The sequence below is a fragment of the Vipera berus genome (genome assembly GCF_964194415.1).
Source record: "Vipera berus genome assembly, chromosome: 2".
Lineage (NCBI taxonomy): Eukaryota > Metazoa > Chordata > Lepidosauria > Squamata > Viperidae > Vipera > Vipera berus.
Genome location: NC_138203.1, coordinates 53,815,352 through 53,959,530, shown reverse-complemented (window position 1 = coordinate 53,959,530; position 144,179 = coordinate 53,815,352). Strand labels below are relative to the sequence as shown.

At 38.3% G+C, this 144,179-nt stretch overlaps 1 protein-coding gene across 1 annotated transcript; it reads right to left on the bottom strand.

Moving 5' to 3' along the window:
- Nucleotides 1-56,296: 56,296 nt before the first annotated feature.
- On the bottom strand, nucleotides 56,297-119,145 carry PRR16 (proline rich 16; the record flags this gene model as incomplete). The annotated part of the gene is made up of 2 exons (XM_081316243.1): nucleotides 56,297-57,055; nucleotides 118,963-119,145. 2 exons carry the CDS (start codon nucleotides 119,143-119,145, stop codon nucleotides 56,297-56,299), a joined length of 942 nt encoding a protein of 313 aa, XP_081172369.1.
- Between the last annotated feature and the right edge of the window lie 25,034 nt (nucleotides 119,146-144,179).

Below are 144,179 nucleotides of genomic sequence, written 5' to 3'. Positions count from 1 at the left end.
GTTACAATTACAATTAAAAAGGTACAAACTAATACAAACTAAAAAAATACAAAGTGCAGAAAAGAAAAATAATACAATTAAAAATTGAGAAGATAGAATATAGTAAAAAAGAGAATAGAAATATATAAAGAAATACTTTGTCTTTCACCTCAAAGTATAAACTATTTTAGTAATTTATCTCTTTTTTTAAAATACAATGAATAATCTCTTCTTCCTATATCTTATCTCTTATCTATGAATCAATCTTTACAGCCTCATCATTCAATCCTGATCAACAAAACTCCATTAATGTTTACTAGAGGTAACAGCATAACTATTTTGGTGAAATAAAGCAACTTTATATTCCTTTGTTTTACTTTTAACGTCTATTCCCTTCAACTAATATCCTAGAAGCTGAAAAAAATGGCACCATTTTTGGTTCATTATTTCTTCTCTGAAAGTTTTAGCTTTGGTATAGTTTGGATCATGTTTAACTGCATTATGCATCTCCTTACCAAACTCAAATTAGTAGAAAGTTTCATTCATAGGAAACAGTTATGTTTGTTGTGTTAACAAGTATCGCTAATTTTTATTTTGTAATATATACATATACTGTATGGATGCAGCAGACAAGTCAAGATGGTGGCCATGACCAAAGCCCTTTGTCTCCTTATCAAAATGGTGGAGGTCTACATTTATGAACTGAAATGTACATGTGTTTATTTCCATGCTAAATCCAGTTGAAATGCTTTCTGCTAAAACAGTATTTCCAACCTTGGGCAACTTCCTGATGCATAGAAAAAATTAAAGTAGAGAGAGGCCCATGATGTCTGGGAATCCAAGGAGCTGAAATGTACCTGTCTAATGGTTCCTTAGGTTGGAAAATACTGTCATAACTTATTTTAATCATACTACATGGGGAAATCCCATTGGATGAAAATTCTACTTAGGGTTAGGGTTAGGTTACGAGGAAGTTGGAGAGCAAAATGGACATTGCCAACAAATTTGGAGTGCTTGGGTATGCTTAGCCTGCCCAAACTATGTTTCCTAGTGTTGGAAGAAAAGTCTTCATCATGGTTCCATCCAAGCTGGGAATAAACATGGTAACTGCTTTGGGAAGAAGGTTACAATTTATTGCGGAGGAAAGCCAGACAGAAAGATGGTTCCAGCAGGAAAAAAAGGGGCTGACCACATGTAAGGAGTTGGGTTTTATACCCTCTGGATCCTTTTGTTTAGAGTTGCTTCCATAGTTTAGAGGCTATTTCCTGTGTCATGAACTTTTGACCTGAGTCTGAGTGTGCTCTTCTGGCATTCTGATGGTGATGGGTTAATCCTATTATGTCCAAAGTTCATGTCCTGCTTCCTTGGGGCTTGGGTATGTAGATTTTAGGTGTCTTTGTCTTCTTAATGTTCTAGCTCCAACCTTCCTGATGGTTTACATTTGCATATCTATAGAACTGGATTTTCTGCTTGGGGAAAGGAAACCTGGGACTGTTAAGAAATCTGAGCTTTCCTGGTTCTTCAATATCTTTTTAGAAAATGTATTTTTCTGCTCTTTTAATATTTCCTTCTCTGGGGAGCTGACTTCCCACAGTCCCCCCTTTGTGCCAGAATAGTGTGTGTGACACATTTTTACTGGCACAAGATTAAAATTGGTCTGATCAGGGATACTTGGTAAACAAGCTTTTTTTTAAAAATTCCATTTATATCCCGCCCTTCTCCGAAGACTCAGGGCAGCTCACAACCTTCTGTGTAAGCATTTGTGTTTGGTCTTCTGAACGTGTATATGCATATCTATGACACCTGCTCGCCCCCTCACATACATTCACTGGTCTCTGTCATTGGCTGGCAAGAAGGTGAATTGTTAGATGTTTTTGTGCCAGCCATGGCAGTTCCCCAAAAAGGTCAAACGTAAAAAGAAGAACACTAATGGAGGTAGCAGAAAAAGATCCCTGCAGTAGCTCCTAAAAAGGAAGCTTCCAACCCATAAAGTTCTAAAAGTCAGGGCAAAAATTTTATTAGGTGGAAAAAAATTATAATTACCAATATTCTGTGCCAATTATTTTCAACTGTTGGATGTCATCTTGAGTTTCCAGTCAGGTCTGCATGTTCCTCCCAAAATTCTTCACAGCCATGGTTTGCCTCAGTACATAACCACTGGCTGCCCATCTTCAAGGGTTGCCTCCTGCCCTAGTTCAGTGCATCCAGGTTTGCAATGTCCAATTGGGGTTAGCCAGTATGCAAGCTAGGCTATTTAATTTTCTTAAATTGCACAGTGAGCCCTAGGGCTCCCAATCTGAGTCCACCAGTGCAAGATATTCAGGGCTTAGGTTTGGAAATCTGTTTCCTGCTACTTCGTCAGTCAGGGCATATGAATTGCAAATCATCTGAGGGGGGCTGGTTCCCTCCCCCTTGGAATTTGCAGGAAGTTGTTCCTACAAAGTTTTAATAATACAGGGCAAGAATTAGGCTGGAGCTTTACTGAAAGTAAGTGGAAGAGATAGACTCAATGTGATTCTGAATGGTGTGTGTGTGTGTGTGTGTGTGTGTGTGTGTGTGTGTGTGTGTGTAGCTACTAATACAAACAGGCAATACAAACATTCTGGATAAATTTTCCCTCCCACCAGACAGAAGTCCCAAGGTGTTCAGGACTTGCTGTGCCAACTATTCCCAAATGCCATCTCTCCATAAATACATTCAACTGGCTTATTACAATTCAAATGGAGCAAGAAAGAAAACTTTACAATGAGTTTCCACCCTCCCCCAATAGTCTTAATTTTCTTCTAAGGCTTCATGGCTCCAGGACTCTTTCCTTCTTTAGCTTTTCGCAGACATCTGGGGGACTGGTAGGACTTGGGAATCTGTTCCACTCAGGTTACATGGGGGCTTTTTTTAGTGGATGGCTGGATTCAAAACTCAATTCCATGGCTCAATGGATGGAGGCAGCATCTGGGTCAGTGTGCTCTGTATCCAACGGTTGGGGGGGTGTCATCTGTGCAGGGCTGAAAGACATGAGAACAAGAACTCCTCCCCCCTTTCTGGGTGGACTCTCCCAGGAGAGGCAGACAAAAGCATGGAGCACAGCAGATAAGAAAAGGAGAAGTAGATAGGGGAGGAGGTAGCTTGCAGGCAGAGTTTTGAAAAGGCATTAATAGTGCAGTTGTTAAAGAAATAAATAGGCAGACAAAATGAGGACATCCCAGATGAAGACAATAGAAAGGCTGGATCCTGGTAAGAGAACATAAATGAAAGATCTCATTTCTGAACTGAACATTTGTAACGTATTAGGACTTAAGGTTATATTAGTCACAATGTCTGTAGCTGGTCCAATGAAACAATGTAAAAAAAAAGAGACTGTTTGCATCCATCAAAGTTACTTGGCAAAAAACTCACAGATTTTCTGGAGGACAATGGGGAGAGTGAGTTAATTGATACAGAACATCCCTGTCCCTGGCAATCAAAAAATTACAGGGTTAGCAGTGCATGTAACATAGATGTGTATGTGGACAAGAATATCAACCTTGCTATCAAGCAAAATCAAGCTTTTTAATAGTGAGTGCCACACAGGTGGTAAGAAAATAGATTGGAGGAAAATTCCACTTAGGGTTAGGGCTAGGTCACCATGAACTCATAGAGCAAAATGGACATTACCAACAAACTCAGAGTGCTTGGGTATGGTTAGGAGGACACTGACTTTTCTGAGCTGCCCTATCTATGTTTACTTTTAAAATACATGGGAAAATCCCAATGGAGGAAAATTCCACTTGGGGTTAGGATTAGGTCACCATGAACTCATAGAGTAAAATGGACATTGCCAACAAACCCGGAGTGCTTGGGTATGATTAGGAGGGCACTGACTTTTCTGGGCTGCCCTATCTATGTTTCCTGGTAAAATACATGGGAAAATCCCATTGGAGGAAAATTCCACTTAGGTTTAGGGTTAGGTCACCATGAACAAGGCTATGGTCTTCCCAGTTGCAATGTATGGCTGTGAAAGTTGGACCATAAGAAAGGCTGAGCGCCAAAGAATTGAAGCCTTTGAACTATGGTGCTGGAGAAGACTCCTGAGAGTCCCTTGGACTGCAAGGCAATCAAACCAGTCAGTCCTAGAGGAGATCAACCCTGACTGCTCTTTAGAAGGCCAGATCCTGAAGTTGAAACTCAAATACTTTGGCCACCTAATGAGAAGGAAGGACTCACTGGAGAAGAGCCTAATGCTGGGAAAGGTTGAGGGCAAGAGAAGAAGGGGACGACAGAGAATGAGGTGGCTGGATGGAGTCACTGAAGCAGTAGGCATGAGCCTAAATGGTCTCCAGAAGATGGTAGAGGACAGGAAGGCCTGGAGGAACATTGTCCATGGGGTCGCGATGGGTTGGACACGACTTCGCAACTAACAACAACACCATGAACAAATTCAGAGTGCTTGGGTATGGTTAGGAGAGCACTGATTCCTTTCTCTACTGAATTTCTCTAAGTGGACTAGAGATGTTACAGCCACACAAGTTGCTGTCTTAAAATATATGATCAAAGTTTTACATAAGTGCCCCACAGAGTTTAAAAGAACACCACACCAGCCACGATCAAAGTTGTGATTTAATCCAAGCTTCTTACACAAGGTAAGTTTTACTGCTGTAACTCATTGAATCACATAGGGATCTATATACATGAAAGGGATTATTTTATAGCAGGGATCTTCAAACTTGTCCCTTTTATGGTTTGTGCACCTCAACTCCCAGAATTCCTCAGCCAGGTACGCTGGCTTAGGAATTCTGGGAGTTGAAGTTCACAAGTCATAAAAGGGCCAAGTTTGAATACCCCTGTTTTATAGCTTCATCTCAGAAACCATGTTGTTTAACTATAGAAGTAAAACTTATACTGATAAGAAGTTGTGATTTTGACATTGATGGATGTAGCTACATATTCTGTACCTAAACTCTTGTGGTGGAGGCAATGTGATACAGCTATTAAAGCTTTATTTTAGCTATGCCTAAATAAAGTGTGGAAGTTCCAAAAGTAATTTGAAATCTCTTATCAGTAAATAAATAAAAGGAAAGAAAAGCCATTTTTTTCAAAGAAATCATAAACAGCCACAATAAAGGATCAACACTACTGTGAAGTGCCAGATATCTTCCTAGGGTTCCTTCTACAGCATTCTGGCCAGTCTTTCCAGGAACTGTCCTGTAAGAATTTTCTTCTCTCAGCAACCCCTCTCAAGACCCAATCTTACAATTCCAGGTAAAGGTTGTATTAGGCTGTTGGGTTAATAAAAAAAGTACACATTATTGATTCAGGATACCATAGCAATTCAGATGCATCTAACCATGCATGGATATAGGTTGAAAGAAATGATGTCTTTTCAAAAATAATGCAGCTACATAATTTGCATCATTTGCTTCATGGTTTCAGTACATAAATAATATACATCAGCATGAAAAACTGATCCACTGGATTTTGAGTCTGAGACAGTAAAGAGTATTAAATCTAGGTGTCACTGCATATTTGAAAATCATGCAGGTATGTTTCAAACAAGGGTGGCACTGTTCTTCTCTTTCACTGGAGGGAAAATCTGTTCTTTAGAGCACCAGCCACATTATAATAATTTAGCATTGTGTGTGTGGTTCTCTATGTGTATTTCATTAAATCTATTATTTTTATTCATGTCCAAAGCTATGGAATATTTATTGGTAATTTAATGATATAATTATCACCTCTTTAAACACATAATGCAGTTCTAGGATCTCATTATTTTGACCATAGATCTGTTATTTAGAGAATCTGCTGTTGACCCTCTCTTTTATCTCCTTCATGAATTTCTATTGATCAATCCTATCATTTCAGTTCACTTTCACTAGAACAGAGCTTTTCAACCTTTTCACCCATTGTACCACTTTTAGGATATGGCAACATCTGAGTACCACCAGTCACCTAGCAAGGTGTCAAAAACGTGATGATACCCCCCCAAAAAAGGAAAAAAAGTGATGAAGTACAGGTAGTCCTCAACTTACAACAGTTCAGTTAGTGACTGTTTGAAGTTACAATGACACTGGAAAAAGTGCCCCCCAAGCCATAGCTGAGCGACACCTGCCTGCCCATGTGGCAGCGCTCTTCCTCCTGTCTGAGGTTTTCATTGTTGTGAGCATTTCTGTTGAGGATTGGCAGTGGGGGTGGGGTAGGGGGGTGTTTGGTTTTTATTTTTCCCCCTCTGCTGGGTGGTTGCAGCAGGTTTTGGTCACTTCATATGACCCTGGGACACTGTGACCGTTGTAAATATGAATCAGTTGCCAAGCATCTGAATGTAAATCACAAGACCCTGGAGATGCTGCAACATTCCAGCTGATCGGCGCTTCTTCTGGGCTCAGCAAAAGCACCAGGATCAGCACCGAGCTCCAGCTGGAGCCTGGCGCTGATCCTGGTGCTTCCGCTGAGCCCTGACAGCCTCAAAGAAGCACTGATCCTAGCACATCTGCTGAGCCCTGACAGCCCTGCAGCTCCAGCCATCTCTCGCTCAGGCTTGTGCAGTGCTGCCACCGGTTCAGCTCATTCCCCTCTCCCGCTACCACTTTTTTAGGATGGTCACATACCACCTGCCAGGTGACAATGTACCACAGGTGGTACCCGTACCACTGGTTGAAAAGCCCTGCACTAGAAAGCTTAATACAATGTCAACTTAATTTCCATCGGACTTTATTCCAAAGAGCCAATTTGAGATGAGACTGTCAGAGGCAGCTATTGTGCATATCTAATAAGAGTTGAAAGATACTTTGTTGGCCACAGTATGTACGGCATGATCTAAATGAAATCTTGTTCTTCTCAGGGGCTCTGAGGGCTCTACAATATATGCTTTGTGACTCTGAAAGTGGTTACTATTTCAGATTGCTACATGCTGCTTCATTAGAGCCCTCTTGTCTGTATTGGTTCTAATATTCCCTCTCTTCTTTTGTAGCATAAATTTATTTATTTATTTATTTATTTATTTATTTATTTATTTAATTGGATTTATATACCGCCCTTTCCCGAAGGACTCAGGGCGGTTTACAGGGTATTTAAAACAAGAAATACAAAAGTTAAAAACAATTAAAAAAATTACAACAGTCCCTGAAAAAGTAAAAAAACCCAATTAAAATTAAAATTAAAATTCTCAGCCTGGGCCAGAGAGCTCGAAGAGCCAGGTCTTCAGGTCCCGGCAGAATGAACGGAGGTCGGGGGCAGTCCTAAGCTCCACGGTAGCTGGTTCCAGAGGGCGGGCGCACCCACTGAGAAGGCCCTCCCCCTGGGTGTTACCCACCGGCAATCTTTTACCGGCGGCACCCTGAGAAGACCCTCCCTGTGGGAGCACACTGGACGAAGGGAACTTGATGCTGGCAGCAGGTGTTCCCTCAGATATCCCGGACCCAAGCCATTTAGGGCTTTATAGGTCATCACCAGCACCTTGAATCTCACCCGGAGGGCAACCGGAAGCCAATGCAGCTCGTGGAGTAGAGGTGTTACGTGGGAGTATCGGGAAACCCCCATCACATATCATAAGTCACTACTTCCTATTGTATAAGAATAGTCATGGTCTGAACTGACTACAACATTTGAGGCATTGGTCTTTTGAGACCTGCCTACAGATGTTTGGGATCATGATAAAACATGAGTGACTAAGCAAGCAGTGAAGAAGTCCATAGCTTCTAAATATCTAGAAATTATTCTTTTGCTGCCTTTAAAAAAACACAGAAAAATAAGTCCCAGGAGACATTTTCTGTGTATTTTCTTACTAATGATAACTGTCAATCATATGAACAAAACAAAATTAAATTCATGTGAGAATACAAATTTGTCAACATTTCCCAGTAGATAAATCAAATTGTTTTTCTACCTTTTATTATCTACCTTAAGACCTGAAGATATTTATTTTGGTCTGAGGAATAGGTTACTACAGTGTGCTCCCATTATTGCCCTAACATTGGGAAGTTTCCCCATCTTCAGGAAACAGGTAATAATGATAATGATAACTTTATTGTCACTTTGAATGTACACCAATCGGCATACATCAAAATGAAATTTCGTTGCATACAGCTCTCAAAGGGTCACCACCTACGATATATACTTCTTGTTCGTGGCCCGCTCAAATTTCACATTGTCCATTTTAGTCTCTAGGGAGTGAACGATGGCACACAGGACAGATGGAAATGGGGCTCCATGTGGATTAGCCCTCAAATTCGCTTGTATTCTGACATCCTCGCCTTCTTTCCTTTTTCTTTCCACCTTTTCCTTAAAGAGGCCTTGCTTCTTTTCGCCCCTGGAGCACGCTGCCGCCGCCACCAACTCCTCCAAAAGCCTCTCTCTCTTCCTCTGGGCCTGCCGACAGCCTTATCCAGTTCCTTTGCTCCATAAGCTCCAGGTCCTCTCCTCCTCTGCCTCCTCTGGAAACAGCCCTGATTTGCAATACAATCCATCACTGGGCCAGCAGTCAGATCTTGCTGCTGGTAGAACAAATTCAAACAGTGCCAACGACTTTTAACAGTCTCACCAACAGTTCCAAAACAACTAGAAACTCACCATGCCAGCAAAGATTGTCGGTCGTATGTCGTAGTTACCTTAGTTCCACCATGTTGCTCAAACACATTAAAATTTCCTGATCATGTGGCCTATAGCCCTTACTATCCCTCCCAAAACTATTTGCCTTCAAGAGCCAATGAAGCCGCAGCCATTCCAGGCACCGCCATCTTAGATCTTAGAGAGTGTGGCTATCAAAGTGTATGAATTGCAAGATCCAATCTAATTTTTTCAATTTAATTGAAAAATTCTATTTGGTAAAAATGGATGTGTGTGTCCATTAAATTTTCCAACTACTGTGAAGGAACTCAGTTTGAATGGATGATTTATTGACTCAGTTTTGAATCAGGATTTAGAATTTAATATACAATGCCCACCCAGCTATGGGCAGCTGAGGAAATTATGGTTTTTCTTCCCTTCTCCTCTAGTTTTAAAGTTCCTACCCTATTTCCTTTTTTCCTCCTTTCTCCCAGGTGGGTACATGTCATGTTTTTTGTATGTGTATCTAAAGGGATTTAGAGCTGACTCTGGAAATAGGAAAGGAGTGAACAAACTAAGGCAGTGGGGGATGGGTTCAGAAAAGATGGCACAATCCTGAAAAATAAAGAAAGTGAGAAATAAACTCAAAATTACCATATCTTGATTTTCTTTGGTCTATGATGAGGCAGAGAAAATCTTGGACAGTTTTGCTCCTCATGCATTCCAAATATAGCAGGAGACTGCAACAACCTCTGTATTACTTCTATTTTATAATAAAAGCTTTCTTTCTTTGTAGGTTTCTGAGGAAAAATAATAATGTTAGGTGGGCAGAGAGCTTGACTTTAAATTAAGATAGTAAATTCTCTAGTATCTAACGGCATCATGTTTGAAACAACTTTGAAGCTGTTAAAAAGAGCCTTAGAGATGGTGATAACTTGAAAATAATATGGAATGGCAAAACTGGGATCATTTAAAATATTTGGTGGTTATTTTTAAAAGAGTCCTGGCCTTTGCAAATTTATTGTTTTGTCAATTTTTCACCAGTTTTCCTGCTGTGCTTCTATTTAGATTTAGGAAATCAGCATCTCCAGATGCCTCCAAATATAAAGGAAAATCTGTTTTGTCTGTAAGCAGCAGTTATAGTGTATATTAATTTATAATGGGAAATTATCAGTAGATTTAATCAGTGACACCATCAAAGTAAACAATCAAAACCCACATGGTGCAGAGATCCCAAGCTCATAAATCTTGTTTGCAAATGTGAAGATTTTGTCTCATCTGAAACACTTATTCTATCAGAGAGGCCAAACTATTTTCATGGTGGTCTATGATGCTACATTAAACCAAGACTGGCCTGCTTGCATTTTTGGATCTAACTCAGAGGATGCAAGTAACTAGAAATGTGTGCATATTGTAAAGTGTTGGGTAGATTCCAACACTTCTTCTGAAGATGACAATAATGAGTGGGAGGAGAGGGTATGCATCCCTCTTCAAAATGCTTGCTTTCTAGGCTATGTTAATTCAGAGACTGCAAAATGTAAATCAGATCCTTTAGAGTGATATCAACTAGAAATAAAAATCAATTAGATTTATTTATTTTATTTATTTATTTTAATCCCATTTATATCCCGCCCTTCTCCGAAGACTCAGGGCGGCTTACAATCTAAGCACAAATCAAATGTGCTTAGCAATAGCCTTCATTCTATGTATATGCCTGCTTATTAGGGCTTTCGCCCCCCCAAGCGGCATTATTACAAAGTCAGCTTATTGCCCCCAACAATCTGAGTCCTCATTTTTACCTACCTCGGAAGGATGGAAGGCTGAGTCAACCTTGGGACTGGTGGGATGTGAACCTGCAATAATTGCAGGCAGCTGATACCCACCAGGGGTTTCTGCAAGGACCTAGAGGGAGTGGCTGTTCACCATTTCAGAGTCTGTCTGTTAAGCATTATATGATACTGTATTTCCCTGTGTTCTTCATTAGTTTCACCAGTATTGCAATACCACTTATGTCAACCAAATCAGATTGGCCTCAAGAAATATATATTTTTAATTAAACTCCAACAGATTTTGTTACAATTTTTCAACAGTATTCAATTCTTCCATAGAGACTGTACCTTGGCAGGCCCTGAAGAAGCTCGAGTTTTTCCAGCTACTGGAAACCTCTAATGAAGTAAAGTTGGTAGAATTTTAAACTTTCTATTTGCTTGTCAACTTCTTGCAAAATACTTTCTGCACATGCCTATATTGTTGTTGTTGTTGTTAGTTGCGAAGTCGTGTCCGACCCATCGCGACCCTATGGACAATGTTCCTTCAGGCCTTCCTGTCCTCTACCATCTTCTGGAGTCCATTTAAGCTCACGCCTACTACTTCAGTGACTCCATCCAGCCACCTCATTCTCTGTCGTCCCCTTCGTCTATTGCCCTCAATCTTTCCCAGCATTAGGCTCTTCTCCAGTGAGTCCTTCCTTCTCTTTAGGTGGCCAAAGTATTTGAGTTTTAGCTTCAGGATCTGGCCTTCTAAAGAGCAGTCAGGGTTGATCTCCTCTAGGACTGACCGGTTTGATCACCTATGCCACAGGTCTGCAACCCGTGGCTCCGGAGCCGCATGCGGCTCTTTCAGCTGTCTCCTGCGGCTCCCAGTCCTCTGCCATGCACAGTCCAAAAAAAAAGTGGGACTAAAAAAGTTCAACCAATCAATTCAAATATGCAGGGTAGGTGCATATCTCGCCTTGGCTCCACTCTTCAGTCAAACCCTGTTCTGCGCATGCGCGCATGTGCACACATTTTTGTGGCTCCCAGTTTTTCCTTTTGTGAGGGAACCGGTTCCGAGTGGCTCTTTCACTGTTTCAGGTTGCTGACCCCTGGCCTATGCCTATATTAGCTACTCTATAGTAGCCTTATTTGCAGGACCTGCTTTGCACATCTCTGCTATTGCTGGGAGGATGTGTCTACATAACAAAGCATTTGCACACTGAAGTTTTTTTATTAGCTTTTATTTGTCTTTGGAAAAGCTCAGGCTAGAATGTGCTATCTTCATTTTTTAATTGGTTGCTGAAAGTTATGTGTGAGTGTGTGCGTATGTGTATTTTCAGTGTAAATTTTCAATTAACTTTGCAAAACTATATGTCTTTAACCTTCAGAAAATTTTTTAAAATAGCTGTTTATAGCTTAAAACCTTTTTTCCGCATCTAATGAAGTGATTAAAAACTTCGGAAAACCTATTTCAAAAGCAGTCAAAAAAAAGGTTTGCTTCAAAATAAAGCTTTTCAAGATAGTCAAGCCTGAGGATTAGCAGAGGAAAATGCAACCAAGTGGAGGGTTATGCTAATTGTTAACTTTAGAATTTGCAAGCAGCATTCCTTGATGGATTAGGTAATATATATCTTGTGGTGTTTATAACCAGGTGACATTTGCACCATGGGTTTTGATTGTTTATTTTGATGATATCACTGATTAAAACTCTCATTAAAAGTATGTGCAATTACTATTGGTAGCAAGCAATGGCTATCATGTTGAATGTGTGTCTGTAAGAATAAAATTTGGATCACAAAGGAGCACACCGGATCACTGAAGTGGAGGATGGTTTATTCGACAGCGTAGTGTGTGATACAACTTTTGAAGGTGGCCACAGGGAAAAGGAGTAAAGGAATTAATAGTTATAGTAAAGCTGTACTGGTGTTCGAAAGGTGTGCGGTCATGTTGTTTGGGTTGTTAGCTTTCGGAGATGTACAAAGTCCGGCAGAGAGGAAATATTACCTTTCCCTTCCCTTATTCCCTTATTTCTTTATCTCATAAAGAATCCTTATTTCTTTATCTGGATATTTGGTTTGCCTGTTGTTGAGGGTGGGAAAGTTGTCTTGTGCATCCCGAGAGATTTTAACATCTTGAGGGGTTTTTGCTTTCTTATGATAAATCTGTATTTCTTAAATGGAAAGTGCTTTGCCAGTTTCACCCTACACATCAATGTAGGCTGAAAGGTTGAAAGTCCTGGTCTTCTGCAACATTGTGTTTCCTTCATAACATTGTGGATGGCTTTGCTGGAGTGTCAGGCGAGATTGTTTGAATGGTTAGGGATAGCATGGATGGCATTTTCCTTTTTTCCTGCTTGATATTTCCACATCTTTATAATTTAAAGTGAGGACGTAGGAGGAGTTTCCTGAACTCCTTTGATGTAGGCCAATGGTTCCATGCACCTCAGCACATAGTCATGCTGGCCATGTGACCACAGAAGTGTCTTCAGACAATGCTGGCTCCCTCGGCTAAACCCTATTCACTGGAGTCAGACACGACTGGACAGGGGAACACTTAACCTTTAGTGCAGAACTTCATGCAAGTTTCAGGCTGCCCTCAGCTATGGCTTGCCCATGAAATCCTCTTCTACCTTATTGAAAGCTACACTGACAATTCTCTGTCAGACATAAATCTGCAAACTCTGTTTTTCATAAGTACAGCTATACAACCATGATCCACATGTTTCATACAGGATATTTTAATATATTTTAATTTATTTGATTTATATAACTGTGCATCTCACTTGCCTATAACTCTGGGTGACATACTAAAACAAATAAAAGCACAAAATACATAACAGAAAGCAAAACTTAAGACCCCTAGCTTTTGGATATGATCTGACTTATTGTTCATATGACGAGGAAGAGGGCTTCAACCCATGTCCAGGCTCACGCTTTCAAGGCCTTATAAAAGGCCAACAGAGGTGGGGCCAATCTAATCTCAGGGGAAATACTCTTCCAAAGGTAAGTGCCACAGCAGAAAAGACTCTATAAGTTCTCTATATTAAAAGCCATCACTTGTGACAATACCTATAGAACAATATTTTGAAAGAGATGTTTCACTTATCTGATTTTCAATAAAAATTAGTTTTAATTTGTATATAAAGGCATTTCCACTATCCTGAAGTCTGGTGAATGCAAACTGAAATATAATTTCGTAATGTTCTTTTCAGGAACCACTGTGGTTGGCCCTAACCTGTCTTCAAAAATGTGCTTTCCTCAGTGGTAGATAAAGAATATAGATTGAATATAGTTTTTCAGTAAAGAATATAATTCTGTGCCTGAAGACTATGAGCTGAATTCATAAGCCTCCTGCAGACTAACTGCTCTTTTCCTTTTCAGGGTGGAATGAAGATAGCAATCTTTGTTGATTCTTTCCTCTACCTGCAAATTTTTATGTCATCTGCCTCCCCATCTGTTCTGGCATTTTGAGCAATTTTCAGAACACTGGATGAGATTGTATTAATGGCTCAAAAGGGAATCAGTGAAAATTGCTTTGCATTTTTCCAACTGGGAAAAATATTCTGAGTGGAACTCATCTTTAGAAACTCTGCTGCTGGCAGAAACTCATTTTGTTGTTGTTGTTTTCATGGAAACAATACTAAGGTACACATTTAACCCGTAACTAATATGAGGATGAACAATATGTAGCCTTAAATTGTTGTTACTGTTGTTGCAACATCTGGAGAATTGCAGGTAGTTCATAGCTGACATTAATGGGATACAAAGATGTCATTTGCATAGAATTTTCTGGAACTGGAACAAATAGCTAATTAGAACGAATACAGCAATTGTCAATATGAACTTGCATGAAACGGCTCTGCTTTTAATTACAGTGATGATTATTTGATTTGGAAGAACTGAAAAACCTAATAAGGGACAGACTGTCATGGAAAAATAGATTACTGCAATACACTCTATATGGGGCTACCCTTGAAGAGTATTTGAAGCTTCAGATGGTGCAAAATGTAGCACTGCAGGCCATTTTGGGTGCTGGTTGTTCAGCATGTATGACACCTTAAAGCCTTTTAAAGATTAGGGCTGGGTTACTTACAGGAGCATCTCTCTCCATTCTGGCAGGATGGAGAGCCTTGGTGGAGCAGTGGGCTAATGCCTCCTTAAGTAACACCAGCTGCCTGCAATTAGGGCAGGTTCGCATCCCACCAGGCTCAAGGTTGACTCAGCCTTCCATCCTTCCGAGGTAGGTAAAATGAGGACCCAGATTGTTGGGGGGCAATAAGCTGACTTTGTAATAATGCTGCTTGGGGAGGGGGCGAAAGCCCTAATAAGCAAGCATATACATAGAATGAAGGCTATTGCTAAAGCACATTGATTTGTGCTTTAAATTGTAAGCCGCCCTGAGTCTTCGGAGAAGGGCGGGATATAAATGGGATTAAAAAAAAATCTGGCAGGAGAGACATGTTCTGGGTCCCATCTGCAGACGAGTGCCATCTATTGGAACATGAGAAAAAAAAATTCTGCCATCTAGAACACCCTCTAGAACATTCCGCCAGAAGTTAGATTTGCACCCTCTTTGCTGTCTTCTTGCAAAGCACTAATTTTGCCCTCTAGTCTGAGGCCTTGATACCATGGACGAGCAGAGGGCTTGAGTGGTTGAGTCTTCTCAACTGCTATTTTTATATTGTTGTTGTTTTAAATAAAAAAAACTCTGATTGTTTTTATTGTTTTTTTATTGTTTTAATTATGAGTCACCCAGAGTCACATACAAAAGACTGGCAAGCCTGTAAATTTACTAAGTAACTAAGTCTATGTGTTCAACTGAGTCAACAATGATGGGATGGCCTATAATCAATTGTTTTGATGAAATTAATATTAGTTTATGCAATATGCTATTTTGGAAATTGTGCTTTGATGATTTTCTTCATCTTTTTACAAAGCATTGTAAGGCATGCCTTTTTAGTAGATTTTTATTACAAATTTGTTTTTACTTTTAATATTATTACTGTTTCCTTGAAAATGTTTATCAGATGAAAGGTCAGCACACATCAAGAGCATATTATTTTTGTGCTTACTATCTTGGCAAAAGAAATAGACATGTTGTTTGTTCTAACATAATTAACAGAACTCAGAAATCAAGCAAACAAAAAAGCAGAACACAGAAAAATAAGATTCACATTTTAAAGAAAATCTGACCATTGAAATTCCTTGTGGTTAGCAGTGGCCCTAAATCTGTCTTCTTTTAAAAAATAAATGCTATGCTATGTGAAAGTAGCCTCATTCTTTTTGAAGGGAAAGTTTTTTTCCTAAATTTCTCTCAGTTTTGTTTTTATCATTGAAAATGGGTGAGAACATTGTTTTGATCTGCAGCTTAACTTTTCATTAGTTTGCAGCATTTTTAGCTGCCTCCCTTTCTTGATTTAACCTCAATTTGTTCCCTTCACTTTTTACTGAGCAATGGGAAAATTGGATGCTACAAATTGCAGTAAAGATGATTGCACAATCAGATAAAACACAAACCCTGTTCCATCCATAATGGAGGCAGGTGCAAAATTCCTACACAGTCATCCACAAAAATTCAAAGAGAACTTTCTATTCCTATGAAATGTATCTTTTATATCAGAATTAAATGAGTGGTCAAAAAATGGAAAAGAAATTCCTAAAACAACTTTAGATCTAACAACTGATTAATTTGTTATAATTTAGTTAGGGAGCAAGAGTGTTTCCAGGTGGAATTCAAGTTTTTTTATTTATTCAGAGATTCACATTTCCTATACCATGTTGGCCATTCAAAAACCTATTATCTTATAAATACCACTTATGCAATTTATTATTATATTGCTAAGAAAAACACTGAAGTTAGGAATCACTTCAAAGTAATTAGGAATCTCTTACACATTATTAGCCTTGTGTGACTTAAGCTATAGAATCTGTGAACCGATGTCTAGATTCACTGCTAGTCTAGAATAAATTTAAGTAACAAGGGGAAGCAAGACTGTCTTAAATAGGTATGGGTAACTGTCCTGTTTTGGATGGAGTTGAATTCAATTAGCAACATCATTAGAATTCTGAGGTAATGGAAAATTAAAAAAAAATGGTTTGTGCTACTTTTTAGTGAAGCCGTATTCATGGATGACAATATTTAGGTGTATAAAATTAGACAGTTTCACAAATGGAAACTCTTCATACAAAAGGTGATTGTTAGATTAAAAACTTTGCCTATGCTTTGTTCAACAAGCAGAAATGTATACTTTGCGCATGTGATTCAAACAGATGACAGACTAGAATTTCACAAGACGAGGGAAGGAGAAGAAACAGCACACAAAATAAGATGGACAGCATCAAGAACCTGGAATGTCCTTGGAACTGCTGCAAATTGCCTACACAGTCACCAGGGGTCAGACTCAACCAGATGGTGCCATTCAATAAAGACTGTTTCTATTTTCTTAAAATGAATCATATTCTTATATGCCTAGTACATTCCATTGTTGTTTTAAAAACGCTTGGTATCCAAAGGTACATTAAATGTCATTTATTATCTCTGTATGTCACTCTGCATTTGTGTGTGGCAAATTATACACAAAATAGAGAACTCTGGAAAAAGGAAAATATATATTTTATTCAAAACAATTCTGGCATCAAGGAATTTATGAACTAATAACAAAATACTGCACTGAATGAGTACAGCAACTCTTCTTGTTGCAAATTGTATTTGACAATCTTACCCAATTTCTCATTCTGTCATTCCCCAAATTGTATTTCATTCAACAATGACATGTAATAAGAATTGTAAGTTACAGCATGGAAATAAATCCCTGCTAAGCAGGAATTGCATGGTATCATGTGTTATGTTTAAGAATCCAACTACACTGAAAGTTATTTTCTAAAACTAAAACCAGACATACAACATTGAATTGCATTGCCACACAGAGTCTTACATTCTATTTTTGCAGTAAGTTGATTTTTGTTAGAATTTAGGGATTCTTGGATATCGTGCTTTTGTGGGTTTTTTTAATAATATTGTATGAAAATAAATATTCAAGGCTTAAAATATACTATCTGAAGTAACATAATCAATTTTTTTTGCATTCCAATTTCTTTTAAGGAAATTGATTTGGGAATTGATACTAGAATTTTCTGTGTCAAATGAAAGGGCCACATTGATGTATTAACTTGACTTTCACCAGTTTCTCTTTCAATGCAGAAAAATGGTAATTGTAAAGCTGCTTGAAATCTATTGTAAGATTTTCAACATTTGGATTTAAAAAGAAATGATGCAAGGCAATGATTTTATTGTCTTCTTGAAAATAAAATGCAAATTGGGGACCAAATCCAGCCCTTCATTTATAAGCAGAAAGTGTAGCTATGATACTACATACTGGTCCAGTATCAATCTGTTTTTGGATTACAGCTAAGGAATTGAATGGGATCTTCTTGGGAAGGAGAAACAGCAAGGACAGAAAAGCTTATACTAGAAAGGAACCAATTTATATGAAAACCTTCAAAGTGAAGTGATCCCTTTTATATTTCCTTTAACATCACATAGATGTCCCAAAGGGGTGGAGTTTGCATCCCCCTGTTGCTTTGGTCACTGACAAAAGCAGGAAGTTTCTGTGGATGCCCATCGATATATCCATTATCTTCTATCCAAAATGCCACACAATCCCTATAATCTGGATCACCTGCAAACAAAGGCTATCCTAGCTAACTAAAGACCAGAACACTGGATTAATAATTTTATGAATGTGTCCCATCTGTGGTATAACATTACTTATACCTGGAGAAGAAGCCTAATATATGGATATTATTTTTGGAGATGGATACTAGCAGTAACTGCATTATATACTACCCTCAGATCCTTTGACCATGCAGAGATCAGGTACTGGATCGTGTCTAGTTTTATGTACATATAGCTTCATTATAAACTATAGCAAACATAATTAACCATATCTAAGGCTCCCCAATAAGCTATGCTAACTAAATACTTCCTTAGAATAGTAAAAAATAACCTATGTATTGAAAGTAAAGATTAAAATACAGACTTTCTTACTTTCCATATGTATTTACCATAGAAATATACTTTATAATTCTACAAACAACATTTTATAATAAAGCTTTCAGTCTGCAAATCATTCTGATTTTAGCATGGCAAAATCTACGTTTTGGTTCTTGTCTTTCTTGTTTCCCTTTTCAATGAAAGAGGGAATAGTGGTTGATAATGAAAATCAGCAAAAATAAGTAAATGTAAATGATACAAACACATTTATTTAGAAAAATAAACTGAAAATGCCTATTTCTCTGATACATTTTCCATGAAGAACACATCTTTAGCTATAAAAATGTCATGTGTCAAATATGTAATACAAATGTGTTTTCTCCCTTTATAGTAATTGGGAGGTTTCTGTCGGTATTCATTAGGAACATACCAGTTATCTCGGTCAATTTCTTTGTTGTTACACTGATACAAAAATGTATTAAAATTAGATTGATTCTAAAATCCTTGTTAGCTTGTTGATGCTTTCTTGTTAACATTATTGTTATCTCAGTTCTAAGGAGCAAGTATTTGCTTTTTCAAAGATTCCAGCTGCAAAGTGATGGAGGGACGTTATGTTTTCTTCATTTTTGTACACAAAATTAATTTAATTTATTATTATTTTTTGCTCTCAAACCCTCAACATACATCTTGTTGGCTAAAATTTCATGTGGCCATCTGTGCAAATGATGGCTTATATCATTCCCCTGAATGAAAGTGACAGTGCAAATATTAGAAGTGCATTGAGATGCATGCTGTAACAGTTGAATTGTTTCAGCAAAGGACAGGAAACAACCTTTTTCCCAAGCAGATTAGCATCAACTGTCTCTCTTCTATGGCTTTGAATTTGCACAGGAGACAATAATAGCCTTCTCTTCTACCCAATATGCATCGGCATAGCCTGATCCATTTAAATGCTTCCAACTTTCATTTTGCTACATCTGTTTAACACATTTGGCTGGATCACAGGAATGCTGTTCTGCAATTGTTGTTTCTGCAATGGGTCAGAAAAGTAACTGACTTTTGTTTCTTCTGTCAGAGTGCATGGTACTTAAGGCTCTGGCTTTTGTCAGGACTCAGCTCATAGCTGTTGAATGAGGCCGGTGTATTAATACAGATGGCACCAACCATCAGTTGTGCTCAGGCTCAAGGGTGTTCATGCTCTAAGGAGAGTCCATGTTGTTATTATTTAGTATTGCCTGAAGGAGGTTGCACTGTCAAATCTGTCATAGGAGAACTGGTTGTTGTGTGTCAAATCTTAAGATACCTTCTAGCTTGAAGGAGCTGCAACAGAGAAAAGAAAAAGAGAAATAATGATTAATAATATCAAATAAACCAAATACCAAATAATACCAAATATACAAAAGGGTACTATATAATCAATTACATTTATTTTACTTTGGAAAATTACTGCTCATGTTGTTCAGAAAAAAAATGCAAAACTACTTGGAATCCTTTGAAACATTTATGTGACAGTTCTCAATGCATGCAATAGTAGCTTTATTCTTAGTAACATTTAACTCAGTAGCAGGGGCATCAATTATTTTAGACTAACCTAATTTCTTATCTAAGGTCCAGGTTAGGAATCTTGAATTGAATAAGGGAAGATCAAAGTTGCTTTTCTTTCCATTAAAGCATAGAAACCTTAAGGACCTGCCTTTATATTCTGGATACAAATTGAATAGTTATTATTAACTTCTTAGGATAAAAAAAAATAACAAAATGCAAAATTTAATTTCCAATAAATTATAAACTTAATACTAACTCAGAACTTTGGCTTTATCAGTAAATAATACAACACACACACACACACACCATTGCTGAAAACTAAGTATAATACTAAGTACAGAAGTTAATAGTTATTGTACAGTGGCAGTCCCCTTCATGGATTACTGCCTTGTCGTGGCGAAGGGGCTTGCGTAATTCAATGAAGCTATGAGCTATGCCGTGCAGGGCCACCCAAGACGGACAGGTCATAGCAGAGAGTTCTGACAAAACGTGATCCACTGGAGAAGGAAATGGCAACCCACTCCAGTATCTTTGCCATGAAAACCCTATGGACAGTACCAAAAGGCAAAACGATATGACGCTGGAAGATGAGCCCCTCAGGTCGGAAGGTGTCCAATATGCTACTGGGGAAGAGCAGAGGGCTAGTACTAGTAGCGCCAGAAAGAATGAAGCGACTGGGCCAAAGCCGAAAGGACGCTCAGCTGTGGATATGTCTGGTGGTGAAAGGAAAGTCCGATGCTGTAAAGATTTTTTCTCCATAGGAACCTGGAATGTAAGATCCATGAATCAAGGAAAACTGGACGTGGTCAAACAAGAGATGACAAGACTGAACATCGACATCTTAGGTATCAGCGAACTAAAATGGACAGGAATGGGTGAATTTAATTCAGATGACCATCAGGTATACTACTGTGGGCAAGAATCCTTCAGAAGAAATGGAGTAGCCTTCATAGTCAATAAAAGAGTAGGAAAAGCAATACTGGGATACAATCCTCAAAATGACAGAATGATCTCAGTTCGAATCCAAGGCAAACCATTCAATATCACAGTAGTCCAGGTCTATGCCCCAACCACCAGTGCTGAAGAGGATGAAATTGACCAGTTCTATGAAGCACTACAGCACCTTATAGAACTAACACCAAAAAATGATGTTCTTATCATCATGGGGGATTGGAATGCTAAAGTAGGAAGCCAAAAGATAACTGGAATAACAGGCAAGTTTGGCCTTGGAGTGCAAAATGAAGCAGGGCACAGGCTGATAGAATTCTGTCAAGAGAATACGATGGTCATAGCAAACACTCTTTTCCAACAACCCAAGAGACGGCTCTACACATGGACATCACCAGATGGTCAACACAGAAATCAGATTGACTATATGCTCTGCAGCCAAAGATGGAGAAGCTCTATACAGTCAGTAAAAACAAGACCAGGAGCTGACTGTGGCTCAGACCATGAGCTTCTTGTTGCAAAGTTTAGGCTTAAACTGAAGAAAGTAGGGAAAAGCACTAGGCCACTCAGGTATGAATTAAATCATATCCCTGTTGAATATACAGTAGAGGTGACAAATAGATTTAAGGAATTAGATCTGATAGACAGAGTGCCTGAAGAACTATGGACAGAGGTTCGCGACATTGTACCACAGGTAGCAACCAAAACCATCCCAAAGAAAAAGAAATGCAAGAAAGCAAAATGGCTGTCTGAGGAAGCTTTGCAAATAGCTGAGGAAAGGAGGGAAGCGAAAGGCAAGGGAGAAAAAGAAAGATACACCCAATTGAATGCAGAATTCCAGAGAATAGCTAGAAGAGATAAGAATGCCTTCTTAAATGAACAGTGCAAAGAAATAGAAGAAAATAATAGAATAGGGAGGACCAGAGATCTTTTCAAGAAAATTGGAGAAATGAAGGGAACGTTTAATGCAAAAATGGGCATGATAAAGGACCAAAATGGCAGGGACCTAACAGAGGCAGAAGAGATTAAGAAGAGGTGGCAAAATTACACAGAAGAACTATACAAGAATGAGCTTAACGTCCCTGATAATCACAATGAAGTGGTCACTGACCTCGAGCCAGACATCCTAGAATGTGAAGTGAAGTGGGCCTTAGAAAAGCTGAGCAACAACAAAGCTAGTGGAAGTGACAGTATTCCAGCTGAGCTATTCAAAATCTTAAAAGACAATGCAGTAAAAGTGCTACACTCAATTTGCCAGCAAATTTGGAAAACTCAACAATGGCCACAGGATTGGAAAAGATCAGTTTACATTCCAATTCCAAAGAAAGGCAGTGCCAAAGAATGTTCAAACTATCGCACCATTGCACTCATTTCTCATGCTAGTAAAGTCATGCTTAAAATCCTACAAGCTAGACTTCAGCAGTATGTGGATCGAGAACTACCAGAAGTGCAGGCAGGATTTCGAAGAGGCAGAGGAACTAGAGATCAAATTGCCAACATACGCTGGATCATGGAGAAAGCTAGGGAGTTCCAGAAAAACATCTACTTCTGCTTCATTGACTATGCTAAAGCCTTTGATTGTGTGGATCATAACAAACTGTGGCAAGTTCTTAAAGAGATGGGAGTACCAGACCATCTTATTTGTCTCTTGAGAAACCTATATGCGGGTCAAGAAGCAACAGTGAGAACTGGACACGGAACCACTGATTGGTTCAAAATTGGGAAAGGAGTCCGGCAAGGCTGTATACTGTCGCCCTGCCTATTTAACTTATATGCAGAGCACATCATGAGAAAGGCAGGGCTAGATGAATCAAAAGTTGGAATTAAGATTGCCGGAAGAAATATCAACAACCTAAGATACGCAGATGATACCACTCTAATGGCAGAAAGTGAAGAAGAACTAAAGAGCCTCTTGTTGCAGGTGAAGAAGGAGAGTGCAAAACTTGGGTTGAAACTTAACATTAAGAAAACCAAGATCATGGCATCTGGCCCTCTCAATTCCTGGCAAATAGATGGGGAAGAAATGGAGGTAGTGACAGATTTTATTTTCCTGGGCTCCAAGATCACTGCAGATGGGGACTGTAGCCAAGAAATTAAAAGACGCTTGCTCCTGGGGAGGAAAGCCATGGCAAATCTAGAGAGCACACTAAAAAGCAGAGACATCACCCTGTCAACAAAAGTGCGTATAGTCAAGGCTATGGTCTTCCCAGTTGCAACGTATGGCAGTGAAAGTTGGACCATAAGAAAGGCTGAGCGCCAAAGAATTGAGGCCTTTGAACTGTGGTGCTGGAGAAGACTCCTGCGAGTCCCTTGGACCGCAAGGCGATCAAACCGGTCAGTCCTAGAGGAGATCAATCCTGACTGCTCTTTAGAAGGCCAGATCCTGAAGCTAAAACTCAAGTACTTTGGCCACCTAATGAGAAGGAAGGACTCACTAGAGAAGAGCCTAATGCTGGGAAAGATCGAGGGCAATAGAAGAAGGGGACGACAGAGAATGAGGTGGCTGGATGGAGTCACTGAAGCAGTAGGCGTGAGCTTAAATGGACTCCAGAAGATGGTAGAGGACAGGAAGGCCTGGAGGAATGTTGTCCATAGGGTCGCGATGGGTCGGACACGACTTCGCAGCTAACAACAACAACAACAACAACAGTGGCAGTGATAGGCGCACAGTGGTTCATGTGGTTAGGACGCTGGATTGACAAGCGGCAAGCCTGTGTTTGAGACCTGAGTGCTGCTGTGGGATGGGGTGAGTTCCCGTCATTCACTCCAGTTCCTGCTGGGAACATGAAAGGAGCCCCTAACTGGGTGTCCCCCATTAAAGGTTAACCCTTTCAACCTGGAAGCACATTGGTGCTTCTAACGTGAGAGCAATGCAAGTAGCAGTGATAAAGTACTAAATAGTATTTGAATGCACTCAAAAATAATTATTTGAGAATATTTCACATGATTTCCAGGCATGGAAAAAACCCTTTATATTAAAATAATTATTAAGTAAAGGAAACAGCTTCAAAATAGCAGAAAAGTCAATCCTATTTTTTCTAAGCCCTATTTCTATCTCTAATAGAATGCTATTATATTGTTTAATATAAATAGTTCAAAAGTATTTGTAGGAAATTTACATCTTGATAGTTTACTTTTTCCTTTTTGTTTCTGTGAAAATGCAATGTTGCAATGTTGTATTTGAAAAATTGCAATCACCAGTCTAAAATTCAGGAAATAAAAACATAGTTCTCTCTCTCTCTCTCTCTCTCTCTCTCTCTCTCTCTCTCTCTCTCTCTCTCTCTCTCTCTCTCTCTCTCTCTCTCTCTCTCTCTCTCTCTCTCTCTCTCTCTCTCACACACACACACACACACACAAACCCCACATACTACATACTATACAACACACAAACTGAATATATTTTTCAAAAAATTAAACAAGACAAGGACAAAAAAGCTAGCATAGCCATTCCTGAGCAACAGAAATCCATAAAACCACTGAATGGCAATAAAATGATAGAGCTAATTGTTGTTATTATTTTTGCAGTCCAGACCTACAGAAATCTTATATCTCACTTGGATGTTTTCTGTAGGAACCTCCTTGAACTTTTTTCCTGATCCAGCATAGCTACTCTTATTCATGATTTTGATTAACTTACATTTGGGATTTATTTCTAATACAAGATTATGAGGACCCAAGCCTTCCCAAGACAAATTTTTGTAACCTTTGCTATTGTGCTTCCTGATTAAGTGGGTCAGCACAAATTAAAATCCTTCAAAACACACATGCCTGATTTTTGTTATATAGCAACACATCAGGCTTCTGTGAGCAGAACTATAAAACTAACCTCAGCCAAATATTGAGTAACCTAACAACACAAAATGCAAGGTTTCATCTAAGAATATTACACATGCTTTTCCTACTCTGAAGTTGGCAAGACATAAACACTGAATGTCAACAGAAACATACGGTATACCTGACCATCATGTACATCATACTATAACTATTGTACAAGGTACCACTATTACAGTCAAGTGTTCTAAATTTAAATAGCTAAAGATGGTATTAAAGATGGTATACACACATCCGGCACATTCTGATGCTTCATTGTTGGGAATAGTCAACTTGTGTTAACTTACTGGAGCTCAATTCATAATATCTTCTGTTTAATTCTAATACTTGCCATATGGTATTTGCTACTAATATTTCCCTTCATTTTGCCTTCTAATAGTCACTATGCTGTACTGTGCATTCTGAAGGCTTCAAATCCTTGTTTATTCAAGGAATAGTCTTTGCATCAAAAATGTGCCTTTTGGGGAGGAAAATCTTTTGCCGATCTTTTTGGATTTTACAATGGTTTACTGAAAAACTGGGAAATTTAACCTGTTTCATTTCTTAAGCATTCCTTTAAAGTACTGCTCATTCCAGCAATATCATGACAACACTTGGCCAATCCAAAAAACACAAGTGAAAAAAGTGCAGCTGTGGCTGTAAATTATCTTATCTAACTTATTTCTATCTAATTATAAGATTCTAATGATTCAAGAATACAATTCATCCTTCAAAATGAAGGATAGATGGATAAAACAAGTCAACATTTTAGTTCTGGACTACTCTGATATTTCCTATCAATTTTAAATGTTTGATGAAAGTTCTATCTTCCTGGCTACAGGATTTTTTAAAAGTGTGATCTTTACAGCTCATTAAGTATCACCAATAATGAATTTTGATGACTGAATCTTGGCTAAATAATTTGTTGCTGCAAAGAGCCTAAAACAAATCCATACCACTTTCCCAAAGCTATTTTGTTTGCTCTTCTTTACTAAAGGTATAATGTGGCTACATTTAGTTTCCATAAAGCAGACTGAGTTTCCCTGCAAGCCAATTTTTAGAATATAGAAATCTACTGAATAATTTTTAATTATTGTTTTTGTCCAGTTGTTAAACTGAATAACATAGAATACAATATCTGATAGTTGTAACATCATTATGCACTGTACTCTTAAACACACAGATTTAGATTTCAATAAAAGAAGGATTTTAATTAATTCACTGTGACATTGCAAGTATCTTAAAGTTTCATAGCCCATTGAATCAACCTCCAGGGAACACAATTCTTCTATTTCATATGTAAAGCAACTGAATAGATTAAAATATAACATATGTAAGATCATCAACATTTCAGAACGTCTGTAACATGATTTAATTTCTAATGGGTTTCTTTCCACAGTGGAAAAATCCAATAATAACACCTGTTCTTTTCATAAAAGCTATATTTTTTCTTTTGCAGTGCTTTTAAGCAAATAGAAAGAAAAATGAGAAAAGAATGGCATAATAAAAAGGAACAAAGAGAAAATAGGTCAGAAAAATGCATGCATCCGCATAATAGAAATAGGCCTACGATAATGCAATAAAAGTGTAGAGATAACAAATTCCATGCACAATTTTTGAAAAAAAATGTGCTAAATGATTGGAACAAAAGTGTTCCTAAATACATACATATGACAGATGTAAATAAAGGTAAGCTGTATGCTATTATTTAGCAATTAAAACTCTCCAAGCTATCCTTCAATCTGAATAAAGCTGGAAGGGACCTTCTAGTCCAGCCCCCTCCTCAAGCAGGAGACCCTATACCATTTCAGACAAGTGGTCCAGTCTCTTCTTAAAAATTTCAAGTGATGATGATCCTGTCTGTTGTCACATCACACAATTATTGCAGGTACATCTCTGTGACTTTCAGTACTAGGCTTATCCATCTCATACACTGTCAATCTTGTCTTCTGCTACTGTCCATCTTACTCAGCATCATAATCTTGTTCATAGACATCATCAGCTGTCATGATATCCAAAGTATATTATTTTTGTTTCATGTTTCCTGCTTACAACGTATGTTGTGGTTTGACTTGTTTTAGTACTCAGCAGGTGGTACTTGTGATTATCCAAGGTTACTACTAAGCACATAAGCTTGATGGTAGATGTTTTGCTTTTATTCAAAATTATATACGAATACTTAAATTCATGCCCATAACAGAGTGAGGTATCTCTGACTGCCATCCTTCAATAAAACATGTATTACAATAACTCTAAATGAATGACAATACTGTATGATGCAATATCCTAAATAATAACAATAGCTAGACTCTTTGGTCATCAATTCAAAGATATTTCCTTATCTAAAAAGAGAAAGAGAATGACCACCAGTGGGAATGACTTCTAACTTCCTGTTGACTTCCCTCTTGAGTTTATTTATTTATTTATTTATTTATTTATTTATTTATTTATTTATTTATTTATTTATTTATTTAGTAAGTAAGTAAGTAAGTAAGTATAGTAAGTAAGTAAGTAAGTAAGTAAGTAAGTAAGTAAGTATATACTGCCCTATTCCCGAAGGACTCAGGGCGGTTTACAGGGCAAGTTAAAACAATACAAATAAGTACACTTTAAAATAGAATTAAATAAGACTAGCCCACAATTAAACAAATTAAATAAAAATAAAAATAATAAAAATAAAAATTAAAATTAAAATTAAAATTAAAATAATTAAAATAATTAAAATAAATTAAAATTAAAATTAAAATTAAAATTAAAATTAAAATTATTAAAATTAAAATTAAAATTAAAATTAAAATTAAAATTAAAATTAAACCCCCTCAGTCCAGGCCAGCAAGATCAAACAACCAAGTTTTAAGGTCCCGGCGAAACGAGCAAAGGTCTGGGGCAGTCCGAAGTTGTACCGGCAGTTCATTACATAGGGCAGGCACGCCCACAGAGAATGCCCTCCCCCTTGGAACCATCTGTTGGCATTCCTTAACCGGCGGAACCCTAAGGAGGCCCTCCCTGTGGGAGCGCACAGGACGCTGGGAGGCTGATGCTGGCAGCAGGTGCTCCCTGAGATAATCCAGACCCATGCCATTTAGGGCTTTATAGGTCATCACCAGCACCTTGAATCTCACCCGGAGGAGAATTGGAAGCCAATGCAGCTCGTGGAGAAGAGGTGTTACATGAGAGTATCGGGAAACTCCCATTACTACTCGCACAGCTGCATTTTGCACCAGCTGAAGCCTCCGAGTGGACCTCAGGGGCAGCCCCATGTAGAGAGCGTTGCAGTAGTCTAACTGGGAGGTAACGAGCGCATGAGTGACTGTGTGTAGGGCATCTTGGTCCAAATAGGGGCGCAACTGGCGCACCAGGCGAATCTGGGCAAAAGCCCCCCTGATCACAGCTCCTATATGATCTTCCAAACTGAGCCGTGAATCCAGGAGAACGCCCAAGTTACGAGCCCTATCAATGGGGATAACACCTCATCCCCCATCATTAATGATGGACAAAAATGATTCACCTGAGATGCCGGTATGTACAGCCACTCAGTCTTGGCAGGATTGAGTCGAAGCCTGTTTCTTCCCATCCAAACCTGAACTGCCTCCAGGCAATGGGACATCACGATGAGAGCATCACTGGGTTGGTTTGGGGTGGAAAGAAAAAGCTGGGTATCATCAGCATACTGATGATACCCCACCCCGAAACCACGAATGATCTCACCCAGATGTTGAACAGGAGGGGAGAGAGAACCGACCCCTTAGGAACTCCACAAACAAGAGGCCTCGGGGCGGATCTCTGCCCTCCCATCAACACTGACTGCGAACGGCCCAGGAGGTAGGAGGAGAACCACTGTAAAACAGTTCCCCCCACTCCCAGTCCCCTGAGTCGTCACAGCAAGATACCACGGTCGATGGTATCAAAAGCCACTGAGAGGTCTAATAGGACTAGGACAGAGGAACAATCCCTGTCCCGGGCCCGCCAGAGATCATTTACCAGTGCAACCAATGTCGTCTCCATGCTGTACCCGGGCCTGAAGCCCAATTGACACGGGTCAAGATAATCAGTTTCGTCCAGGAACAGAGGGAGCTGATGTGCTACCACACTCTCAACAACCTTCGCCAAAAAGCGAAGGTTGGAGACCGGACAATAGTTGTTCAAAATCGCTGGATCCAGGGCAGGCTTCTTGAGAAGGGGTCTCACCACTGCCTCCTTCAGGGAGGCGGGGAAAATACCCTCCCTCAAAGAAGCAGATATTACTGCCTGGAACCAGCCTCGTGTCTTCTCTTGAGCTGAATAAACCAGCCAGGAGGGGCATGGGTCCAATAAACAGGTGGTAGAGCTCAGCCTCCTCATAATCCTGTCCACCTCATCAGGGGTCACAGGATCGAACTCAGTCCAGATAACACTCTCAAGACCGTTCGTTTCCTCCACATCAGACTCTGCCCAGCCAGAGTCCAAACCGGCCCGAATCTGAGCGATTTTGTCCACCAGATGATGACTAAACTCCTTGGCCCGCCCCTGTAAAGGCTCCTCCCTCACCTCCTGGTTAAGGAGGGAGTGAGTCACCTTAAACAGGACAGCCGGGCGATTTTCTGCGGACGCAATGAGGGCAGCAAAGTAATTAGACTTCGCTGTCCTCATTGCCGCGAGATAAGACTTTATGAAGGATCTTAGTCGCAATCGGTCAGATTCAGACCGGCTGGATCTCCAACAGCTCTCTAGAACCCATCTCTGACACTTCATCTCCCGGAGCTCCACAGTAAAACATGGGGCCCAACGGGATCTGCACCGGGACAGGGGTCACAAGGGTACAACACAGTTGAGCGCCTCAGTAGCAGCCCTTTTCCAGGCATCCACCAAGGCGTCGGCCAGGCTGTGAGTGAGGGAGATAAGTATAGACCCAAGCGCTGTCTGGAATCGTTCCGGGTCCATTAGGCACCTGGGGCGGAACCACCTGGTCGGTTCTGCAGCCCAGCAGTGGGGGGTAGCATACTGGAAGACAAGCCGTAGGAGATAATGATCGGACCATGACAGGGGAACAATAGTTGGCAAACCCCCTCCCAGATCATCAAACCACTGCCTAGATAGGAAAAACAGGTCAAGAGTGTGACCCCCTCCATGAGTTGGGCCCTGAATTATCTGGGTCAGGTCCATGGCCATCATGGAGGCCATGAACTCCCGAGCCAACTTTAACAACCTGCCCAGGGAAGGAAGGTTGAAATCACCCAGAACAATAAGTCTGGGGAACTCAACCACCAACCCTGAGAGGGTGTCGAGAAGCTCGGGCAGGGCCGTTGCAACACAGCTGGGTGCCAGGTATGTCAGCAACAAGCCCAACTGAACCCCAAGGCCACACCTCAGGAGGAGACTCACACCCGCCAATCTGTACGACAGTGGTCTCTTGGGGACATAAGGTCTCCCGTATAACCACCGCCACGCCCCCGCCCCTACCCTGAGCCCGTGGATGACGCAGCACACAGAAACCTGGGGGGCAGAGCTCGGTCAGAGGAACACCTCCCTCTGGGCCCAACCAGGTTTCCGTAATGCATGCCAGATCCGTGCATTCCTCCTCAATCAAATCTTGGACAAGGGGAGCTTTATTCACAACGGATCTGGCATTAAAATACACCATCCTGAGCTCAGGGGCCTGATCTCCCTCATCCCCGGATAGACAGGAGTCAACCGGAGGGTCGGAGCATGCCACTGCTTGAAGACAGCAGGGGCGTGATCCCAGATGTTGATATGGCCCTCTGTGTAACCACCTGCTGCCGTTCCCAATCGTCGTGGGGATTTGAAACCCCACCCCACTGCCAGGAGAACCAGAAGACCCCATCCCCGTCTCGCCGGAAACCATCTCCGGCCTGGACTGACTGCCGGTTGATAGTAACGCCTTATCCCTCCCAACCCTGCCCTTCTCCCCCCTCCCCAAAAGTGAGCATCAGGTATCTTCCACCCACCTCTCTGTTTTTTCTTTCCTTATTCCCTCTTTCCACCCTCCCACCTCCGTCCTTATTCCTCCCTCCTTCCTTTCAGCATATGCTCATTTCAGATGAATTCAAGTCTTATTAAGTTTTTAACAGCTCTGCTTGATATGCTGCACTAGAGAGAGTGACTTGTTCAGATCCTTTGGCATTAGATACATGTCTGTTCAGAATTCAGTTTCATAGGCTGAATTCATCTACTTAGCTAAATAAAATGTGGGATACAGATATTACCACTAGGCTAAAACCCTACCATGATGGCTGGATTCACACAATGTGCTAATCAAAAACCAAACAAATCCAGCCACTAGATTTACATTGATAATAACTCTGTGCAAGTAGCAAATGTTTTGGCCAGGAAACAGAAGAATACAAACCTCACATTTTTTTTTAATTCAAAGGTAATGTTTGTAAATGTAACAGCCTAAGGCAACAAAGCAGTTCCTCCACTTTGTATTGTTGATTTTAACCTCTCACCATCCTTTGTTTTTTCACTCTTAGTTTTCCCCATTTTTAGATATTTAACCATCTCACTTCTTACTTCTTTCTGCACTTCTTTTCTCCAATCTTCCTATCCCCCCCCCCTTCCTTCTTGCTCCTTCTAGTCCTTTCCAGGCTTTTTTCTTGTCCTCTTAACTTTTCTGAGTTTTGTCTTGTTTTACTCTGGTCCCACCCAGGCCCCTCTTCTCCCAGTTTCCATTTGGTCCCAATTTGGTGCTGCACCTATAATCCAGTTTGCAGGAGAACCTATCTCACTTCTGCTTTGGTACTGGGTTTTCATCACAATACAGCTGGTGGTTGTTTTTTTTTTGGCTGTCTTCTGAACCGTTTCTTTTTTTTTTCTTCACAACATTGACTATTTCCCTTTTGCATGCTTTGCTTCTACCATTTTTCCCGTTATCCTTTCAGATGCTCTCTTTTTTTAGAGTCTTAATTTGCTCTTGCCCCTCCCCTCACTCACTTCTCTAAGGTTCTCCTTCTATAACTCGGTTTCTCGGTTCCTGTTCCTCAATTAATCTTTAATCTATATCACCCTAAGCAATCCAGTTCTCCAATTTGTTTCCTTCGCCCTTTACCCAGCAGCATTATTCATGTTCCCAATGAGAAAGAGGGATTCATAAACATATCTCAATTGCTTCCTTAGGCCACCACGGGATCCAAATAATATCTATTATTTGAAAGAGCAAGAGAAAGAAGCCTAGACTTGAAATGCTGATTCATAGTCATCAGTCTCTAAACTTGTTTGATTTGCAGTGTGGAATCAATTGCTGTATTTCTTTTGCCATTCTTATTTGCACTAAAAATTCTAATCTCATGAGTCATGTCTGAAAATTGTCTATCAAGTCTAGCCAAGAGTTAAATAAGGGTTAAGGGTCCAGAAACCTATGATTTACTTCCAAGACCAAAAGTGAACTTTGAGAATTTGATTGCTTCCTCTTATTCTCAACACTCTTCAATGAAAGTTGTTGCTTAGAAACCAAGTATAAAGACTCAACCACTACTTAACTCCACTAACCATTGATCAAGTCACCAATCACTTGTTCCAATTTCAGAATCAAATGTCACACTAGATGAGCCAGTTAACCAGAGATGGGACAGAATCCACAAAAGTCATTATTAGAGCAGCTAATTCTCCTTTGATATTTAGTTCTTGTCTAAATACAGACAGCTATGTCAGAAATTCCAGAAAATATACTTCCTCCATCATAAATGTGAACTATACATCTCTCTGAGAGCAGATGGGTTCTTTAATGACCGAAAGTATCTGCTAATAAATATTCACTAAGGTAAGTGTTTCTGATAGCCCTATTGTTCATGAAACAGTCTAGTTTCCTTTAAATGATCTAAATTAATGACAGTCAACATATCTAATGGCAATGAATTCTACTTTGTAAAAAAATACTTCCTCTTATTGTGCATAATCTCCTCACATATAGCATCCATGGATGAGCAAACTAATAATACTGAAAGATAGGTAAAAACTTTGTAATTACCCATTAATACATATGTGCATGCATGTTTAGCATGTTCCACTTTATGAAGCTTCTTTTAATATCAGAAAAATCCAATGTACAGGGGTTAATTTTGTCCTTAACCATTTCAATTTTCCCTATTGTGCATGTTCTCTAGTTTTATACTCTTTATAACCTACAACTTTAAAAGTATAAGAGCTACCTGATAGAGGACAGAAATATATTACAATTATCCTTTCAAGCAAGGTTCTCCAACTTTGGCAACTTTAAGACTTGCAGACTTCAACTTTTAGAATTCCTCAGCCAACCATGCTGGCTGGGGAATTCTGGGAGTTGAACCGCACAAGCCTTAAAGTTGCCAAGGTTAGGGACCCCTGCTTTAAAGAACCTAAACATTTAAAAGCTTGTGAATATTTTTAAACAATCTGTTTTAATTAATGGATTCATTTATACATTTCTACATCTAAAAATTAATATCTAGTCTTGGACATGTTAAGAGAATTACTAAAATTTCTGGTGGCTCTGATGAATTCATCACTGTTAATTTCTTCTAACTTTTGTGGGTAGGTCTAGTGCCTCATCACATACGGTAGAAAAAGCTGTTTGTTATTCCAATAAATGAGCAGCCAAATTAATAAGTTTTATATTTTCATTTTGCAATGAATGATGCTTTATTCAGTGCAAGCAAGACCACACCACAAATGTATTTAAACCCTTCAAACCAACCTACAGATATTGCTCTTCTGTTTCAAAGTCCCTGCAAAACATTTCATCCCCCGCATCAGACAGATAGCTGACTCGGTCAGTAGATTTTGACAGAGGATTTGATTAACGAAAAAGATTAAATGGCAAAAATCAATATAGCAGCATAGCTGAGGCTGTTTCGATGAACTGATGGTCTAGATTGATAACCATTACATGCCTTTGTATCCAGAAATAGATTTGTTCCCCACATATCTGCTAAGAACAAATGGAAACAATGCATTGTTCACAAGAAATGACAGCTGTAGCTTAGAAGCATCATTTCCAACTTGGTACCTCTCAGCTATGTTGGAGTTGACTTCCAATAATTAGGTTGATCATGCTGACTGGAAGATGACTGAACCAAATTGTCGTGATTGCAAGGACAAAATCCACTAAAAACAGTCTATGCCACTGTTTGGGAAAGGCTTAGAACAACTATAATATTAAAAATAATATTAATACTGTTAAAAGGCTCTGAGTGTTGTCTTCAATTTTTGTAAGAGTTTTTTTTTTAATCTGCTCAACACAAGTAAATCCAGATTTAAATGTATGTGAGCCATGGTGGTGCAGTGGTTAGAATGCAGTACTGCAGGCTACTTCTGCTGACTGTCTGCAGTTTGGCCATTTGATTCTGCCGGCTCAAGGTTGACTCAGCCTTCCATTCTTCCGAGATCGGTAAACTGAGGACCCAGACTGTTGGGGGCAATAGACTGACTCTGTAAACCGCTTAGAGAGGGCTGCTATTGCTATTGCTAATACAGGTAGTCCTCAACGTACAATGTAAGTTAGAAATTCCATCATAAGTCCTTACATGGTATGGGTCCGGGTTACCTCGAGGACCACCTGCTGCCGGCGTCAACCTCCCTCCGCCCAGTGCGTGCCCACAGAGAGGGCCTCCTCAGGGTGCCTCCGGTCAGGGAATGTCGACTGGTGGCCCCCAGGGGGAGGGCCTTCTCTGTGGGTGCTCCGGCATTATGGAACCAACTGCCGGTTGAGCTCCGGATGGCATCAGACCTCCGATCCTTCCGCCGCGGGTTGAAGACCCACTTGTTTGAATTGGCTGCTCTGGCCTGATGGGGGAATATGGGTTTTTAATTGGTTTTTTAGTATTTTATTATTGTTGTATTTTAATTGGGCACTGGTTTAATTTCCTTTTAACTTTTTTATCGTTATTTATATATGCCCTGTGAACCGCCCTGAGTCCCTTGGGAGAAGGGCGGTATAGAAATCGAATAAAATATAAAATATAAATATAAATATAAGTCATAATGGTCATTAAGTCAAGAGCCCCGACTGTCACCGACCCAATTTTATTATCTTCTTTGTACTGTTAAGCAAACACCATAGTTGTAAAGTGAATACTGTGGTTGTTAAGTGAGCAAATGCATTCCTTATGTGTGTGAGGGTTTTTTGCTGGAAACTAGCCAAAAAGTCCGGTTTCCATAAAAAAAGTCATAAATCACAGAGATGACTACAGAATGCTGCAACTAGCTATAAAGGCAACCTAGTTAATATTTGAAATGTGATTATGTGACTGCAGGAGGAGGGTGTTGCTGCCACTGGAACAGTGGAACCAGGTCAAGTACCCTTTGGGGGTTCTGTTGTAATTTTGATTGGTCACTAAGCAACCAGTCATTAAGCAAGGACCCTCTGTACCCAATTTTGAGAACAATAGAATCTGACTATGTTTTGGGATATGTGAATATTCACATATGGAAGACAAAAATTGTCAATAGCTCTGAAAAATATACTTTTATTTACACACACACACACACACACACACACACACACAAACACATCGTTTCCTAGTCATATAATATTACTTCAGAAAAATATTTTCATTCTCATGGGTTTTACAGGACATACAGGAAAGCAGCCAAAGGAAAGCACAGACACACGTTCATTTACTATATTTCTATCTAATGTATTGCAAAATTTGAACCATTACTTGTATAAGCTCTTCTACTGGACCATTCCTGTTTGACTCTTCCCTCTGTCCATTGTTAAAACAAGTATTTAAAATCTGCAAACCACAACTGTTTTATTTACTCATTCACACTGACAGGAACAGCCATGCAGATGAAAACAAACTGGATCCACTTGTATATGGCTTGTGAATCTATGTGAATGCAAAGGAAAAACAAAAACTGTGGTTCCTGACAATCTCAAGCAAAGATAGTATTGAAGAAATGTCTACTTGTGAATGACTAGTCTCACAAAGAATTAAATACTGGGACATGAGAACTTATTTAGTTATTTATTTTATTTTAAAAATAAATGTTAGCCATCTGTCCTTCCATTAATCTTAAAGTGGGATGTCATAAAGCAAACTAATCTGATCAGAATATTTAGTACAATAAAAGAGAACTATCACAATAATATGCCTGTGAAGGGCAGTATAGAAACTTGAAAATTAAAGAAACAGCTACAATGATGGAGCATAGCAGTTAAAACCTAGACCACAGGTCGGCAACCCGCGGCTCCGGAGCCGTATGCGGCTCTTTGAGCCGTCTCCTGCGGCTCCCAGTCACCCAGTGCGCGTGCACCTCTTTGAATGGGCAGTGGTGCACATGCACCTCTCCAAATGGAGAGTGGCACTGCCCGTTCCAAGAGGTGCGCGCGCACCTTTCCAAAGGGCGGCGGTGTACGCGCACCTCTCCCAAGCCGCCACCGTCCTGTTCGGAGACCTACCGCGTTCGTCAAACATGGATGAACGCAGCAGCTGTGCAAACGGGACGGCGGCGGCTTGGGAGAGGTGCGCGCGCACTCTCCAAACCACCGCCATCCCATTTGCACAGCTGCCGTGTTCGTCTATGTTTGACGAACACGGCAGGTCTCCGAACGGGACGGCGCGGACCTCTCTAAAGGGGAGACCCGTCGCCGCGCAGGTGCCTCCTATTTTGCGCATGCGCAAAATGTTTTTTGCGCATGCGCGTGAGTGGACGCACGCGCACACCCTTTTTGCGGCTCCCACTTTTTTGTTTGTGTGATGGAACCGGTTCTGAGTGGCTCTTTTCCTTTTTCCGGTTGCCGACCCCTGACCTAGACTAATAGCCAAGATGGCTATTTTAAGTCCCACAAAACTACAGAAATAGTCATGGTGCTGAGAACTACAAGTTGCCCACTTCTGCTCTAACATACTAAACAAAGGCACTAGTTTTTAACCATTTTATAGCAGCGGTCCCCAAACTTCTTCTTGGTGGACGGCTGGGGGTAAGAGCGGGTAGTTCCACGCAAGCAACTCTTGTGCAAATGGAGCTTCATGCGTGAGCATGCCTGGCCACCACTTGTGCAATTGAAGCTTTCCATGCAAGCATACCCACCTATGCACACACAGAGACACACTGATGTATACATTTCTATTAAGACTTACAAAGTCCAAAATAAATGACAATAAAATAATACTTGTTTAATCTTTAAGTATACAAACTGGATCCACTTGTATATGGCTTGTGAATCTATGTGAATGCAAAGGAAAAACAAAAAAATGTGGTTCCTGTCAATCTCAAGCAAAGATAGTATTGAAGAAATGTCTACTTGTGAATGACTAGTCTCACAAAGAATTAAATACTGGGACAGGAGAACATATTTAGTTATTTATTTTATTTTAAAAATAAATGTTAGCCATCTGTCCTTCCATTACTCTTAAAGTGGGATATCATAAAGCAAACTAATCTGATCAGAATATTTAGTACAATAAAAGAGAACTATCACAATAATATGCCTGTGAAGGGCAGTATAGAAACTTGAAAATTAAAGAAACAGCTACAATGATGGAGCATAGCAGTTAAAACCTAGACTAGCCAAGATGGATGGTCCAAGGAGTACTTCTCCCTACATCTTATTATTTATGTATTAAATTTATTGGCTGCAGATCTTACCACAATTCTGTCCTTGGCCTCAAATAGTGCAATTTGAAATTCAACTATAGACATTAAATATACAGATAAATTCAACAATCTGACCCATATTTATTGGAAATATGTATGTATATGTACGTATTTCTAAATTAGAGTGGATGTAAGTGATTTCATTAGTAAAATATGTTCAAAACATGTCATGAAGCATTTGAGGAAATTTTTCATTGGTAACTTGATATTTGGAATGTAATAACTCACCTACCTCTAAAACAAGACAGCTGGACATGTGTTAATGCAACTGAGACAAAGAATAAAGATTGTTTGTTCCTCCATCATGGGATAAGTTGTAAAGTATGTTGTCCATTTATAGTTCACTCATATTCTTTTTCACTGTTCCACCTTTACAGTGATATACATGCACAAATATAAAATAAATATTTCTGGTACATATTCATCAGATTGTGAAATTGTATTACACACACAGCATGCAGAGATTTTTTTTTACTGTTGCCAGGAATGATTTCTTCAGATGTTTCAATTACTTTTTTCCCTAAATAATCATCCAAAAGTAAGTTCCTTGAATTAGTGCCAGCAGCAGAGAATAATCTATGCCAACTGAAGTGAAAGTTAGCAAGCTAAAACAGCTATAAACAAAATGTTCCATAATTTCTTTTCTCTGAAAGACAAGCATTCTCTAAGACAGAGATGGGCAACTTTTCAGGGCTCAGAGGAACCACATTTTTCATTTCTGCCTGTATGGCAGATGCTGGGTTTTGATACTGTTTGGTTGGATTTTTAAGAGTGAAATTGCTTTTTAAGTCCCACAAAACTACAGAAATAGTCATGGTGCTGAGAACTACAAGTTGCCCACTTCTGTTCTAACATACTAAACAAAGGCACTAGTTTTAAATCATTTTATAGCAGCGGCCCCCAAACTTTCTTCTTGGTGGACGGCTGGGGGTAAGAGGGGGTAGTTCCATGCAGGCAACTCTTGTGCAAATGGAGCTTCATGCGTGAACATGCCTGGCCACCACTTGTGCAATTGGAGCTTTGCATGCAAGCATACCCACCTATGCACACACAGAGACACATTGATGTACACATTTCTATTAAGACTTACAAAGCCCAAAATAAATGACAATACAATAATACTTGTTTAATCGTTAAGTATTGTGATGGGTACGTAGAATGTAGAATAATAGACTGCTTTACATATCTCTCTTGTCTCAAGTCATTTTCACAACAATCTTATGAAGTTAATTCTTCTTCATAACTTTCCCTTTATATAGTATCCTGTCATACTTGCCAACTCAAATGGAAAGACTTTTTAGAAGATAGTTATGAAATGTTGATTGCAGTTGAAAGGCAGTTTATTGTTAAACAGGTAGAAAGAAAATGAAGCAAGAACTAACTATAATGTAATAGTCAACAAGTACTATCTATTGATATACAGTATAATCAAGATTTCTACAAATCACAAAAAGCACATGGTTTTAAACCAAACAAATAAGATAATAGAAAAAAATATGCTAACCATTCATGATGCTTTGGATGAACTGTTCTATTCTCATTGGCTGGGATATCCTTTAAGACACAGAAGAAAATAACTTATTTTGTTACATTTAGTTAGATTAACAAACAGAAACAATCAAGATAACAGAATGTAAGATATGTAAATGTGATATAATTGATTTGCTAAAAACTATTTGTTATTGAGAAGAAGTGCTGTAGGACTTGCTGCACAGAATGTTGATCATCAAAATATGCATGCTAATATATTACACTGAAGGAAAATATCTGCCACTAATATCTAGATTTTAACATACCAATATATTCTACAGCATTATCAGCTAGACTAGAGCAAAGGATATCTAGGTAGAGAGCATGAGAAGAAATATACTACTGTAGTAATATATCTGAACATTCAGAACCAGATTCCCCAAACTTTCTCAGTACATGGTGACCTGAACTTAAAAGTAATGAAATCCAAATGTAATGCACTTTTAAATTACTACAAGAAGATTTCAACTTAGGAAGCAATCAAGATGGGACTGTTATGTAATCTATGCTATTTGCATTCCTTCTTGCCTAAAGCATCTGATCCATTCCTTGATGTCGTCCAGCATTAAAAGTATCGTACTCTCATCTAATTTGATGATTGTACATGATATTTCTCGGACTACGTAAATAATGTGTGTGTGTGTGTGTGTGTGTGTGTGTGTATGTATGCAGGGCTTTTTTGTCATAGAATGCTCAGAACGGAGTTCCGGCACCTTTTTTGGATGGAACCTTGTAGGGTAGGCAAGGCAGGTTGTATGACATGTGTGAGTTCTGGCACCTTTTTCTTTTACAAAAAAAGCACTGTATGTATGTATGTATGTATATATATATGTATTTGTATATATATATATATATATATATATATATATATATATATATATATATATATATATATACATACATACATATATATACATATATATGTATATGTTTTCTGAGGTTTTCGCGGGTGTTTGTATGTAGATCTTTGGTCATTCGGGTTTTTCCCCACGTAGAATTGAAGGTGTACGTGGGGAAAAACCCGAATGACCAAAGATCTATATATGTATATATGTATATACATACATATATACATATATACATATATATATATGTATATGTAAATTATTCAAATTGCTAATAAAGAATTAGGGAGGCTGAGATGGCCATTTCAAACTTATTTTGTTCTCATCAGTCAGTCATACCCTTTATCTGAGATTCGAACCTGGGCTGATTATATATTAGGCAGTTGTTTTAACTCCCTGAGCCACAGCTTCTTTCTCTCTTTATTAGCAGGAAGCAAGGGAGATATGTGTTAAGTATTTGTCAAGGCTTTTTTTGAATACACCTTGCTAATTAACTCTTTCTTTCCTGTTTTTGCCTAACCCAAGGCTATCCACAGGATATAGTCAACTTATGACAGCTCATTATTTGTGTAAATTATTCAAATTGCTAATAAAGAATTAGGGAGGCTGAGATGGCCATTTCAAACTTATTTTGTTCTCATCAGTCAGTCATACTCTTTATCTGAGATTCGAACCTGGGCTGATTATATATTAGGCAGTTGTTTTAACTCCCTGAGCCACAGCTTCTTTCTCTCTTTATTAGCAGCAAGCAAGCAATAGGCCATACGCACTCTAGCCACACCCACCCAGTAGGCCACGCCCACCCTGGCCATACCCACCCGGCCCCCTGAGGGCAACCGCAATGCTGATGCGGCCCTCAATGAAATTGAGTTTGACACCCCTGATATAAACTATCTTTATATAAGAGGCAGAGGGTTTATTTTAAGATTAAAATTCCAAACTTAATAGGCATAATCCTCATTGGAAACATGCCATAACTTTTGAGGGATCTTCATGGAATGGATAGATCTGTTTTTAAAAAGAAAATTAATTCTGAAGATGCTTTACTGCTTCTACGAGATTACAAAATCCTTACTTTAAGCAATTGCCTTAAGTTAGGTACCATCTGTCACCATACCATGCAAGAGTTTATTTTTTGCAGCAGCCCTAAAGGAGTTGCAATTAGTTCCCAGTAGACTATTTTGTTGCTAATGAGTTAAAATTAGAAGGAGCTACATTTAAGCAACACTGCTTTTTAATATAGGAACCTAGAATGTTATTGGTGCAAAAACTCATTTGAAATGAGATGGGGGGAACCTATACAGTACTTGTTATTCTTACTATTTAATAAAAAAAATCAAAATATTGTCAGAGTTAACCAGCTTCCAAGATATGGTCTACTATTACCAGTCTTAGATCAATTATGTTTTGATTGTGAGTTTATAGAAGTCTTTTTCTCCCTTTTTTTCCCAAACACTGTATCTGTCAGTTCTACTGCAGTTTATTTATTTATTTTATTTTATTTTATTTTATTTTATTTTATTAAATTTATATACCGCCCTTTCCCGAAGGACTCAGGGCGGTTTACAGGGCATTTAAAACAACCAATACAAAAGTTAAAAACAAATTAAAAAAAGATTAAATCATCCCTAGAATTAAAAACCCCAGTTAAAAATTCTCAGCCTGGGCTGGAGAGCTCAAAGAGCCAGGTTTTCAGGTCCTGGCGAAATGTGCGGAGGTCGGGGGCAGTCCTGAGCTCCACGGGCAGCTGGTTCCAGAGGGCAGGCGCACCCACAGAGAAGGCCCTTCCCCTGGGTGTTATCCGCTGTCAATCTTTTATCGGCGGCACCCTGAGAAGACCCTCCCTGTGGGAGCGCACTGGACGAAGGGAGCTTGATGCCGGCAGCAGGTGTTCCCTCAGATATCCCAGACCCAAGCCATTCAGGGCTTTATAGGTCATCACCAGCACCTTGAATCTCACCCGGAGGGCAACCAGAAGCCAATGTAGCTCGTGGAGTAGAGGTGTTACATGGGAGTATCGTTATATATAATGTGAATACATGCAGCCCTAGACTAAAACGGTAGAAGCTGTCTGAGAGAAGTTACTAAGATTTGAGTTTTTAAATTCCTTTCCACATGGTTCCAGAAAGTCAGCACCCCTCCTACAGAAAGTGAAGATTTCATTCCTTCTGGGCAGATGCAATTAGGTAGAATGGGAGTAAATAAGGGATGACAACCCTCTTTTACATTTCCACTCAGTGTGAAATGAGTGGGAATCTGTAGCTTTAACAAAGTTTTACTTTGTTAAGTAAAAACACTACAAATACATAGGAATGAGCAGTACTTGAGTGCTTAATTGTGTGAACAAGCTTTTAGCACCCTGATGTTTTGTTAACTATAGAATTTACATGCTAATAAACATCAATGGGATTTAAAAATTCATTAAGGCATGAATGAAGAATTATTTTTTTTTATTTTTTTTCAGAACAAATTATACTGACATATGATTTGTAAGATTAGTTTTTAAAATGTAAAATCATTTACAAGTCTGACAGTGACTTAAGTGATATTTCAGTATCTAGGCAGGCAGTATCTAAACATCTGTTCACACTGAAGGGTTTGTCTACAAAATCTATCTTTCTTTAAGTATGCTATGACCTATATTGTATCATCGAAGCAATTCTGGATGACATGCAAATATGAAAACATTTTTTAAAAACCAGAGAACAGTAATAAACAAAAAACAATGTACTATACTAGATAAGAAAACACCAAGAACAATGAATCAAGTTCCAATTATCCACGTGGGGTCCGAAATCACCATAACTCAAGGCCTGCTGTAAAAGCCAATTTTAAGGGTATTCTTATAAAGCAAGACAATAGTTATGCAAACTTGGGAGGATGGGATACTATCCTACAGGGAAGGCATTGCCACAGAAAATGTACAACTCCACTGTCACACAAGATGACAATTTTAAGAATGGGACCTGGAACTTGCCTTTATTGCTAAAACTAATAGAATAGGAAACATAATCATAAAGATACATTCCCATAGTTATTAAACCAGGACTAGAGGAAGTTAGACCATGAATACCAATTGCCTGGGAGCCAGTGTGATTCATGGGCTACCTAGGCTAATTATGTAGGGCCAGTACCATTCCTACAACCAGCCACTGAAACTAACTGATTTTAGGTTGGTCACTGATTTATAGTTACTATATCTCCTTGGATACTGTCATGAGATAAAATTAAAGGAATAACTGATTAAGTGCCACCAAGTCATTTTTTATTCCTAACAACCACGTAACTTTTCTCCATGATGCTCGAACGTGGTCTTCCATCTCTTCCAACAGTGCACTCATTACCGTTGTATCTGATTCCATCAATCATAATGCCTATTATCATCTCCTGTTTCCTTTCACCATTCTCAGCCTTACAGTATAGCCTTTTCCAGAGACCTAGGCCTTCACATAATGTGTCTGAAGTAGGCTAATTTGAGTCAAAACTTATGTACTTATGACTTATGTGAGAACTCTTGGTTGCTTTGTTTGGTGATCCAATGATTATTTCCACAGTATTCTCAAGAGTCTTCTATATCACCAAATTTTAAAAGTGTCAATACTCTTCTTATCCTGCTTCTTCAAAGTCCAACCTTTGCTTGCTTACAGTGTCACAGGGAATACCATGGCTTGCCCAAGTCTGATCTTTGTCATATACAAAGCATATAAATGTGTTTTCTAAGACCTTCACGGTTGCTCTACCAAATGTTAGCCTGCAGCCTATTTTTTTATCTGCTTGTTCCTTTATTGATAATGGTTGATTCTAAGCCATGTACCATTTATATCCTCATTGCCAGCTCTAAGATTGGTTGTTCTATGTGTTTTCATTAGCTTGGTCTATGTTATATTTAATTTTAGTCTGAATTTTTCACTTCACTCCTTAATTTTTTATTACCAGAGATTGCAGAACCTTTTCATTTTCAGCTATTAGGGCAGTCTTCAGCATTGCACAGGTAGCTGATGTTCTTCCAATTTTAAAATCACACTCATTTGCTTCCAATAGAACTTAACATATAATTAGCATTTAAGTTGAATAAATAAAGGAAAAGGTTACAGCTCTGTCGCCAATCTGCTGCCTGACCCACTGTATACATAGATTTGTATGAGGAATATACAATGTTCTCGGATTTCTATTTTTCTGAGCACATTCTACAGCTTTGTGTGATTGATACAATCAAAGACTTTGCTATCTTCAGTGAAGCACATGGTGACATGATATTCTTTGGCTTTCTCAATTATCCAGCATGCATCAGAAATAGCGTCTTGCATTCCTTTTTAAAACCTAGCTTGAACATCTGGCATCTCCTTTTCTATGTGGGCTCTAATCTGCATTGGATGATCCTAAGCACTATTTTGCTAGGACTAAATAGGCTTCTGATCTGTGTTTTTCAGAGTTCTTTTTATGTTTCAGTACAGTTTAAGAAAAACTGCCATTATAATGTAATTATAAACATTGATTTATGAACCTACCTTCTGTATTCAATGTTTTAAAATTCAGGATTTCCAACTGATTGAAATGATTTCTCTATAGATAAGCAATTTATAACTGACTGAAAATACAATTTCTACTTAGCTATAGAGCTACCTCTACTACTTTTGCTAGTTAATTTATACTTGACCTGATCTAAATCCAGAGAAAATGTGAGTTGTTCCTGCTGGGTTCTTAAATGAGATTTAAATTAACTACATAGCTTCTTTAAACTGACTGCTCAATACAGACAGATTAAACTTTCTGTATAATTGCTAGATATCCATGAAGAACTACCCTCTAGGATTAATCATTCCTTCACTGTTTTTTTTTAAACTGAAATGTTTCAAATACATAGTGTAATATGCAGCATATATTATAAATTATTTGTGTTTTATTTTATTTATTTTATTTTATTTTAATTCCATTTATATCCCGCCCTTCTCCGAAGACTCAGGGCGGCTTACAAGCTTAGCAGTAGCCTTCATTCTATGTATATGCCTGCTTATTAGGGCTTTCATACACCCCCCAAGCGGCATTATTACAAAGTCAGCTTAATTGCCCCCAACAATCTGGGTCCTCATTTTACCTACCTCGGAAGGATGGAAGGCTGAGTCAACCTTGAGCCTGGTGGGACTCGAACCTGCACTGTACTAATTAACAAGTGCAGATTAAAAGGGTTAGAAAGCTCACATGTTAAATAGGAAAATAAACCAAGGTAACGGAAAGTTCAATAAGTGCTTCAAAAATAGAATTGTTCCTATATGACACATTTTTGAAATTAACTCTCACTGTATGTTAGATTTAAACTTAATTATAGGAATGCTGTAACAGGATTTTTCTTGATCTCATACATATTTTTTCATAGGCATTTAGCCTGCATTTATAAAAGTTATATTTTAAAATATCTTGATTATGAAAGAAAGCTGTCAGGGTTAGTTAAACTAAGTAATTCTAAAATTGAGTCCATCAAAACTGAGTTGGCTCCAATATTGCTAAGAATATTGTTACCTTTAAGACTTACATTTTAATACCAGAAAGAAACTGACTGCCTCTGCTAACACTGCAGTGTAACCTCCAATGATGCAGCACCCACAACTTCTGAAGGCAAGGCTTCATTTCATTTCTGTATCTCCTTTGGCTTTTAGCTACAGGTAGTTCTTAACTTATAACTGTAATGGAGCTTGCCCATTATAGTTGCAAGTCGTGAGGGTCATTAAGTAAGCAATCCTGCTCACCTTTCCCAACATGAACTCCAAAGTTCCGGAGATCTGCAGAAGAGGCCACTCACATCCTCTTCCCCATCCCTGTCACCAATCACTTATTTATCCTTTGTAGATCTGCAGAGCTCGCATTGGGGAAAAAGAGTTGGCTGCTCCACCAACTTGGACTGCTTTGAAAATGTTGCCTGCTTCCAGAATGGAGCCATTTAGCCTAGGGAGCCAACGGGTGGATTAGCCTGATCTCCTTCCCCAGTGAGAGCTCTAGAGCTACTGAGATCTATAGTACAATAGTTAAGGGCTTGATCAGTGACAGTGAATGGAGAGGAAGGTATGGGACCTGGTGGGTTAGGAAGGAGGCTCAAGGTCTGGGGAACCTGGTAGGGTGTGAAAGCAGACCCAAGATCTGTAGGAATATGGCATAATGGGATGGGGGGGTTAGGTGGAGGGGGCACTGCAGCATCCCTGTTTTTGGTTGTAAGAGAGAATCTGCCCAAATTTTGTTCACATGACCACAAGGGCACTGCAGCAGTTGTAACTTTGAAAGTGGCTGTAGGTCGCTTTTGGAGATACACTGTAACTTCAAACAGTCACTAAATGGCTGGCTTCAAATTGAGGAATATCAGTACTGTGGTTATCTTCGGCTTCTATGCCACCAAAACTCACTGTTGAATGGGCAGCCTTAGAATTCTAAATTCTTAAATAGATATTATACTATGAAACCTCTGCAAGAAAGCCACCAAGCTCAAAGAGCACCAGAAACCACACAAATATTACACTGGATTACATTTGCCAGCAAGACCGTATTCTTTAAAAAGTTAATGGAGTATTATAGATCCTCAATGTTTCAAAAGATTACCAGTATTTTTAATCCCATTTTCCAAAAAAAATATAGGTAGTCCTCAACTTAACAACAATTTGTTTAGTGACAGTTGAAAATTACAGCAGCACTGAAAAAAGTGACTTAAGACTGTTGCAGCACGCCCATGGTCATATGATCAAAATTCAGATGCTTGGCAACTTACTCATATTTATGACAGCTGTAATGTCCCGGGTCACACGATCCTCTTTTGTGACCTTCTGACAAAAAAAGCCGGTGGGAAAGCTGGCAGGAGATTTCAAATATCAACCAACTGATGCTTAACAACATTACAAGATTTCCTTAAAAAAGCAACTGGAAGAACAGGGTCATGTGACACTGTGCTTTACAACTGAACTACTTGGTGATAGAAATTCCGTTCCAATTACTATCTTTAAGTGAGAACTACCTGATATGCTAAAGAATGAACCACCATAATATATAGATAGTTCTCAACAACCTTCATCATTCAATTTACAACAGTTCAAATTAACAATTTCCTCAAAAAAGTCTGTTATAACATAAATTTGAACTTAAGACTGTCACTCTTGTACTTATATGACTGTAATTCATGTGACTGGCAAATGGTTTCCTTTTACATTTAATTGCAATGTCCCATGGTCCTGTGATTGCAATTTGCCATTGGTTAAAGTGGATTTGCATACATGACCACCTGACTTGACTTATGATGTGGTGACTTCATTTAGTAAAAGTGGTTATAAAACTTATGACTGCAAGCCTTATAACAGAAATTTCGGTCCCAATTTTGATAATAAATTGAGCTTTATCTGTACTATGGCATTTATGTTTCAGCATTATTTCTGAAATTCTATGCACATAATCATTTCTCACTGGAGTATAACGTGGCTTATTATTTACTGGTAAACTCTATTCCTACATATAAATATATAACATGGAATTTTATGTCACATATAAATACATAACATGGAATTTTATGTAACATATAATATACACATATGATACTCGTGTACCAAAAATCAGAAAGCACAGGAAAAAATATATTGCAATAAGTAAAAGAAAAGGCAGAACATAAGAATAAAGGAAAAGAAATCTAAATCTGTTCTACATCATGAACTTCCTCTATATTTTTCTATGTTTTTCTATACTTGCAAATACTACCTGATTCTACCATGCCATATATTGTAATCTTATGTAATCTTATGTCCTCACCTTTCTACTTAACATCATTCTTTTGCACTGGTCACTTATTTTCATATTAAATCCACTTTATTTTTACCTAAAAGCATCCATTTGATGCTCTTTTACTCTTTCACTTAGTCATGAGCTAGATCTAGATTTCCTGTAAACAGAGTTATTTTCTCAATTCCAATAAGAAACAGTCAGCCTTATGAAAGATACCATTTGTGAGGGCATGAAAGATAAATTCTTCACTTTTGTAAACAGATTTTATTTCCTTTCAAATCCTCTAAGTACATCCACACCATTTTTCATTTAGCTTAAAAAAATTACTTGTTCAACTCCCATTTGACATTCATCAGAAGAAAAATTCTAGGGAGCCAAAAAAAAAGTAGATAAAACAGTGACTCACAAAAATAATAAGCACATAAGCGAGCCAAAATTTTAGTGGAGCAAATAAAAATGAAAAGTCTGGTAAGTCTAATTTTATTTGGAAAATGGGATCAGAACATACTTAAAAGCAACAACAATTACTATATTAATTTAGGCATCAGTACCTTATTGTGTGTGGTTTTTTCCTGTCCATACCCTAATTATTTTGAGAAATGAAAGCTGGCTGCTGTTTTTTTTTATTTTTCGCCAGAAATAAAGACCATTCATTGCCTAAAACTAGAGCAGCCAGGGCTAATCTGTTAATTCAGTATAAGAACACAAACCATAATATGCATATTAATTGAGTATATATTTTTGTTAATGTTTTAGGCCACTATTTCTCCTTTTGCCACATTCCAACATAAGATACATCATTTCAAAAATCAAACAAAAGATATCCGTAACACTTGACATTAATCTAGTGAACTTCAACTATGTTTTCCCAAATTTCATAAGATTCAAGATGAACAACTATGTGGCTACATAGCTGAATAGTAATGGTGTAGGGTTTTATACCAGAGTTAGGGGACTGGACTACAGACCTCTGAGCTCCCTTTCAACTCTGTTATTTTATGTCCATGATAATTAGTATAATTAAATAAGAAGATAAGATGAAATAATATCTTCAAGTGTTCAAAGGTCAAATACTATTATGTGATAATGAAATAAGGGAATTATTTTTGTACTTTAAAACAAATTAGGAAAAATCCACTTTCAACAGCTGTAATCCATTTTTAGAACTCTAAGACGGATTAGTTAGTGCAGTATTATAATGTTGTATATAGTTATACAGCAATCTATTGTCATACAGCAAATTCATTCTCTGCAGGCATATTTTTAAACAGTCGAAAGAACATCATCCATATACAAAAGAAGATCCACTACTGTACAGTTTTGCAGAAATCCTCAGTTTGCAGAAGAATTTGAAATCCCACCAGGCTCAAGGTTGACTCAGCCTTCCATCCTTCCGAGGTAGGTAAAATGAGGACCCAGATTGTTGGGGGCAATTAAGCTGACTTTGTAATAATGCCGCTTGGGGTGTGTGTGTGAAAGCCCTAATAAGCAGGCATATACATAGAATGAAGGCTACTGCTAAGCTTGTAAGCCGCCCTGAGTCTTCGGAGAAGGGCGGGATATAAATGGAATTAAAATAAAAAAAAAATAAAATAATAATATGCTCAGTAAGCACAGAATGCTGACTGCAGGCAGAAAAAAAAAAGTGACGCACTACAACTGAGTAACTGGAAAGCAGCAAAGCACAACTAATGATCTGCTTCTTTAGGAGGAGAATGATAAAAGAAATCAAGAAGTGGTTGCATTTTTTTGATTGGAAACCTGACCCAACTTTGGGCTAGCAGTGTTGTATTTTTTCTAATTTGTCTGGGATTCTGTTTTTGGCTCTATTATACTCTTTTGATCCTATGCTTATTGTCTTGTTATTGATGTTGTGAGAACTTGTATCAAGTTCAGGTCCTAAGAGGGTAATATCAAAACACATGGATTTTTAATTTTATCTTCATGTTTTGAAACTCTGGGGTTCATTTAACTATTTTGTTCATCTTCAAAGGTGGATTTTAAAATTAGGAACTGATCCTTGGTTTTCAAAGAAAAATAAGCCCTTCAAGATGTCAAATAATATAAAAAATTATTTTGCAGTCAATCTTCAAATTTGAGTATTCATACTGTATTCATATGATTTTTGTACTAACAAAAAGCTGGATAATCTATAGTTTGGGTTTCCTTGTGATCCCCTACAAAAATAGATATATTTACACGATCTGGCACAGATAAGCATCCAATTAGATTCATGTGACATCAGAGAAGAAATCAAATGTAAAAAGTATAGCATCTAGGGAACAAAAAGTATGACCGCTTGGCCTCATGCTATTAGTATTTGTTCCGGGTCCTCCAAAATCCTACATTTTGTGTTTGGAGTTTAGGGAAGGATTTTTATGAGTGAGAATAAAATCTGCAATCCCTAAAAAGCCTGCCCTAAATTAAGTTATTTTTTTCGCCACTCATCCTCATTTTAGTGTTTAATGGAAGAAAATAAAAATCATAATGAACCCATTTTACCCTTTGTTCCTGATATAAAACAGGGAAACTTTCAATTCCACTTTATGGATAACTTCCACCTGGTATTCCCAAAATACTTTTTAAGGGGTTAATTAGCAACAACCTACCAATAATAATTTTTTTAAAAAAGAATGAAATTTAAAAAAGAAAAAGAAAAAAAGAAAAACTGGCCCAAAACTGGAATGTGACTTTAAAGCTGATAAGACTCTCAAATCAAAATTCTTGCAATATAGCATTGTGAAATGCCATGTTTGTTCCTCTTTCCCCTCAGTAATCCTTTTGCTTCAGCTTTCATAAATGTATTTCTATAAAACTCACATCTATTTTCATTGTTTTGCTGTCAATTATAAATGTCACACACAAAGTATCAGTGACATTTCTGAATACAACTATGTCTTCTGTTCTATCACTACACAATTATGCTTTCTTTTTTATTAAAACCACACCATTCTCTAGGGAAATATGAAGTATATGATGAGCACAGCAAGCAATCCTATGCTCTAATAAATAAGCACACGTAGCAGCTTTTATATCTGTGGCAACACAGCTCAGTAAGAATTGGTTTATCAAAATGTATGCTGTCTCAAGACATTTTCCAAAATGAAAATGAAGTGAGTATCTAATAAGAGCATGTACACAAGAAAAGTAAATAGCTAAACAGGATCACTCCATGAACCTTTCCTGATGCTTGAAAAGTAAGCAGCAGGTTTGCAATGTTTGTCATAAAATGAATTTGTTATTAAATTGCTTTGCAATTATGTACATTGAGAAAGTAATATCAATTTTAAACTCTTGACATGTAAAATTTGGGATTGAGCAAGACATGGCAAAAGAAGATATCTTTTTAGAAAGGACACTGACAGCCTCAGTGTCAATAAAAGTCCTGAAAGAATATTTTTCAACAATTTTTCTTCTATTCCTTTTTACAAGACGCAGTGTGATTTGAGAAATGCTCCTATAGGTTGCTAGCATTACCATTTTCTCCAACCAGATTCATTTTTTTACTCTCAGACACATGGTCAATGTTACTCACACTGGCAAAAATTTTGGAATGCAATAAACAGAGGCTGGATAAATTATTTTTTTAACCAGAAAGGTTTGGTGGTGTCATATTTATGCTAAGCACATGACAGATGCTGGATCTCTACCTGTTCCATGTGATGGAGTGCAGAATGAAGTAGCTACATAGCAATAAACTATGTGTCACCTCTAAAAATGAGCATAGTTGCAGCCATTTTTCCTACTCATTTCTCTTTCCTACTTACTTCTCTTTGCATGACACAATCTTGGCAAATCATTAGATATCAGCAACTTACTTTCACATGCCAACCAATAGATTTCTTACATTATCACTATTATTCCTTATATATTTATAGTGCATGAATACATTAAAATAACCAAGAGTGCATAACAATTCCTTATTTCATTCCCTGCTTGGCGTTCAACTATTCATTAAGAATTCGATTAATATTACACTCTTATCGCATTCTGTAACCAACTTTCAGCTCAATACGTATGTAAAACATTCAATAATTCAAGCCTACTCACGCTGTCACACGCTTTCTCTGAATCAACAAATGTACAATAAATGTTCCCCTTCAGATTCATAAATTAAGTTATTTTATAAAGAACAAAAATGATCTGCATGCCTGCATAAAACCACATTGCAGTTCCTAAATTTTACTCATTGTCACTTTGCATACCCTTTCTATCTGAATACTCTTTCCCAGATCCAGACAACAAATTAATCTCCCTTCAGTTTTTATATTCCTCTTTTCCTTTTCATGGCAGAACAATACTGGCATTCTTTCAATCAGCAAACAGATTTAGTTTTCATACAGATGTTAAAGGATTTATGTAGCCTCTCCAGTAACAAACCTCATCCCTGTTTTAACATTTCTTCAATCATACCATCTATACCTGCTGTTACCCTTCTTCTGCATTCTTACAGCATTTATTGTTTCTTTTTCAATGCATGAGCGTTTTCAGCCCTTGTTTTAATTCAACACATCTCTCTCTTTCCCAGATCTAAAGTATTCCTTCCAATGGTTTCTTGCTTCAGTTTCATTCCAAATGGTATTACTTAATATTTTGGATCCCATTCATTCTATCGCAGTGATGGCGAACCTTTTAGAGACCGAGTGCCCAAACCCAGTGGCGTAGCGTGGGTTGTCAGCACCCGGGGCAAGGCAAGTAATTTGCGCCCCCTAACCCGTGGATTTTAGCACTCGAGTCTGCCGCAGGGAGCCCCGCATCCTGGGCGTCCGCCGCACCCCCCACCCACGCCTCCCCCGGGAAAAGGGGGAAGGTCCAGCATCCTCTCCCTCACGTGCGGCAGAAGCGCCGGGACCCAAGGCCGTGCCAGGAGGCGGGCGGCGCAGCGGAGCCTCCGCTTTGGAGCCGGCGGGGGGGGCGGCTGGGGGCACCGCCGTCCCTTTCTTACCTCTGATGCCTGGAAGAGAGCGGGACCCGCCAGCGCAGCTGCCCGTCTCGCTCAGGCATGCACCGCGGCTGGCCGGGGCATCCGCCGGGGGCGCATCCGGGCGTGGGGAGCGAGGGAGGGGGCTGGCACGACGCCCCGTGAGCTTGGCAGCCCTTGGCCGGAGCTGCGGCTGAGCCTGGAGGCGCACCAGCCTGCACCTGCTGCCCCGGGAGAGCTCGGCTCGCTCCTCTGACCCCCCTCCCGCCACCGCCGCCCCCTCAGCCACGTGCGCCGGGCCGCCACCGCGGGGGCCGCTCTAGCGCGGAGAGGGGGAGGCCGGTCCCCGTTCGGCCCGCCAGCCCCGGGAGAGCCCCGCGCGAGCGCCTCGCCAGCCGCTGAACTCTGGCTTTTGAGCAGGAGCGACCTTGCCCTGCTTGCTCTTGCCCGGCGCCGGGAGCAGCCGCCGCCGACCGCCCCGCTTTTCGCAAGCCCCGCTACGCCGCCGCCACCTGCCGCGGGGTGAGGGAGTCGGGGCCGCACCGGCGGGTGCTTCTCTGGCAGTGGGGCATGCTGGTGCCCTGCACTGCGCTCCGTCTGCGGGGGCCGCCCTGGGAAAGGTGGAAGTGCAGCTGTGGTCTGGGATGGCTCCGAGCCCTGTCTGGCCGGCTTTGTGCCTCCGTCCCCCAAGAGTAGCTGGTTGTGAGTTGCTGCTTCCCCGAGTGCGCCTCAGCCCCGGATCCCCCCGCGGGACTCCAGCCGCGCGAAGGGCGCTTCGGCGCGTCTTCCATCCCTCCCGAGTGCGAGCGCGCCCCCCCCAGATGTTGCGCCCGGTGCGGCCGGCCCCCCCTGCACCCCCCACGCTACGCCACTGCCCAAACCACAACCCCAAACCCACTTATTTATGCCAGGGGCGCATCAGCATTATGGTGTCTTCAGGGGGGGCAGGGAGGCGCTTCTGAGTGCAGCCTCTGGCACGCAAAAACCAGGGGCGCAAAAATGAGCTACTGTGCTGCAAGGCGCTGATACAAGACACTGCACCATGCAAGAACGGGGCAGGGATAGTGAGTATCATGCAGGCACTAGCCCTGCTCCATTTACAGTGCATGCATGCTTGCGGCCCCAGGCATGCACGCATGCAAAATTTAGATTTAGATTTATTGAGATTTTTATACCGCCCTTCTCCCAAAGGGACTCAGGGCGGTTCACAGGGCATAAATAAAATGCTTCCCCGTCCCTTTTCTTCCAGTCCACCAATCGACAATGGTTGGTGACCTCTGCTCTACCACCTATACTTGAGCTTGCTAGTTGGCCACTTCACCTCCTTTGTGCTGGGTGGTGCTCTTGCTCTGGGTGGTGGTGGCGGCCTGATAGACCTGCTGCTGCCAGCAGGGTGCGCGTGCCAACAGAGAGGGCTCTAAGTGCCGCCTCTGGCATGCGTGCCATAGGTTTGCCAACACTATTCTATTGGAAAGCTTTTGTTTAGCTTTCTTCACCCATTATCTACACACACACACACACACACACACAAACACACACACACACACAGAGAAAGAGAGACAGACAGAGAGACTTTTTTCTCTATTCATATTATGTATAATATCAATTCCCATATACAGATAGTCTTTATTTAGCAACTGCCCCATTTAGTGACTGTTTGCAGTTACAAAATAGCTTCACAGCTAATCATTGCATTAAGAATCTTTGCAGGTCTGCAATGTAAAGGTGATGTAAGATTATAAGCACAATCACAGATTCATTTAGTGATTGTTTTGCTTAAGAACTGAGTTGCAGTCCCACTTGTCGCTACTAAACGAGGACTATCTACACTTCTATGGCACTTTGTATCATAATCAGCTTCTATATCCTCCTTTTTTGTATCAACATTCCATTTATTTTGTGAGAAATTAAACTATCTTATTTTCCCCCCATAAACTACTAATATTACTGTTCCTGCTTTTATTGAGCTTTCACTCAAATGTTTTTTCTTCTATATCTTCCACATCAGTTTTCCCCACAATATATTCTTCACATTACTTGCCTGATACTAAGACTGAATCTTCCACTTGAAAATCTCTCACCAACTTTAAAAGGAATCTAATGAAAACATTCTTATACAGCATGTGTGTGTGTGTGTTTGTGCACGCGCACACACATATACCGTGTTTCCCCAAAAGTAAGGCCTACCCGAAAATAGGCCTTAGCTTGATTTTGGGGTGGGCCTAATATAAGCCCTACCCCCTACCCCCCAAATAAGCCTTTAACAGCTCCTCAAAGATGGTCATGAATGGGTGCCAAGGCTTAACAGAAAAGCAAGCAAGTAAGCCCCAAGGTGTCAATGCTGTGACAATGGATGTTCCCGTTCTGACAACTGAGGGAAATTGCAGCCATTTTCACTCTGCTTACAGGTTGCTTTTTCTGTTTGTTTAGAAATCAAATGTAGAAGAGGGGATGGGGTGAATGCTTGAGCTCAACTAGCCATAACAATAATGCAGCTTCGTGGGAACTCAAAGACACAAACTGAAAATGTTTTGGTGAGCTGAGGAGCTGGAGAGGGAGTCCGCACTTCAGGCTAATTGGAGAATGTGATTTATGACTGCTTCATGGGGGTGGGAATTCCAACTTGTTACTTTGTATCTGGGGGAAGGAAATTTAGTTTTTGGGTTCAACTATGTAGTGCTGATACTTTGTTTCCTGAATAAAATATTCTTTAAGGAAGAATTCTTGCCTTGAAGTTCTTTAATGGGTTTCATTTATCAGAACCATGACACAAGGTTCAATAAAAAAGATTCAAACAAAATGACTAGTATGCAAGATTGTTTGAAACAAAAAAGCTTATCATAAGATGACTTCCCTGATTTAATCTTTTTTTTCCAACCTGCTTAAATAAGTATTATTTATAATGTTTCTAAATATCAGAAGACCGTTTGGAGTAACTGAGAAAGTCATGTTATCAAGATTGGGAGATGAGAAAAATATATCCAGAATTAAAATATTTAATTTTCAATGTTTTTTAATATTGTTAATAACTTTTTCAAGTGTTTAAGCAATTAATAAGTAAAAAAAGTAATTTATGGCAAAATTCCTAGGGTTCTCAACTGAATTGTTATAAGCAAAAACTGAAGTCTTTCATATGACCTACAATTGACAAATAAAAATTATTTCATGTTTTCAGAATGGCAGCAGATGTTGATGTCCTCTAACACTACCTTCTGAGGAATTACTTTGTTTTGTGCACTCATTTTCCTGGATGCAGAAAATATTTTGGAATATAACACTTTAGGTAGGACATTTCTTCATTGGTAGTAAAAACTTTCTATTGAAACTACTACTCAAATGTTCTTAATGAATTCTGATTAATCACTAATTATATTCCAAAAAATATCCTTAAAGTATCACATATTATAAAAACCATTGTACAGTACACATTGTTTTCTATAGATTAGACTTGATTCCTAATTGGTTCTTCACATCTATAGTTTCCCAGAGAATTGCTTGTACCACAGCTGTGATATCCTTAATAAGTGGTGCCCGACCTCTGCTCCTTCCGGCGTGATCTAAAAACTTACCTCTTCGAACAAGCTGGCCTGGCCTGATGGGGATGGGGTTGGGTTTTGTTAATGGGTTTTAACCTACTTTTTAATGTGTTTTAACTTATTGTAAGAGTTGTGGGCATTCTGTTTAATTTCTTTTAATTTTTGTATTTTGTCTTTTAACATGTACTTCCCTGTTCACTGCCCTGAGTCCTTCGGGAGAAGGGCGGTATACAAATAAAATTAATAAAATAAATAATAAATAATAAGTACCAGAAATAATTAGTACTCAAATTGTTATCATGAGATGCCCAGAGTTCCTCAAGGTGGCTATATAAATCTTTTTCATACATCCATATGTACATACATAGATATAACGTTACACCAGTTTTCAACCATTAAATATTTGACTTTTGTATTAACAACATTAAACTATTTTCTTTCTACTTACCAGGTAATTTTTTGCCACTTCGCAGAAGAAAGGGTGCAATATATTTGGGCTTTTTATTGCTTTTGTAGAAAGTGCTCTTTACCTTTTTTTCAATGTTTGTACATAAGAAAAAACAAAAGCAAAAAGAGTTTTCCAGGTGGGAAAAATCACACTGTTGTTGTGGTTGATTTTCTCAGGATGGTCTTTTGGGGTTTTGGTGCAGTTGGTGGAGGCACAGTTGCAGGTCTGAGAGGGGGAAAGCTATTACTGGGACATATGCCTACCCCTCCATTTTCTAATGGGGGAGGAGGAAGTGGTGAAGGAGGTGGTGGTAAGGGAGGACACTGTTGAGGTGGTTTTCCTGGGATGTGAGCAGGCTCATTGTGCAAATGAACCTCCCTGTTTTTAATATTATACCGCACATCACAATCAGCACAATAGCCATGGTACTGCACCTTTTCATTAAATCGTACCCGCTCCCGTGTTCCAGCCTGAGGACATCTGTCTTTCTCAGATCTGTGCATAAGAGGTGGCATCGGAACTTTGTCCAAATTATTATTTGATATACCATATGTATCTCCATTTGGAATTTTATTAGGTCCTCCTGGTAAGCCTCCATTTCGTAGCAGAGTCCCATTAGTCTTTAAAGGATTGTCAGAGATAATTGGCCTGTGGGTGTCTTCACACTTCACTGGAGTCAGCCGTGGAGGAGGTGGTGGGGGATTGGGTTTCCTTAATACTGTTAGAATAGCAGATGGATGGGGCGGAGCCCTGATGAGTGGAGCGCTGCCTTGAACCTTTATTTTTTCCAAACTTGATGCTGTTGTGCTACTTGAACTGCTATTCAATGTGTCTGTTTTTGAGCTGTCAGTCATCTCATCTTCCAGCTGCAGATCAGAAGTGAGTGTATCAATCTGGTCAACCACCTGCATGAAAATTAAATGCAAATAATGGTAAGGATTTATGAGAATTAAAAACAGTAGAATTTTCAACCTTTTTATAGTTACAGTAAGTAATATACATATCTACAAAGTGCCATTTGATATAAACACATTAAGAACAGAAAAAAGTAGGAGGGAATCTATCTTTTATGTTTCTTATTGTAAATGAGATACTTTCACATTTGGATTCAATCAATTAATCAGAATAGAGCTGGAAGGAACCTTGTAAGTCTTCTAGTCCAACCCCTTGCTCAGGCAGGACACCCTACACCATTTCAGACAAATGACTGTCAGTCTCTTCTTAAAAACGTCCAATGATGAAGCACCTACAACTTCTGATGGCAAATTGTTCCACTGGTTAATTATCCTCACTGTTAGGAAATTTCTCCTTAATTCCAGGTTGCTTCTCTCCTTGATTAATTTCCATCCATTGTTTCTTGTCCTGCCCTCTGGTGCTTTGGAAAATAAGTTGACCCACCTCCCTTTTGTGGCAACTTCTCAAATACTGGAATATTGCCATCATGTCCCTCCTAGTCCTTCTTTTCTCTAGACTAGCCAAACCCAAATCCTGCAATCGTTCTTCATATGTTTTAGTCTCCAGACCTTTAATCATCTTAGTTGCACTTTTTCCAAAGTCTCAACATCTTTTTTGTAATGTGGTGACCAAAACTGGGTGCAGTATTCCAGGTGTGATTTTATAAAGCGGTGCTAATACTTCACGTGATTTTGATTCTATGCTTCTGTTTATCCAACCAAGGATTGTATTAGCATTTTTGTCTGCTGCTGCATACTGCTGAGTCATGTTTAAGTGATCATCCAGTAGGACTCCAAGGTCCCTCACACTTATTGTTTTTGAGCCAGGTTTTGCCTAATCTGTACTTGTACCTTTGGTTTTTCCTGCTTGTATAAAACTTTGCTTTTCTCCACATTAAATTTCATGTTGTTGGATAGGGCCTATTGTTCAAGTCTGTCAAAATCTTTTTGGATCCTGAGCTTGTCTTCTGGAGTGTTGGCTATTCCTGCCAGCTGAGTGTCATTTGCAAATGTGATAAATTCCTCTTCTGTTCCCTCAGGGGTTATAATATTATAATATTATATAATATTACTAGGGTTATAATATTTTATATTTAACAAAATTAAGATATATATCTTACAAGAAACACATATTAGGAAAAAAAATGATACAAATATATTTGGATGAATTTATTTCAGGGGGAAAAAGGAATTATTCTGTATATGAATCTGCAACTACAATCAGAACTTATATTGATTGATGTGTATAGCATATATGTTGCAGTAGAAGTTATCATCATGACAAATGCTAACGGTATTTTGTTTCCAAATAATCATGTTAAATTTGCAATAGAATATCTGTAGCTTGGGTATAGAATTAAGGTGAAGATTCGTTCTCCGAGCTTGTGGATCGGTTTCTGAACGTTTCGTTACCAGGCTAGGTAAAATCTTCAGTGGGGTCTAGGGGATGTCAGTGTCAGTTTTCTTCTGTTTATAAGGGCTTCAGATATGGATGTGTCAAGTGAGGGTCTTGTGATGGGTCTGGTGTGAGTCATCATTGAAGGGCTTGTGATGGATCTTGTTATGGGGAGGTTACATCAGGTCAGGGGCATTGGGATGTGAACAGCTGGTGGGGGGAGAGGGCTTGTGTGGGTTGATTGTGAGTCAGGGCTGTGGTTGATCTGAATTCTGAGGGGCTCGTAGGCTGGTTGTAGGTTAATGTGTCTGTTGATGCAATTGCTTGTGGAGTTGCTTGACTTATGTCTGGTCACTAAATGGCTAAAGTTATGACAGACCTGGAAAATGGAAGTTATGAACCAGAATTTCAAGTTCTGACAGCAAGATCCCCTCCACAGACAGGTGACCAAACTTTGGGCATTCAGCAACACAGCTATATTTACAGTCATTTGCAGACGTTTGTGGTTACATGACAGCATTTCATGATGGCACTTCTGACTTTTGACAAAACCACATCTATAACAAACTATTGGTTGGCTTTACTTCTATGGCATTCACTTTACAACTGCCATGTTTGCTTAATAATGGACAAAAAAGGTTGTAAAACAGGTGAGTCTCATTACAATATGCAACCATAATGGCAGACTCCATTATAGCTGTATATTGAAGAGTTTAAAGTCATCCGTCTACTCTATTTTGGAAGCCTGGTACCATATATTGCATCTTAGAAGCAGGGAAAGGAGAAATCCAATGGCTTGGAGATAAAATGGGGTAAGTGTTCTGTCAATGAGAAATGGCTTATCCATGCCCAAATTCATGGAGCTCCAGTCTGGATCAGTTTCAGAAAGAAGTGTTGGCAAGTCTTCCTGACCCAGAGTTCAGCCAGATATACATCACTTTAGCTGTTCAACTGAAATAATAGTAGAGGATGATAATGATGTGATGTCATCTAGAACTGGCAACAAAATCCCATGCATTTTTGTTGCCTAAATAAATAGCTAAATACCAGTTTACAGTTGTTTGAACACAAAGATGTAAACTTTTTGTTCTGTTTCTCAGCATTTTTAAGTTGGATTTAAAAGGGCACATACTCCATTTGTGTCATAATTGTTCTACGGGTTTTATCCCCCATTTATGTTATGTGTAATATATAGTTTATAAACAACTGTTTATAATTTACATATTTTCATAAAATTATAAGGGCCTCATCAGAATTTATTTACTAATTCTTTTGTCTTGCATGTCAGGTCCTATTAGTTGCTTGTCAATTAAAACCACAATGCTTTTTTAAAAATAATTGAATATACTTTCCTGTAATTAATTTTATTGTAATAATCACTACATACTGCATTTCTCTCTTCCAACTACTGTGTCCTAAGATCATTTATGTTGCTTAAAACTGTTTGGAAACCCTAATCTTTTCATATTAAACTCATGAAAATTCCGTTCAACAGAACATCAATTCATAAATGTGCTTTTGGATTCAAATTCTAAACTCAATGACTGAAAAGATCATTGACAGTTCCCTTCCCTCCATCCAGGACATAGCACACAAGTGTTGCTTGAGCAGGGTTCGTAAGATTATCTGGTACACTACACATCCTCTTCACGACCTGTTTTCCTTGTAACCTTCTGGGAAGAGGCTTCATGGTATGCATAGCAGAACATCCAGATTCAGCCATAGTTTCATTCCATACAGCATTAACCTTGTGAACTCTCAAGCTTCCTCCTTCCATTATATATTTAAGATGGACAGTATTTAATATTTATTTGTTATGTAATGTAGGGGTGTGGGCCTATACATATGTTGTATATAGTATGGTTAGGTGTGTGTCATGTATATGTTTCACTTTGAGAGTGTGCAACTAAATTTCATTTTTGATGTGTGCCGTTGTGCCCACAGTAAAAAAAAATGGCAATGAAGGTTATCTTATCTTATCTGAAAATCCATCTTTAATTGATTCTTTGTAAATCAGGTCTCCACCATTAGTGATCTACCAAGCCAACCAAGTCAATTATTTTAGCCTGCCAGGTTTCTGACAAACCATTTTTTTCAATCTCAAGTAGCAGAAAAATAGCAACGCTAACATTAATTGACCCAACATGTCCTTAAATCATTAACTGGCAGTGATGTTACAATCATTATATATGAGTCCTTTGAATTTAGTTCAAAATAGAAAACTACATTTTCAAAATACCAAGTGCCACTAGCAATTTCAATATGAGCAGAAGGTTATCATGTTATCATTTCAGCTTAGTTTTGCAATGGATCAAATCTTGCCTAGTGTCATTACTGGAAGGAATCTTTCCAAGGTCTACTAATGAGATATGATATGTATCAATCATACAAAAAACAAACACATAGGAAGTATAAGTATATCATATCACTCTGTATCATCCATATTAAATGTGTTCAATGTATTACCTTCCTTTCCAAAATTTCAGGACAGAATGGCCAAACCTGGGAATTAAGGGCCAGAGTCCATCAAGTGCTAATTGAAAATTTTGGGAGCTGTAATCAAACAAACATTCAAGACATCAGATGGCTGGGGAAGGCTGGTCTGCACTAAGTGATCACTGCTTTCCAGTATAAGCAACATGTTTACTAAGAAATACGAATCCTTTAGATACAAAGATAGTTATGGATTTTTGTATAACTATACTTAAATACTTATTGACTTGTAATATATTTCCTATGCAACAGCATAAATGTTTATTTAATAATCTTATATTATTTTAAGTAACAATTATCACAGGGTTGTTTTTTTCAAATATCCATTTCCCTTAACAATAATTCTTAAACAAAGACTTGTAAAAAAGAATATTTTTGTTGTATTTCCACTATATTTCATCTTATCCTAAAGCACAACAGATTTGGTAAAATAGTTTGACTATTTCTGCCCAGCATGTCCTTGCATGTCTCTTACTGTAAGCAGCAGATTGGCAAGCAAGCAAATGATTTAAGTGAATTGTGTTTTATCTTTGGAAAAGTGATTGGATGACACTGGTTTTCCTAAGAAGCTAATATTCTGCCTTTGCAATACCATCTAATTAATCTGGGTGAAAAGGTCATATGAGTTTGAAATTGAGACAATAAATATATGGCCGTAAAATTAAATATTAAACTGCAAAAAATAAAAAAGAGTAAAAAAGTAGCCACCTTAAATATGACAGGTGGTTTTTTAATATATAATCAAAAGACTTTCAGTGTCTTTCAAGAGTATCCTTTATTCATGAAAGTATTAATTTGAAAAATAAAAGTACTGTTATAATTATTTGACATTCTAGATCCATCTGTTTTGAGATAATCAAAACTATCTACCTCCAAGCCCCCCAAGTATTAAATAGCCATTTATATGATAAGATGTTTAAAAATTAGGAAAATAAATTCAATCAGAGTAATTCTCGTACATTATTAGCAAGGACAAGAAAATTTTCATCCAAGTATACAATTTATGAATGAAAGTCATAATCTATCTTAGTGTCACTCTAAATAATGCATTTATTGTTATTTATTTATTTTTATTTATTTAGTATCTGATACAATCACAAGATGCTGTTATCATTTTACTTATTAAAGTATTCATCTGAAAATTAAATGTATAGTTATAAAAGTTAAAGTAGTTAAATTAAAAATTCCCTTTTAGTTTAATGAAATTATAAAATCCCCTTTCAGTTTTCTTGCTGTAAAATTAAAGCTTCAATAAAACACATTTTCCATTTACTCAGATACATTACAACATCTTCATTTAAAATAAAATAATATAAAACACCTTTTTAAACGTATCTCATTTTTAATTCAAAAACCATCATAATTCCATTCAACAGGAGGAAGGCATAGCAGCAACTACAGCTAAGTCAAAGAAGTTAAGTACCAAGACACTTTGGAAGAAGGCATATTAAGAATATGTGAATGAGGGCAAGGTTCTTTTTCTTTCTGCTTGTAAATCTGATATTTCATCTGCCATGAATTGTCAAAGTGCTGACTGAATAGTATAAACTAATAACTGAATTAAGGTCTGTATGAAAATGATAACAACTCTATGAGACAGAGTAATCATAGCTCCAGAAAAACATAAGCATATCTGGCTTCCAAATAATTAAACCAGAAATATTTCATGAGCGCTTCTGGAGGTATTTCCAATTCTATGGACTCTTGTTTCTGTCAAGTAAAAATAAAGAACAACAAAAACATAATGAAACCCCTCCTCCACAAATGTTTAATATGTGAATAACGAATGGGAGAGTATGAAACTAGACTTACTATATATCTGAACTGCAGAAATCATTTTCTGAATTTCCATGAACAGAAGGAAATTAATTTTCTTTCATGAAGCTTCTTTCCTGCTGTCTAGAAGTAGTTGTATGTACAGAGATTTCAGCGTGTCTGCTTTATGTCAGCTTTAATATTTAGGAGACCAGCATTTGAAGTATCTTGTAATCAGTTTGTAAGCTGCCTGGGATCTGCAACTTTCTGCTAGCTTCTCCAATGACTTTGCTTGTTGGAAGTGGGGTGGATGTTGTAAGGATAATACTCGCTAAACAACCCACAATTCTTGCTTTACATAATTCTTGCTTTACAACAGCAACTGAGAATGCCGTGATTGTTGTCAGTAATCGATGTAGAAACATGCTTTATGACAGCATCACGTGATGATGGAAATAATCCCAAGCCCAATTATTGTTAAGCAAGGAGTATCTGTACAGTTATTCAGATTGTACAGAACAACAGACAGTTGACATTCATGAAATACTTTCAGACTTCTGTAAGGTTCAAAATTATTTAATTTACTCTGAAAGCATATCTTCCCCATTACATCAAAAAGTCTTCTTTAAGAAACAAAATATCAGACAGTACAAATAATATTTCCACGACTTAAAGACAAAAATAACTGAATTAAAATTGACTCTGTGTAAAGTGTACTTAACAAGTAGACCAACAAAAGATTATTAAGGAAAATTAAATGGAAACCTGATTTTATGAAAGTATGAAGTTAGATCTTAATCTAAACCAGTTATTAGTGCCTAACTTTACACAAAAGCAGTTTTTGATTAGTGGCATATGGAATCAAATATTGTTTAGTGTCTGACTCTGAATATTATTTCAATAGCCTAAGAAACAAGAACACAGACTTAGCGTTCTGCAACTTTGGTACATAGCTTTGTCTTTATCAACTGTGGCCCAAGGGCTCCAAGTACATTTGGAGAACTGTAACTGGTCTGTCACCTTTCTTGATCAGGGATGTGGTCTCTTAGCAATAATGCATGTTCTGGAAACCTTTAGTGTAACAACTTCAAACTTTCCATGCTATCCTCAAAAATGCCTCAGAGCTACAGTTGGTGCTATAAGCAGCATTTTTACAGACTATGTAACACCAGAATGTAAGGCCTTACACCAGCTCCCAATGCCTCTGTAGGTTTTTCTAATGACATTTTTAAACTGGTAAGGATGTGCTTCACCCAACATATGACTTCCTGGACATTTAGATCTAAGGGTGAAGGGCCACTTCAGCATCCCATTATGAGGATAGGGAAGCTGATGTTTCTATCCTGGTACCCCAACTTTGAAATACCCATTTTTTTAACACTGCCTATTTTTTGGTTTTACTACTTTGCCCTTGCATATACTGTAACTTCATAGCCACATGCTGTACTACACTTTTCAAATTCTCTACTTTATATTATTCTATTGGGTTTTAACCTTTTAAAATAGTTTTTATTTCATGTTTTTTGTTCTATCATATGACTTAATAGGATGTAACTATTTAAATAATAAACAAAAATGACTGAAGTGTAACACATTTTGACAGTGTTGACAGTTTTATACTGCTGTGGCTTTCACCGAGATTTGTTTTAATGAAATGCAAATTACAAATGCTATAAATAAAAAGTCCTGTGTGCAATTAGAAAATGTATAAATAACAGTTTAGGTATTTATTTTTTGCAACAAAGTATCCAAGTTAAAAGCTTTACTTAGTAAAGCTAAGACTGAAGATTTGATCTCAAATTTAATAAAAGCTGAAGTAAAATACATGTTCTTTTTAGTATAAGTTCTGATATAAATTCCACAGAAATCTGCACTCCTGTTATGCCAGAGCAATATTTATTATTCACAAAGGCATGTAAGTAATGAGAACACTGCAAGTTTTGCTCAGTAAAAGCCGTTTCAGAGGGACAGGTGCATTTTAGGGACTAAGCTCGGAAAGCCACCATAAAACTGGATTATTTTTATTGCTGATAAATCTTATTTAATCCAATCTGAGAAATGTTGATACTTAGGCAGAATAAGAACTGCTGCAAAAATATATGCCACAAACATCATATAAATAATTTAGCTAGGTGTGTTTCCAATGTATATGAGTATACCTATATGTAATAACAATATAATTATAATAATTATATTATAATAACAATATAATATAATCTTATTGTAAAGGATTCTTTCCTCTTCTCCATGCCTTCTTTTCTATCAGATTTGATCCAAAGGGTTTACATTAAGAAAAAAATTGTGTGTGTGTGGAGGGAGACATGAAGATAAGCTGATGTTCCATCATAGTATATCTGTTATAAGGTAAGGGTTCCCCCGCACATGCGTGCTAGTTGTTTCCAACTCTAGGGGCCGGCGCTCATCTCCGTTTCAAAGCCAAAGAGCCAGCACTTGTCCGAGAACGTCTCCGTGGTCGTGTGGCCGGCATGACTAGACACCAAAGGCGCATGGAACGCTATTACCTTCCCACCGTAGTGGTCCCTATTTTTCTAGTTGCCTTTTTACGTGCTTTCGAACTGCTAGGTTGGCAGAAGCTGGGACGAGTAACAGGCACTCACTCTGTTACGCGGCACTCGGGATTCGACCCGCCAAACTGCCGACCTTCAGATCGAAAAGCTCAGCGTCCTAACCCACTGAGCCACCGCGTCCCTAAATATCTGTTATACGCAAATGTAAATAGAAACTTGCATTTTAACTTGGAACTTGGATTAGATTGTTGTTTTTAATTTTTTTAATAGATTATTTTACCTTAGAAACTGGTTGTGCTCTCTCTCTCCAACTTTTATTTCTTTTTAGGAAAACTCTAATTATGATGAAGGTTAAATTCTTCATAGAAAAATTTATGCAACTAAATCCTCAGGTTTGCTTCATTCTTCCAGAAACAGCACACCTCTTCCAATTTCTGGCCTTCTCCCGTGGTGATGAAATTTGACCCACTCCTGTAACTTTCACATCTGTCTGCGTTAACCCTTCAACATCTTGTGGATTCTCTCTGGAACGTTGAGGCTCTCTGTCACCTTTTTTCTTTGTAGACTCCAAAGATGATATGGGGACTGCTTTTAAAACATTACTGTAAAAGTCACGTGCCTGAACCACCGTGGTAAGACAATGCCTCGTACCTTCATAAGTCACCACCATACCCTCTGGTATTTGCCATCTAAACTTAATATCACGTCGTCTCAATTCTTGTGTCAAAAAAGCAAATTCCTTCCTTTTTCTTAAAATTCTTGCAGGAATCTCTTTTAAAATCAAAACTTTTTGCTCATCCATTACAAAATCAATATTATAGGAGGCCTGGATAACTTCATTTCTAATCTTTCTCTTTGTGAAATAAACCACCACATCTCTGGGTAATTTCCTTTTTCTTGCAATCCACGAATTAACACGGAAGATTTTATCTATATCTTCCATTATTTCATCTGCTGGTCGCTCCAACACCCCTTCCAAAACCTCAGAAACCATTTTCGTCAAATTTTCCTTAGGATTTTCTTTTAGGCCTCTGATTCTCAAAGCAAGCTCCATCTGAAAATACTGTGTTGAAATCAAATCATAATCCATTTTCGCTATCATATTTTCAGTTTCTGTCATTTTGGCTTCCATTCTAGTATCATTTTGGACAAGATCTTCCACTTTTTCATCCAAAATCTCAATGCTTTTAGCCATATTTAACGTTGCAGATGTGATGTCTGCTCTCATTTCTACTAATTTCTCTGTAAACTTCTCCTCCAACTTTTTCTCCATTATCTCAACAAATTGTTGCATTTGCTTTTCCATAGTTTCTTGGAGCAAACTCTGCAAATCTTTTACTGTAAAAGCTGATACAGATTCAGATGCAGAGGACAATAAAGTTTTCACCGAAGACTGCTGCCTCAGGGCAGGAACTTTAGAAGATATAGTCGCCATTTTCACCCTCTATTGTTAACTACTCACTTTCACATGCAGATTCAGCAAAGTCCATTGAGTTAAAGATCAAAACATCATCTTCACCAAAATCTCCTGCATCGCTCTGCCTGCGTCCTCGTTCTCATAAGCTCTTCCTTGCCTGTTCTGCTCCAAAAAACCCGGAGCAGAGACGCCTCACAGTCCGGAGCATGCCCAGGCTTCGGGGGGGCTCAATTCTTCTGCCACCAAAACTCTAAGTTCTGGCGGCCCCGGAGAGCTCTACCCCTACCTGGACGCTCACCCCCTCCTCTTCTCCCAAGGTGGGGGCTTCCAAGCCGCCGAACAGCTGATCGGCGCTGTTTTCGGCGGCTCTACGGAGCCGCGAGGCTGACAGCCAAGAAATGGCTGCCTCCGGTGTCGCCTTGCCATCCGGAAGCCGCCTCCACCAAGGACTATTGACTATGAACATGGGAGTATCGGGAGACTCCCAACACAACTCTCGCGGCTGCATTCTGCACCAGTTGGAGCCTCCGAGTGGTCCTCAAGGGCAGCCCCATGTAGAGAGCGTTGCAGTAGTCTAAACGAGAGGTCACAAGTGCATGAGTGACCATACGCAGGGCATCCCGGTCTAGATAGGGCCACAACTGGTGCACCAGGCGAACCTGGGCGAAGGCCCCCCTAGTCACCGTTGCTATATGGTCTTCCAAAGAAAGCTGTGAATCTAGGAGGACTCCCAAGTTGCGAGCCCTATCTACGGGGGGTAATAACTCACCCCCCATAGAAAGAGATGGAATATTCTGAATATCCCGAGATGCCGGTACACACAGCCACTCAGTCTTGTCAGGGTTGAGTGGAAGCCTGTTCCTCCCCATCCAGACCCGAACCGCCTCCAGGCAACGGGACATCACGTCGAGGGCATCACTGGGGTGGTTTGGGGTCAAAATAAAAAGCTGGGTATCATCAGCATACTGATGATACCCAACTCCAAAACCATGGATGATCTCACCCAGTAGTATACCTGATGGTCATCTGAATTAAATTCACCCATTTCTGTCTATTTTAGTTCGCTGATACCTAAGATGTCAATTTTCAGTCTTGTCATCTCTTGTTTGACCACGTCCAGCTTTCCTTGATTCATAGATCTTACATTCCAGGTTCCTATGGAGAAAAAATCTTCACAGCATCGGATTTTCCTTTCACCACCAGACACATTCACAGCTGAGTATCCTTTCGGCTTTGGCCCAGTCGCTTCATTCTTTCTGGCACTACTAGTACTAGCCCTCTGCTCTTCCCCAGTACCATATTGGACACCTTCCGACCTGAGGGGCTCATCTTCCAGCATCATATTGTTTTGCCTTTTGGTACTGTCCATAGGTTTTTCATGGCAAAGATACTGGAGTGGGTTGCCATTTCCTTCTCCAGTGGATCACGTTTTGTCAGAACTCTCTGCTATGACCTTTCCGTCTTGGGTGGCCCTCCACAGCATAGCTCATAGCTTCATTGAATTACGCAAGCCCCTTCGCCACGACAAGGCAGTAATCCATGAAGGGGTTTAAAAACTAAATTGATTTAAATGAATAGGAAAAAGTTTTTTGCACAGGTTTACATAATCTCTGTTATGTTTTAGTTGAGCTTTGATAGATGTTGTATTTTAGTCTTTACTGTAAAAGTACTGTGTATGTTTAATAGCAGTCACCTTTAAAAAACAAAACAAATGAACTACACTTCACTAATTAAGACGCTATAAACATTCATGCCCCACTATCCTAAAGTCAAGAAATAGCATTATTTGCCTCACGGGGGCCACCAGAGGCAACTCATTTGAATTTTGGATCATGATTTAGGAAAAAACACAACCTTAGTTGGCATGAAAAAATGTAAATACATGGCTACCACTTTTGGAATTTTACCAGAATATTATATATGAATATGAAGGATACAGCACAGGGTCTATGTACCACATCCTGTAAAGACTGCTTTAATGAATTATGCACATTTTTGTTGTGCAACAAAATTTTCAATCAAGGAGATGAAGAGAATTGATGTAAAATGAAGAGATGGCGGGAAAGAATTGTAATATTTTTTTGTGAATAGAATAGATAAAAGCCAGGGGGAAAATGTAAAAGTATTTTACCATTAAAGAAAATAAAATTGTTGAATCAGTCAGTAGATGTAAAAGTCATAACTCTTCTTACAATTTTAAGATCGAATACAAAAAACAGTAAGGTGAACAAATGATGAAACTTTCTCAAGATCTTTCCACCAACAACTCTAAGACAGAAGGACTGAATCAACTAGTAATCATCTGATCAAAAAGGTCACTGGACAGACCTTTCAGCCACTGAATAAATAAATACTTCCCACTGTCCTCCTTCAGATATTTAGAATACTAAGAGATGCAAAAAATGTTATACTTCCTTTTTAAAACTTTTCTTTCTTTGGCAAGCAATGCCATTTTTGCTGGCTTTTGAATTTTGATTTTCAGTCAGAGACTGAGCAACATCGCATACATTTTCTGATTCGACTGAGTTGAAGCCTCAAATCACCCATTCTATTCTGCATTTGGATTTCAGTAGAGAACCCTAATCCAAATCCATTTTGTATTTCCATATATTTTTCTCATGTCAGGATTTCTCAGCAGGTAAAAGGCTTTCTTATTGTAAAACTTAACAGTAAAATTCACAGGCAAATAATGTTAACACAACCTGTACAACTTTAACTTTAATATAATAGCAACATAAATATAAAGGCAATGGAGATTCTGCCTTGTATTCATGGACTGTTATTCTCTTTCTTCTACTTCATATATTCATAAATGTCAAGACAACTATCAGAATAAGAAGAAGGAGTAGTGAAAAGCAGAATTAAAACAAAATGAGCACACATTTGCAGGTCAAACCTGAAGCAAACTATTGCTTTTGAAATAGATAAAAGGAAAGAATCTATAACAGCAGCCAAGGCAATTAATTGTAAAAAATAAAGTGACAAATTCAAGTGGTATTTGATAGAAATATTTATAAAGAATGAATGATAACAGAACCACCAGCTAGAAGAAGTGGTAGAAAGAACAAGGGAAAAAAACACAATAAAATGGAGATATCTGCTCTCAGGACTGCAACAGAAAAAGAGTGAAAAAACACACTCAGCAGAGACAATATGTTTAATGCTTCTATAACAAATAGCCATAAATTATTACTAATTTAGACTTATATCTAAGTTAAATGGGTATAAATTAAGTACCTATCAGGCACAATAGTTTCAAGTAGTTTCAAGAGGAAAATGTCTGATTTTATAATGTTATTATTTATGTTCCCAAAATGGCACCACTGATGACAGCCTTAGTGAAATGCTCTCTAGTGCAGTGGTCTCCAACCTTTCTGGCTGACAGAAGAGTAGAGTTGTGGCAGCGGGGGGCGGGGAGAGAATGGTTTCATGGCTTGTGAGCATGCTACTTTCACAAATGCAGCTTCGTGCACATATACGTGCATGCATGTGCTCACCCACCACTTTCACGGCCCAGTTCAGAATGGGCACAGGACTGGGGACCAGGGGTTGGGTACACATGCTCTAATGCATTTGAGAGAGAGAGAGAGAGACAGAGACAGAGAAAGAGAAAGAGAAAGAGAAAGAAAGACTGACTTAATGGAAAGTGTCTAGAGCTCAAGAGAACTATTATCTTTTAAAACATTTTGCATATTTAAAGCCTGTTGAAAGCAATGGGGCAAAAAGATAAGAAGGAGTTAACCTATCTCCAAAGTCAATGCAGATTAATGCCAGCCAATAATTTTTTCTGATTTCTTTTCTAATTCTCATTCACTTTGATGAAAAAGAAATAGTTTACACAATTCTTTCCAAGGAGAAGAAAATTTTGGATACATTTCCACATATGGTATGTGATATTGCTTAGTTATCAGGTGGCCAAGAGATATATCAGAACCAATATTTAATGGAATTTCTGCCCTTAAGAAATTGTTGGAAAAGAATTTTCTTTTTTTTTATTAAAGAGTTTTACAAAAAGAAAATTTTACAATATATCCCCAAATCCCTCCCACCCCAAACCCCCCCACTTCCCCCCCACTTCCCCGAGCTAAACACAGGATTATAGTTACAATAATCATATTCTAAATAAAAATTATGCATAATATACAATTAACCAAATTCATAATGCGCTTTAACTCTCTTTTAACATAACTACAAACAACATACCAATAACAATATCCCACTAAAATCTACTCATAAGCTAAATGATACTTTTTAGTCCCATATTTGTTTTGAATATAATTTATCCATCTCCTCCAAACTGAAATATATCTTTCCTGTGAATGATCCTTTAGATAAGCAGAAATCTTAGACATTTCTGCAAGATTCGAAACTTTAAACACCCATTCTTCTACAGTGGGCAAACTATCCTTCTTCCAATATTGTCCCACCAGTAACCTTGCTGCTGTTATCATGTTCAACATCAAGTTAGTTTCTTTAACATCACAATCTACAACAATGCCCAATAAAAACAATTGCGGGGAAAACTTTATCTTTCTCTTAAAAATCTTTTGAATGTTCCACCAAATTTTAATCCAAAAAGCTTTTATATTTCTACAAGTCCACCACATGTGAAAATAGGTAGCTTCTAAACTACCACACCTCCAACATTTAGACTGTAAATTAGGATACATGTTGGACAATTTCTTGGGATCCAGATGCCATCTATAAAACATTTTATAAAAAATTTCTCTTAGATTTTGAGCCTGGGTAAATTTAACATTTCTAACCCAAATTATCTCCCAGGTGTCCAACGAAATTGGTTCCTGAATATTTTGTGCCCATTTTATCATGCAGTCTTTAACCAGAGTCGTTGAGGAGATGAATTTTGGAGAAGGTTTTCTACATGCTATTAAAGCTATATATCAACAACAAACTGCACAAATTATAGTTAATGGGGGATTAACAGAGACTTTTAAAATTGAAAAAGGTACAAGACAGGGTTGCCCCCTATCACCATTATTGTTTGTTTTAACATTAGAGATTTTACTAATTAAAATTCGAGAGTCCTCTTTGATAAGGGGAATTAAAATAAAACAGAATGATTATAGATTGAGAGCTTTTGCTGATGACTTGGTTGTGACAATATCCCAACCGTTACAGTCGGTTATAGACTTGATGGAAATTATAACTCAGTATGGTAAGGTTTCTGGGTTTAAGGTGAATAGTAATAAGACTAAGATATTATCCAAGAATTTATCTATGAGTGAAAGGGATATGTTATCTGAATTAACAGGTTTTGAAATAGTGAAGAAGGTTAAATATCTAGGAGTATATATTGCAGCTTCAAATGTAAAATTGTATAAGAATAATTATGAAACACTATGGTTGAAGGTACAAAGGGACTTAAATAATTGGAAAAAATTACAATTATCATTACTGGGAAGAATTGCAGTTGTTAAAATGAATGTTCTACCAAAGTTTCTCTTTTTGTTTCAGATGATACCTATATTGAAAAAGGATGCCAACCTTGATCAATGGCAGAAGGGTATTAACGAATTTATCTGGGCGGGGAAAAACCCAAGAGTTAAATTCAAGATTTTACAAGATGCCAGGGAAAGAGGGGGACTCAAGGCGCCGAACTTGAAATTGTACTATGATGCGGTTGCCTTGACCTGGGTTAGTGATTGGCTTAATCTAACTAACAAGAGAATACTGCATCTTGAGGGATGGGATTTGGTATATGGATGGCATGCATACTTGCTTTATGATAAGAAGGTAGACAGGGCTTTTAAATCTCATATTCTTAGAAGTGCTTTATTGCGTGTCTGGAAAAAGTATTATTATAAGTTAAATTATAAAATACCGATTTGGGAAATTCCTGGAGACGCGATAGAGGGCGTATCTATGGGAGTGAGTATGGATATGGTTTCTTATAAGGAACTACTTAGATTGCAAGGGAATGATTGGCAACTTAAACCAGTAGAGGAGTTAAGACAAGAAAACATAAGTTACTCTTGGTTTCAATATACCCAATTGAAAGCTAGGTGGAAGTCAGATCAAAAGGTTGGCATCACAACTACAGATCAAAATTTAGTAAAGCAAATTAGAGATCCAAATTGTGCACATATAAAGAGGATATATAATGCTTTAATTGAATTGGATTCGAAAAGAATTTTCTTAAGATGTAAAAAAGCTTCATCTTTTATTGATAGCAAATCACAAGATTTTTAATAGTTCTTTTTCATATGATTAAACTTGATTTTACAGGTCCTCCCATTTCCTTGTGTTCTCACTATATACAGGTGAAACTCGAAAAATTAGAATATCGTGCAAAAGTTCATTTATTTCAGTAATGCAACTTAAAAGGGGAAACTAATATATGAGATAGACTCATTACATGCAAAGCAAGATAGTTCAAGCCGTGATTTGTCATAATTGTGATGATTATGGCTTACAGCTCATGAAAACCCCAAATCCACAATCTCAGAAAATTAGAATATTGTGAAAAGGTGCAATATTCTAGGCTCAAAGTGTCTCACTCTAATCAGCTAATTAAGCCATAACACCTGCAAAGGGTTCCTGAGCCTTTAAATGGTCTCTCAGTCTGGTTCAGTAGGAATCACAATCATGGGGAAGACTGCTGACCTGACAGTTGTGCAGAAAACCATCATTGACACCCTCCATAAGGAGGGAAAGCCTCAAAAGGTAATTGCAAAAGAAGTTGGATGTTCCCAAAGTGCTGTATCAAAGCACATTAATAGAAAGTTATGTGGAAGGGAAAAGTGTGGAAGAAAAAGGTGCACAAGCAGCAGGGATGACCGCAGCCTGGAGAGGATTGTCAGGAAAAGGCCATTCAAAAGTGTCGGGGACTTTCACAAGGAGTAGACTGAGGCTGGAGTCAGTGCATCAAGAGCCACCACACACAGACGGAACCTGGACATGGGCTTCAAATGTCGTATTCCTCTTGTCAAGCCGCTCCTGAACAACAAACAACGTCAGAAGCGTCTTACCTGGGCAAAAGAAAAACAGACGTGGTCTGTTGCTCAGTGGTCGAAAGTCCTCTTTTCTGATGAGAACAACTTTTGCATCTCATTTGGAAACCAAGGACCCAGAGTCTGGAGGAAGAATGAAGAGGCACACACTGCAAGCTGCTTGAAGTCCAGTGTGAAGTTTCCACAGTCTGTGTTGATTTGGGGAACCATGTCATCTGCTGGTGTTGGTCCACTGTGCTTCATTAAGTCCAGGGTCAACGCAGCCATCTACCAGGAGATTTTGGAGCACTTCATGCTTCCTTCCGCAGACGAGCTTTATGGGGATGCTGACTTCATTTTCCAGCAGGACTTGGCACCTGCCCACACTGCCAAAAAGCACCAAAACCTGGTTCAATGACCGTGGGATTACTGTGCTTGATTGGCCAGCAAACTCGCCTGACCTGAACCCCATAGAGAATCTATGGGGCATTGCCAAGAGAAAGATGAGAGACATGAGACCGAACAATGCAGAAGAGCTGAAGGCCACTATTGAAGCATCCTGGTATTCCATAACACCTCAGCAGTGCCACAGGCTGATAGCTTCCATGCCACGCCGCATTGAGGCAGTAATTGCTGCAAAAGGGGCCCAAACCAAGTACTGAGTACATATGCATGGTTATACTTTTCAGAGGTCCGATATTGTTCTATGTACACTCCCTTGTTTTATTGATTGCATGTAATATTCTAATTTTCTGAGATTGTGGATTTGGGGTTTTCATGAGCTGTACACCATAATCATCACAATTATGACAAATTACGGCTTGAACTATCTTGCTTTGCATGTAATGAGTCTATCTCATATATTAGTTTCCCCTTTTAAGTTGCATTACTGAAATAAATGAACTTTTGCACAATATTCTAATTTTTTGAGTTTCACCTGTAAAAGTGATAATGACTTGCAAATTATTGGTTAAAGAACAAATTCTTTAATGTGGGAATCTCAATGTGGGAACAATATGTAAGATAAAAACAATATGCAATTTAAGAGTAAATTGTCATTGCCTGCTTTTTACTGTTCAATAGTAACTCTGGTGTTTCAGGCAGTGCCATATCCCCTTACAATTTACAGTTCTATTTATTCATCGAAATGAATAAAGCTCTGACAATCTCAATAGTATGGAATTAATACAAGACAATGACTACATCTAAGACCATACTCTGTATATTACTATTTTTTATTCTTTCTTATGATCAGTATGTATATATACGCAATGATAGGTTTTAAATAATCTATATGCTATCTCTTGTTTAAATTTGAAATTGGTCATTTAGCTTTGTAGAACCAAGATCAAATATTTTTAGAAAAGGAAATCTTCATTTACACAGCCCCTCCAACACTTCATTGACTCTGCTATAGACATCTTTTAACAGGAGGAGGCATCAGCTTAAGTGTGCTTTGTTATTCATGCTCCAGAAAAGCTGCCACCAGCTGTTATTATTATTGCATTTCAATGATGAAGGGGATGCAAAATAAAAAAGATGCAGTAGTACATACTAAAATTTAAATTTATGTATAAAAACAAATGATATCTACCACGTATTTGTTGTTAAGTTTTAAGCATTATGAAATCAATGTACATGTTGAACTTGCAGTAAACTATTTGTGAATGGTCATTCGCAGTAAACTAATTGTGAATGGTCATTTGCTCTTATGTTATTGACCAGGCACTAGGGATCTGTAAACAATACTCTGATGGAAGCTTACTTATAGGTTAAAACAAGGGTCGCTATTTTTCTTCTTCTTCATATTTTGGCCTCAGTTATCACTGTTATCATTTTCACAATCCTAGGTCTTTTCTCTCTTTATGTTCAACACAGTATTTTGAATTATATATCCTACCTATAATGCAATTGGGAATGAAGTCATTGTTATGCTAAATGTTTTAGTATTCAATACAGATTATCTGGACTCCTTTCAGTAAGATTTCAGACCACGTTATGGGACAGAAATAACATTGATTGCACTTGAAATCATATCTGGAGAGAGCAGGATGGAGGTAGTACATTCATCCTTCCTCTCCTTGACCTTCAGTGGGTTTTGATGGTGAACTTTTGGACCAGCTGCAGAATTTGGGACTTGGCTCCTTTTACCAAGGCCAGTCCCAATTGTGCTCATAGGGAGCAAGAGATCCAGCCACGGCCATTCCTTTGCGAGGCGCCATAGGACTTGGTATTCTCTCCCTCCTTTTTTAATATCTGTATAAAGCGACTGGGCAAGATTATCTGACACCATAGGATGTGATATCATCAGTTTGCTGATAATACACAATTAAATTTCCATCCCTGGTAATCCAAACAATGCTGTCTCTGCCTTTTCTCAGGGCCTGTAGGTTTTAGGGATCTGAATGGAGGACAATATTAACCTTATTATGATCTGCAAGTTGCCCAAAGTCTCCCAGTTGGGGAGATAGGAGGCATATAAATTTAAATAAATAAATAAATGTTTAATAGCTGCAGAAATCTACATACTTTTTAATACCCTCTTATATTCATCCTTGAAAATTAAATAGAATGAATGTTGCTTCTACGTCAGCTTTTCCCCAACCTGTACATAAAACTTTTGTTCCACTATACTTTGCCCCAATTATTGATAGTCTTAATTCATAACTGTTTTAATATTAAACACTTAAGCTGGCACACTGCTAATTGCATTGTGAGAATCCAAATGGAAAGTGTCTTTCGCATGGTCACTGATCACAGCTGCTGTGAATATTTCTGTGTTGACTTTCCCATTTTTTTTATCTTCAAAGTAATCCCTAGCCATTCATTTGCCTAAACATATGACAGAGAGCACCTGTGCATTTTTATGGGACAGATAACATAACCTCAATGGAACAGAGTGCAATATAAAACATTCAAATTACATTCTTTTTTTAGCTTGCCCTCACTCTTTTTTAGCACATGGGGGATAAAAATCCAATGCCTTCCTATGTTACTGTTTTTAGGTACTAGCATTGTATCACTTATTTCAAGCTCGGAGTCAGCAGCTGCAATTTGTGAATTTAGAAAAAAATACTACCCAAAGTCTCCAAAGAAAAGCTCTAAAATGCCAAACCACTTTCAAATAAATAGACTTGCTTGCAAACAGTTCAGTATATAAACTATCCCACAATGACACATGAGGATTGGTCTCTCACAGTGAAATTAATTTAAGATAGTTCATGGAAATATAGCTTTCTATTCCTTTTCTCTCTTTCTTTATAGTGGTTTGCCCCCAATTCTTCTGGAAAATCAAAGATTAGGTAGAGGGATAAGACAAAGGGATAAGGAGAAAAATCTTTCTCCTGCTGCTTGCTGAATTTTAATTGCAAAGCACCACAAACTCATGTCCCTGAAACCATACAGACTCCATCATTCTCCCAAAGTTTACATCATGGCTGGTGGGTACTATGGGAAACAGACTTCATGCAGCAGAATAGGAAGGGCAGTGCTGGTTTAAGAGAATATTTGTATGTTGACTCTTACTTGCTTTGACTATTCTATGACATGATGATGTGAGCTCTAGTGTATGTTATTAGAAAGTATATGCCTTATAATGACATTAGTTAGTCTATAAATATGTTACTGGACCCTTTCTGATTCTTTCTTTTTATTTCTGTTATGGAAACAGATTTATTATTTTTCATGTAGATTAAATTCTAAGATTACAGACATAGAGCAGCTTTGCAGTAGGTTATTAGCAAACAACCACAATATAAAATATAATGTATGATATGAGAAGTAACCACATTACTTTTAGGTTCTACAAAAAGAGAAAACCAGAAAGTTGCATATATGAAAAAGTGTTCCGAACAGCCCTTCTCTTTCTTTCTACACACAAACACATAGATACACGCATATTTTTATTAAATACTTTTTCAGAGTAAAAACGGTATTGATTTTAAGTTAAGAGAAATATAGAAAATTGAAATAGAAAGAAAAAAGAAAGAATAATAAAGAAGTGTATTCCACTCTTCTTAACAGCAGTTATAGGTATTATTTATAATTACCTCTCTCTCTAAGGTTACATCAGAGTTTCCTTGTTTCCATAGTCTATCTTTTCTAATAATCAAATACATAAATTATCAGCTTTTTTGGCAAAAAGTCTATATTGTAAGGGATTAGAAGAGTTTATAAAAATAAAAACCATTGATAGAAATCCTCAGGTCAAAGGAACCACAGTAATATGAGGGAAGTCTTTAAAATAAGATGCTAGATTGGGACAGAAACATTGTTTTGGCATTCCTTAATAATAGGGAATTATATGAGAGCCCTCTAGGAATTGCTACTACTACCAAATCTTAAGTTAATTAGGAACTCTTCTGTTATCTTCTGTTAACATGAATTAATGGAGTTTGGGGGTAATATTGAAGGGTTTAGAATGGTATGATATGTATAAAAATGTATAACAGTAGGAAGTGAAAAACAACAAGACTTTCAATAGTGTCATTGGTAAAACAAAGGGGAAAAAAGATCTGGGGTCTTCAGATGTAATGGTCTCTGGGAAAATCCTTCAGAGTCAATAAGATGAAAGACATCTCAGCCACAGAAGGAATAGAGACAGAGAAAGAATCTCAGAAAGGACGCAAAGAGATTTTGGAAAGTAATTGCAAAGGGTAAGAGATCTGCTTTTAGATTTTAAAGATTCAGTTACTGTAACATTTCAATAAAAACAGTGCAATTAATTGGTTTCTGGTTTGGACTATGCCAAAAGGCAGATACTAGGACCAGAACAATTACATCTGAAAGCAAGTAGATGTCTCTTCAGAGCCCCATTACATGACCTCTGAGTAATCATGGAAGATGGACATGGTCTTAGATACATATTTAAGAAAAGGGAGAAAGTGGATCCAGGACATTGCAGGTCATATAATGTGCATACGGAGCAAAATGTGAAAAGCAATTATTAAGTGGTCAGTTTGACAGCATTATTAAAATAATGTATTACTTGGCAGGAGGCAGCAATCTAATCATATATTCCTTAAACATGTGCATAAATCTAAATGTTTCATCTTCTTTGAAGATGTGTAAATTGTATGCATGCACACTTGGCAATTCAATGCCCAACCTTTATTTCTGAATAGATGTTTTTCTTTAAAAAAGGTATATCCTAATGCTACATGATCCATTTGGTGTGGGATTGATTAGAATCACACAGCTACTGAGAGACACAGGAGTGGGTCATACCAATTCAGGGCCAGCTTAGCAGTTTAAAAAATACTGATATGTATTGACAGGTCTTTAATGTTATATTTTAAAACAGAGTAATTATAGGATGACTTTTATGAGAAGTGTGATTTAGATATACAATCCATCTCAGTGCCTACTGCTGTGTCCCCACTTGCATCACAAAAGTGTTCCCAGTGTACCCATTAAGTTATTTTCACTTCATTGCTATACTACTGTATGAGGCAGGCTTAAGCCACCCTTAGCTATTCGTACTGGGATTTTCCCTTTACCATGACACCGTCAGGGAATGGAATTAAGAAAACATACAATATAATTGGTTTTCCTTTCCCATCACTAATATTGAAGGTGAAGTTAAGTAACCAGCTATATAAAGAATGTCAAGTAACATCCACAGGATGTTTCAGGCTGATGCAAGTGCAGGTAGTCCTTGATGTACAATCATTCATTTAGCGATTCTTTGAAGTTACAATGGCATTGAAAAAAGTGACTTATGACTGCTTTTTATACTTACAACTGTTGCAGCATCCTCATGTCCCTATGATCAAAATTTAGGCGCTTGGCAACTGGCATGTATTTATCACAGTTCCACTATCCCAGGGGTCATGTGATCATGATTTGAAACCTTTCTAGCTGACTTCTGACAAGCAAAGTCAATGACGGAACCAGATTTGCTAAACAATCATATGATTCACTTAACATCTGCAGTGATTCATGTAATAAAAGGGTCATAAAATGGGGTTAATCACTTAAAAATCGCCTTTCTTAGCAATGGAAATTTTGAGGTCAATTGACGTCATAAGTTGAGGATTACCTGTATACTATCTTTGGTCTCTGCACAGCATCTTTAGTTTTTTATTTGTTAAACTACTTCTCGTAGGGTATTGTTGAGGTCTGAAATAGTGCAACAGGTTGAAATAGCATAGCACTGAAATGTTAAGTCAGTTTTAGTCCCTGAACACATAACAGAAGAATTTACAGATTGGCAATTAGGATCTGCTATATTGTATATAGAAAAATGAGTAGAAAATGAGAGAAATCTTAAATAAAACTCCCAAAACTGCCATGTACTTCCATACATTTATTAATTTTTCTTTTAGATGTTATTCAACTTGTGTTGTAACAGAATGCAGTCTAGGAGGAGAGGCAGACACCACAGCTGAGAGACCACCGAGTCTTGGTATCAGACCCATGTACCTGCCTCAATGGTACTGTAGATATTTTTGCTGCTGGCTGATGATATACTGAACTATGAGAGCAGCTTATTTGCAGGAAACAGTATCATTTACTTTACCTATCATGCTCTGCCTACACCTAATCAGGATGTAAGCATTTGCTCTTCCCAAATCAGAGTAATTAATTCATTTTCAACAGCTTACAAATTTATGCTGTTACAATACATACAGAAAACGTGCCAAGAAAATTCTACTGATCTTACTTCCTAAGCTTGATCACAATGATGTTGGCAGTGCTTTAATTACTTAAGTATTTCCTGTCTTTGTTCAGAGTAAGGATTTACAGTGCTATCTAGCATGATAACTGTTAAATTTTAATTACAAGGGTCTGAGGAAAATAATTCCAAATACTGTACCTCACTGTCAGAGGCTTCTTCTCTGATACAGGAATTTTCATAATAGATACAGCCTGGGAACTGACACTGCAAACTTGTCATGTACTGGCAATTCAGTTTATTATTTAGAATATTTATTGGGTACTTTTGAGCATTAAGCAATGAATCCCAAACTGAACAAAGATAATCTCTTATAATCCATATATCATATTATATTCTTGGCAGTTAAACAGCAGAGCTTTTCAAATAGGCCAGAAATTGGTCTGTAAAAGAAGATCCCATAAGTTTATTATTGTAAATAATTATGACAGCCATACCCAACCTATATCTCCCAAAAGTATCCCTCTGCAAATTCCATAATTTTTCAGCACACAGAATTATATTATATGGGAGAAAAAAATGCACTATATTAGGGGGATATTCTGGCAGACACTATGTTGTAGTACTCTGGTTGCATACAAAGTTTTTATTTTCAAAATGTATTTCTACTTTATTTTAGTCTGTATATTTAATTTACTATCACAGACCAAAAAGAAAACAGTACTACAGTATGAATCAATAGATTAAGAATTAGTATATTAGAGGGACATAAGTGCCAATATTAAATGTTGGTGAAATTCTACACAACACGTTATTAACCAGATCACCAAAATAATTCAAAGTTTCCTTCTTCTAACAGCAATCATAATTGAACAGAATTTATCAGCACTCATAAAAACTTCAACATATTGATTGTGCATTGATTAAAAACAGCTTTCTATTTCACATTAACTACCGTAACTAGATCACCAAAATTAGTGCATAATTCAAAGCTTGCTTCTTCTAACAGCAATCATAATTGAGCAGAATTTAACAGCACTCATAAAAAAACTTCTAGATTGACTGAGCCATTGGTTTAAGAAAAAATCTTCTATTTTAGGCCTATGAAATATGGGATGCTGTTGAACTCTCTCTCACACGCTGTGAAGTTATTTTTGTTTTGATTATTACCAGGATAACATAAAAAGCCCGTTTGGTCTTGTGGTTAAGGCACCAGGCTAGAAAACAACTGTAAGTTCAAGTCCCACCTTGACTATGAAAGCCAGCTGGGTGATTTTGGGCCAGTCACTCTCTCTCAGCCAACCCACTTCACGGGGCTGCTGTTGTGGAGAAAATAGGAAGAGGCAGCTATGTTGGATATGTTCATCATCTTGAACTGTTTATAAAAATAATAAAGGCAGGATATAAATAAGCAAATATATAAATAAATGACAGGTAAAAAGTAAAAAAAAAAGATACATAGCAGAAAACAAGAGACCAAAGTGATTCCTTAAATCTACATTAGACTACATTAGATTCTGCACAGCAAATGTTACCGAGGAAAAGCATGTAAGGATGTATCCGAATTGGAAGCCCTGGATGACAGGGGAAGTTCGGTGATTGCTGAAGGCCAGGAACTCCGCTTTTAGAACTGGAGATCGGGTATTGTATGGTATAGAAAGGGCGAATTTGAAGAGGGGTATTAGGAAGGCAAATGCTGTGTATAGAGGAAAAACTGAGGATCATCTGAGAAATCATGATACTAGACAAGTGTGGCAGGGGGTCCAGTACCTGACTGGCCACAAATCTAGTAGTCTATCAGTTGTAGAGAGCAGTGCTTCTCTGGTGGAGGAGCTGAATACCTTCTTTGCCTGATTTGAGGTGACACCAGAAGTGGCTCCAGCAGTGCTACCAGAGCTATCGTCGTTACTTCCTAAAGGAAACGTTGTTAGAGTGGAAGAGGGAGAAGTGAGGCGAATATTAAAGGAGATAAATATGAGAAAGGCCATAGACCCTGATGGAGTGGCTGGTAGGCTGCTGAGAGTCTGCTTGGAACAACTGGCAGAAATCTTTATGAAGATTTTTAATCGGTCTCTGGCGCAAGCCACTGTTCCACCTTGTCTGAAATCCTCTACTATTATACCTCTGCCAAAAAAATCTAATATAGATAGTTTGAACGATTTCCGTCCTGTGGCACTTACACCTGTCATAATGAAATGCTTTGAAAAATTGCTGCAAAATCGTATTATGGCTTGTTTGCCTGTTGGATTTGACTCTTGTCAATTTGCATATAAGGGAAAGAGATCCACGGAGGATGCGGTGGCCATGGCCTTACATGCTGTCCTGACTCATTTGGAGAAACAAGGGAACTATGCAAGATTGCTATTTGTAGATTTTAGTTCTGCATTTAATACTATTCTTCCGCATAGACTGGTGCCCAAATTATTAGATCTGGGGCTCCCACCATGCTTATGCAGGTGAATATTAGATTTTCTATCAGATCGTTCCCAACGGGTCAGGATGGGTTCTCACGTCTCTGCGGATCTCAGTATAAATACGGGGACACCGCAGGGGTGTGTGTTGAGCCCGCTTTTGTACACGCTCTACACATATGACTGTGTTTCCTATTACCCCAGCAATAAGATCATTAAGTTTGCAGACGACACAACGGTGGTTGGTCTGATTACTGCTGGGGAAGGGGAGTCAGCTTATAGGAAGGAGGTTGAGTTGCTGACGGAGTGGTGTAGGGAAAATAATTTATTCCTCAATTAAAAAAATAAAATAAAAGAGATTATTGTGGACTTTAGGAAATGCAAATCGAACATTCATCCACTTATTATTGAAGGGAATTGTGTGGAACAGGTCTCGGTGTTTCGATTTCTGGAAATGGAGTTAAGAGATGATCTGACATGGGGAGCAAACACCAAAGTTGTGATGAAGAGAGCACAGCAGAGGTTATACTTCTTGAGAATTCTCAGGAAGCATAATCTCTCAAAGGACCTGAGTGTGTGGTTTGGGAGTTGTACAGTCAGGGAAAAAAACAATGCTGTCCAGGGTCGTAAAGACTGTGGAGAGAATAATTGGTTGTACTCTTCCTACTTTAGATCAAATCTATGCCTCCAGGTGTTATAAGAAAGCTGTGGAGATTGTGCAGGATTGCACGCACCCCGGAAATGATCTCTTTCAGCTTCTGCCTTCTAGAAGGAGGCATAGGGTCATAAAGACCAGGACCAGCCACTTGAGAAATAGTTTTTATCCAAAAGCGGTTTTGGCTCTGAATGCAGCAGAATGCAGTTTCTGAGAGAACTTCTGTATTTAGTTTTTAGAATGTTAAGAGTGTTTCTAGGGGTTAAATGTGTATATGTGGGGTGGGTAGTATGTTGATATGTATTTTGTTGTTTTTGTTGGGTTTTGTGGGGTTGATGTGGATTTTTCAATTTCATTGTTCTGTATGGGACAATGACAATAAAGATTATCGTATCGTATCGTATCGTATTGTAAATGTAATTGGTATATAATATGATAAAGCCCTAATTCTAAAACTAACACTTAAGAATCTAAAATACTTATATCATTTTCACTAAAACACTGAAACTAGAGCTAATACATATACCATCAAAGAGAGAAACATGGAATGCCTCTGTGTATACACAGCAGCAATGTCCTTTGTCATCAATCAATCAATGTTTTTTATTATAGTCAATGGCTGACAGAAATCAAATGATACTACAATATAGAAGAAGCAATCAGTGCATGTCTAGTTCTGTAGGCGGAATAACAAAATTTGGCACACTCTAAGGATGAAGCTATTATCATATTTACTCAGCACATGGTCTCTTCATACCCTCTGGCAAGAAGTCAAGTCAATGCCTATTATAATCCAGAAAAGGAAAGTACAAAAAGCATGCTTCTGGGTTTTCTTCCAATCCCTTAAAAGCAATTCTGCCCTGGGACATGACTTAAAAGGAAAATCAAGAGGGCATTCATGGAGCCACTGACAACATTACAAACCACTGCTCACTGCTGCTTCATAGGGAAAATTCAGAAGTGTGGGGGGAAGGCATCTGAGTTTTTATTTTTCCACAATTCCCAATTGTGGATAGTGCCAGATCCAGACTATTTTCAGAATTGATTCTTCATTTATGGCTCCTTTCAGCATGCCAAATGTAGTCCTATTCTGGTAAATTTTGAGAGTTATCCTGCTGACAGCAAACAGCTGGACAAGAATCCTTAGCAATTTTACATTGTTATTTTTTTCAGAGAGAAGTTTTAGAAAGAACAAAATTTATGTTTGAAAGCTGGATGTGGGTTTAAGAGTTCTCCTTTTTCTTTTGTTTATTTTGCTTAAATAATGTTATGATGGGAAAATATAATGGTCTCTGTATTTTTAATTATTTGAATCTCACATTTATTATTTTTATAAATAATTTAAGATGGCAAACTTATCCAACAGATGTTTCTTCTACTATTTTCCCCACAATGGCAACCGTGTAAGGTGGGTTGGACTGAGAAAGAGTGACTGGGCCAAGGTCAATCACTGACTTTCATGGCTTAAGGTGGGACTAGAACTCATAGTCTCCTGCTTTCTATCCTGGTGACTTAACCAGGATAAACTAAAACTAAACTAAAACTAAATCAAACTGCAAATTAAACCCATTTTGTTATGAACTCAAAATCACAATTCCATTCCAAGGTATACATACTTATCTTAAAAAACTATAGTAAGGCACAATCATTACTGCTTTGGCAGTACATCACAGTTTCATCATCATGCTTGAAATAAAACTCAAAACATAATTAAATTGAAGCTAACCATTTCCTTAATGTATGGATACTTATGAGGCTGGTGCCATCATTTAGAAGCATAAGCATATCTCTTCGTTTGATCTCTCTCACACACACACAAACTTGTCACTTAAAATTTAAAAATTGCATGACATTGCTAATAACAGAAGAATGTGTTACCTAATATTATTCAAGTAAAAAAGTTAGAAAAAACACATCCATGGGTATATCTTCAAAATTATTTATTGTAGCTGCTATTTAGAAACCTTCTTTCCAATAGAGAGACACAGGATAGAACAAATTATGAATTTGTTTCTGTAATTCACGTTTAAATTCTCTGGTTATTAAGCAGCAGTGTGGGTCATTAAATGGAGCAGGTGGGGAAGGCCCAGGCTGCATCTCATCACCCCAGCTCACATATGGACTGCCCTGGGCGTCCCAAGGCCTCCCCCACCCACTGAAGCATGTCATGCTCCTCTTCATGCTCCTCTGGGTTCCTGCAGACCTTGGGCCTGCTGCCCATCCCACTGGGTCTCACATCCACCTCCCATCACTGACTCATCACTTACATTTTACTGTAGATTTCCTTCTAGAAGATGCTGTGTCATGCAGCCTTCTTACACAGTGGAAGTCATCTACCTCCATCCAGAAGAAGGCACCAATTTGGGAGAGGTTGCAATGAATTGTGATCACTCCAAAATGGCACCCACTTCCGGAATGGAACCATGTGTCTTGCAGGAAGATCAAGGAGTGGAATGACCTGGTCTCCTTTCCAACATGATGCCTAGAGCTCAGAAATTGCACTGGGGAAGGAAAGCAGGTACTCTGCCCCTCAGCCGTGTGGCTTTGTCCTGGAAGCAGGCAGCATTTCGAAGCAGTCACAATGTGATTCAGTAACTTTCATGGCCTAACAAGTATTCAGATCTGGAATCTCTTCAAACCTTTTATTTTTAATCAGTGTACACTTTGGATAGCTCTTTCCATCCTATTTTTCTTTTAACAGATACACACCTATAATACTATGGGACCATAAGAAAGGACAAGTGAGATAGCTAAGGGAATGGCCAAATAAAAGGCAGCTGAACCAGCAGCAGGAATGTGAGCAAGGCAAGAGGTTCAGAAGACACCCTCCCTGGTTACTTGAGCTGTAAAGAAGACAATAGGAGAGATGTATTTCAAAATTCTGCTAATGTAGCTTTGCAATAAAAGTAGAATTAGCTCATTTGATTGTGTTTCCTGTCTGATCTACCTTGTAAGGCTGATACCATGTCTCTTCATTAGATTTTTTTAAAAAATGTTCTTGAAAATATAATTCTATCTATTCAAATACTGGAGCATAAATAAGCAAAACATAGCCAGTGGCTTTTGTAGGAAACAGCAATTTCAGGTAGTCTTCTCTTAATGATGCTGATTGGGGGACTGGCAACTCTGCTGCTAAGCAAAGTGGTCACTAAGTGAGAAATCATATGACCATGAAACAAGATTACTCAGTTTAACACCTTTAGCTTTTGTTTCACTCCTAACCATCACCACACCCTTTGGAATGCTCAACTGCCTGCCTACTGCCTTGTACCCATCTTAAGCAAGGTGATTGTGATGGCAGCCCAAGAATGAAAGCCGTGGAATGCTATGAAAACAGTTGACAGTATTCTCTTGAAATCCCATCCTTTTGCATCTCTCCACTTTGCAAGGGAGATGGAGAGGGGGGAAAAACAAGCAATTTCTGTGATTAATCTCTTATTTGCCTGATTTTTTCTTTTCCTGTTACCAGCATGGGCACATTACTTTTAATGTTTGTAAGACCAAACAGGTTACTCTCTTGAAATTCCTTCCTCTCCCATCTCTCTGTTCTGTGGGAGTGGGGTGTTTTAGGTAAAAAAGAGATTGCCTTCAGAAATCACTTCCCCAACCCCTTGCAAGGATTGCAAGAGAATACTGTAAGCTGTTTGCATGGCATGTCCCTGACTCTCAGCCTTGGGCTGTTGCCACAAGCGCATTGCTTTCTATGTGTAGAGGATCAAATAGCTTATATTCTTGTATTCCCTTCCTCTTTAACCTCTGTTCTGCAAGGGAGGAATAAAACATTGGTCAGGCACAGGACAACATGTACTAACTGTAATAGAAATTACATGATTGTGGGATGCTGTAAAAATCATCAGTGATCATAGACTGTAAAGTTATTTTTTCAGAACTGTTATAATTTCAAATGGTCACTGAATGAGTTGTTGGTAAGCAAGGACTACCTGTACATCAAAATGACAATGCATTCACAATTATGCCTTCAAGCAAAAGAGACAATTATGCCTGTCACACATAACTATACTTTTGTTATCATTTCCCCCCCCATTTCACTCCATAGATACTAATGAACTTAATTATAAGGCATTTTAATATGCACATTAATTCCTTTTAACATCACAATGTGCTAATTTGTGAATCAAAACATACAAAACACATTACACACACGCTGCAAGGTAGCAGTGGCAAAATATTAGCCTATGTGCCATTAAGACATACATATGGCAGTTCTACACAACTCTTTCTCCTCCAAAAACAATGATATTGCTGCAATCAGCCATTTACCCACAAGACACAACTGGTACTGAATGGTTTACTGTATAAAAAATGAAGACTTTGTTTGATTCTTTAGTTCTAATAGAGTAATTCTTTAGAGTAAAATGACAGCTTGTATTAATCATACAGCATGAAGCTCACCTTACTTATTTACTTACCTATTTAGAGATGGTCCTCAACTTATGATCACAATTGGGATACAGTTATTGAGTTGCCCCAATTTTATGACCTTTTTTCCATAGTTGTTAATCGAATCGCTGCAGTTAAGTGAATCAAGCAGTTGTTAAATCTGGCTTCTCCCATTGATTCTGTTTTGTCAGAAATCAGCTGGGAAGGTTGCAAATGGTGATCTTACAAATGACTGTAAATACATACCAATTGCCAAGGGCCTGAATGTTGATCAAATGGCCATGGAGATGTACAACAGTCAAAAATACAAGGACTGGTCATAAGTCACTTTTTTCAGTGGTGTTGTAACTTCAAAGGTCACTAAATAAATAGTTGTAAGTAGAGAACTATCTGTATTTACTTATTGTTCTCCACTGGTTTTGGAGTAGAAGATTCAGCCCTCAATTGCTTCATCCCCTAAACCTTAATCCACTGATTTTTTTAAAAAAGGCCTGGGTGTTTCCATTAATATTAGTTAAGGTAACATGTTAAGCAGTTGTTTGAAATGAAGAGTTCATTGTGAATATCTACAAGATAAAAACCTTGGTGCATACAACAGATTATGCAAATATCCATAGGAAGATGACATCGTTTGAGTGACCAGCTTCCTATGATGATTTGCATATCTTGAGTAACATCAGTATAAGAGACGGCTTACCAGGAAAGTCCCCATATGCATATTTCTAATATCAGAACACCTGAACAGAACTTAAAATGTCCACAGCAGGTGAGCATTGGAACTTTTGTCTTAAACATCTGCATTTTCATTTTCTCCACCCTGCAATTTTACTTGACATTTAGACTGAAGTTCAGAACACACATTTTACATTTTTAGCATCTAATGCTTTGAAAAATGGGTTCCTTTCTTTTTTTTCTTTTATGTTTTGTGCTATAATGGTTTGTATATCAGAATGAATACAAGCTGACATTCCAAAATGTGGTAAAAGTCACATAAGCATATTTCCTCTCATCCAGAACAAAATTGATGCATTTAACCTACTCCATCATATTTCAAATTCTCTGCCAGCTTTCTATTTTTACTGTTTTATATTCTATGTCATTCAGTCATAACAGAAATCTGTCACCTTTGTGTTAGATTTCTGTCCCACCTGGCTATCAATAGAATGTATCTGTTAAACTTTTAGACTGACAGTCACCTTCTATTACTCTCTCTCTCTTTCGCTCTCCCCTTCACACACAGAGATACAGACACACATATACACAAACACACATATTCAGACATTCTATAATATTTATTCTATCAGGCTAATCTTCTGATTCTCAAAGCTAAGCAAGTGTGAGGAAGGACAATTTAATTATTATCCTTTAAAAGAGAATTTGATCAAATAGAATGTAAGAGAAATTTCCTGGCAGGTGTAAAATGAAGAATATCAAAGTTTTAACCAACCTAGTCTGATGAATTACTAATAAAAGTGTGAATACAGTTTATTAATAGAATAACAGAATAAAAGAGTTGGAAGGGTCCTTCGAGGTCTTCTAGTCCAATCCCCTGCTCAGGCAGGAAATCCTATACCATTTCAGACAAATGGTTGTCCAATCTCTTCTTTAAAACTTCCAGTGTTGGAACATTCACAATTTATGGAGGCAGGTTGTTCCACTGATTAATTGTTCTAACTGTTAGGAAATTTCTCCGTAGTTCTAGGTTGCTTCTCTCTTTGATTAGTCTCCATCCATTGCTTCTTGTCTTGCCTTCAGGTGCTTTGGAGAATAGCTTGACTCCCTCTTCTTTATGGCAATCCCTGAGATATTGGAACACTGCTATCATGTCACCCCTCACCCTTCTCTTCATTAAACTAGACATACCCAATTCCAGCAACCATTCTTTATATACTTTAGCCTCCAGTCCCCTAATCATCTTTGTTGCTCTTAATGAACTATATTTTCTCAATAAAATTTAAGAAAATTTATTAAAAGATTTATTGAAAAAAATTATATGAAAACAAAAATGTTGAAAGAAAGCAAGTTAAAAAAGTAATACATGAAAAAAGTGCAAAGAAAAAAATAGAAAAGAAGAAGAGGAAGATAATTTCCTTCTTTCCATAAACTACCTTTTCTAATCATCAAACCCATAAGTCACAAGTTCATTTTTTTTCTTTTTTCAGCAAAAAGTCTATAAGGGGTTTCCAGTCACTAATGAATGTAGCAATTGTCCTTTTTCTAATTAAAAAGCATCAATTTTGCCATCTTTGTTACTGCTATCATCTTCACCATACATTCCTCTGTTGTGGGTATTTTAGAGTCTTTCCATTTTTGTGCATATAGTAGTCTCACAGCAGTTGTCTTACAAGTCTTTTCTAACTGTCTATGCATTAGTTCCAATAATAAATTTTTTGAATTTAATTAAGGATTCAGAGGGCTCTGCAAATCAAGAAAGCAGTGTCATCCTACTGCAACACTAGATACACATGTGAGGGGGTGATGTTTATGCTATAATGTCTCAACAGTGCTTTTGTTATTGTGATGAAAGCCTTCTATTCCCTGATCTAATCAGTTTAAGGTCCAAGCTCTGTATCTGAGATTTTAATTTCAAGGCTTCTTTTTTGCAAGATTCAGTATTTTGCATTAAAAGTTTTAGAGGAAGAATTGATCATTCTATAATTAGCTGGGCTTCCTGGTGGATTTCAACAACCATTAACAGACTGTAGCTTTCTCACTCTTTGTTTTATTTCTGTTTTCCACAATTGGAATCTAGCCATCGAAACTATCTCCTAGAAATTAAATAAAATGCATATAATCTGAAAATGTGGCCAGCTGTTAATTTTATTTCCTTTTCCTACTAATAAGGACATAATATTTTCACAAAGCAATATATCAGATAAGACAGTGTTAATAACTCATCTATTCTGTTCAGTCATTAGGGAAATCTATAATGACCACGGCAGTGAAATATTCCTTGTTCTTTCAAGTTACTTGTTACAAGTGACATAAGTAAATGTACTAGCTGTATTGTAACCTCCCATAAAATCAATTTAAATAGAATCAATTTCTTCAAAGATTTTTCCAAGCATTTTTTTGTTATAAAATTGTTAATATACTTGTCTTGTTTTAGTTTCAGAAATCACTGCTGGAGTAGTGCTAAACTAGTAGCAAACTCATACGTTCAAGCTATAGAAGTAGGTACACTGCTGTTCCCATAGTTCAGTTGGGTGTTGGGCACTGCACTGTATAATAAATGCTTACCCTAGCACTACATGTGGCTGCCCTTGAGGACCACTCAGAGGCTTCAACTGGTGCAGAATGCAGCCGCGCGAGTTGTGATGTGGGCCTCCCGATACTCCCATATAACACCTCTGCTCCGTGAGCTGCATTGGCTTCCGGTTGCCCTCCGGGTGAGATTCAAGGTGCTGGTGATGACCTATAAAGCCCTAAATGGCTTGGGTCCGGGATATCTGAGGGAACACCTGCTGCCATCAAGTTCCCTTCGTCCTGTGCGCTCCCACAGGGAGGGCCTTCTCAGGGTGCCGCCAGCAAAGGATTGCCGGCGGGCAACACCCAGTGGGAGGGCCTTCTCTGTGGGCGTGCCTGCCCTCTGGAACCAGTTACCCGTAGAGCTTAGGACTGCCCCTGATTTCCGTTCGTTCCGCCGGGACCTGAAGACCTGGCTCTTTGAGCTTTCCGGCCAGGACTGAGGATTTTTTAATTTTTTAACTTATTGTAATTGGGTTTTTAATCAGAGATATAGGGGTTTTAGATTTTAATCAAGGAAAATTTAATCTATTTTAATTGCTATTAATTTTTGTATTGTAATGTTGTTTTAATTGCCTTGTGAACCGCCCTGGGTCCTACGGGAGAAGGGCGGTATATAAGTTTAATAAATATAAATATATAAATATACAAGGTTTACCACTGTTCAACCATCTTTACTCACCCAACTAGGTACAACTTCTGAAAACTCAAAACTCAGCCTTAAAACATTGTGTGGTATTAATCAAAACAATTATCCTCAACTCAGACTCCACAACCATCCTCCACTCAGCTCAAGAAAATTGCATGCGTCTGATAGGTGGTAGCACAAATACTTGTGATGAGAATTATTGCTCTGCTTCATACCAGCTACTCATCATGTTAGGATATCCAACTAACTTAGAATAATATACTACATTTTAGGTAATCTTACATGGTTCATAGCCACCTTGCTTGATAGCTGTCCAATATGGCTCCCTTCAGAAGCATTGCCATAAATATGGTACAGAACCCTATCCATTCTCACTGAAAGTAGATATGGAGCCTTCAGACTCCTCAGCAACTGATCAATCATGCCATCCTCTAAATACTAGCCTGGTCAAGTAGGTGGTATCCTCAGCAGTTTATCTGAAGGATTCTGTTCTTGGAGGTCAGATGTCTTCTTGGGTATAAAATGTATTCATCAATCTTTTATTCAAAAAGTATCTTTTATTGAAGAGTTATTCTTCAATAGAATTTGTTCAGATTTTAGCAATCCTTTCCTGTAACTTCATGGGTTTTCCCCCTCTTTTAGTCAATATCATATACATTTGGGATCCCAGACCTCACTGTTAAATTTCACATATTTTCCATTACAAGGTTTGCTTATTCTGCAAAATAAGCTTGAGGTGACAGATTTTGTGCAAAGGTTTTTTTTTCTCCTTACCAGGTTTCTCCTTACCAGTTTGCCAGAAAGAGATTGCTTTATTCTTCTCACTTAACCTGAATTAAATATATCTAATGTTCATTCATAGATACTAACTGTAGATCAATCTCTATAGGCGATTAAGGCAGAAGCATTGGAAATAATGATAGATAGTATAACTCCAAATTTACAAACTCATGGGACATTTAGTCACCTGGGGGAAAGGAAAAAAAGATATAATAAGCTGCTGTCTGGGGAAATAGAAATGCAATGATCAAAAGGACTGGAATAGACATATAGGATAGATTTTTGGCTTTAGGCTGTCACATTTTACAATGCAAATCCTAAAATCCCTAAATTTATAAGGCAACTCCAATGGCAAACAAGTTAAAGGTTTGGGATGATTTTTTACTGCATAGGTGAAAGAAAATTGTAAAAATAGCAATTTATTGGGAAAAAAGGTAGAGATGCACATGCATTTTAAAAATACACTCTATTTTCTTAATTAAATTCATTCATTTGGAATTTTACTACTATGGTGGTATTGAAAGCACCATAAAAATACAGAAGCTATAGAAGTTCATATCTCGGTGACCCAATTCATCTAACAAACTGTATTAAGCCCACAAGGAACAGAGGATTTTAAAAAGGGATGGAAAGGCTCATCTCAGACAGAGCAAGAATTGGATTTTAGTTTTTATGATTCTGGCCCTTGCCTTTTTCATCCAAGCTGCTCAGAGCATTTCATCCAGAGTTGTTGAATGAATGAGGCAGAATTTACTGGGTCCAGTTCATAACCTGAGATTGTAGTTTGAAGGGAAGTGGAGAAAGTTTTATTTCCATAACCTTTAACACTGAAAAAACCCCATTTTTGTGTGTTCTTTCTTCCTAAATTTTGGTATTTTGTATGTATCATTCTCAACCATAAATTAGAATTGCTTTAACAAGAACACAATCTAATGAACAGCTAGGAAACATATATAGCACTCAAAAACATATCATGAAATGGTTTATACCTATCATCTTTTTATGATTAGGTGATTGAGCTTCAGCTGTAGGTTTTGTTTTGTTTTTCGTCCTTCCATATATTTCTCAGATGTCAGTTCCAAATATTTTAGAATATTCACAACCATGATTACAAAAAACCTAAAAATGAAACATTACCGTGCATAGAATTTAAATAATCCCATGGGAGGGAGAGATATTAATTTCTTAATTCTTTCCTTACTTTTTTGAGGTTTTTATTTACTACTTTCAGTAGACTATTTAACAGGGATATTTAAACAAGCTCTTGAGAGAAATGTGCAACATGTATTCATAAATGCTGAAAAGGAAATGCTTTTCTCCAAGTACAATTAAAAGCAATTAGCACCAGAGCAATTGTCAAGAGTTGGCAATTACTCTCCATCATCATACAGGCACATTGGCATTTTATCTTATTAACCGAGCCAAAGTATCCTGCTAAATATTGAGAGCTTACAGCAGAGATTAAAAGATCATGGCGGTGGCAGGCAACATTTATTGTACACGGACAGTCATATGAAATTTCAAAGTCATGCCATGAGAAACCATAGTCAAAGGCACTAATTTTTTATGACAGCAGCTGTGTAAAGATCCAAGCACTTTTAAGTATGCCTCTGCCTAACTCCTCATCTTTTTTCCTTTTATTATATTGTTGTAAATTTTAATACATAGTTTTGATACAATATGTTTTGATATTGTATTACTTAAAATTATTGACATTTAATTGTTTAGATATCTTGGGGCCATTATAAATAAAAAGGAAATTAAAAAAGGAAATAAACATTATATTAATTATAATTTAGAATATTGCTATTTCAAGGATAAAATTGAATTTTTTTAATATGAAATTTAACATTATAAAAAAGGAAAGTCCTGCAGACATCAAAATAACAGTTGTACAATAAAGAATACTTAGTATCAAATTTTCCATTGTACTATTATATGTGTATGTGTGTGTGTGTATATGTATATGTGTGTGTGTATATATATATATATATATATATATATATATATATATATATATATATATATATATATATATATATATATATATATATATATATATATGTAGATCTCTGGTTATTCGGGTTTTTTCCCACGTAGAATTGGAGGTATCAGGGCAACGTTTCGACGAAATCTCATCCGTCATCCTCAGGCTGGTGGCTTCAGCTTCGTTCTTCTGGGAGATTATATATACATATACATATACATATACATATACATATACATACATACATACATACATACATACATACATACATACATACATACATATATATATATATATATATATATATATATATATATATATATATATATATATACAAGAAACTGGGATAAGGTAGAAAACTAAAACAGTTTTATTAAAAATCAACCTTTCGTTGGCTAACTACCAACATCGTCAAAATGAAATCATCAGAGTGGGGAGACTGCATTTATATCATCAACGCTTCTGTGCTCCACTCATAAGAGCAGGTCACCGCTCTCTTTATTTCAACCAGCCATATTCTTTCGAGTCATCTCTCATTCGTTCCTATGGAGTGTGATTTTCTCTTGAGTGTTTGCTATTGGAAGAGGATTGCTGTCAGTCCTATTAGCTATAGTCATTGCTCTTGTCATTGCCCCTGTTTTCATGCCGGATGTTCTAAATAGTTGTTCTTCCTCTTTTTTACATTCCGCGGTGGGGGGGTGATTGTGTAATTATGCAGTTCTGGTCTTGGTTTGACTGAGCGCTCTGTGAGCGCTCGCATTGTCTGCATTCCCATCATGTGCACTGCCCCAAGGTTCCTTGAATAATCGTCCGCCCTTGGTGTTATCACAGGCAACGATTATTCAAGGAACCTTGGTTTTCTGACCACTCCTCAATCAATCGGCATATTGATCTTCCCCCCCCCCCCCGTGTATCAAGCCCTCAGGGGCTGGGAAGAGGAGCAGCATGCACGATGTGAATGCAGACAATGCGAGCACTTACAGAGTGCTCCGTCAAACCAAGACCAGAACTGCATAATTACACAATCACCCCCCCACTGTGGAATGTAAAAAAAAGGAAGAACAACTATTTAGAGCCTCCGACATGAAAACACGGGCAATGACAAGAGCAATGGCTATAGCTAATAGGACTGACAGCAATCCTCTTCCGACAGCAAACACTCGGAGAAAATCATACTCCATAGGAACGAATGCGAGATGACTCAAAAGAATACGGCCAGTTGAAACAAACAGAGCGGTGAGCCGTTCTACGAGTGGAGTGCAGAAACACTGATGATATAAATGCAGTCTCCCCACTCCGATGATTTCATCCTGATGATGTTGGTAGTTAGCCAACGAAAGCTTGGCTAATAAAATTGTTTTAGTTTTCTACCTTATCCCAATGTTCGGATTTCCTGTTCTGATTTAAATATGCCTGGGATTCGTATTTTTAGTTTGATGAAGGAATATATATATATATATATATATATATATATATATATATATATATATATATATATATATATATATATATATATATATACACACACACACACACACACACACACACATACATATAATAAAAGAGAAAAAGATAAAGTAAACAAAACCAATCTGCAACAAGCCTCTACAAGCCTCTTCTGCTGGACCTGATGGGGAAAGGGGGTCACTCAAATACTCCAGCCTCATACCATATAGGACTTCATATGTTACCACTAGCACCTTGAATTAGAACCAGAAGCAAATTGGGAACAAATGAGCTGACAGATCAGAGGTGTAACATGGACATCTAGTCCCAGGTATAACTGCATACTGCTGCATTTTGTACCACTGAAACTTTTAAATACTCTTCAAGGGTTACTCCATATAGAGTACATTACATTAATCCACACAGGAGGTGAACAGGGAATGAGTGACTCAGCACAGAACCCATGATCTAGGAACTGGAACAACTGGTGCACAACTGGAAGCTTTACCTCCTAGTCATGACTGCCACCTGCTCTTTGAGCAGGAGTTGTAAATCCAGAAGGACCTCCATATTGCATTCCATTCTCTCCTGAGAAGTCCAATTCCATCCAGAGCCAAAGATAGTAAATTCACAGATCCAGGTGGCTCCAAAATCCAAAGCCATTCAGTCTTGCCAGGGTTCAGATGAATCCTGTTATTCCGCCTTCATACCCCTACAGTTCCAAACACCGAGACAGGACACTGGCAGTAGTACTTCCTCTAGGGAGAAAATAGCTGGATATCAATGATACTTCACTCCATGGTCAAGGATGACTTCACCCAACAGATTCATATAGATGTTAAATAAGAGCAGAGAATCCCAGTAGCACCCACAATTTAGGGGCCAAACAGTGGACTCTTACCCAACTGAACACCAACTGAAACTGGCCTCAGAGAAAAAAAGAAGAGAACCAGCTTAGTGCCCACTCCCAACCCACACAGCAAGTCCAGAAGGACATTATGGTTGATGGTATCAAAGGTTGCTGGAGGTCAAGAAGGGTAAGGATGAATGCCCTAGTCCCATTCTGCTCTTACCAGAAGACTTTCCCAAATTTGTCAAGAAACATGTCTTTGTTAGTCATTTTTCATTTGTTCAGCATAAAGTTTAAAGTTAATGGTAAATGCTTACCCTTCAAATGAAAGTGTATATTTAAATTTTTCTAATATACCTCAGTAGAGCAATAAAGAAGAAAAATCAGTAAAGAATAGGGATATAGGGAATATATAAAAACGAAATATTATTATTATTCACTGGATTTATATTCCAATTTCAAAAGCTCAGGATAGCAGAAATAGCACTTTCTCCTCCAGATTACTTCACAACAACCTATGAAGTTGGTGAGCCTACGGAGAAAGTCACCCACTCAAAGTCATCCAATCAGCATCCATAATTGAGGGTGGACTTGAACCTTATTCATTTTAGATACTATACCAGACCAGGTTTCTTTACAGAAATGGTTGATAATGGTTTCTCTTGGTAAGGACTGCATGAAAAAAACACCAGAACCCAATTTATGAGTTGACGAGGGTGAAAAAGCAGAGGCCGATATAGCACAGGTGCAATAATTACTAGAAAGTTTGCTGTATAGATAGTCCTCGAATTATGGCCACAATTGACCCCAAAAGATTAAAAACTAAAACAGTTTTTATTGCTGAAAAATCAAGCTTTCGTTGGCCAACTGCCAACGTCGTCAGGATGGAGATGCTGGGGTGGGGAGATTCCGTTTATACTGTTGGTGTCTGCACTCTGCTCATGGAGCACGCTCAGATCTGTTTGTTGAGGTCTGCCGTATTTCTTTGAGTTGTCGCGCATCCGTTTTTGGGATGTATTTGTCTCTGGGTATCTGTTGTTAAAAGTGAATTGTTTATAGCTCCATATGTTGTAGCCATAACTCTGGTCATTGTCCGTGTTCTCATGCCAGGGATCTTAAATGGTTGTTGCTCTTCTTCCTTGTGTTCGACATTGCAGAGTGGTTGTGTGCTGGTGCAATCTTGGATTTGATGCAATGAGGTAATTTGTGAATTCTTGCGCTGTTTGTCTTCATGTCGCACACGTCGTTGCTCTTCCCAATCTTTTAGTGCCTGGTATGCAGGGGGGAGGTCTATATGCCGGTTGATGGAGGAGTGGTTTGAAAACCAAGCTTCCTTAAACAAGCGGCCGCCTTTAGTGTTGTCTCTGGCAATTGCCTCAGTCCCTGCTAGATTAAAGGCGTGGTTGTGTGTAGCCATGTGTGTCCACACCTGTGAACGTTGTTCTTGTCTTCTAATAGCAAGCTTGTGTTCATGCACCCTAGTCCTCAGTCGTTTTGCTGTCTCCCCAATGTAATTGCAATTGCAATTCTGGCATGATATCTTGTATACGACTGAGGCTTTTTCTTCATTGGGGAGTGGATCTTTAGGGCGCATGACACAAGCTCGTAAGGTCCGATCAGGTCTGTGGGCAACACCAACTTTGTGAGGGGTTAGTATGCGCGCTGTGGCCTCGGATACACTGTGGATATAAGGCAGTGTTATCCGTGATGTTAAGGCGTTGTCACATTCATGGCGGATAGGTTCACTTGGCCTGCTGTATTGTCTGATGAAGTTAGACGGGTACCCGTTGTTTTTGCAGACACGATAAAGGTGGCGTCTTTCTTCCCTTTTTGCCTTATTCGTGCTGCAATGCGTATCTATACATCTAAAGAGGGTTCTGATACAGCTGGCCTTATGGGTTGTGGGGTGATTACTTTCGTAATGAAGTATCCTGTCTGTATGGGTGGATTTACGGTAGACCGATATGTGTAACGAGCCATCAGGTTGACGTCTAACTAACACATCTAAGAAGGGCAAAGCCCCATTGGTCTCTTCTTCTGCAGTGAAGCGGATATCAGGATAGATGGAATTGAGCTTCCTCATCAGCCTGTCCTTGTGCTGCTTTTTGACAATCACAAAGGTGTCATCCATGTATCTCACCCAAAACTTGGGCCGACACGTGGACATCACGCGGGTCTCTAGCTGTTGCAGGACTGCTTCTGCAATGACACCAGAGATGGGGGACCCCATAGGGGTGCCCTTCACCTGTTCATAAATGGTGCCTTGAAATGTAAAAAACATTTTCAGGCATAGGGACGTAAGCTGAAGCAGATCTTCGTTGCTAAGTGAATCTTGATGTTGCCCTGCTCCCTGCTGTTGCAAGCAGTCCCCAATTACAGCAAGTGCTATGTTTTGTGGAATTGAGGTGAATAGGGAGGTGACATCATAGGAAATCATGATCTCCCCCTCCTCTATGCTGACGGATCTAATTTTCTCTAAAAATTCACTAGAAGAGTTCACAGTGGTGTCATTGTTCATTACTAGATATCTTAATCTGCCATATAGCCATTTGGCCAGCCCCGAGGTTGGAGTTCCCCTAAAAGACACAATGGGTCTTAGGGGAGCTCCTTCCTTATGGATCTTGGGGAGTCCATAAACTCTGGCAGTGGGCGCATCTCCTCCCCTATTTTCCCTTGCCGTTTTAATCTATCCAGTACCTTGGAAATTTGGTTCTTGAGGGTTGTCGTGGGGTCTTTTTTGACAGTCCAGTAAACACTAGTGTCATTGAGCAGTGTGAGGGCTTTGTGGATGTAGTCAGGTTGGTCCATTACAACAGTTGCTCTGCCTTTGTCAGCTGGGAGGATGACGATGGATGTGTCCTCTTGTAATTGCTTCTTGTAGGGCTTCTCTTTCAGTAACTGATAATGTTTGGCAGCGTCTATGAGTCATAAGTAGGCTTGTGACGCGGTGCCTGATAGAGTCCTTGGTCACTTCATTAATGTTCATTTGTTGGATGGCTGATTCAAAGGCTGCCACAAAGTCCACAGGGCGCGCATCCATTAGTTGTAACCTGCATCACGTTGTAACAGTTCGAGTTGTTTGTAAGAAAGCGTCTTGGATGATAAATTGTGTACCAAATCACTGTTAGAACTAGGTTTGCTTATTGCACGCAGGCGTTGCATTTTGTGATGCAGGGCCTCAGTCCTGAGTTGTTTGATCTTTTCTGTATCTTCGCTAATATGGCAAGTGAGAAGCTGGTAATGCTGGCGTGCAAGGATTTGTTGGCAATGTTCCTGGCATTCGTGGGCTGCTTTCTATGATGGTCATTAATCAATGCACGTGTAGTATGGCGTTGGAATCGACGAATGGCAAGTCGGCACTCCATGGAATCCACCAGCGGTTTCTTCCAGAGTGACCTCGGAGGTAGATCATTACGTAGGCAGTCGTGTAGAAAGGCTAGTTTACGATAAACACAAGTAATCTTTCATGCGAGTTTCTCCCATCTCCTGGCTGTGAGCAATACAGCTCTCGGGTAGTATTCCTTGATAAGATTAAAAATACGAATCCCAGGCATGTTAAAATTAACAAACAAATGAACACTGGGATAGAATTAGAAGTTTTTATTGCTGAAAAATCAAGCTTTCGTTAGTTATATATATATAACTAGACATCTGCTTGAATTGTGTATTCAAAACAAACAGATCTATTTCTAAGCAATACTCAACAAGCAGTCACAGTTCTCATTTGTTCTTAGGTCTCTTAATAATCCAATCACTTTTTCAATACTCTCCTGTCTTATCCCTATGTGAGTGTTGTGTCTTAGGAAAATTATTTTCCACCCTAGATAGCATTCATTTAAAAAGTTGAACAATTTTCCCAAAATTCATATGTGTTTCATTAACATCATTATTTATTATCATTCATATATTTCTAAAACTGTGATAAATGCATTATTCTTCTAGAAATGATAGTTTTGCAGCAAACAAGCATGCTACAGCAAACTTAATTTTGCCACTCAGCATTATATTAGGATTAAATGCTTTTGCAGGGTAATGCACATCACATAAAAAAATGGATTCAGTAAAATTCTTTCTCAACAAATATATATGAATGTGCATAAAAGGACTTCTTATAATGTGTTCATATTGTTGCATGTCTAAAAATGTTTATAAAAGTGAAATTTTTATATGTCATGTCATATAAATCTGGCTAACCATAGAAGTCCAAAAAGTTTTTTGAAATGCGTTTTTCTGGATTTTTCTTGTTGTTATTCTATCTCTGTTAAAATAAATCTACCATTAAAATTATAGACTGATCATTTATTTGTCAGTGGGCAAACGTACAAAATCAGCAGGGGATCAAATACTTTTTTCCCTCAGTGTAACTCATAATAGTCCTTCCTCCTCCTATTTTCCTCACAACAACAAACCTGTGAGTTGGGCTATGTTGAGAAAGAGTGACTGGCCCAAAGTCACCCAGCTCCATTTCATGTCTAAGGTTTCAAAATCTCCAGATTTCTTGCCTGGTGCCTTAACTACTAGACCAAACTGGTTCTGTTAAGAATATATCTTAAGGATCTTAAGGATACTATCTTAAGGAGATAACACTAAATCCTATTTTCTTAGATCAGAGGAGGTCACTGAACAGAGATATTTACCCATCAGAAATATTTAATGTCATAAACAACCTGGAGATTAATAAACCACTAGCTCTGGTTCTTTGTATGTAATATTTAAAGACAAACTAGGACTTTGGTATGTAAATTATATGTTGCTAACCTTAAAGAATGAGCTTGTCAGCTGGAGAGCCGACAGCCTGGGTTTGAGACCCAAGCTCCATGTAATAGGGTCAGCTTCCTGCCCATCCAGCACAAAAGACATATATGAAAATGAAAGGAGGGCAAAATAAAATACAGTACTTTCTTACTGGACAAAAAAAAAACCCAAGAGAAAAAGACCATTATTTACCTACTTGTTGCAACAAACATAGCTAGAACGGCATTTTAGAGGGAATATTTTTATTTTGCCAGTTTAACTTTTGGCATTGCACAGAATGTCTAGAAAATGTATGTACTTTGATGGCTCATTTTCAGCGTTCTATAGATTTCCTAGGCATTCTATAAAATGCCTAATTTCACACATTGACAGTAACATATACATTATGTAAAAGGTAAAATAAGGGTAAAATAAGATTTAAAAAGAACTTTAGGACCACACAGAAAACATGTGTTCAATCCTTGCGATCTTGGATCCTCTCCTCAGAAAACTGTTGCAATGGAAAAAATGACATATAACAGATGGGAGGGATAGATCACAAAAATTATGTTTGATTCAGTTTGGGGAAAAAAGCAATCCTTTCTCCAAAGTATAATAGGCCAAACTTCATTTTGTACATCCAAAAAATGTTTTGTATATGCAACATTTTTTGTATATACAAAAGTTGCTATTGGGATCTTGACTTATTTTTAAATTGTTTCAACATCTCTGCTGGCTTTTAAATTGGTTAGGTTAAAAAAAAGGTGCAGATAAAGAGTTAAGGATTCACTCTGCCACCTTTATTTGCTAATTTCTGGCCACTTCCTGCTGCCTCTCTTAGCTGGATGTGAATCTTTGCCTGAATCTACAATGTACTTTTAAATCTCATTTCTTCTACACTTATAAACTCTGTTTCACTACTCATTGTTCAGGGCACCCTAAGTCAGTGGTCCCCAACCTTTCTGGCTTTGCAGACTGGCGGGGGGGGGAATGGTTTTGTTTGAGCAGCAAGAGTGTGCACAGCTCCATTTGCACGAGCGATGGATAATTGCTGTGCCTGCCCCTGGTGTAAGGAAAACAGCCTATTTTTAAATACCGGAAAAACCAAAGAGATCATTGTCAATTTCAGAAAAGGCAGGCACAGCCACTTCTCTTTGCATTAATGATTCATCTGTGGAGATAGTTACCAGCATCAAATTCCTGGGTGTGCAGCTAATGAGTAGGCTGGCTTGATCGCTCAATAGTGAGAAACTGGTGGAACGGGCACAGCAGTGCCTGCACTTTCTATGTCGCATGAGAAAAGCTCATCTTTCTTCCCCTGTCATGACCACTTTCTACAGGGGGACGATTGAGAGCATCCTGTTATACAGCATCACAGTCTGGTTTGGAAGCATCACTGCTTCAGACAGGAAGGTGGTGCAGAGAGTGGTGAGGATGGCCGAAAAGATCATTGCCAGTTCCCTCCCTCCCATCCAGGACATAGCACAGAAGCGTTGTTTGAACAGGGTCCGTAAGATTATCTGGGACACTACTCATCCTCTTCACAACCTGTTTTCCTTGTTACCTTCTGGGGGAAGGCTTCGTGGTATCCATAGCAGAACATGCAGATTCAACCATAGTTTCATTCAATACAGCATTAACCTTGTGAACTCTCAGGCTTTCTCCTTCCACTATATATTCAAGATGGACAGTATTTAATATTTTATTCTTATGTATATGTAGGGGTGTGGGTCTATACATATGTTGTTTATATTATGTTTTAGGTGTGTGTTTCAGTTTGAGAGCAGGCAACTAAATTTCATTTTTGATGTGTGCCGTTGTGCCCACAGTAAAAAATGACAATAAAGATTATCTTATCTTACTGGCCTGCTGGTTGGGGATCCCTGCCCTAAGTAACACGTGTATAAATAGAATGCCACTTCGACTTTGACCAATTGATATGGACTGTGACTAGACTCTCTGCATGTGAAGGCTGTACATTATAATTGAGCTAAGAATGTTCATATTTACTGCTCCAGGAAAACATCAATCTTGCAACAGGAATTAAAACTGCTAAGAAGGAGAATAACCTCCACATCTTCTAATTGGTCATGTGTGCAAGGCAAGTTATATGCACCAAGAATCCATTTTTACTATTTTCCACAATGTTAAAACATATTTTGCTTGTTTATTAAATAAGAATTGTCAGTAGTTTTAAGATACACAAAAAATGATTTGGTAAGTCAATCAAAAAGTAGCAGGTTTGAAGCATAAATGGATTCAGTGATGCACAAAAATTACAAGTTTAATGGCAAGCCATCAACTAAATAAATTGTTGATGTAGACAAATGTGAATGAAGCCAAAACAATTATGCACTATTTTTCTTGCATAGCATACAGTGCAGATAATCTCTGTTTGGAGAGTTTTCCGCTGATTACTGGCAATACTTACCAGGTCTGTTTCCCTTAGATAAAACACTAACACTTACTTATTTGATTATTAAAAGTATGAAATAAATTTCAAAAATATGTTCTAGCATATACTTTACATCCATAATATTATTTCCACATGATACAATGCAAGAAAGTTCTCTGGAATTACCAACTGAAGGCTGCAAAATGTCTGAATTATGATATTACTTGTCTCTTTCTTTATCTTCCTGAAGCTGTCTGCAATAAAATACAAAATATTTCAACAAGAAACATATTGATTTCTTCATTTTCTCATCTATTCTAAAATATTTGAAACAAAACTAAGTCAGTTTAATTCAACTGGCAGAAATATACGTGAGATGATTTTGCGTTTTTGTCAAATATCTAAATTTCCTTAATTCAATAGATACTATTCTCAAACTTTCAGTAAAGTTGAAAATAGATATTAGGGTAAAGTAATTTAACTATCAGGGAATAAGTCCTGTTTAACTTGAATAGAATTGCATATAACTGGGTAAGAAGACAGAATGCTAAGCTTTCCTGATATGTGTGAGACTTATTTCCATTTTTTGTCTTTTCCATACCTTCTCTCTCTCTCTCTCTCTCTCTCTCTCTCTCTCTCTCTCTCTCTCTCTCTCTCTCTCTGTGTGTGTGTGTGTGTGTGTGTGTGTGTGTGTGAGAGAGAGAGAGAGAGAGAGAGAGAGAGAGAGAGAGAAGGTATGTGTGTGTGTGTGTGTGTGTGTGTGTGTGTGTGTGTGTGTGTGTGTGTGAGAGAGAGAGAGAGAGAGAGAGAGAGAGAGAGAGAGAGAGAGAGAGAAAGGATCAGTGTCTAGGCCTCAGTATACGGATATGGTGAAAGTAATAAAGGATTTCAAAGACAGAAAGGTACAGTATGTAGAGGTGAGCACTTTTAATACAAAGCAGGCATAGTTAAATTATTTTTTTCTTTCTCTTATCTATCTTTCTTTCTTTTTTGCTCAAAAGTTACAGGTACTTTTTCTGTTTTAAATATTACTTACCTTCAAAAAGAATATTGTGATGGGTCTGTATGGATTTTCTGGTGGCACAGAGCACAAACAAAATCAAATCAATGTTCTCTGCTTGAAGAAACTTTGTAAAACAACGTAATTTTCTTTGTATGTAATTCAGGTCTGCCAGCTACTTATGAGAAACAGATGTGCAAAGAATCCTGAAGTTCTGTATATTCACATAAGCACATTCTGTTACACGAATTCTGTGAATGCCGTTTTTCATAATGGGGAACCAGCAAGGGGAACTGCTGTATTATTAAATACCGTAAGAAGTATCTTATTGCAAAATTTGGTATATCTCATCAATATGGATGTATGAATTATTACTAATTATTATTATTACTATTGTAAGTATGGTCTAGTGAACAGAATACTAATTTAAATATTTGCTTAACTGTAAAGTTCCCTGGGTGACCTACAGCAAATGACCTCAACAGGATTGTTGCAAGTATGAAAACAGGGGAAAATATCTATATTGCCTTAATTTCTCTGAGAAACCTAGCATAGAATTTCAAAAAGTATGTATACGCACATATGCTTTTCGATTAAGATGCAGACTTTCTTGCACCTATGTATTTTTGTGTGCTACTATAAGTAGTATCAATAAAATTTTTGATGTAAATAGAACTGTTCTGAATTGGATCAAGTCTTTCTATTTTAATGCTCCATGTACCTAGCTGTTAGAATGACATTTATAAAAAGGAATAAACTGAACATGAGATCAATAGTAATCTCCAGGAATTGTTATAGACAATCCTATAACCCCTAGTATAGTAGATAGGATTCAGTTGAGTTCAATATAAATTCAGCAGATGTTAATTGTAATTTATATGTATAAAATATTAGTACCATAATGTAGAACTAGACACTAATTCTTCTAGTCCCCTCTAGTCAGCAGTTGGTGTTGCTAACTCTTATATCAAATTCCCTTTACTGTTCTCACATAATACTGGAACCCGGACTCAGCTATTCAGCCACACTGAACAAATAGTTCACATGCAAACAGCAGCTCCTATAGAATCATTTTCTGATATACAATTCATTGAATTTGAGATGTAATATTCATTAAGAAAATTCACCTGAATTCATAACTGGGATTGTTCAAAAATTTGCTGTGATCAGTAACATTTACATATATTAGATAAAACCATCTGGATATTACTACATAACATTGTTACACTGTCACAAAAGTTGGAATAACTCTCTTAAATTTATTCAATCCTAAATATTGACTTAGGCAGTTGGCCAAGTTCCTTGACCATTCAAATAGCATATGACAAAGTTTGAGCTAACAGAGCCACATCCTGATACCGCTAGAGGCTCAGCCACCAAAACATTTCACTTATCTTTTCAATTCAGAATTAGCAGTTGTATGAACCTAAATTTACACAGCTTCTCACATCTAACTCCTCTAACAGAAAAGATCTAAATCTCTTGCAGATTACACATGGATAAACCCTAGGTGACACTATAAATCATACAGCTGATATAAGAGGATATATGAGGTCACAGATTATTCAACATGATGTCTTGAACAGGATAAGCTCTCATCAGACTTTCAGAAATTTTCTTTGATCTTTGTGTAGTAATAAATATATATATACATATACAATGTGTCTGTGTACACAAACACACACACACATTTTCTATATAACAATGCAGAAAGGTATTTTCTAAAATAGACCGAAATTTGAAAATATACAGGCTGAACTACTTTTCTAAGTCAGTCTTTTGTTGGTCCTATTTTAAAATAAGACATTTAGAGTAAATATTTAAGAATATTTAAAATAACAAAGATGACTCACGCTTATGAACTGAGCATCATCAGTTGATGTACCATTTACGACAGAACTTGTCAGGAAATGATTGCCCAGGTGTTAGTTACAAGTGCTGAACAAATCATTTGAGGCTGCACTTTGCAAAGCAGCTATTCTTGAAGCATTGAGCCAGCCCCATCCTATGGAAGATCAACTACGGCTTTTCCAGGTGGCCTGCTTATCAATTTATGCTTCCACTGAAACTGCTAGCAAAGGATGGGGTACAGACTATGCATGAACACACAAACATCTACAGAGGAACAATTTGTGTAAACCCTCAAGGCTGCTATGCCAATATTTCTAGAGGATAAGTTTGACTAAAAGCTTTGAGAAGTGCTTTGCTAACCCAAAAGCTTTGTGTCCCTTGAGTAGCAAGAACATCTCCCAATTTCTATGGGAATATTTGTTCTGTGATAAAAAAAATCACCTTGTCATTTAAGGTTTTAACACAGTAATGAATGGCCATAAAAATAAGAATGTTTTTTTTCAATGAAGGATATATTTATTTATTTATTTATTTATTTTTGGGACTTATATGCCGCCCTATCTCCCGAAGGACTCAGGGTGGCTAACAACAATAAAAACAACAATACAAAAGTTAAAAGAAATTAAATAAACAGCCCCAAAATAAGTTAAACTAAACAATTAAAAATTAAAAACATTTTAAAAACCCCTGTCGTCAGTCCAGGTCAGCCTGATGAAAAAGAAAAGTTTTAAGGCCGCGGCGAAAGGACCAGAGATCCGGGGCCATCCGGAGCTCAAGGGGGAGTTGGTTCCAGGGCTGGCGCTCCCACAGAAAAGGCCCTCCCCCTGGGGGTCGCCAGCCGACATTGTCTAGCCGACGGCACCCTGAGGAGGCCCTCTCTGTGTGAGCGCACTGGGCAATGGGAAGTCGTTCCCGGCAGCAGACGGTCCTGCAAATATCCCGGGCCTAGGCCATGTAGGGCTTTAAAGGTAAGTACCAGCACCTTAAATATAGTACAGTATAACAGTGCAACATATTTCATTTTTGCTGTGCTGGTCATAATATACAGGTTCCTATCATCAAGCATCTTGTAAATTAAAAATAGCTAGTAAAGTAATGGGAAACAATGGAACATATGGAAGAAGATACACACACACACACACACACACACACACACACACACACACACACACACATATATATATATATATATATATATATATATATATATATATATATATATATATATATATATATATATATAAAATTCAGCACCAAACTACACCAATGGTTGGTGTAGTTTCAATAGCTAATGAGGCTGAGGCAATTAAGATTTCACATTTTTAGTTGATTCTCACAATTATTGATTTCCAATATATGTTTAACAGCCATTTTCTAATAGCAGAAATAAAGTGAGACAAGCCATCTAAAAAAACAAGATGACAAAGAGGTCTCAGTTGTTAACTGAATGTGCAGGAAATGAGTTCATGATTAAATTCTCCCATACAGGCAATGATATTTTTTTTTGGTAAACCATTTCCGCTCCAAAGTTCTTTGCAAAAATTTGACTAAAGATTTATCAGGAATAGCATCAATTTACTTCCTCCAGAATTATTTATTAGACATATCTCTTTATGTTTCCAGTTTATATGAATGCTTAAAATTAACAAACTCTGCTGAGGAAAAGTACTGTATGTACATTTATTGATTTTCAATATATATATTTTTAAAAGGGGAGATGTATCCTTGAATTCTAATAGAGGCTTAATTTTATTAAAAGGAATGTGTTGTATGGATTTGAATTTTGATTTTTCAGCTTCTCCATGAAGCTAATTATTGTAATAGCCAGAAGAGTCAGAATTGGCCACAATCAAATATAAGCAATATTTTTCTGGTATTACTGATATTTAATATTTGAAAGTGGACAAAGACTACAAATGAAAGGTGATAATTTGTCAGGCCACACTGTTGTCCTGCTTTTGTAAATTATGTATTTGTTTATGTATGTACAACATATATGTATGTATGTACGTATGTACGTATGTATGTATGCCATTGATTCCCAAGGGTTCCAATCAGCTTAAATTCACATCTCAGTGGAAAAATACTTAAGAACAGTAAACATACTGAAAATAATAACAATTAAAATAGTGTCATAAGTTTTTTTTTAAAAAAGCCAGCAAATGCATCCCCATGTCGAAACCATGTTTTTCTCCTGAACATGATAAAAAAGTCATTTCTTAACTACTGTAATGATATTCAGATGGGAAGAGATAGACTATCTAGCCATATAGAGGTAATTCCAAAGAATAGGTGCAGTGATTAAAAAAATATTTTTGTTGGTCCTTTGAGAGGGCATTTTTTGGAGTTACAACTCAGAGGGAGTTTGATCTGATTGGATGAACAAAATCAATAAGAAGGCAGTGCCTGAGATAACCATTTACAGCAGGGGTGTCAACCTGCCAGCCCACGGGCCAGATACATCATACTGAAACCGCGCCCACCCCAGCTCTGGCAATGGGGAAAAAGTCACGATATGTTGCAACACATGACGTTGCAAGTTTGACACCCCTGAGTTACAGAAACAGGTAGGACTTAAAGCTAACAGTCAGTGCCTTGAATTGCACTCAGAAGACAACTGACAGCTAATACAACTCCTGAAGAAGTGAGGACATTTGGGAATAACAAGGAAAACCTGTTATTGCTCAAGCGAATGTATTTTCTACCAGCTGTAGCTTCTCAATATATCTAAAGACAGAACCATGTGCAACATATTACAGTAATGCAATAGGTCATGACCAGGGTACGAATGACTGTGAACAGTTTTTTTCTGATCCAGGAATGGCTACAAATGATGCACTAAATGTAATTGTGCAAACGCTGTTATGGTTACAGCTATCACTTGCTCCTTCAATAGAATCTGTGAATCCAGGAATGACCCCCAAATTGTACATTACCTCTGACTAGGAAAGCACATTTTTAGACCCAAAGATGCAGCTGCTCCAGAATGACATGATCCACATATACTTGTCTTGGAAGATATGAGTCTCCCCCTCCAGACACAGGGTCAGCATTTCTATTGCATCATCTCTTTTGGCACAGTGGCCAATATATATAATCTGTCACTTGAGCCCATGCCGACAGATGACATTTTCTAGTTATTTTATGCTGATGTTAAAGAGAAGTGGGAATAGATAGCCCTAGAACTCAATAGAGTAGGTATCTCTGGAAGCTATCACATCCCCACCCACTACTAATTGGAATCAACCTCCAAGAAAGAGAAAAACCATCAAAGAATGGGACTGAGTTCAGTCTTCAGACGTGTTTCATAGATGATGGTAGTGAAAGCCACTGAGATCAAGAAGGTCCTATGGGTTAGACTTTTTCTCAGTTAAGATGTCTCCATATATTATCTACAATATAATGACTTCAGACCGCTGCAACCCAAACTAAATCTTCTGCTTCTTCTAAGCCTTAGAATCTAAGGTCCTCTGAAGTTGCAATGCCACCACTTTCTCTATCTTCTCCCAAAAGAGATAGTTAGAAATTGGTCCAAAGTTGTCCCCCAAAAAATTGGATCAAGTGATGATTTCTTGAACAGAGGAAATATGACAGCTTCTTCCAGAGAAGATGGAAACACTCCCTTACTAAAATAAGAGTTTGGGGGAAAATTCCTGTTTTAAATCTTTAAAAACCTTTTATATCCTATTTTATATCAACGTTTTTTAATTTCCAAGTTTTAAATGGTAAGGGATGTGACTAATAACTTTAGGCTGCAAAAAGTGGATTTAAATCTACATGAAGCCCCAGTGCTTCAGGATATTAGCCCCAGATTTAAATCAATGAATATATTTCTTACAAAGACATTTAGGTTTTGATTTTCATAACATTCATACATCTATAAAGTTGTGAATCTATACTCTTAAAATGTATTAGATCTTACAATATGACAATCCCAAAGTTCTCACTGTGGCCCACATGAGACATGCATCCTAGATAAAAGAAAGAAACACAACAAAGGACTGTACTGTTTTTCAGCTGTGCCTCATGACAACTTGACTTTTCCAGAAAAAAGACTAAGCAGCTGTGGCTAGGAGTTGAACCTCTAGGCAGATTCAAGACTCTCGAAAGATAATCCCAAATGCTGTCATTGCATCCACTAAAAAAGCCTATTTTAGAAAACATTTCTGGAACCACCAGCTACATTTATCCTGAGGACCTTCCAGCTAGAGTTATCATTTCTTGGATACAAACAGATACAGAAAAATCACCCACCAAGTGGTTATTCAGAGCTCTGTCCTTCTGAAGCAGGCCCTCATGGATCCAAAGGTAAACAGAAGAAAAGCTAAGGCTGAGGAGAGAGGGGAACAGCTCCTAAAACTTCCCCTTTCCACTATGCCAGAGAGCAGTGATACAAGGCAATTATTATTATAAAGAGAAAGAAAATAAAGCCTTGTGCCAATCTTGATCTCATTTTCGGACAGTCTCAAATCTGTTCTCATATATATTTGAAAAGGTTCCCTTTCACTGGCCTCTCCTTGCTTCAATTCCTTGTCTTTCAATCTTTAAAAATCTCCTTTCTCCCAGCTACTTTTCCACATTCTTGTTTCTTGGGTGACTATCAACTCACTTCACAATTCTGCCACTTCTGTCAGCCATCTAGTCCCTAGGTTCTCCGTCTTCAGCTTTCTTATTTCTTGAATTATTCACCCAGGTCTTTCTAAATTGCCCATGTCATTCTTTCTTCTCCTACAGCCTACCCAAAGAAGATTTTTTTTCCCTCTTACTCTTTTATTCTTTGCAGCAATGATGAAATACTGTATTATAGGCATTGTATTCCTATCAGTTTCCTCCTCTCATAAAACACTGACATCACAACAATTCATTCATTTGGTAACAAAAGTTTTGCTGTTTACTCAGTGCTTGGTTTATTAAAGTACATGTAGTCCTCAAGCTACGACAGGACATTTAGCGACCATTCAGTTAGCCTTCCCCAAAAGAAACATACAACCATGTTTAAAAGTTACGAATTCTGCAGAACTCACCCGATCACTTCCCCTTATAACCTATTTATTTCTGCTTTGTCCTACTGAAGCAGGCTCTCATGGGTCCAAAGGTACTGTACTTCAGAGGGAGGGAGAGGGTCATTAATGAAGATCCCCTCCCCGCCTCGGAAGAGCTGTCTCAGATCTCAAAACACAGAGGTATGCCGGCAGGGAGGGCTGCTTTGCCCAGAGCTAGCTCAGATTTCAAAATGCAGAGGTGTGCCTGCATAGAGGGGAAAGGGCTGCTTTGCTGGTGAATTAAAGGTTTCTTTGCAAAGCATAGGACTTTTCCTGATCTGACTGCTAAGCTGCTTCTTTGCTATGCCACAGGGGGGCTGGATCAAAAAAGACGCCACTTGTGGAATTCTCCCATGTGGACCAGCAAGAGAGGCCTGATCTCCTTCCCTTCTCCCATCTCCTTAGCTCTGCAGATTTTCACAAAGTAAGCGAGGGGCAGAGGAAGAGGCCCAAATGACTGTGGGGACCCCAATGGGTGGGAAATAGCATGGGGTATATCACGAGATGGTGGAGGGCCTTGGGAGGCCCAAGGAAGGGGAGCATGTGAGTACTAGGTCCTCCAGGGTCATCCCTGAAGCACCCTATCCACACTTAACAATGCACACATTGGTTTAACAAATGCATTGGGTAGACTAGGGATTGGAGGAGGCTCATTAATGGAGACAGTAATGGGCAAGCACCATTACTCTCGCAACTCAAGAATTACCTGTATACCTGCTGTATGGTACCCTTCTTTTTTTAAAAAAAAAAAGAAAGAAAAGAAAAGCTAATTTTAGCAATAAATCAAGCACATTGCACTTATTATAAATGCACTGTATTTAGCTTCAGTGTCTGGTGCTATATTAAATCATATTCCCATTTACATACAACATTTCCATCATTATAGGTAAAGGTAAAGGTGTTCTGTACCAGCCTGCTACTGGCCCTGCAGAAAAAGCAGGGACAACCCCTTTTACAAGAAGGCAAGAGGCTGGAATTACGCCTGCCAAATTTATTGATACAAAAACAAATAGAACAAGACACAAACCAAGAAACAGGAGCTTTTCAAGCGGTTGCCTTCAGCAAACCAGCCCTCCCACGCATTCCCCCTTTTATACAGTTCAGGGCATGGCTTCTCTCTGCCTCCTTCTGAGGAGCCCCATTGCCTTCCTCTGTTTACTCCTGATTGACTGCCTCCTGCGTCGGGTGTCCTTGAACAGGGCCAGCTGTGGGTCATCTTCATCCACGCTGTCAGGCTCACACAGCTGGGTCTGCATCGTGACCAGGTGAGAGGGGCCTGGCTGAGGGCTGTCCAACCCCCTCAGCAAGCTCTTCAACACCCCCGTCCTCCTCCTCCTCTGAGTCGTCCGACCCAACTGCCGAACCCACAGGCTGACCCTGAATCACAACAAAAGGTAAAGGTTCCCCGCACATGCGTGCTAGTCATTTCCAACTCTAGGGGCTGCTGCTCATCTCCGTTTCAAAGCTGAAGAGCCAGCGCTTGTCCGAGGACGTCTCCGTGGTCATGTGGCCGGCATGACTAGACACCCTATTTTTCTACTTGCATTTTTACGTGCTTTCGAACTGCTAGGTTGGCAGAAGCTGGGACGAGTAACAGGCACTCACTCTGCTATGCGGCACTCGGGTTTCGACCCGCCAAACTGCCGACCTTCTGATCGACAAGCTCAGCATCCTAACCCACTGAGCCACCGTGTCCCTTCACCATCATTATAGTATAAGACAAACATTTGAAACTATAAGAGTACTTAGGGCTCAACATAATTGAATACACTGTAGTCATAATTAAAGTGGATTTATTGACAACTTTTCACTTAAGTGAAAAGTTACTAAATAAAATCACACTGATTGCAGTGTAAAATATACTTACAATCTGAACTAATCAAATATTTAAAAGAAAGTATTAAAGACTGCTAGGAAAAATGATACATCACTGATAGAAAATTACATCTAAGGAGAAAATAGAAGCTTTCATTCATATCTACGCAGTATGCACATGTATAAGGTACACAATGCTGCTCTTCAAGCTGCTTGCTTAAAAAGGTAGGTTGATACGAGGGCAATTCAGAAATAAACCTTCGTTTGGTTATCAATGACAGACATTTGCAGATACAGAACTTTTATTATACACATTAGAAAACTACAACATTACATTACTTTTTGACATAATCACCATTCAAACTGAGGCATTTTTCATAACGTCTTACAAGGTTTGAAATTCCTTACTAGTAATCACTTGGCGCCGGATCTGGGCTATTGGGGGGTGTGTGATCAAAAACATCCCAATGGAACTGCTTCACAAGTTCTTGGGTGCATCTAGCGGTGCATGGGCGAGCATTAGCAACACCACACCAGAAGTCAGCATGCCCCAACACTTATTATGGATGGCTTGTCTGAGTTTTCATAATGTTTCACAGTAAGCTTCTGAACTGATAGTTGAACCATACTCCATGAACTTCACTAGCAGTACTCCTTTGGCATCTTCATGTTTGATGGGATTTTCTAGGGCATCACTTCTGGTGTGGTGTTGGTTCATGATAATGTTCGCCTGCACACCGCAAGATGCACCCAAGAACTTTTGAAGCAGTTCCGTTGGGATGTTTTTGATCACTTCCCCTACAGCCTAGTTTTGGAGCCGATCGACTACTAGTAGTAGTGTCTACTAGAAAAGGGGTCCCCAATCCCCGGGCTGGGGACCAGTACTGGTTCACAGCATGCCAGCAACTGGGCTGCACAAACATGCAAAGCAACACCCGCGAGATGCAGGCAGCATACAAAACCATGCAGCCTCCGGTCTACAGAAAAACCTCTCTCCACGGAACAGGTCCCTGGTGCCCAAAAGGTTGGGGACTTCTGTACTAGAAATCTACAATCAGAACATGAATTAAAGAGGATCTCACATATATGTTTTTCAGCTATTGGTAATGGGAAATATTATGCTATATTACTGAAAGGAATATACAGCATTGTAATTAGAAAATTTTCACAGCTTCTACATTTTGGATTAATATCTTCATCAAACCATCCACCTGAGATCTTTTTTCTAGTCAATCACCATCAGAGTCATAAATACAAAGTTAGGATTTAATTTTGTTTTAATAATGTACTCTTTTTAAAAAAAATTGCATTTGCTTTATTAATGCTGAGCCTACTTTAGAGAGATTTCTGTTTTCTCTCTTTGTTGTAGTCACCCTACTAATCATTTGATGTCATTAACAACTGGGCCCAAATCATAACTCTTCACTTCAGACCATTCATACTCAAGTCACACCAATTCCAATTTAGTTCTTTAGGGGGATACTATATTTAATCTACTTACTCTAAGAAGATTCCTATATTCCTATTCTTCATTTCTGTTCCTTTATTGGTTACATATTTCTAATTTTGATCCTATGACTACTAAATTTGTTCAGAAATATGTAGTGAGAATTAAAATCATTTGGAAAGCTATGTAAGCAATGTCTACTGAGTCACCTCTTCCATACGTTGTTGATATTTTCAAAAGATTTTGAGGGATGGGATTTACCTTTGTTAGAAGGTACTTTTCAGAAAAAGTTACCCTTGTATATGGTTGTAACTTTCTATCAGGTTTACTAAACAGCTATTACCGGTAAGTTAACCAACCAGTACTCCTTCCTTGGAGCATCCATACTCTCCCTGATACAGTGAATAGCAATAGCACTTAGACTTATATACCACTCCATAGTGTTTTTACAGCACTCTCTAAGTGGTTTACAGACTCAGCATATTGCCCCCAACAATCTGTGCCCTCATTTTCAGTATATTCAACTATATTTTTGTACTTAAAAGACACAAGACCAACACATTTTCAGAAATTGATTTCATTGGTTTAAAACCCAATTTTGGAGGCATGATATAAAGCCATACTACATATTAAAAGTTATTGAACTAAACAGTCTGCCTCTGATGACTGGATGGGAAGCCATTCAGGTATACCAGACATGTCAAACACAAGGCCCGGGGGCCAGATCCGGCCCGTGAAGTGGTTTCATGTGGCCCACAAAGCCATCCTGGAAACAGTGAGGGAACGGCCCCCACTGCCTTGGCCCTGGCCCAGAGACCCTCCTTCTGCCAGAGACCCTCAGATCTGTCCCACTCCTGCCCAGGCCCCCATAGGCACCCTCGATGCGAACGATGTAGAGCTGGCCATGCCCACCCAGTAGGCTATATGCACTCTAGCCACGCCCACCCTGGCCATACCCACCCGGCCCCTTGAGGGCAACCGCAATGCTGATGCGGCCCTCAATGAAATTGAGTTTGACACCCCTGAGGTATACTATTCGCATGACTGGGTTCCTTAAAAGAACAGTGAACATTAGATGAAATGTACCATATGAATACACAAGCTAATATTAAGTCTACATATTTTTCACTGTTTGCTTAGCATTCAATCAGCTTTGCAACATAACTTATTGAACAAACTAGTAGTTTCAAAGAGATCTTGTGTGTCTATGACAAGACAGAATTTATAGGCTAATAAATATGGCCTTTGTCATCCTGCAATAATAATTATATGATTAGATGCAGATATTGTTTTAGATATATAATAATTTCAAGCTTTATATTTTTCCTGATACATTTTTACACTATAGCTTTCCATGAAAATTATCATAGTTAGAAGCAAATAGTTTCTGGCAGCAAGCACTACAGGCTATATTTATTGCAACTGGATTTAGAAAGCAGCCAATGATGATAGATCCAAGTCATAATAAATGTCATGTGACTTCTACTTACAACAATCCTGCTTAGTTTCTAGAAAGAATCCATTAGAAACTATAAAAGACATTAATGTGATAGAAAACAAGGGTTTGTTGCCAGATGCTAAAATGTATAGACACTCTGGCAGAATTAGTGGTTAAATTTAAATATTAGAAAATAAATTGCACAAATTGCTTACACAAAAATAACTAACAATCACATATATTTAAAACATGCATTAAGATTTCTCAATTAAGATAATAAACATTTTGCCAAGGAAAAATATCCAAGAAGGTAAAGGAAGGGTTAACATATAAAAGTTACTCCTGCATCATTCAAAGTTCTTCAGATTAAAAACTGTATCTACAATCTCTTAGAGACAAAATCTCTTACAAATTAGAAAACAGGAAATGAGACTTGTATAATGTAATGTAAAGGATTATAAAGAATATGTACAAGCTTGCATTCAAAATCCAAACATCTGTCTACCAGTTTCACCAGCAAAACAAAACAAAACAACCAATTAAAACTAAACATCTGAAAGAAATGCAGAAGCTCTGAGGACAGATAAGTTGCATTATTTGAACTGCAGTGTTTGCTACTACAAAACATCTCCACTGTAATTCTTTCTGCAAATTAAACTAAAGGAGTTGACATTTGCCTGGCTAAAGGTTATATATTACAGTATATTGGTTCCCAAGATATCTAAGGCTAGCAGATATATAACATTTATTCTGAGATTCAACCTTACAATTCAGATTTTTTTCCAGCAATTTCATTTTCAAATTATGAAATGATATTTATACACTTCCAACTGCCACTCCCCCATACATGTACAGTGAATCTCTCTCTATATATATATTTATATTAAAAAAATCCTTCCATGATGCTATATATCATCCATCTGCTTACCTGGGCAAAGATCTATTTTATTTAATTGAAGGAGCTTTATATTTGACTAGTTGTATATCAGACTACACTATGAGCTAAGTGGGACTTAATTCCTGTGACAAATTGTAGATTTTCCTAATGAAGCCTTAAGTTATGTCTGCAACTGATTCTAATTCCATCTTATCATTTAGTCCTACTCAGTTCCATGGTGTTAAACATTATGGACATTTTATTAAACATGAAAAGGAAGACAGGTCTTTGATTCTTTCTCATAGCATGTACATGTTTGGATAAATAAAAACGTATTATTTGCTGATACCTTTTAATTATATCCATATAGATTTACATATGTTTAAATATAATTTGTATGGAAGTGCCAGTTGCTACATAACTGAATCTACTACTTTTCCTGCTTCTACTGCACTGCAAACTCCATATTCTATCACAACCTATTAACCATCACAGCACAAGAGGTCCAAAACCTGGAAAAAGTCATTTAAAAATGACTCAAGAGTGCATTGCCAAATTCTACTAGATGCTATGGAACACTCCACAGCATGAAGTTTGAAAAAAATGAGGAAAGCTGGAAGACAAATGTAGTTGTGAAATGGACTTTGGTTAGGAATTCAGGAATTATATTCTTATTTAGACATTTTTGCAGGAAGATTGCCTTTGTCGTTTTTTTGACAAAAACCTAAGAAACGTGCTCTAAGAAACAGAACATAATTTGGGTCCTAAGAATGGAAATGTGTCATCCAAGCAGGCCCACCTAAATTCAACATAATCCCTCAGATTTAGATTACTTGCTTTATCCTAGCCCTGCCTCTAGGAACATCCGTTCCTTGCTAAAGACAGAAAATCTAATAAATTTGTCCGGCTCAAAGCTGCGACCTCCCCCGACCTCTTAAAATAACATCCACAACTGAAATTAAGTAACCACCCTCGGCAAAGAAGCCAAAGGCATTCAGTGGCGGCGTCGCCGCTGTCAGGAAAGGAAAGCCAGCGAATGCAGTGACTAAACCTAACACCCAAGTTACTGGGTTGGGGAAGGCAAAAAAGGGAGAAATGCCCACACATGGCTTTATAGGAAGAGATGGAGAATAGCAACTCTCGCTGCTGCTGTTGCTCCCCCCGCCAGCAACTCACGAGTGGGTAGCAATGGGGAAAGCATCCAGTGCTCCCCCGCCCCTCCAGTCTCAAGCCCCCCTCCCGAACTTGGAGGAGGTACTCCTTTCTGCTCTTAGTCATCTCCAAGAAAGCCAAAAAGACTGCGCCGCCGCGTCTAGATCCCATCCTCTCCGGAGCCTCGGATCCAAGAGCCAGTTTGAGAGGAAGCCAAGCGAGCATCCTCAGCTCGCCAACCCGTGGGAAGCCAAAGGCAGGGGCGGGGCGGGCTTGCCCACCCCCGCTAACCAAAGAGGGAGACACTAGTTGATTTCACGCGGCCAGGCAAGACTCGAAAGTGTAACAAGTCTGGCGCATTCCAGTCCACTCCTGCCGCCGCCGCTTCGGCCACAGTTCCCCAGGAGTTGGGGCAGTCCGGGCTGCGGGAAGCGCGGCAGGAGGACCGGGCTCACCCCGGGCGATCCAGACCAGAGGGTGGCTCGCCTTCTTTTCCTAGCCACGCCACCCAGCTGGCGGTTCTCTCACCTCCTTCAGCTCCTTGGCCACGTCCTTCAGGTCCCCCAGGACTAATTCCAAATCGTCCACGATTATCTTAATCTGGTCCTTCACCTTGGCTTTGGAGGCTGGCGGCACCCCTTCGGCTGGAGAGGAGACGGACGAGGAGGTGGCGGAGGAGGAGGATGTGGTCCCCTTAGACTTGGCTGACATTCTTTGGGGGAGCGCCGGGAGGGGCGGGGGAGGGAAAAGGAGGCAGGCAAGTCAGGAGAGCAGACTTGCCACGAGCGATGGACGACACAGCCGGTCCCCGTCCCTCTTTCGAGCTCCGGAGCTGCTGCAGCCGCTGCTTCTGCTCTGCCTGCACATCTTGGGCTCCGGTCCCCGGGGCGTTGCGCTCCCGGCGCGCGCCGGCACTGCCATCAACTGCACTGAGCGAAGGAGCCCCGGCTGCAGGGAGGCGAGCAGACGGGCGGGCGTTGCGCCTGCGCTGGTCTCCCTCCCCCCCCCCACCCTCCCCTCACACAGACACGCAGGAACGTAGGGCGCTCCGCTCGCCCAGGACTCCGGGAAGAGGCGGGCGGGCGAGCGAGCGCCGGCGGCCCGCGTGGTTATCCTCAAAGCCCCCTCCACATGGTGCGCTAAAACTCACAATTCGCTGGAAGCCTTCGGACCGGCTGAACGAGAAGGAAGAGAGAGGGAGGAGAGTCGCTTTTTCCAAACTTTATCCCAGCCCTGGACCCGAAAAAAAGAAAGAAAAACCTCTAGAAACGCCCCTCCCCCGGGGATGGTTTGGCCCAGACTCTGGAAAGGCATCAGGAAAAGGTTTTATTTTCTCTAGTGACTGCGGCGGGAAAGAGGTGTAAGTGCGTAATAGCCAAAGGAGGCGGAGAAAGAAGGTGGGGATAATTTGTCCACAAGACTCGCTTTTTCTCCCACCCTCCCCTGCCCGGAATGATTCCCTATTTGCTTGGCAGGGCGCAGTCTCCAGTCCTATCAACCCAAAGCGTATTTGGGTACTAAGATGGGAGACAGTTCGGAGCGCCCCTTGCAACGCGTGGGTTCTGTTATTCGGGCTGGGGGAAGCTTATGTGTCAATCAAGAAGCAGAATTGGCGACGAGAATGTTGGCTTGGATTGCTCGGGAGAATGGATTTGTTTCAACCCACGTCGTTCGCTGCCTTTTCTTTCGAACCGACCCCTGAAAGGGGCAGCGGATCGCCGGCTGCTTCTGGGCGCCTGCCACGTGGTGCCTTTTGGCGAGGGAAAGCAATGCGCCTAACTTCTCCGAATGAGACCTTTATGACGATGCTTGATTTCCTCCGAACAGAGAAGGGGGTGTGTTAATACTAAATTATGACATAACAGCTACTGGGATTCAATTGCCTTTATTGCAGCGAGAGAGAGAGAGGGAGGGAGGGAGGGAAGGAAGGAACCCGTTGGAAGATAACATTGCGAAATGTCTTTGTAGAAACGGGGCGTAATAAATAAAAGACAAACTTGGCAGACTAGCAGCCGTTCAGTGGGTTTCACGTTTCATGAGAGATTATATAGAAAAACCTTTTTCTAGGAACTCCTGAGCAAATAAGACAGTTGAACAGGGATCAAACGGAATAACAGTCTCATTAGGAAACCAACTGTATTGTTAATAGAAAACCAGAACAAAACATAGATAAATAACCTACATAAAATTCTTGATTAAAAACAATGTTAAGTTGTTAAACGCTACTGCAGGTAGCAGGTGAGCTGTCAATAGGATACCTTTTAAGACAAATACCTGAAGTGGTTTTTGAATCTTACAGAAGCAAAACAGAAATACATTAAGGACTAATTGCAACAAGTGGCCCAAAGAAACAAGAAAAAACTGTACCTGCCTTAAGAACTGAGCCACAAAAATGGAAGAATTTAATATTGTAAATCTGCACTGACAACTGTATTGAAAACTGCCTTTTTTAAGCCTCAGCACTCCCTAAGGACAACTGCTTTGCTTATTATGCAGATTCATTCATCTAATAATAATTTATTGTCTCATATTGTCTCTCTAATCAGGAGATTTATCTTAAGTGCTTTTAAGTTTTACCTTAAATTTCTAGTAAACCCATTATTTTCTAGTAAAAAATTTCTATGGGATTGAGTAATCCAGAGCAAAAAGTTAATTTACAAAAGACAGTGATTTCTGAGGAGTGAAAATGTTAAAACTATTAGTGCTCAAATCAAGGTTTTGTTGTTGTTTGATTTATTATAATCCCAGACAGATTGTGGAGATCATCCTTACAATGGCCAGTAGTAATATTAACTGAAAAAAATCTACTTCCGCTACTCTGCTGAAAATTAAAAATGGTATAATTTGGTTCTTAGTTTCTGTATATTTCCTATTTTCAAGTTTTTTCATGTATTTGCATTCATCAATAATGTCATTTCTTTAAATATCTTTGCACTCATTCTGCTTTGCTTCCACGTTCTAAAATTAGTCAATGTGTTGGGTTTTTTTAGCTCAAGGCAATCTGTTAGATATCTTTATCTAAGCACAGAAGGTACAGGGAGAACCACGTAATCATATCCATCTATAGTTACATTTACAAGTTAATCTCACAAAGACATTCATAATTTGTTTGACATATTTAGGTGCTGCATAATTAAAAAAATCCTCCAGAACTCAAATCAGAAATTAAATATATATATAACTATTGAGTATACATTACATAAAATGTATGGAATAAATAAGGAAAAAAACTAATTAAAAAAGGGGCCAGATGAAATAAAGAATGCTACATGTCCAGATCAACTTAAAGAAGCTGAGTTTGACATTAAAGCCACCACAAATTCTAGAGATCCTATAGAAGGCATAGAAGTGAGCATGCTGAGCAAAGACTGATGAGTAACTTGGAAAGGGGAAAGAGTAAAAAGCATTGTATAATCAGTACAAGTATAGCAGCAACAAGGATTTCAGTCATCTCTTCAGTCACTTGAATTAGGAAGAGAGAGTTTTATGTCTTCCCCCGTAGCTCAACATCATATTCTCAAGCATTTAGATACACCCACCACTCTGGGAAATCCTCATATAAAAGTAATTGTTTTTACTAATGCTGCTGTCCAAGCAAAAGCTGAGGCAGCAGGCACTTAAAAATATCTTGAGTTTGCTAAAAAAAAAAAAAGTAGTGGTCTCTGAGTTGGAAGCTGTGCATCTAGATTTTATTTCATTCAGCTAATGAAAGCACACTAAAGGACAAGCACCCACATTGAAAGAAGAAAAGCAGCTGTCCAAACTGTAGCAAGAGCTAATGCACTGAAAAGCACTATAAGACCAGAATAGTGCATGACATTCTTGAGTTGCTAGGTAATGTGGAAGTAGCAGTTATGTCTTGTTCCATAATTCTATATCCATGGGTCACGTTGATGCTCTTGATGAGATTGTTCCAGGGAGTGGTGGTGTTGGAAACTCCCAGCACCTCCCAAGTCAAGTAATAGCTACCAAAGATCCTGGCCCACCCCAATAGGTTTGTCAAATTAGTTTGGCAATAACTTCCTTTGGGAAACAACTCGCCTAATATTTCTTGAGCCACATGCAGCACATGCAGCAAGCACATGCCTGATCTTTTCATGCAGCTAACAATGGGAGAGCTTGTGTTTTTGCAAATTGTGAAGTTCAAAATTTTCCCAAGAGTACACAAGTTGATGGAAAAGCTGATATGTTGCATGAAACCCGACCCCTCCTACATCCATCTAAACTTGATTTTAATCCCTGTAAAATCAAGTTTCTATATATTATTACCATGAATGAAAGCTCTATTTTCAAAGGAGTAAAGGGATACAGAAGCCAATTTCACAATTTAAATGGTAGTTTGTGCTTTGTAGACTGAGCTGTAATTGCTAAGTTCATACATTATGCCAGAACCAACCCAAATTATGCAATGGCTTAACATCATGAGTAAACTTAGCAAGCAAGTGAAGAATTATATAGTCCATAAGAATTGCGAATAGGAATTCCGTATTTCCATTTTGCAAATAGAGAATAAAGTTTGGAAAAATAAATAATACATGAAATTAACATGAGAATTTCATATATTGACTAAATGGATTATTATGATAATATATTATTATGGGCATGATTCTGTTCCTCTCTTTTACACATGAATGTAGCATTACTGAAATCTGAAGCAATATCCAAGGGGTACAGTTTATATACATACCTCACAGAAGGTGTCTGTTACTGCCATGGAAACATTCCTGCTTTTCAGACATAAAAATGCGCTGGGTGTGTGAGACAGTGAGATATTGTCAAATAACTGCTAAAAACAATTATTCATGCCCATCTAGTTCTGTTAGGGTATTTAGATACTAGTCACGATATAATTGACTAGTATAGGAGCAGAAATCCAAGTTCATTAAATTTAACATTTGTAAAGTTAATAAGCCCTCACATATGATTGCCATATGTGAACTACAAAAGTCCAGACCATCAATAGATGGCAATTTAGAGTAGGATCTTCTGAATTTCAGTGGTGCCATCTAATGCCATCTATGCACTTCTGCAGCCCACGTCAGGTAGCCTTACTACTTTATCACAGGGTGTCTGGTCTAGAACATTATTTCAGCTCTTTGACAGGAGTTATACAATTTCTAGTCTTATCTTAAAATGTCAGAATAAGGAACCAAATTACCCATTGTCATTATTTCTTTCAAATTTATCCCCAGAATTGTTTACTATAATTAGGCTACACACTTTCATAAATGCTATCTAAATGTCACCTATCTTTCTGAAGATAGCTAACTTAAGGCTATATAATGCAACTAATGCAGCAGTTTAATTAAATATAGATCTAAAGACTGTAGAACTTACTAGTTCTCAATCCATGAGTGGTGAAGTGTATCCATGAAAAGTGGATATATCCATTCCAATCCATGAAAAGTGGTGAATGTATCCATGAAAAACAAACACACTAGATACCTGCTACTTGAGAGAAAGGCTATGACATTTCACTTTGGCTGTATCATTCTATCTACAAATGTAAAGGTCTTTGTCAAGATCATGGTTGTATAATATATGAGTGTGAAAGCTAGCCCCTCAGAAAGGCTGAAGGAAGAAAAATGGATGCATTGAACAATGGCAGTGAATAAGATTACATGTATTGTGATACCTTGGACTACAAGAACAACAAATAATTCACTATTAGATGAAGTAAATGCAGATTGCCTCCTGGAAACGCTATTAATGAAACTTTAACTAATATATTTGGGATACATATAATGTGAAGGTAAAAGTCAATGGAGAAGACCCTGATGTATGAAAAAATTGAAGGCAATTGAAAAAGACAGAAGACAAAGTGGCTAGATGCTATCTCTCATGACACAAGCATGAGCTTAGAAGAGTTAAAAAAGCAGTTATTTATAGACAAACTGGTAAAATGATTGTCCATTAAGGCCATGAAGAGTCAGAAGTAATTGAACTGAACAACAAGTAATAGAATAATAGCGCTGGAAGGGACCTTGGAGGTCTTCTAGTCCAACCCACTACACCCTACAAATGGTTGTCTAATCAATTCTTAAAAACTTCCAGTGTTCGAACATTCACAACCTCTGGAGGCAAGTTGTTCCACTGATGAATTGTTCTAACTGTCAGGAAATTTCTTCTTAGTTCTAGGTTGCTTCTCTCCTTGATTAGTTTCCATCCATTGCTTCTTGTCCTTCCCTCAGGTGCTTTGGAGAATAGCTTGATTCCCTCTTCTTTGTGACAACCCCTGAGATATTGAAACATTGCCATCGTGTGACCCCTAGTCCTTTTTTTTCATTAAACTAGACATACCCAATTCCAGCAACCATTCTTTATATGTTTTATTTTCGAGTCCCCTGATCATCTTTGTTTGTCTTCTCTGCACTCTTTCTAGAGTCTCAACATCTTTTTTACATTGTGGTGACCAAAACTGGATGCAGGATTGTAAGTGTGACCTTACCAAGGCATTAAGTGGTTTTAACACTTCACATGATCTTGATTCTATCCCTCTGTTAATGTATGTCCATAACAATCTGATATAAAAGCTGCCTAATTCCTTATGATCATGATGCCCCATTTGTGGCTTCCAACACCCCAAAAAGATATTTCAGGGTAAAATAATGAATAAAATGGCGCTCTCTCCCCCCCCAATAAATGAGGAATAGAAATAAAACCAGAAGAGTTCTGATGGGCAAAGTTCTTTTGTTGAATTTGGACATTTGTTGCCATATTTTATAAAGACAATCTGAAATGTTAGATTTTAGAAAAGAGATTTTAAAGTTACAGAAGCTTCATTCTGCCCACACAGGCTTTATTCTACCCACAAAAACAGAACACATTAAAATGGGGGTAAAGTAGTCAGTCTACTTTTTCCTATGTTGTTAGTGCCTTCCTGGTGGTGCCACCTATGGCCTTCTAACTGTTCAAGAATTAAAAGGTAAAGGTTCCCCCGCACATGCGTGCTAGTCGTTTCCGACTCTAGGGGCCGGTGCTCATCTCTGTTTCAAAGCCGAAGAGCCAGCGCTTGTCCGAGGACGACTCCGTGGTCATGTGGCCGGCATGACTAAAATTACAAATTTGCCCATTCCTGCTACAGGAAATGTAGCCTTCTGAGTGTTCATAATGTACAGTATTATGGAGATAGAAGAATTGGGTCCCTGGAATCAATTGCCCCACTCACTTAAAGCAGCAGTGATTGTGGTCCCAATCACAAACTAGTTAGCATATTCTGGATTGATTCTGATGCAGTTGCTTAATTCTGCATTTCCATTCATAGCATTTGCCTTTTGAGTTCTGCTCATGCTAATTATCATTCTGAACAGAAGGAATGTGGGCTGCATACTTAGAATAAACTCAAGATGTGCCTTACAATATTTGCTAGTCAAACCATTATGTGGATAATGCATATAAAATGCTGAAATTTTGAGCTTATGCACTATTTGACTGCTTGAAGATTTATACAAAATAATCAGCTGCTAAATGTCTAGCCTAAATATAAAATGAAAGAAAGAGGCATTGAAATATGGATAATTCACAGAACATCCATATCAACAAGTGAAAGACTGATTTTTCTGAACAAAATGTAAGCAGACATTGCATGGAGCTGGATTTACTCCTAACAATTGGTTATGTTATACGTTACTGATGGACTTATACTGTCTTTTTTTTCCCTTTCCTCAGTGTATTTGTACAGACTTTTTCTAAGTTTCCTATTATTCTCTGAAAACATACTAGTTCCAATTAGTACATTTTACAAGTCTGTACATGTGCATTGAATTGTTTTATGAAAAAAAGCAGAAATTTAGCCTGGCTATTTGCCTTGTACTCATCTCTTGCTTCTTTTATTTCTTGGCATTTCAGAAGATTTTTTTCTCCTTTAGCAATATATCATAGAGGAAAGGGAGAAAAAAAATAGTTTAATGGTTAGCAGCTAGGCACAGATAGAACCTACTTGCAGGACTGCCTCTCCCTGAGAGTATCTGTTCATTCTACCAGGTTACATAAGGTTGCCATGCTTCAGGTCCCTTCCTTTAAATGTCTTATGGAACACAGACAACATGCCTTCTCAGTAACAAGCCCTGCCCATTGGAACAACCTCCACCCCTCAGATTCAGTTGCCCTCATAACTTGTTTCATTTATTTTGTTTTTCTTTTGTTGTTTTGCTTGTTTTTAGGGCCTTAGAGTCATTGATGACTCCCATCAACAGTCTGGACTAGTCCTTGCATTTTTCTTGGCATTGGCTTTCCATTGCCTGCTTCTTAGGGCTGCGAAATAGTGACTGATGGAAGCTGGCATTATAACAATAGCACTTAGACTTATATATTGCACCATAGTGCTTTACAGCACCCTCTGAACAGTTCACAATGTCAGCATTTTGCCCCCATCAATTTGGATTCTCATTTTACTGACCTCGGAAGGATGGAAGGCTGAATCGACCTTGAGCCAGTCAAGACTGAACTCCAGACTGTGGGCAGAGTTAGCCTGCAGTACTACAGTCTTATCACTGTGTTACCAGGACTCCTAAAATGGGACTAGATTCACAGTCTTACAGTTTCTAGCCAGATATCATAACCACCAATTCCAAGCTAGCTTTCCTACCCTATTAGACTTTTAAAAAGCATTGCAGACCTGGCTTTTTCCCATAAACATTAGGGTGGAGTACGATAAAGTTCTTTGTAGATACATCTGTATTTCTTGCTTTGGCCAAGAGTTTTTGAAAGGGTTGTTATGCTTTTTACTGTGTTTTAGTTTGTAAGCCACCTTAGATTTATGGTGCATAACATGGGTGGCTCTATAAGTCTTTTAAATAAAACAAATAGATCTGTTGCCCATCAGAAATAATTGGACCACAGTCTTTGTCTATCATTGCCCATGCTATCTCAAAGTATAATAGAAGCTAGAATCTACCAACATTTGGAGGACTCTGGATTCTATATTGTTCCATATTGTTGACTAGATTCCACAAAACTATCCATTCCTCAAGACCCCACTAGAAACTGTGCTTATGTGGGGAGAATTGTTCCAAGTCTTGGAACAATTTTGTATCCCTCTTCCACATTCATCAATTTTTGCAAATATATACATTTAAATGTAAACTTCTTAAGTGAAGCATGTATGTATACACTTTATACACTTATTAAGGAAGATGTTCCAAGTTCATAGTTGTTTATGGCCTTTATGTTCCCTGAATGGCATGGTGGTCTAGAGGTGGAGCTCTTGCCTCACAATCAGGAGGCTGTGAGTTCAATTCTAGGTAGCAGCAGATATTTCTCTCTCTGGGCACAAAGGGAAAATGTTTCATGTGAACTCCATGTAGGCATCAGGAAGGGTAGACGGCCAGTAAATGCTCAGCTCCATTCAGTCACCCCAACTCCACCCTGATGCAAGGGATTACAGGGTTATTAAAAGAAAAAAAAAGACCTTTATGTTCCCTCTCAAGTTTGTTTTGATCAAGTGAACCAACAAGGGTCTAGGCTTAGTAACTCATCCATAACAAAACTCCATCAGCTTCCTTCTCTTTCTTCCAGGTCCATTAAGATTGCCTGTAAGATACTTTTTCCATTATAGTTCTTAATTATAATTTCACTTGTAAACTTTATTTGTATGCGCAAATGTCAGATGAATTCAGTACAAATTTAGAGTGAGGTCAAAAGATAGAAAAAATAGAGGTACCTTCCTTAAGGAATTTAAAAAAATGAATGTAAAATATTTGCTTCATAAGTGGTTGCAAAGCAAATTTAAAACATCTATAAAGTCATGTAAAGTTCATAACATGAAAATTATATTAAGGAAGCATCATCACTATTTTGAACTTTTCATTTTTGAGTAGTGGAGTGAAAGGTGTATGTATTAACTGGCTGACCTCCCATTTCCAAATTAGTTCTAAAGTATTAAAATAGTTGTGACTGTAAATTAATAGCACATTTTATTGCTGTTGCTGCCTTATTCATCCATATTGTTTATTTTGTTAAAAGTAGCAAGCCCTAAGCATTTTAATTTTCTTGAATCATATTTGCACTGATTGAAATTCTCATTTGCACAAAAGAGCAATAGAAAATTAATTTAAAAACACATTTGGTTTCACATATGTTTTGCATAAAGCTGTTATTTTAAATTGGCTTAATTAGAGACATTTGTCATACTTACTGGAAACTGGTGTAATGGCATGGTTTCAGCCACCAAATTTCAACAATGAGCAAGTAGAGTGAAAAGGCAATGTACTCTAAAATGTATTTTCCAATAGCCATTGGAAACTGATGAAAACACACTGTATTCTGCTTAACTGGTCCTAAAATGAGTAAATGAATGAATGTGTATGGATCGTTTTGACTTTAGAAATGCAAGATATGAGCACAAAGGTGACTTTGCTTATTACATCATGCTTCAAACACACCCATTAAAGTTGTATGTGATTGATTGATTATGTGCCATGAAGTTGCATAATTCTTTTATAGATTGCTTCAGTAAAGTTGATCTGCCCTCCACATAATCTTTTAGGTTTCTTTGGTTCATTCATTGTTGTTGTAATTAAATCCATCCACTTTGCTGCTACTTCTCTTTCTTTCAAATTTTCCCAGCAATGAAGACTCTTTAGTGGACTAGATCTTCACACAATGTGTCCAGCATATGATACTGAGCCTAGTGATGTGTGTCTCAAATGAAAATTCTAGGTTAATTTGTTCTGTGGTCCATTTGTTTAATCTCATGGCTATCCATGTTTTTCTCAAGAATTTTCTTCAGCATCAAAATTCAAAAGTATCAATACTCTTATCACTTTTTCTCCCAAACATTATTTTTTTTAGAAAATTACAAAATATAGTCAAAATATCAAAATAGACACCAATAACAAAATTAAACAATCCCAAAAAAAAGCAAACTGTAAAATTAAAACAAAAAGGGGAAAGAGAAAAAAAAGGCCCTATTCCCCCAAAAAACCCTAAAGGTCTAACAATGGTGGTTTGAACGATGAAGTGGAGATTCTGTTTCAATGCATGGAAACAAGCTTCAGCTGAACCCTAGTAAGAAAAAATGGCTTTTTGTTTTAGGAGTCCATCTCTTGTTCTGGTTCTGGTTCCATTTCCCCAGATATATCCTATATGCAAGGACTAGGACACAGGTCTGCAACCCGCAGCTCCAGAGCCGCATGCGGCTCTTTCAGCCGTCTCCTGCGGCTCCCAGTCCTCTGCCATGTTCAGTCCAAAAAAAAGTGGGACTAAAAAAGTTCAACCAATTCAAATATGCAGGGTAGGTGCATATCTCGCCTTGGCTCCACTCTTCAGTCAAACCCTGTTCTGCGCATGCATGCATGTACGCGCATATGCACACATTTTTTGCGGCTCCCAGTTTTTCCTTTTGTGAGGGAACTGGTTCCAAGTGGCTCTTTCACTGTTTCAGGTTGCTGACCCCTGGACTAGGAAAACCTGCTTAGTTACTTAGTTACTCATATCATCTCTCAATTGGTTTAGACTCTAGAAAGAGTACAGAGAAGAGCAACAAAGATGATTGGGGGACTGTAGGCTAAAACATATAGGGAACGGTTGCTAGAATTGGGTATGTGTAGCTTAATGAAGAGAAGAGTGAGGGGTGACATGATAGCAGTGTTCCAATATCTCAGGGGCTGCCACAAAGAAGAGGGAGCCAGGCTGTTCTCCAGAGCACCTGAGAGCAGGACAAGAAGCAATGGATGGAAACTAGTCAAGGAGAGAAGCAACCTAGAACTAAGGAGAAACTTCCTGACAGTTAGAACAATTAACCAGTGGAACAACCTGCCTCCAGAAGTGGTGAATGCTCCAACACTGGAAGTTTTTAAGAAGAGACTGGACAGCCATTTGTCTGAAATGGTATAGGGTTTCCTGCCTTAGCAGGGGGTTGGACTAGATGACCTCCAAGGTCCCTTCCAACATTATTATTATTATTATTATTATTATTATTATTATTATTATTATTATTATTATTATTATTATTATTATTATTATTATTATTGCAACACACTTTATATAGGGCTAACCTTGAAGTGCATTTGGAAGCTTCAGCTGGTGCATAATGTGACAGTGGGCAAAATCAACAAAAAAGAAAAAAAAAGCCAAACAATGCATCAGCAAAATGGAAGATCGGATTGGAAAATAAGATCAGCATACTAATATCAGGTGCAAGAAATCTAGAAGAGATGAAAGAAAAGAAATTGAAGAACAAGAAGACAAAGTAAAGCAAAGACAAAATCAAGGTAGCACTGGAAATAATAAAATAGCAAATAACAACCATAGCCAAGAAAATGTGCAGATATGAAGTTCAAATTGCACATTACAGGTCGGATTTCCAATGTCTGTCAAATCAGAAATGTTTTTACCATCAATTTTGCAATGAACCAGCCAACATCTGACAAAGTTGACATCTGTTGAACAATCCAAGGAAATACAGTAAGAATGTGGTATGCGTAAAGGAGGTAGAGAAGGGGGAAAAAGAAGTTATAAGAATTTTCAATAATACCAGAAATGGAGGGGGAAAGGGCAAGGAAGATCAAGAACTGGTCAGCACCAAGTGAAGATGAACTGCATAGTTTTTGGTTAAAACTCAGTGCTAAACAATTTAACAAATACTGCAAGGAGGTAAAATTGAAGATTGGTTAACATCCAAATGTTCTTCTGGAAAAACCTTATATTTTCAAGATCATATTATGGAAATTAGGTGACTTAATTCTTCTGCTTTAGCTTAACTTGGAACTTGCACATGACCAATTTATTTATTCTATCTTGATTTATTAATATGGACCAGGCATGTCAAACTGATGGCCCATGGACCAGATGCATCACACTCAAACCACGCCCATCACATTCCCGTAATAGGGAAAAAGTCACGATACGTCATGCAATGTCACATGACATAGCGAGTTTGGCATGCCTGATATAGACAATATGATTTTTATGTGCTTCATCTGATGATGTCAATGCATATAGACATCATTTGTTTGTTGAAGAATATATAGAAATAAATAAGTGATTGAATTAGCAGAAGTTAATAAGTCATTCTCTTACTTTATTTATTTTTGTTTCCTAGGCAAGTCCAACTACATTTTCGCTTTTACTATTTTTGGCATTTCAGTCTCAAACTATCAGCACATCTTATTTGTACATTCTGTCAACTTCAGATTGAACTTGATCATGAAACTCATCAAGTTCCCCTTATTCTGCATCAGTGGTTGGGATGTAAACATGAATAAGTGCCATGTCCAGTTCCAATCCATTTCAAATCATTGATGCCCAAGATGTCAATCTGTAGTCAATTTATTTTTCTCACAAGCTTTCTCATGTTCATGCTACTTACATGCCATATTTCCATTATATTTCCATCTTTGCAACTTCAGTTTTTCTTTTTCTATATGGTAACATTAGCAACTAGGTATCTAAAAGAGTGTAACGTGCTGCATCATTAACACCAATACTCTGAAAATCCTCAGCTTTTTCTCAATTTCAATACAATTCCACCTCATCTGGCATCCTTACATTAACAATTTCTACCTGCTTATCCTTGTGTTTTCCATGCTAAAATAAAGGTGTAGTTTACCATTGCCTTCTCCCATATAGTATGAAAAATGCCTTTTTCACTGTCATCAAAGTGGTTATCTATAATTTCTTTTCAATATATAGGCCTGCTTGCTTTAGCTCTCTTAGGTAACCATACTAGGAATGTACATTCTTTTAATGTACTTCTAGCACGTTTGATTCATACCTCCCAGAAATATTGCCTCCTCTTTATGTGTCCGCATAACAGGACTTGAAGAGGATGGTTGCATATTATATATTGTATAATCCAAAAACTATGCATTCAGATTATTGGCACAATTTCCATCTAAACCAGGTAAATCTAGAAATTACAAAATCTTGCTATGCTTCATAAATCTAAAGTTTCCAAATGTTCTGGGATATATTTTGCACTTAACAACTCCACTTATTTCTTCATCAGTATCTATAATGCATCTTTGCTGTATTTAATACAAAATTGTAACTGGACAGTAAAAATGTTGACTTTTGTATGAGGATGGTTAAGGGCAGGGCTTTTTTTGTCATAGAACGCTCAGAACGGAGTTCCAGCACCTTTTTTGGATGAAACCTTGTAGGGTAGGCAAGGCGGGTTGTATGACATGTGTGAGTTCCGGCACCTTTTTCTTTTACAAAAAAAGCACTGGTTAAGGGGATTTAAAGGTGGAAATTAATTAGTTCTGCACACAGAGGATTCCTTTAAGCTAAAAATAATAGTACAAATTACAGAACATTGGCTGTTTTGCTCCCAGATATCATCTGTATTGTATTTGGGGGCACTCTTGGAGTGAAAATAGGCAGGAGAGCTGTATGTAATCAGCCTAAAAAGATGGAGGATGAAGGAATAGTTCTAGTTTTTTAATTTTACCAATGTATAATCTCATATTGTTCCTATAGAGTGCAAGTTGTCTATGCCATTCTACTCAACCTACTCCCCTCAAAAAGGGGACAAATAAAGGGATAGTATAGTTTTTGTTTCTACCAGTGTACAATTACAAGTTGGTGAGGTTGCCAACTAGCCAAACATATTTTAACATACTGTACTTTGAGTTTTTAGGCATATACATTTATCTCCAGAAGCAGAAGCTTTGTCCTGCGGAGTATAGTGGTTCTAAGGAATTGACCTACAACTGTTCCAGCAAGCTATCCATAACTCAGGATCATCTGAAATTGAATAGAAAGAAAGTAGCTCTTTAAGAAAATAATATTCTGGGAAGACTAAAAAGCCCAACAATTGCTTCAACAATCCTTAAGCTGCTTAGATATAACTAACAACCTTGAACAAAAGCCAGCAAATATTAGGCCAGAAACTGGCAGTACTCTCTGTATTTCAGACTTTTTGTACCTTAAATCAGGGGTTCCCAACCCTCGGTCTATGGACTGGCACTGGGCCACCACATGCCAGAAACCGGTCCATGCAAACAAGCAAAGCCCCATCTGTGGATGCCAGCAGTACATGAAACCATGCCCCCTCTGGTCTGCAGAAAAACATCTTTCCACAGAACTGGACCCTGGTGCTCAAAAGGTTGGGGGCCTCTGCCTTAACTCAAGGGGATGACCAAATCCCTGTTAATATCAAGACAATGATGGATTTCCTTGTCTCAAAATATTTAGAGTATTCTTTCTATGACCCAAGGTAAGAGTTTTGCTCAAGAAATAGGGATGGCATCATATTGGATTGGCCCCTTATGTAATTAATTTATAAGATTTCTGCCCCCATGCTTTGCCATTAGATGCTATTGTCTTCCTTCCTCCACTTAATTATTTTAGGATACCCATTTATTTTTTCACTAACTATAGTTTGGACCTTTTCCAATGAAAAACAAGATTTTAGACCATTTGTTCAGCAAATTGCAAAATTTCTACTGGGAATTACTGCCTTAGGATCAGCATCACTCATTTAAAAATCCTATTAAAAATAAATATACTGCTCAAAAAAATAAAGGGAACACTTAAACAACACAATGTACTGTATTTAATAGTAGGATGTCTTATTTTCTGTTCCCTTTATTTTTTTGAGCAGTATATATAACTTTTTGTTACAAAAAGTGGTACTTCAGAGCCTTCTCAACCCTTTCTTGGTCCTGATGAAGAAATCTGAACCTTGATAATAGAGTTCTTTTTCATTCCAAACTATTGTAAGATAAGATTGCTTTACAATAACATTTGGAGTGGCAGAAAATGTCATTATAGTATTTATTGTGTTATTTATATTTTATTTTTATATAAATGGGCATGGCACAATTGAACTAACTATAGTCCGGCATCTAACCACACTGTCCAGGAATTCTGAGAGTTGTAATCCCAGAAAATCCAAAGAGTACCAATTTAGCAAACCCTCATATAATACTTTCTAAATGCAATGTCAAAGGATAAGACATTCTGCAGCACTCTACTAATATTAGCTTTTTCATTTTGATATTTTGAAATCAGAAACCTAAAGAGACAACATGGCTTTGTTTCTTTCCATTTATTAGTTCTAACTCTTATTTCAGAAAAGAGAATTTGAATCCTACATCACATGAGGATTGCTCAGCATATGATTCATACAATGAAAAACCTTTCATGTTGCCTAGGCTATCTAACATGCAAACATATACATATAAAATATAATAAATGAAAGGATACTATAACCATAGACCAGTTCATAAAGTAATTGAAAACCAATAAAAAGTTCAACTAATATAAATGTTATAAAAATTATATTAAAAGTATACCACATCCAGTAGATAGTTCCCTTAAATATCAACTTTCTAGTCATGCCAGCCACATGACCACGGAGATGTCATCGGACAAGCGCTGGCTCTTTGGCTTTGAAACGGAGATGAGCACCGGCCCCTAGAATCAGAAACGACTAGCACGCATGTGCGGGGGAACCTTTACCTTTACTTTTATGATTTCTTTGTTAGTTGACTTGTTTTACTTCTCAAGTATACAAGAACTACATTTCTGTAAGGTGATGTACAAATCCTTGTTTTCATAGACTGTAACACTAGAAAAGTAAGCACATTTCTTAGTAATCAATGTGACAAGACAAATAATTTTCTTTCATGTACACAACTCCAAAATCTTTTAGCCATGGGTAAAAGCAATATACATTTGTTGCTGCCAAGCCAAGCTGAACCTCAAAGCTGTAAAGAAAGAAAAAAAAACAAGACTAGCTACAGATGAATTGTTAATCGGGTAAAAAGCAAGTCCCTCCAAAACATTTATTTTCCTTCTCCTTCTCCTTCCTCTTCTCCTTCTCCTCATCATCATCTGACTTGCAAAAATGATTTTTTTTCAGGTATGTATTCTGCACTTGGTATGTATGAGGCAGCAATCCTATCTATTGCTTATCAGCAAGTAGAAATGTATTCCTAGGACAAAGAGACTGTGGATGTTGACTCAAATTCCATAATTTGGTAGACATTAGATATGCTGTCTTCATGACAAATAAAAAATAGAGTTACAATGGTGGGATTGTTTTTTTTTCCCATCAGAGTGCCACAAATGGAGTAGAATCACAAATAGAATGATGGTGATATGGCAGAGAACCACACATAGCATACTCTATGTTCTTTTTTGCCATCTGTTAGGATTGGATAAATCCTCCCAGGTATTGGGGTGCTAATATAATGAACCCCATAAGGAAACATAACTATGATGTATTATTAAAGGCAAATTGCGAGAGAACAGTAACAAATCTGAACAAAACATCAAGTATTTTCAATTAAGCAGAGTACATTAAATAATTAAAGTAATTCTTGTGTGAATTGCTTATCCTGTTGCTTTTTTAAACTATTCTGAAGTATCATTGGAATCCTAAGATAATTTGTGATTTCTTTTATTAATCTATTCTAAGGTGGAAAAATAAAAATGAAACTAGTTCATTTAACATACACAGTATTATTAAATGTTTCAATTTTGATTTTCTCCTTTGCTACATTCTGTGGTTTTAATAATAAATCCATCACTTTTATTCCAACTGACATTCAGTACAAGTACTTCAAAGTGGAAACAGACCCTACAACTCTCATCATTTTAAATAGCTAATATAAAACACATATTTGCTAGGGAATAAACTTCAGTGGACAAAATGGGACTTTTGTGGTGCAGTGGTTAGAATGCAGCATTGCAGCCGACTGTCAGGAGTTTGATCCTGACTGACTCAAGATTGACTCAGCCTTCCATCATTCCAAATTCAGTAAAATGAGGATTCAGATTGTTGGGGGCAATATGCTGACATTGTAAACCACTATACAGGGCTGTATAGAACACTAAAGCAGTATAAAAGTCTAAGTGCTATTGCTACATATATTGCTATATATACGTGTGCATGTGTGTTATGTGTTATGTATGTACATACTTTCTTTTGAGAGCAAACAACAGAATTTCATTTTTAATGTGGGCCAGTGTGCTCATATCATAGTAAAAAATAACAATAAAGGCTTATCTTATCTCATCTCACCTCATCTATCATCTTATCTTACATTGCCTTATCTTATTCTTCCCAAAGACAGATTGGGAAAAACTCTTGCAATATTGCATTGTAATTAAGCCTTGGTGCTGGTTTATCACCCCTCTTTCATAGCTTTAATTAATGCACTAGGTGAGCAGCTTCTTGGAAAAGACAAATGTTGCCACCATTGCACATGGTTTAGTCATTTCTCAGTTTATACTATTACAATATAGTACTATTTCTGGCTATGGATCTGCTCTGGATTCTGTATCAGTATTTGTGGAAACCTTTGCTATACTATTAAATAATAATTATTAATAAACCAACCCATCCCCCAATTTATTCTAGATAACTTACATTAAAACAACAAAATCAGAAAACAGAAATAAATATATATATATATATATGAATAAAAACACAACTGAAAACAAGTTATCCTGTTAACTTGCAATAGGCTCATAAAATTAAAAATATCATTTCTAAATACCAGTACATACACAGGACATTTCTGATTGTAATACGTAATATACTACTGATATAATAGTATTATAATAGTATAATAATATACTGCTGATACTAATAATATACACATAGACAATATAACAATATTAATGATCTCCTAGGGCAGGGGTTCCCAACCATGGATGTGAGACGATATTCCAGGGGGTGTGAAACCTTGGGTTTAGAAGTTTCAAAATTATAGTGTATATGCATAATTTGTTGCCATTATTTCAAACTTTTGTAAGAGGTGAGAGAATAAATCAAAAGCGTTCTAGGGGTGCTGGGTATAGAAAAGATTGGGAACTGCTGCCCTAGGGCATACAAAGAAGCTAGACTATAAAACAGATGTAGATTACTGAAAGGCACCTGAATATGTAGCTCCATATTCCTGTGATAAATACAGTATTTGTAAAGATTTCTACATTAAAAGAGATAGCCTTCAAGCTCTGTTTGTTGTTGTTGTTAGCTGCGAAGTCATGTCCGACCCATCGCGACCCCATGGACAACGTTCCTCCAGGCCTTCCTGTCCTCTACCATCTTCTGGAGTCCATTTAACCTCACACCTACTGCTTCAGTGACTCCATTCAGCCACCTCATTCTCTGTCATCCCCTTCTTCTCTTGCCCTCAATCTTTCCCAGCATTAGGCTCTTCTCCAGTGAGTCCTTCCTTCTCATTAGGTGGCCAAAGGATTTGAGTTTCAACTTCAGGATCTGGCCTTCTGAAGAGCAGTCAAGGTTGATCTCCTCTAGGACTAACCGGTTTGATCGCCTTGCAGTCCAAGGGACTTGCAGGAGTCTTCTCCAGCACCATAGTTCAAAGGCCTTAATTCTTTGGCGCTCAGCCTTTCTTATGGTCCAACTTTCACTGCCAAACATTGCAACTGGGAAGACCATAGCCTTGACTATAAGCACTTTTGTTGACAGGGTGATGTCTCTGCTTTTTAGTGTGCTGTCTAGATTTGCCATGGCTTTCCTCCCCAGGAGCAAGCATCTTTTAATTTCTTGGCTACAGTCCCCATCTGCAGTGATCTTGGAGCCCAGGAAAATAAAATCTGTCACTACCTCCATTTCTTCCCCATCTATTTGCCAGGAAGTGAGAGGGCCAGATGCCATGATCTTGGTTTTCTTAATGTTAAGTTTCAACCCAACTTTTCCACTCTCCTTCTTCATCCGCAACAAGAGACTCTTTAGTTCCTCTTCACTTTCTGACATTAGAGTGGTATCATCTGCATATCTTAGGTTGTTGATATTTCTCCCAGCAATCTTAATTCCAACTTTTGATTCATCTAGCCCTGCCTTTCTCATGATGTGCTCTGCATATAAATTAAATAGGCAGGGCGATAGTATACAGCCTTGCCGGACTCTTTTCCCAATTTTGAACCAAGCAGTGGTTCCGTGTCCAGTTCTCACTGTTGCTTCTTGACCCGCATATAGGTTTCTCAAGAGACAAATAAGATGGTCTGGTATGCCCATCTCTTTAAGAACTTGCCACAGTTTGTTGTGATCCACACAATCAAATGCTTTAGCATAGTCAATGAAGCAGAAGTAGATGTTTTTCTGGAACTCTCTAGCTTTCTCCATGATCCAGCGTATGTTTGCAATTTGATCTCTAGTTCCTCTGCCTCTTAGAAATCCTGCCTGTACTTCTGGTAGTTCTCGATCCACATACTGCTGGAGTCTAGCTTGTAGGATTTTAAGCATAACCTTACTAGCATGTGAAATGAGTGCAATGGTGCAATAGTTTGAACATTCTTTGGCACTGCCTTTCTTTGGAATTGGAATGTAAACCTATCTTTTCCAATCCTGTGGCCACTGTTGAGTTTTCCAAATTTGCTGGCAAATTGAGTGTAGCACTTTTACTGCATTGTCTTTTAAGATTTTGAATAGCTCAGCTGGAATATCGTCACCTCCACTAGCTTTGTTGTTGCTCAGCTTTTCTAAGGCCCACTTCACTTCACATTCTAGGATGTCTGGCTCGAGGTCAGTGACCACCTCATCGTGGTTATCAGGGATGTTAAGCTCATTCTTGTATAGTTCTTCTGTGTAATTTTGCCACCTCTTCTTAATCTCTTCTGCCTCTGTTAGGTCCCTGCCATTTTGGTCCTTTATCATGCCCATTTTTGCATGAAACGTTCCCTTCATCTCTCCAATTTTCTTGAAGAGATCTCTGGTTCTCCCTATTCTATTGTTTTCTTCTATTTCTTTGCACTGTTCATTTAAGAAGGCATTCTTATCTCTTCTAGCTATTCTCTGAAATTCTGCATTCAATTGGGTGTATCTTTCTCCCTTGCCTTTCACTTCCCTCCTTTCCTCAGCTATTTGCAAAGCTTCCTCAGACAGCCATTTTGCTTTCTTGCATTTCTTTTTCTTTGGGATGGTTTTAGTTGCTACCTCTTGTACAATGTTGCGAACCTCTGTCCATAGTTCTTCAGGTACTCTGTCTATCAGATCTAATTCCTTAAATATATTTGTCACCTCTACTGTATATTCGTCAGGGATATGATTTAGTTCATACCTGAGTGGTCTAGTGCTTTTCCCTACTTTCTTCAGTTTAAGCCTAAATTTTGCAATGAGAAGCTCATGGTCTGAGCCACAGTCAGCTCCTGGTCTTGTTTTTACTGACTGTATAGAGCTTCTCCATCTTTGGCTGCAGAGCACATAGTCAATCTGATTTCTGTGTTGACCGTCTGGTGATGTCCATGTGTAGAGCCGTTCTCTTGGGTTGTTGGAAAAGAGTGTTTGCTGTGACCATCGTATTCTCTTGACAAAATTCTATCAGCCTGTGCCCTGCTTCATTTTGTACTCCAAGGCCAAACTTGCCTGTTATTCTGGTTATCTTTTGGCTTCCTACTTTAGCATTCCAATCCCCCATGATGACAAGGACATCATTTTTTGGTGTTAGTTCTATAAGGTGCTGTAGGGCTTCATAGAACCGGTCAATTTCATCCTCTTCAGCACTGGTGGTTGGGGCATAGACTTGGACTACTGTGATATTGAATAGTTTGCCTTGGCGCCCCGGCTTTATGGAACCAACTGCCGGTTGAGCTCCGGATGGCACCGGATCTTCGCTCCTTCCGGCGCGGGCTAAAGACCCATTTATTTGAACAAGCTGGCCTGGCCTGATGGGGGAACGTTAGGGTTTTAATGGGTTTTATATTGTGATTGTTTTAATTGGGCAATTATTTAATCCTTTTTTAACTTTTGTATTTCTATTTATATGCCCTGTTTACCGCCCTGAGTCCTCCGGGAGAAGGGCGGTATATAAATTTAATAAATAATAATAATAATAAATAATTTGAACTGAGATCGTTCTGTCATTTTGGGGATTGTATCCCAGTATTGCTTTTCTTACTCTTTTATTGACTATGGAGGCTACTCCATTTCTTCTGAGGGATTCTTGTCCACAGTAGTATACCAGATGGTTATCTGAATTAAATTCACCCATTCCTGTCCATTTTAGTTCGCTGATTCCTAAGATGTCGATGTTCAGTCTTGTCATCTCTTGTTTGACCATGTCCAGCTTGCCTTGATTCATGGATTTTATATTCCAGGTTCCTATGGAGAAATAATCTTTATAGCATCGGATTTTCCTTTCACCACCAGATACATCCACAGCTGAGCGTCCTTTTGGCTTTGGCCCAGTCGCTTCATTCTTTCTGGCGCTACTAGTACTAGCCCTCTGCTCTTCCCCAGTAGCATATTGGACGCCTTCCGACCTGAGGGGCTCATCTTCCAGCATCATATCGTTTTGCCTTTTGGTACTGTCCATAGGGTTTTCATGGCAACGATACTGGAGTGGGTTGCCGTTTCCTTCTCCAGTGGATCACGTTTTGTCAGAACTCTCTGCTATGACCTTTCCGTCTTGGGTGGCCGTGCACAGCATAGCTCATAGCTTCATTGAATTATGCAAGCCCCTTTGCCACGACAAGGCAGTAATCCATGAAGGGGTCAAGCTCTGTTAGTAAAGCATTATTTTGAAAAGGGTAATACACAATATACAGTTTTGGTGCACTGAGATGGTTAAGAGAGAAGGTTAGAAATTATTTTTTTAAAAAAAATCTCTCTGAAGGAAGGAACTATTGACCCTAACCATGATCCCTCTTTGATTTTAATCAGAAAACTAGCAGCACAATATGTTATGATTATGAAAACATAGCCAGCTGTGTTTGCCATTATTTTTATTTTGAGGTACAGCTAATGAAAGAAATTTCAGTACTGTATTCCTCTATGCTGTAATAATATACACCTGAAACAATTATGGATTAATCCAGCATTTATAGTTCAAAGCCATCATCGTTTGCGAGTGGGGCACTGAATGTATAATCTGTTTTTTGTCTATGGATCCTGTAATTACGCTGATTTTGTTTGTCTCTGGAAATATCAGGTTTGTGGGTTGAAGTTCATGGTTTAATTGTATCTTACTATTTTTGCTCAAGGAAGCCATAATAAGTCACTGATAAAATAAATCAAACTTATCAGGCTTGGATAGTGTTTTAACATGAATTCAGAAGCAGTCTTGCCATTCTATTCATTTATGGCAGATTGGATTTCTATAGATTAGATTTTAATTATTTATTTGCTTGTTTATTTATGGCCGAAGTCCACTCTAAAAAAACCCCATAAAAATAAAGTAAGTTTATAGAACAAGCAAGGTTGATAAATATATTCAAATAGTAGAATAATAAAATACTGATAAACAGGCAGTAGACTATTTTTTCCCCTCAAATAAAAAAGCAAACATAAAATGACATGCCATCCAGTTGATTAGAATACAGAAACAAGTGGATCTAATGAAAACCGGAAAGACACTTCCAGAGAAATTAGGAAATGCTATTTGAATTCTGACTACTTTTTTCTTTCTAGCTTTTCTCACCTTTCCGAGTTTCTTATCTAGACAACTCCATCCTCTCTAGAGGTCCCCAAATCTGATTTCCTTACTGACTTCTGACTGACTCCCTTTTTTCTGGGTATGTAACTGGAAGAAAACAGTTAAGGAAACTAGAAGCAGACAAAATAAGATCCTTGGAAATGGAGTCCAAGGTAGCTATTAAGGGATGTCATAAAGTAGCAGCTGGCAGACAGCTTGGAGTCAGTAAGGAAACTAGAATTGGGGACCTCAAGAGGGAAGGGAATTGTCTAGGCAAGACAGTGAGAAAGACTACAGAAGTCAGAAAGAAAATTAAGAGCCCGTAAAGATATAAAAAGTTGTGGATACAAGACAATACCCTGCACAAGGGAGAAAGGGCTAGAGCAGTAGTTTTACCGAGAAATCAATGACTATGAAAAAGGAGAAAGAGGGAAAGCTTAGCCTAGAAAAGGACAGCCTAAAGAGATAAAAGGAATAAAAAGCAGAACTTTAAAAGAATAGAGATAGACTACTTGTGGGTAAACAATAGGTTAAAAGGGGAAAATATGGAGCTTTTCTCTCTGCCATTGCTTACCTGGCTGGGATTCTACTTCTGGCAGCTTGAAAGGAGAGCAGGACATCTTAGGGGCTGTGAAGTTTTCAGCAACACAGCATGGAAATCACCAGAGATTTGAGGAGCATATCAGAGGAGAAGCAGACCAGATTTAGATGAAGCAGTTTGATGAAGGCTAATCCAGGAGGAGGAATCCTACAACCAGGAGCAGAGAATCTGTTACATGAGAATTTTACAGAAATAACTGTTGCTATGCACATTTTCCATAAGAGGTTGCTAGTGGAACTGATTTGTTAAAATACATACTGTGCTTTAAGGAGATTCCTCTACAGTATTTCAGGGGTGTCAAAATGCTGGCCTGTGGGTCAGTTGCATTATGTTGAGGCCGCGCCCACCCCAACTCCAGCAAGGAATAAAACAAGTCATGATACATCATGACATGTCACATGACACAGCGAGTTTGACACCCGTGCTCGCTCTATTCTGTTTGAATGTTGTGTTGGAAGAAAAGTCTTCATCGTGATTCCATCCAAGCCGGGGATAAACAACATGGAGACTGCTTTAGGAAGAAGGTTACAGTTTATTACAGAGAAAGCCAGACAGAAAGATGGATCCAGCAGAAAAAGGGCTGAGCATGTGTGGGGCATGGGTTTTTATACACCCTGGACTCTATTGTTTGGTTATTTCATGTTTCAGGCATTGTATTTCCTGTGTCACATATTCTGTCCTGAGTCTAGGTGTGCCTTTCTGGTATTCTCAATGGTTGTGGGTCAATCCATCCTATTATGTCCTGTCTTAGAGTTTGGGTGGGGTATGTAGATTTTAGGTGTCTTTGTCTTCCTAAGCTTCCAGCTGGGTCCTCCTACATCTGCATTTGTACAGAGCTTGAGGAGGGAGAGGTAGGCTATTAAGCAAACTGGGCTTGCTTTCCTGGCTCTTCAACATCTTCTTAGGAAATATATTTTTCTGTCCTTTTAATATTTCCTTTTCTGGGGAGCTGACTTCCCTCAGTTGGCTCTGAGCAAACCTCCTTATAAGACCAGGGAAAGTCACTCCAGTGCAGTCAGTAGTTTATTTATCATTTAAGGTCATATTTGAACTGCAAGATGGTGTCTGTGTATCTCTATAATTGTTGTTACTCTAATGCAAGAAATGTCATAACTAAAGGTTTAATATTGTTCCAATTAGTGTCCCAGGTGAGAGGGAGGAAATTACTCTTTATACCACTTCCTCCCCACTGATTGGAGCCTTGGCATTATGTTTATTTGAAGTGAATATGAGCTGGAGAATCCTACTAAGATCTCTGGGAAGCCTATTCCTTGAACTCAGAACAGTTTCTGTGTTAAAGCAGAAGCAGTAATAATATTAAGAATCTCTTCACACTAATAACAAGACATAGAACATTAAAATGGGGGGGATATCAGTTCCCAGGGCCTTTGTGAATTAAACTGTTGCTAGGAAACAAAAATTAGAGTGTTTCCTTTCAAACTTGCCCAATGTGGCTTTGCATATGGACCTCAATTAAGGCTGAAAATCTATAAACATTCATTTGATATATAAGCTTATAATGGTGTCAGTAATGCTTAATAAACATTCTTAATAAACATTCACAGAATATGCTGTAAGTTAATTTCTATCGTTATGTCCATTCCAAACAGCAACCATTCTTCAATACATAGCAGATGGAACCTCTAAGTTAGACACTGCATAAGAATTATCAGGGGAAAGATTGACTACTGTCAAATGTATCTGGATTTTCAAAGAAAATGTATGTCCATGGTCTTACCTACCAGAATATGAATCATATCTAGCAGTTCACTTTTGTTGTTGTTGTTCTTACTTATTTAGATATCCAAATT